At 40.6% G+C, this 144,179-nt stretch overlaps 1 protein-coding gene across 2 annotated transcripts; it reads right to left on the reverse strand.

The window, feature by feature from the left end:
- Positions 1 to 12,780: 12,780 nt before the first annotated feature.
- LOC126248144 (transmembrane protein 135-like) lies at positions 12,781 to 120,667 on the reverse strand. 2 transcript variants are annotated; one of them, XM_049948862.1, is made up of 9 exons: positions 119,718 to 120,332; positions 110,496 to 110,626; positions 81,925 to 82,051; positions 69,847 to 70,001; positions 60,078 to 60,321; positions 46,612 to 46,779; positions 20,392 to 20,532; positions 14,512 to 14,678; positions 12,781 to 14,395 (listed from the first exon to the last, which is right to left on the reverse strand). In XM_049948862.1, the coding sequence occupies exons 1-9, from the start codon at positions 119,862 to 119,864 to the stop codon at positions 14,281 to 14,283; spliced, it is 1,395 nt and encodes a 464-aa protein (XP_049804819.1). In that variant the 5' UTR covers positions 119,865 to 120,332; the 3' UTR covers positions 12,781 to 14,280. The 2 variants fall into 2 exon arrangements, with proteins under 2 accessions (XP_049804819.1, XP_049804808.1); XM_049948851.1 differs by lacking the exon at positions 119,718 to 120,332 and adding an exon at positions 120,377 to 120,667 and having other exon boundaries at positions 12,782 to 14,395.
- Positions 120,668 to 144,179: the final 23,512 nt, after the last annotated feature.

Raw genomic sequence — 144,179 nt, forward strand, 5'->3', positions numbered from 1 at the left:
CAAAACTTCAGTTAAAATTTGACGTACAGTGAAAGTGTTTAAATTTAACAGGTCACTCATCATCCTTTTTATTAAATGTTGGTCTGATCTCAAAAGAGCATGCAAACATCTGATGTTTTTGTTGGTTTTAAGCTGAAGGTCTCCCTGAGCAAGGTTAATCTTCAACATATTCTCACCCTTCCAAAACTGATTTTTGCCAGTGAAAAACCTGTGCTCTTGATAAGGAATGTTACCCAAAGGCCTGTTTCAACTTAACAAAGGTTGCACTCACAGACTCTCCAATTCCAACATAAGACTTGATGGCATAAAATTGTTCTAAATTCTATTGTTCAATTTTTGTAACAGACAACAAAAACCCAAACTTCACTGCTGACACTTTCAAAAACCACATGATGGCTGTACGGAGCTGAAACTTGGACTGAGCATCTGGAAGAGATGAACTCACTGGTCTACACAAGTAGAACATGACAGTGTTGCTAGATCGCTTGCAGTGTTGTCAGCCTCATTACTTTTGTCACACAACTCTTTTCTACTCTAGATTCTATCAATCTTATTCATGAAGACAATGAGATCTGTAACCACAATAGCAGCCTGCAGACAAGTTAGCTGCACATGCACATTCATACCACCTACACTAATGGCTACCGCATTTCTCCAGTGACATTACCTCCTACGTCACCCAGACATGATGCACATAGTACAGACCGTTGTCCACTGAATTAGAATCGTAATAACAGAGGGAGGTTTAGTAATAATTGTTACTGCCCTGCTTACTAAGGAAATGGGGATGGGCAAAGTTTTAGAAATAACAATAACTGTTACTGGAATCCAAGTAATGAAATCCAGAACCAAGGAAACGTGGCAATACTTGCCCACAAGATAGTTACTTATAACATGGTCCGCCTGATACTAGTTTGGCAACATCAAGGTCATTTGGTGAACATTGTTAAAGTTACCAATAAGCCACCACAAACTACTGTACTGAAGCTTCTTCATTCTAATTCCAACCTCTTTAAGCCCTCCAATGGCAGTTGTATCATGGGGTGGGGGAAATCGAGGCAGTCATGTCAATTTATCACAGTATAATGATGGAACTGATATTGTAGATGAGGTAACTACGGATCAACATAAGTGTACTATTCATATACAAGTTCTAGGACAAGCCCCAATACACCACATAGTGAGAAAAATTCCTACCACAATAGTATTAGATACAGGTGCCTCTAGTGTTGGAACTCTAGGTGCTAAGTCGCAACCCATCAAGTGGCAGACACAAGTACATGTTGTCAATGGAAATGGAGCTGTGGTACACCTGTTCCTAATTTTGAAAGGTCTTGTGTTCACTTGTTTGCTGGGCATCGTTTTTCCGAGAAAAGGACATAAAATTAGACTTTTCTTTGAGTAAGTGCTACTTATGCATTGAGGGCACATATATTGAAGTTGACTTAATACAAACATGGTAAGTACTACCAGGGAACTCAAATAAATTTTTTGAAGCCAAAGAGTGCACCTGAAGATAGTTTCTCAAATCATTACGGTGAAAATGACAATAACAAAACATAAGACAATTGAATCTCCTTATATCAATGAAAAACAACAGATAGAATTAAGTAACATACTTTTGAAATACTTAGAGAAACATAGTATGATAAATATGTATGTTTACCACATGGATGTGATGTTGCATGACACACTCTACCATAAATCTTACTCCATTCTGTGGACGAAACGAGGGGCTGATGATTGAGAAGTAAAATAAATGCAAACCTAATGGCCAAGAATGTGTAGTTCTGAATGCATATGCCACTAATAAAATAATTGTGCCAGTTCACATGTAACGTGAAAATTTAAAAGCAGTATGCTATTGGACTAGCCCAGGTAGGTCCTATTGTCAAATGAATATACTAAATACACGGCTTTTGCCCATGCTGGCAGAATTTATCAGTTTTGTGTTTTGCCATTTGGACTCAACGTAAGTTCTGGTGTATTTATTATGCCTCTAAACAAAGTTCTAGCACCTGATGTACTGAACAAAGTAATGTTATATGTCGACAATATCCTGACTGCAACTGCTACTTGGGAAGAACACCTTGAGTTACTGGACAGAAAATTATGTAAATTTTTGCAGGCTGGAGTGACAGTAAACTTTCAGAAATCAAAGTTTGGTTATGAGGAAATTAAATTTTTACCCTTTGTTGTATCTCCACAGGAATACTACATGATCCCGATAAACTAAGTACAGTGAAGAATTTTCTGGTTCCAAAAACAAAACAGCAATTGAAAGCATTTCTTGGTCTCTGTTCATTTTTTCACCATTTTGTTCCTAGATAGTTCATTAATAGTCCAGCACTGTTGAGCTCATAAAAGAATAATGCTGGTCAGGCAATGTCCAACAGATTTCGATGTAATAAAGAATGCTTTAGTAAATTATGAGATCCTATTTCATTCTGACATGAATACAGATTATTCTACTGCCACAGATGCACCCTTTTCAGGAATTGCTGTTTGTTGTTTCCAATGCCTAGAAGAAACAGTAAAATTGAAGTTAAACATGATTAGTTTTGACAGCAGGGCACTTCAGAGTGCAAATGCAGAAATTCAACTACCGAGCTGGATGCTCTAGTGGGATAGTGGGCGTTCAAGAAATTCAGCTATTACATTTATGGAAGACACATTAAGGTGTTTTGAGAATACCATGCTCTGAGCTTTTTGTTAACGTGTGAGTAACTACATCCTAGGATTAAGAGGTAGACAATTTTTCTTCAGGAATATGGTTTTGAAACGAGCCATGTAAAAGGTAAGAACAATGTTGTAGCTGAAGCTTCATCACTTCTACCACAAGGACTGGCCCAACATGGCTACATTGCAAGATGCAGATCCAAGGAGGAGTAAAATAAAGACTCTAGTTACACAAAATTCAACTGAGAAAATTTTACAGCATTACAGAACTCAAAACAGCACATTATTTTACAGATGTAATGTTCGTGATGACAACTGCTGTATGTGCATTCCTTATGCTTGCAGAATCACATTAGTTTGGCATACACATTATGTTTGGAGTCACTACAGTGCCTCAAAAGAAAACTGAATTTATATTTCTACTTTCCAAATATGTGAAGGTACACTGAACAACTATTAAGAGCTTGTCTGTTGTGTTGGAAGGCAAAACTTAATAAATGCTGTTACACAGAATTACACTCCATCTTGTACACTCCATCTTGAATTGTATTGTATGGAACTGGGAACCTAGAAACGATGGAGAGGCTTCGTCCCACAGTAGCCCTCAGTGGTACACAACCCCACAACAGACTACAGCAATCCACTCACCTCACACCGAACCCAGGGTTATTGTGCGGTTTGGCCTCCAGTGGACCTCCCCGGGAACGTCTCGCACCAGACAAGTGTAACCCTAATGTTTGCGTGATAGAGTAATTATAGTGTATGTGTACATGGAGAAGTGTTTGCGAAGCAATCGCCGACATAGTGCAACTAAGGTGGAATAAGGGGAACCAGCCCACATTCACCAAGGCAGATGAAAAACCGCCTTAAAAACCATCCACAGAATGGCCGGCACACCGGGCCCCCGGCAGTAATCGGGCACACTCCATATTACCAACACACCCACTACAAATCGTGTATCTTGATGTTACCAGCCAATGCCCACTGTATGAGTTGATGTTAAGTACTTAGTAGCTCTATACGGTCTTTCTTCAAAGTATGTCAGGCTATATACTATAATATCGACAGCAGCCTCTACCATTATTGAAATAGTCTAACATTGCATAGCAATAGCTGGCAACTTATCACATTTCTCATGAAAAATGCATCGAACTTTGCGTGCAAGAAATGGGAAGATTTTTAACATGATAATAGCATTAAGCACCACATTCTGATATCCAGGTACTGAAACTTCCTGGCACATTAAGGGGGATGTAACGGATTTCAGTCCAAAAAATCGATTTTTTAAAAACATTATTTTCTTGATATACACAGTTTAATCTATGTTGTGTGTTAAATTGATGAACTCTGCACTGGCAGCCACTCCCACCTTTTCCAACATTTGGGAAACTGCTTCCTTCAGCGGAGTTTTTGTCAGTGTGTAGGCTATTTTCTTTCTATATCTTTGGCTGACATCTATATCTCTGGCTGACATATCTTTGCCTAAAAACTTTCTTCCATGTGGTTTATTTACGTTTTGACAATACTAACACATATTAGAAGGTAGAAGGTGGAAGGTTGAATTTACAAACCTTTACGTGGAAGTCAAGATTTATGCATAATGGGTGGTGGAAATAATGTGTTTAGGAAATGGACGCTTCATGGAAATTGGTTTACCAACAAACTGGAGGAAGCAGCTTGAAATGAAGAACATAAGCTTTCAGCTTCAGCATTGAAACTTGGGACAGGAGGATTGCACAGGTGCATGAATGACGATGATATGGATTCCTCTGGATTGAGACTTATTGATTTAGAGCCTCTCTACCAGGCTATAAATTTTCCAAGTTCATGTGTTAGCTGTAAAAATATGGAATGCATGACTGTCATTGAAGAAAGAAGAGTGGGAATAGCTTGTGATTTCAAATTAATTTGTAATTTGTGTGGCTATGAATTTTCATACAAAAAATTGGTACCTATGAAAGGAATTTTAGGTTAGCATATGCCCTGAGATGCCTTGCACAGGGCAGGGAAGGAGGTAATTTATTGTGTGGTTTTCTGAACATGCCTCCGTCTTGTGCAAGGTTTGAAAAAGTCAATAAAGAAATGTCTGATGCTGTGTGCGATACAGCCAAAGTTTCTATGGAGGAAGCAGTGGAGAAACTGGTTGAAATCAGCCAAAAAGAAAAATATCCTGGGGTAGATATTCATGACAGTGAATCTCCTACAAATGTTACTGATCAGTGTGTGTCTGTAGATGGGACCTGGATGAAAAGGGATCACGCATCTCTGTATGGAGTTGCATCTGTTATTGGTTGTTATTAGATGTACAAATTATGTCTAAATACTGCCACCAGTGCGCACTGAAGACAGTGAGAAACTGTGGCAAGAAAAACATGCACTAGCTTGCTCTAAAAATTATAGTGGCTCAAGTAGGGGCATGGAGGCTGCTGCAGTTGTGAGGATGTTCTCCAGATCTGAGGACCAGTATGGTGTTAGAGATACTAAATACCTTGGTGATGGGGACTCCTCTTCGTTCAAAGCTGTAACAGATAATAATCTGTGCAATACAACAATATAAAAGTTGGTATGTGTTGGCCAGATCCAAAAGAGGCTTGGTGGTAGGCTTCATAGCTTGCTGAAAGAGAAGAAAGGTGAAGTACTAGAGGATGGAAATCCACTAGGAAGAAAAGACAGGCTTACTCTGAAAGAAACTGATTCTCTTCAGTTATTTTATGGGAGAGCTATCAGGAAAAACACACACAATTTAGAGACAATGAGGCGTGCTGTGTGGGCACAATTTCTTTTTTTCAAGAAACTATCCACTGACCAAACACCAATGCACAATCTGTGTCCGAAATATGATTGGTGTAAGTTCAACAACAGAAATAAGATGTATTCACATAAACCCTCATTACCAGAACCAGTTATGAATGCAATCAATCCCACATTCAGGTTTCTTGCAAACTTCTTGAAGAAGGGCTTCGCAGAAAGGCACAAAATGCAAATGAAAGCCTCAATAATTTAATTTGGATCAGATGCTCAAAAAGAACGTTCTGTGGACTTGAAGTAATCAAAATGTGTCTATGGTGCAGTTTTATGTTACAATAACGGAAATAATGGCAGAAATGAAGTTCTTAAGAGAGTTGGTATAGATCCTGGTGTGTTTACGACAAAAGCATTTTACACTATCAACGAGAGCAGGGTCAAGAAAGCAACAGATCAATGTCTTACCTGCAAATACAGGCCAGGCAGATTCAAACAGGAGAGAAGAGAAACCTGGAGGATGAGTAGTATCAGTATGGAGGATTTTAAAATTGAGGTAAGCTTATCACATGTATAAGAAGAAAATCTTTGAATCTCATTTTCTCTGTTTTACATTTTTTACATTATTAGAAACATTTTCTCAAAAAATATATGCACTAATGCTGTTCGCAATGTGTAGCTGTCTGCCTGGAACTAAAAAATACGAGATCCTGCAATTACATTCTGATTTTTAGATGATTGTACGTAGAAAAAAAAAGTTAATTTTGGCTGTGCAAAATTAAAAACTCTGTTAATGATACAGTTTGTACCATAAACTAATAACTGTAGTTCAGTAGTCTTATAACCTTCGCAGGACACTACAGTACAATTTTCAGATTAATTGCAGGATTAGAATTTGAGTTATGGCTTTTTAAATTAAAAATTCAAATTTATAGCAAAATATTAATACTGTACATTTTATTACATTTTTCTGTTAAAACACAGCTCTTCTGCTTTACACATGCAAACTTTTAGATTTGTACCTTAATAAATATGGCTGTAATGATTTTTTAAAGTTAATATTTACATTTTCCGTTACTTCTCCCCTTACAACTGTGTGCTGTACCAACTGAGTTACCCAAGCACGATTCACGACCCGTCCCCACTACTCCTCTGTCAATACCTTGTCTCCTACCTTCCAAACTTCACAGAAGCTCCTCTGGAAGAAAGGATATTGCGAGCCTGGGGGATATTTTCAGAGTGAAATTTTCACTCATCAATGTAATAGAATTGAAGGGCTTTATTGTCACCAGTGTCTGAGAAAATACCTGCATGTATACTACTAAGGATTCTGTTCTGCAGACTGAGGAAGGTTCCCTCCCCCCCAATGAACTGTGTTTGAAAACTGTGGGAAAAAGAAGAGGAAACCAATGCTTTGTTTAATTCACTGAATAGATTACTGGAAGACCAAAGATTCTATGAATTATTACACGACACACTATTCCTGTAAATCAAATTACTTTACACCTCGTCCTGCTGAGTGTACGGTGTGCTGAAATGTGGCATGAACAGGAATGTGAAATAAGAAACACTGAAGTACAAAGATAGAAAATATATTTATTAAGAGACTCGTGCTTTCCTTTGACTGAGTCTGAATAATAGTTTTAATATTTCTAAGTATTCATTGCCTTTATATTAGTGAACAGTTATTCATGTGCATTATATTAGCCTTTAAATAAAATAGAAAGAAACATTCCACATGGGAAAAGTATATTAAAAATAAAGATTCCATGACTTACCAAACGGGAAAGCGCTGGTAGATAGACACAATAAAAAAACACACAAACACACACACAAAATTTCAAGCTTTCGCAACCAATGGTTGCTTCATCAGGAAAGAGGGAAGGAGAGGGAAAGACGAAAGGATGTGGATTTTAAGGGAGAAGGTAAGGAGTCATTCCAATCCCAGGAGCGGAAAGACTTACCTTAGGGGGAAAAAAGGACACACACACACACATATCCATCCACACATATACAGACACAAGCAGACATATTTAAAGGCAAAGAGTTTGGGCAGAGATGTCAGTCGAGGCGGAAGTGCAGAGGCAAAGATGTTGTTGAATGACAGGTGAGGTATGAGTGGCGGCAACTTGAAATTAGCGGAGATTGAGGCCTGGTGGATAACGGGAAGAGAGGATATATCGAAGGGCAAGTTCCCATCTCCGGAGTTCGGATAGGTTGGTGTTAGTGGGAAGTATCCAGATAACCCGGACGGTGTAACACTGTGCCAAGATGTGCTGGCGGTGCACCAAGGCATGTTTAGCCACAGGGTGATCCTCATTACCAACAAACACTGTTTGCCTGTGTCCATTCATGCGAATGGACAGTTTGTTGCTGGTCATTCCCACATAGAATGCGTCACAGTGTAGGCAGGTCAGTTGGTAAATCACGTGGGTGCTTTCACACGTGGCTCTGCCTTTGATCGTGTACACGTGTGTGTTTTTAATATATTAGCCTTTAAGTTATACATGCAACTTAACTGTCATTTAACCATGACCCTGAACTAATTACATGAGCTTTCAATATGAATATCAAAATTGAACTGTAAATATTTCTGATGGAATAAATATCTTAGGTGCAGATGTCCTATGTTTTACTAAGTTATGTTCATGAGGTGGAATTCTTGGGCCTAGATGAGGTGCTGATTTGTTACCTTTAAGTAAATAAATATTTTTTCAGTAATGACGATGGATGAATATTTCAATGAAAAGTTGTTCATATGCTAAGATACAATGCTCCCTTTGACTGGGCTGTTTTTTATTTTCAGTTTGCTTTGCATGTATTTTCACATGTATGCATGTCTTTGCCCTGATGGGTGCAGATGGTTCTACTTTCGTGACAGGTAATGCTTGCTGCTCACCAATTTGAAGATCCAATGTACAAAGGGTGTTAAAAAGTTTTGCACAGCCGTCTCTAATTGTTTTATTTTTTGCAGGAGGAGAAAGAAATTTTTTGTGAACATACTTGGAACATTTAGCTATAAGCTGGTATATAAAAGTATTTTCTTTTATTTACAGGTGAGCAATAATGGACAGTGAAGTAGATGTCAGGTTGCGACAACAGTTGGTGATGGAGTTCCTCTTCAAGACTGGCAATGACTCAACAACATCGATTCACAGGAAGTTGCTCCCTGTTTATGGGGAGGACACAGTGAATCGCAGCAGTATCCAGCGTTGGATGCAGAGGAGACCATTGATCAAATCATCCAAAATGACAGATATGTGATGACACAATAGCTTGCTGAAATGACTCGTCTGTTATTGGGTAGTGTGGTATCACTGGTACAGTCACTAGGGTACAGAAAAATCTGTGCACATCGGCTGCCTACATTATTGACAAGAGAAATGAAAACGATGAGGAAGAATATGTGCGATGGTCTTGATGGTGTCATTACCCAGGATGAAACATGGTTGTTTTTGTCCGAACCTGAGAGCAAAACCCAATCCAGGGAGTAGCATCATCTGGGTTCCCCTCAGAAGAAGAAACCAAGACTTTCACGAACAGCAGGCTGAAAGGTGATAGCCTCCTGCTTCTGGGATTAGTATGCTGTCATTTCCATTGACTTTTTGGAACCTGGCTCCACAATTAACCGAGACCATTACTGTTTGTCATCGGACAAGCTGTGACGTGCCATCAAGATCCACAGACCACAACTTCAGTGTCAGCTCATCAGACAACACCATGACAACGCCAAACCCCATACAGCTCATATGACGAGGAGAAAATCAGGGAAATGGATTGGAAAATTGTTTCTTATCATCCCTACAGTCTGGACTTGGCTCCATCTGACTTGTACCTCTTTGGTCGTCTGAAGGCCCACCTGCACGGTAAAACATTTGATAGTGAGAAAGACCTTATTTCCTGTGTTAAACGATGGTGTAAAAGTCAATCCTCAGAATTTTATCAAAGTGCATTTGCATCGTGGAAAGAACGTTGGGTAAGATGCGTCACAGCTGATGGAGGTTACATTGAATAGGCTCAAAGTATAGCTAAATGTTCCAAGTATGTTCACAAAAAATTTCATTCTTCTCATGCAAAAAATAAAAAAATTAGAGACAACTGTGCAAAACTTTTTGAATGCCCTTTGTAAATATTCCTATAAACGACATGGAAGAAATATAGAAATGAATATGAGACACTGATTGCTTTACGTAAATGCAATGAAAATATGTTAAAATTTATGACTAATAACAAGATCCACAAAGTCAAATGAGACTTTAACAGTGTAATGTACATAAAAAGTATGCAAACTAGAAACTCTAACTTAAAGTTGTAGCGACGTTTTAGCATGTTTCAAGAACCATTGTATGTATGTGACTGGCCAAGAAATCTAGAGAAGACATACCATATGAGTGAAATTCTGTTTATGGCATGCATTATAGTGTGTAATAAGAAGACTTTGCAATACAGGTGAAGAAAGAGAAGGTGAACACTTTGCATATCAGAATTTGATCCTGAGAGCACCTGGATGACTGTGATTCAATGTGTGGGATAGGGATATACTTGGAACTGCTTACAAAGGCAGTCCATACAGACATGAGCATGTGAACACCTTGTACACATTACAGTTGCATAGATTGACTGTTGAGTCTGTGCACAAGTGATTTCCTCGACAATCCCCATTATGCAATACAGACTTGACTGTCAAGACAAACAGTGGCAAACACAGCATTGCTACAAAATTCAAATGAAGTGAACAAAATAAACACAAAAATAAAAACTCAAAGTAGACACAAATTATACCTAATGTAAAGGCTTGTGACATATTACATTATCCAGACATTTATTGTGTTGTGCAGTTACTATTAAACTTATAAAGTTGCTCTTCCCTATGAAACATATAATAGATTATAAGAAACCCACGTCCCTTCATGACACTGTGTGGACCTCTTAGGATATATGTAAATAAGTATGCATCTATCTTCATGTTGTTCTAGAATGTTAAGTTTTGTACTCATGTACTTAAAACTTTCATTTCAGCACAACCATCATGAGTTGTGAAAAAGCATCACTGATCCTGCTGTACAACTGTTTCATGGTTCTGGTCCTTGTGGAAGACTTCACGACTATCTGAATAATGTTCAGGTTGAAACATATATAGTGACAGTATGAACACAAAATTTATCTCCTGGATCTCACCTCCTAAGTGGAACTGTCCATCAACTTCTGTTGTCTCCTGCCACCTAACATCATTGGGCATGTACTTTACTTTTCACGGAACAATGGTAAAAGAGCCTACACCAATCAATCTCATATATTTGAACAATAAGCTTGTATGAGAAATGTCAAAACAACAATCTACTTAAAATAAAGAAAGAAAGCATTTTCCTTTCTATACAACCATCCTTTATTTACATCAATGAAATAAATGTATTTGTTAATTCATGCATGTGACACAATGTAATGTGTGTCATTTGAATTTAAAGAGAAAGAAGTTAAAGTGAATTTATTTGTGACAGATTATAAATACAATGGAATGAACATACATTAACTAGTTACTTGTAGAATGGCATTGTCAAGTTAGTGGTGAAAAATTGTGCCATCCCTTTCAAGGAAGCTATGTAATCCGCTGTGTAATCCCACACTTCATAATCATCCTCACAGTTTCCTGATCTCAAAGATAGCATGAATTTTATATGTGTATGTACTCTGCCTGTATTTCATTGGTTGCTTGTTTTAAAGACAAATGCTGGTGCCTCAGCAGTGACTTCTGCTCTCTTAGTTGGTAACTTTCCTCCAGATCAAACAGATTATAAAATGTTGCGTCATTTTATGATGTATTATTTCACTTAAATCACAATGCTATGAATGTTTACTTTAATCATTTGTCACTTGGTTCATTCCTTATCCTAATATGATTTTTAAATACTTTTCAGCAAATTATTCAGAGCAATTATTCCACATTGGTCATCTTAATATGATGATGCAATTGCTCAGCAGCCATTAACGTAGTTTTGCTACTGTCATGGTTTAAGGCATATTGCACAATCAATGTTAGAACTCACCTTCACTCAGAAGTTAAATTATAAAGTCAGATTCCTTTTTAGAGCATTGTTTTATTACACACTCAATACTGATAACACAACTTTTAATTATCTTTTCATGGTCACGCATTATCACGTTAAAGGTGTGCCGTCAATATGGGCTTCACCGATTCTGATTGTTCTGCCATCAAAATTATAATCATCCCTTCTCACTTTTACTTATCTTATTTTCCACAATTAATATAAAAAAATACATACAGAGGTGGCATGATTATACTGCCTAGTATGTGCAACGCTTCTGTCTGAAGAGTCACAGAGTCCATCAAAGGGAGGGATATATTTTTCATCATCAATAGCGTTTGCGATTTCACAAACATTAAGAGAATCTTCAGCTTCAGATTCATCATCTGACATTGAATTCAAATATTTTACAACTGCTCAATCAGATAAACCATACCTTGGAAATGACATAATAAAACAACTAAAGTGTTGTCAAAACCAACAGTGCCACTTGAGCAGTAGAGCTTCCTTTCTCATCAACAAAGGATCTGCTGAATGCTATAAATCAATCTAGTAAGAGTTCATTGTACTACTTTTCAGAATGGTCCTAAATGCTTAATTCTTTGCAGACATGTACCTCACAAATATTTATTAAAATTCATAGAAAACAGAAACTGTAGAACAAACCATTTACAAGAAATAAATGTGCTAAAGCAGAGCACCTTAAAATGATGGGTGTGATTCTTCTAGTGTTAAATTGAAACCTCCGCCCTGTTTTAACATCTTTCTTTTGATAGACTTCATAATTACCCCATCACAGAAACCTGAGATTTGCACCATGATACAATACTGGTCTCATCATATTTTATTTCATGATTATATTCAATATAATGCTCAATGCCAGTTAATTTACACGATTATATAGGTTAGGTGTGTTGCTGATGTTCCTTGCCCTCTCCTTGAGTGTTCCAAGTAAGATATTGCGGCACACACTGATGTATTACATGTAGAATTCAGCTCCGGAAATTTTTATCACAGAACAAAAATGCTGTTTCTTGTATTTCTTAGCTTTCAGATATCTCAATACCACTCTCCTTCTCATTTATCACAGACAAAATCAATCATCCATATCATTACACAATTCTAATTGAAGCATGACTTGGATGCACACAGTAGATTTTTTGTGATCAGTTATACAAAGCACTGGTTGTGAAACAGAAAGGGTGTGTGTTATAAGATGAGTACCGGACTATGTACAATAAGTCAATAACATTTTATTTGTAACAAAACATAAAACTGTGTCTCAGAGTCTTCTTTAATAAAAACCCAAAACACTATACATATATAGTACATTAAAAATAATTCATCCTTTAAAAATATTAAAATGCTGAGCAAAATCTCTTTCAATATAAAAAAGTTTACTTGGACATGCTACTTGCACAAATTTACATGAGAGCCATCAACATAATTCGCATTATATACATTCACTCAAACCACCGCCTCCTCCTCCTCCCTCCATCCCCCCCTCTATATCTATCTCAAACACACACACACACACACACACACACACACAAAATTATTATTTGGTTTCATCATACAAAAAATAAAATCCTTGAAACAATACATGGCAAGTATATTACAACAGACTGTTGTATACAGTCCTCCATGAAAAGAGAGACTTCCCGAAACTACAACATATGTGCGATTAACTGAGTTGTAATAAATATTCATACCGAACTTTAAGTAATCTTGAATAAGTGTGACCTCTTCAGATGAAAATTCTTTGAGAAACATTTGTACATATTTTAAGGAAGACATTGAAATGTCTGAAGCTCAGCTTCTTTCACCATCTTAACACCATTATTACAACAGCCCTCACCAATATCGTAATTCACTGTCAACAACCATCTGTGATGTAAGCTCTCTCATTACCTATATTTTAAAACCATACAAAATACGGTTACCTACCAAACTGAATTCCATATTCAACAATCTACACATCATAGTTTTCCACATTTATTTTATCATTTAGCTGTATCAAAATATTCAGATAAAAAAAAAATAACAAAACTTGTACAAAAGTCAAATAAAACATTACACATACATTTATGGTATCTCTTCAGAACTCATATTTATCACAATCCAGTGACACATTTATCAAACATCAATACAAAAGATTTTACAAAAGTTATAAACTGTGCCTCCGCAAATATGAGGTGCTTAGATACCAACAGACAAAATATCAACAGAAGTCTCAATTAAAACTGCAAACTGTCAAAATACTGGCATGATTTATCACAGATGTCTGTATGTATTAATTATAAAAATTAAATTTCCAAAATAAATTCTTTCAGTTATTAATATGTTTGTCTATCTATTCAAAGACTGAAAATCTACTATTTTCTTTTTTGTGGCATATAGAACAAAATTCTTTAAAACAGTATTCCAAAACCTGGTCAGTTTCCCTGTATAAAGTGGGTGGTTGCATGAGCTTTTGTATTTTGCTTGTTGGCTAAGAAAATGACAGACTCAATTTCTGTAAGTTAAAGTGCCTAAAAAAGGAATGTGGAACAATTATCACTTATGAGCAATATTACTTTGCTCAAGTGGCTCATTGCAAAACAGAGCTTGTGAAATGATAAATGCAAATTTGTATTAAAATATATACACTAGTTTCACAACTGATAGTTTTAAAAATTAAATCTTTTTCTAGAAAATTAAAACCCGAACAAGCCAGGCTCAAAGTTATCACAGAGACTTTCACCAGGACACACAATGAAGTGCTAATGGTATGTTTTGAACATCACCTGCTATCAAAACTTTCAAAATAATGAGCCTATATAGGAGAAGAATAGGTGCTTCCTGTCTTTGTGTCAATAAGGACCTTAGCAAGTGCTTTGGAACTCTCCAGTCCATACACATCAAGAGGTTTCCTGTTTATATCTGCAATCCTGTAAAACAAAAAGCTTCCCTTAATTAAAAAGCAGTAGAAAAAAAGCAAAGCATTAATTCATCAATATGTTAAAGTCCAAAATTACTTCAATACACCACATCACTTTGTACTCACCAGCCCCCAGAAACACGATGTAGGAACTTCCAATATGATGGTCTAAGATTGTTTGGTTCTACCACTGCAGCATGAAATAGAATTGCAGTGGACAAACAGTAAAGGAGTACTGTGGCACCTGGTAATTCTGGCCACCAGCCCTTGTCTACCCCATTCCTATACATTATCTGGAACAGAAAAGTACAACAGCAGATGCATCTTTCCATAGGCTTCTGCAGACATATACACCATTTCATTAGCTCAGATGTCATGACCTGAATACTTAGATACATGGACCACATGACGTGTCACATAATAAAGAGTCCCTTTCCATTTCATCCCATCCAGTAAGACTCCCCTGACAAAGAGTTCTGGACAATTTTTCCTAAACCTCCCCAGTCCTTTTCCTACACCCCTTTTCCTCACCCTTCAACCCTTCTGCCAGAAGAAGGAGCCACTCGCTCCGAATGCTTGTAAACTTTAATACCTTTTATATGTGGGTCCTCTTGCCACCACTTAGTGGGGTAGCTTTTTTATCTATCCAAATACATTGTATTTTCAACAATACAGAGATATTCTTTCATCATTAAATTCTACACAATAGCACTTATTCCCTTTCCCCATATCTGTAACATAAAGTGTGTTCATTCTAATAAACTTTTCACCTCGTTTGTTTCATCTGAAAGAACTAAGAAATGTCACACATAATATGAAAACAAAGGTCCACTTGCAGCTCTCAAAGCTTTACTTCTGTCAGTACCACTTTCACACTTTACGAACTTCACAAAAGTTCTCCTTGTGGGACTTGCATTCCTGGAAAAAAGGAAGTTTCATAACAGAACACACTCTGCCACAGAGTGGAAGATTCATTCTGGAAACGATTGTCAGGTTGTGACTAAATTATTTTTCTGCATTACACTCACTTCCAGGGATGTGAGCCATAAGGTTAGCAGGACAACTTCTGTGAAGTCTGAAAAGTAAGCTGTGAATGTAAGTCATTAGTCACACCTATATTTCTGAATTGGTAAGAGCACAGCCCCCAAAAGGCAAGGTTCAAGGTTTGAGGTTTGAGTTCTAATCAGGTGTAGCCACCAGGAACTTTCATAACAGCACACACACACACTGCTGCATAGTGAAAGATACATTTGAAGTTAGGTTTGGATGTTCTAATCAGGTGCAGCTGCCAGGAACTTTCATAACAGCACACACACTGCTGCATAGTGAAAGGTACATTTGAAGTTAGGTTTGGATGAAAACTATGTGCCATTGCATAAAAATTCTTTCCTAAGTATACCACAAAATGTCAGTTATGAAATACAAACTGTGTGCTCATGATCAACTGATCATCAAAACAATTGTTCCCTGATGTTTTGAAAGCTTCTACCAATCCGTCCCATCCCATCTATATTTAGTGTTTAGCAAATCAGCCTCTCCTCGCTGATTCTGCGGAAAATCTCCACATTTCTTATCTTAATCATTCTAATTCATTTCGAGCATCCATCTATAATTTCACATCTCAATTACCTTAATCTTCTTCTTTTCCAGTGTTGTCTCAGGAAAGGGGATTACTGCTGACTAGTCTGACCGCATAATCACACAGAGCAACACACACTATACAACTATATGCTGTTATGAAAGTTCCTGGCAGCTGCACCTGATTAGAACTCGAAACATCCAACCTTGAACCTTGCAGTAAAAACATAGCTTCGGAAAAAAATGATTGTCCCTATTCGGACGGCAGTTGTGACTTTACTACCTTCTGCTATAATTTTCATTAGGCTTACGCCCTAGAAAGGGCCATTTGGACTCGGAGTCCTTTCAAAATTTAAATAAGGTCTTGCCAGTTGTAGATTTGTGTTTAAATGCAGATTAAAGCCATTTCTCTTTGACAATATTATCTTTGTCAGAAACTCTCACATACAGTTAGTTACACACCTGTAAACGATCAACACTTGACTTACATTCATGAGGTACAGAGTTCAAATCCCCTTTTCACTATCAAGATTTCGTTTTTCCATTATTTCCCTAAATTACTTAAGGCAAATGCTAAAATGGATATGTTACAACTGCTTTTGTTCCCCCATCCATGTTCTAACTATTGCTGTGTTTCTAATGACTACAAAACTGCCAGATTGTTAGACTGCAATTTTCTTTCTTTTTACAAATGATGATCAAATACCAATACTTCAGATAACAAGATATGCATAATTGTTATCCAGATGAATATGACAGTCCTCATCGAAACTCATACTGTAAATATAATTTACAGGTCACGTAATAAACAAACTAACTCATTCAGCATCTTTGAAACTGGTGATGTTAACAGTTAGCACTACATAGTTGTGAAGAGTGTAATATAAATCAGCCAACAAATTATACTGAATATCATAGCACAGAGTACTTGGCAACTGTTATACTGTCAGGCACCAACTTCACGTTATTCTGTCAGTAAGTCTAATTTTCACTTGTACTACATATCTTTCCAGCTTTCTGCTATTTGCCTTTTAACCTCTTACTCCAACTGCTGACTCATTTTGAAAATTTTATTGTTTGTACTATTGACATAGGCTCACAGTATTCTACAGATCTTGTGCTGTCTACCAACTAAAATATGACTACGCAATAATGTTACAACAGGGCCATTCCATGCCAAGTGGTCTAATTTCAGAAAAATTTCCCACATAACCCTCATGGACTTTGTTGAAATTTTGTGTGAACTTTCACACATTTCAAATTAACATTGTAAGAGTTTCACTTTTGCCAATTTAATACTTGCAGATATATAGTCATTTGTTTAACCTCATAATGCAATTATTAACAGTGTACCCATGAGTTTTCAGCAAATTTGAGACATAATATCTCTGACAATATTTTCTTGAAAGAAACAAAGCTAGGTCTTCTTATAAAACTTTTTGCACTCTCTTAAGCAAAATTATAAAGAAACTGTTTCCTGTGTGATTTGCATTTGGATAATTTGAAGCAAAGTCAGTTGAAAAAACAGATGCTCGAAATAAATGTGAAGTTTAGCTTTTTGTATCTCTGGAAGTAAGTGTGGGATATACCTGAAGCCACCCACATAATAACTTATCAATACAAGATCTTAGAATATAAAATTTCAGTCTGCTACCACTTTCCAACAGTTTACAAATTGAGGACAAAGTTGATAATTTTTCTAAAAAAATATACCAAAAATGGCTACTTTAACCCACTTTTACAAAAAAGAAAAAAATTGTCTTAATTGAGCCTATAGAATAGGCTCATATTCCACTGGCAGTCAATTTAAATCAACATCTTTTATTAAGTTCTACAATTGTTTAGTAATCTCAGAAGTCCTGATGACCAGGAAATGAGCTTGAGTCAGAAATACTGCAACTAAGTAGGTTCCCCCCCCCCCCCTACAGCATTCATCACTACAAAATTGTTTTTATAAAAAACAGAATGGAATATGCAATCCAGTAAAAAGCATGATTTTCTCTTTTTGTGGCTCTAATTATTTCAGATAATCACATTTGAAAAGTGTAATTTTTTGGGTTCTCTCTCATCAATTTTTTTCCCAAACAATCCCATCAATGGCATCGTCCAGCCAGCAGTTTAAAGTTTCCTCATGACATTCTGCCTGTAAAAAAAAATATTCAAGTAGCTTAGGATCCTAAAAGAGAACACTTCTAGCTTTGGCCTCCGACACTTATAGAAATGTATCACTGGCTTGGAATCCTGTGTAAAGAAACCATTATCAGGTTTGGGAACCTGTGGTAAGGAAATTCACTCGTGACTGCTGTTGCACAATGTCTCACAATGTGACAGTGGTGTAAAACCAGCAGGCTATTTATATGATGTGTGTTCCAGCTGTTATGCAACAATTTTACTGCCATGACCTCCAGTGCCTTGCTACTGTGCAGTTAAATTCTGAAGTTTATAACTTATTTGAGTCTGTAATTACAACAGAAAAACAGACTTAAATATGTCATGATGAGTCAAATAAAAAAGAAGGCACTCCTTTTTCAAACTTTCTAGACTTATTTGGAGTTTATTTCAACTCTTAGTCTTTGAAACTTTTGATATTACCTTCCCCAGAGAGTATTAAACATTTGTAGAACATAAAAGAGTCTGATTTAATTTGAGTACCAGTAGAATATGGGCCAATTTTCAATGCACCTACAACTTGTCATTCTTTTTTAGGGCCTTATATGTTCGCATTCAAAACAAAATATGGTTTTAGTTGGTTTAGAACATGGTCTTTATAATGAAGATAGTTTAAAAGAGTTTACAGAAGTCTTTTTAAGCGGGCTAAAAGTAGCCATTTTTGGCGTTTTTAGAGAAATTATCAACTTCATCTTTAATTTGTAAATTATTGGAAAACAGTACAAAAACTAAATTTTATACTCTGCAACCTTGCAAGGGTAAGTTATTACACAAATAGGCATAAGGTGTATGCCACAATTCCTTCTGGATATATAAAATGCTAAACTTACACATTTTCTGAGCAGTTATTTTTCCAGCCAACTTTGCTTCAAATTATCCATTGCAATTCACTCAGGAAATCTTTTTTTGTTATTTCACTTAAGAAAACACAAACAGTTGTACAAGATGACCTCATATTGTTTCTTTCAAGAAAATGTTACCGGAGATATCACGTCTCAAAGTTGCCGAAAGCTCACAGATGTACTGTTGATAATTGCACTATGAGTCAAACAAATGACTACTTCAGAAGTGAAACTTCCTGGCAGATTAAAACTGTGTGCCCGACCGAGACTCGAACTCGGGACCTTTGCCTTTCGCGGGCAAGTGCTCTACCAACTGAGCTACCCAAGCACTTCAGAAGTACTGAACTAACGATCGTGAAACTTTACCAGTGTTCATTGAGAACATATGCAATTGTTCTTTCAAATTTTCATCAAAATCTGTGATGGTCATGCGGGAACCTCTAGATCATTTTGCATGGAATGACCCAATAGTCTGTAGAACATTTGAGCAGGACAACTGGATTTGAAAGCTTCCCTTCGGCTAACATATGTAATTTTTGTAATAAGATGCAAACGCTGTTATTTACCTGTGGACGTATCTAATAATTTAGACTCAAAACAATGTTTACTAGAAGCATCATGTACAGAATGTGTCACTACTATTCCTCTACTGGCAGAAAGATTTTCTTTTTACTTTTGGCCCAGATGTATATAATTTCTCAGAAGGGTTCCTGTCAAATGAATGAGGACACAAAGCCACAGAGACATGGCATTTTGAAAAAGCACCATGCAATCACTATAGTTTTACCAACCAGAACATCCCTATAATTCTGTACAATGCTAATAAAGGGTTTGATAAACAAATACTTTGCTATACTCATATTTTCACTTTCCTGAATGTGAGCTCATCACTCTGTGAGCATTTACAATGGCTCTTTAATATATCCCATAATACTTCATGAATTTAACTACTATATTGAGTTATTACCTTTCATGGACCACATTCAATCCAATAACTTTTTACTGTCAGATAAACTATCATGTTTATCAGGATTGCTAGTGTCAGTTCTCCAGAAATCAACAACTGTCAGCTATGGGTATAAAATGTCTACATTTTCATGTGATTTTTTTACGATATAGAAGTCAGTGAGAGAACCAGTGCCTTGGACAACTGTATCTCGTATGTTAATAATCTACTTCCATACAGACAATCATAACCCGCTTCAACAAAGGAAAGCAATGTGGAAGTTGGTCCAGTGCCCACCAAAGACAAAACATTTTGTATTTGAAAAATTATTTATACTCTGCTATCTAATCTCAGAAAAGGATGGTCACTGCTTCTAGATTTTTCAACAGATGCTTGATAAGGTAAACAGAAGTCAAAATAAATATTTAATTTCGTATCTGGTGATGATAAACATGATAAGTATTAACTCACCTGAACCAGTTTCCACATAATATACAACGCAATAGTATTGTCAGGGAAAAAGGCAAATGCCAGTCCAGCCACTAGACCACTTGGTATAGCATGGAATTTTGAGTCTTTGTCAAGAAGCCAACGTAATACACAAGAAGTCATCTGGAAACACACAAGTAAATGGCTTTTAGAAATAAATAGTAAAACCACAAAAATTAGTAAAAAAATCCCACATGGATGACACTTTATTCACACAATAAACAAGTTGTACATAACACATAGTCATAATCGTGGGTGGTATATCAATGGACAGATTTTGTTGGACAATAATTTCAGCGTCCTGTACACCACCTAACTACAATACAGAACTGCAGTCATGCAAAGCAACTACCAGAAAGGTTAATAAACAGTCGAACACCACAGGAGCACATCCATTATAAGACCAAAATTACTTATAATTAATGTACAACCACTGTGGCAAATAAACCATTACTAAACACAAAAGACTGCTGATCTCTCTGAACAATGTGTGCCCTAACTGATCATAAATGTGTGAAAATGTCATGTTGCAGAAGAGTATTCCATTTTACTATCACCTTTTTGCACAATCAAGACATGTTAATTCAGACCACATCAGAAGTCATCTAAACAAATTCAACACGCACTACAGGGAACAAGTAAAGTGATCATTGGTTGGTTGGTTGGTTGGTTGGTTGGTTGGATGGATGGGTGGAGAAGGGACCAAACTACACAGTCATCAGTCCCTCCGACCTTGGATTAACTAAAACTGATAAAATCCCACATTAGAAGAGGGAACTACAATGTCCATAAAATGATAAACTATTGACAGGGAAGGAAGGAAAAGGGCGGAAGAAGAGGTGAGAGAAAGAACCTGATTAATGACAGGGGCATAAAGGAAGAAGCACAGCAGACAAGAGAGACACTCAAGACATAACTGACCTCATAAGGAAAGGAGTGGGATGACAGAGGGGATGAACCACCAAGCCCAGTTGAAGCCAATACATTCTGGGCGAAGGGGGGAGCAAGAGGGCCTGCAGTCCCCTCCACTCACCGCACCGATAAGGTGGAAGGTCCCTCCCTTAAATAAAGCGATGAAAACCCCCATCACGAATAAAAGATAAAACGAGATCCGGTGCTGAGGCAGTGTCAGCCAACACCAGGGGTACCGAGTCTGGAAAGCTAAAAGTCCGACGCAGGGCAGCTAAGTTGGGGCAGTCCAGTAAGATGTGGGCCACAGTCAACATTGATCCACAACAACAGAGAGGGGGGGCCCTTACGATGGAGGAGATAACCTTGAGGCAGCCAAGTATAGCCTATGCGGGGCCGGCATAGGACAATAGAGGCCTTATGAGAGGCCCATAAGGAGGACCACCATGGAGTTGTAGAATCCTTAATCGCCCTGAGCTTGTTCGGAAAAGAAAGCGTGTGCCATTCTGCATCCCAAAGGCCCAAAACCTGACGATGTAATGCTGAGTGAAGGTCTATTTCCGGAATGCCAATAGCAAGAGATGGCCTGGTAGTAGCTAATTTAGCCAGTCGATCAGCCAGTTCATTGCCAGGAATCCCAACATGGCCTGGGGCCCAAATGAAAACCACCGAACATCCACATTGAGCAAGGAAGTCCTGGATAGCGATGACCAATGGGTGGTGAGGGAAGCATTGGCCATTAGCGTACAAACTGCTCAGGGAGTCACTATAAATAGTGCAAGATAGTCCTGAGCAGGAGCTGATGTGGTCCAGAGCACGCAAGATGGCTACTAATTCTGCAGTAAAAACACTACAGCCATTTGGCAAGGAACGAAGTTCCGTGCGACGCTCATAGGTGTAAGCAAAACCAGTGTGGCCAGCAACTATGGAGCCATCAGTATAGATCACTTCTGAACCCTGAAAAGAACTGAGGAGACAGCAGAACTGGTGGTGAAAGGCCATCGGAGGGACAGAATCCTTTGAATCGATTGAGAGATCAAGACAGAGCTGCGGCCGAGAGATGCACCACGGAGGGGTACGTGCATGAGCGGAGAAAAGAGGCGGTAAAGGGAATTGCTGGAGCTCAGAAAAGAGCGACTGAATGCGGACAGCCATGGTAAGCCCACACCGTGGCCACCACTGCGGCAGTGTAATCTCCATGTGTGGATAAAGGAGACCATAATTAGGGTGTTTTGGGGAGCAGTGAATGTGGAGTGCATAAGGTATCAACTGTTGTTGGCACAAAGGGGTAGTAGGGATTGGAAGTATCTTGGGTGGGATTTCTCTCATTTCATGGAATGATGACAGATAATCAACATAACATCTCCAATCAACTGTCCAACATCTAGCCTCCCACATTAAAGGTACCAACTACTTCCTGCATCAGCTCTCCACACTCTTACCTCATGGATCCCTACGCGTCGCTGTTGATGCAACCTCCCTATACACCAACTTCCCTCACGTCCATGGTCTTGCCATGATTGGACACTACTACTCCGAATGTCCTGCAGATTCCACCTCCACCCATCCTCCACCCATCATGCCACCTTCCTTGGGGTTGATCTCCTTCTCTCAGATAGCTCCATCCATACCTCAGTCAACATCAAACCCACCGATTACTAACAGTACCTGCACTTTTGACAGCCAGCTGCCACCCCTTCCATGCCAAAAAATCGCTCCCATACAACCTGACCACTCATGGTAGCCGCACCCTCACACAGGTTTTCGCAGACAGCCAATACCCTCCAGACCTAATTCACAAACAGATCTCCCGTGCTGTATCCTCACACACACCTGATCCTCAGATCCATCCCAAGAACCAACCACAAAGATGCGCCACAACTTGTCACCTAATACCACCCCGGACTGGAATGACTGAACCATGTCCTCCGTCAGGACTTTGAATATCTATCATCATGCCCTGAAATGAAGGGACATCCTACCCAAGATACTTCCAACCCCCCCCCCCCCTTCCCAAAGTGTTCTGCTGCCAATCCAACCTCCCCAACATTCAAATCCATCCTTATGCCACTCCCATCCCCAAAACCCTGCCACAGGATCATACCCCTGTGGAAGATCAGAAAGACCTGCCCAATCCACCCACCCAGCACCACCTACTCCAGTACTATCATGCACTTATCCCACCCCATCAGAGGCCGGGCCACCTGTGAAAGTAACCACATCAAATACCAGATCTGCTGTAACCACTGCACATTTTACAATGGTATGACAACCAAGCAGCTGTCAATTAGAATGAATGCCACTGCCAAACAAGGTGGACCAACTAGTGGCACAATACACAGCAGAGTACAACATGCAAGAGTTCAGTGCCTGCTTCACAACCCGTGCCATCTGGATCCTCCACACCATCAACAGCTATTCTGGGCCCCGCAGATGGGAGCTATGCTTACAGCACATCCTTCACACCCGTAATCTTCATGGCCTAAACTTAAGTAACTCACTGCCCCCACACTCATCCCCCTTCCCCATCCAATACTCTGTGTGTGTGTTTGTGTGTGTCCGTGCGTGCGTGCGCGCGTGTGTGTGTGTGTGTGTGTGTGTGTGTGTGTGTGTGTGTGTGTGTGTGTGTGTGTGTGTGTGTGTCCGTGCACGCACCATCCCCTGCCCCAGTGCCCTCCCCCCAATTTGTGTCCCCACAGCTCATTGTGTGCCATTATTTCATGCCCTAATCTATGAAACTGCATTCCCACCCACCTGCCACCCACCCCCTCTACATGCATCCTAACTATCCCACAGATGGCTCCCCACTTTTCCACAAGCCAGGAGGTGCTTCCCTCCAACCCCATCCCTGCCTTCCACGTCTCTTCATCCCTCTCCCCACCCCAACCAACATCCGGACCCCAACACAGTACACTCACCACTGGCAGTCGACTAAGCACTATGTGGGAGACAGGCGTGTGCATATGAGTGATTGTGTGTTTGTTTGTGTGCACATTTTTCCTACAAGCTCGAAAAAAGGAAGCGCATTCCGAAAGCTAGCCAAGCGATGCGGCTTTTGTTTGTGTACCTACTGACAATGCAGTGCTTCTGAATTTCAGAGAGTCATCTCCCTTATTCCTAAATGAGTTGTAATTCTGAACCAGAACATTCTGTACATTGTTTAACTAACTAGTAAGGGAAGATTAGTTTTTTGTAAGTGTTTGCCTGTGTTCGCCTGGACTATGATGCAACCTATGGAAGAGTTATTTAACACTTTCATCGACCAATTAACTGCTAAACTTGAGGCTGCTAACATAAGTATAAAAGCTCATGGTGACAAGATAGAAATTGAATTTAATAGTAAATTAAAATAGCAGCAATGCAAATATTTGTCGCTCGGTGGTTCAGTGGTAAAGTGCCAGACTACAAATCCAAAGGTCTTGAGTTTGAACCTTCAGAATATTTTATGCAAGAGGATGACATCATCATTCACATATACAGTAAAGTCGCACGCCCTCAGGAAAAATTACAGCTGTAGTGTTCCCTCTGCAGAACCAGCACATGAAGGCCAGATAGGTTAGAAAATTTAAAAAAGAAAAATGGATAGGTTGAAGTTGGATATAGTGGTAATTAGTGAGGTTCAGTGAGAGGAAGGAGAGGATTTCTGGTCAGGTGGGTACAAAGGTGTAAATACAAAATCAATGAGGGATAATGCAGGAGTAGGTTTAATAATGAATAAGAAAATAGGAACCCGGTAAGCTACTATGAACAGCATAGTGAACGCATGTAAATACAAAATCAATGAGGGATAATGCAGGAGTAGGTTTAATAATGAATAAGAAAATAGGAACCCGGTAAGCTACTATGAACAGCATAGTGAACGCATTATCTTACCACAACAGTAACAGTTTATGTGCCAGCTAGCTCCATAGATGATGGTGAAGTTGAAGGTATGTTTGATGAGATAAAAGAAATTATTAAGATAATTAAGGGGGACAAAAACTTAATTGTGATGGATGACTGGAATTCGATAGTAGGAAAAGGAACAAAAGGAAAATTAGTACATGAATATGGAATGGGCAAAAGGAATGAAAGAGGAAGCCGCCTGGTAGAATTTCGCATAGAGCATAATTTAATCATCAATAATACTTTGTTTAAGAATCATGAAAGAAGGTTGTGCACTTGAAGGGGACCTGGGGACCAGAAGGTTTCAGACTGATTGTATAATGGTAAGACATAGATTTCAGAACCAGATTTTAAATTGTAAGGTATTTCCAGGGGTAGATGTGGACTGCGACCTCAATTTATTGGTTATGGGCTGTAGATTAAAATTAAAGAAATTGTAAAACAGTAGGAAATTAAGGAGGTGGGACCTGGGTTGGTTGAAAGAACCAGAGGTTCTTGAGGGTTTCAGAGGGAGCATTAGGCAATGATTGACTAGAACAGAGGAAAGCAATACTGTAGAAGATGAATGCATAGCTTTGAGAGATGAAATAGTGAAGGCAACAGAGGATCAACTAGGTAAAAGGACAAGACCTACCAGAAATCCTTTGATTACACAAGAGGAAGTGAATTTAATGAAAGGAGAAAACACAAAAAATGCAGCAAATGAAGCAGGTAAAAGAGAATACATATGTCTAAAAACTGAGACAGACATGAAGTGCGAAATAGCCAAGGAGGAGCAGCTAGAGGACAGATGTACAGATTTAGAAGCATATTTCATTAGGGGAAAAATAAGTAACATCTACAGGAAACTTAAAGAGACCTTTGGAGAAAAGAGAAGCAGCTGTTATTCAGAATCCATGTTAAGCTTTATGCCCCCTACAAGTGGCTGGGTAAGTCAGTTCAAAGGTCAGAGGAAGGTAATGACATACCAATTCCCACAGGACCATACCTAGTACAGCACTATGGTGTTCAAAACAATTTTCGGATTGATGACTGCTTTACTTTACTTTTATTGCTAATCTAATAGAACAGTTAAATACTCATAGTGATGAGCTAAATGTAACTACACACACTCAAGGAGTTAAGGTAGAGGGAAGTATTGTGAAAACCAATAAGAAATTAGACACGACAAATAAAAATCTTGAGAAACATGTAACTGACTCATCTCAAAAGAATTAAGTAATAAATAATAAGATTTCTACACTACAAACCACCATTTACATCTACATATATATTCTGTGTGGCAGAGAGTATCTTATACCACTACTAGTCATTTCCTTTCCTGTTCCACTCGCAAACAGAGCAAAGGAAAACTGATTGTCTATATGCCTCCGTACGAGCCATAATTTCTCTTATCTTTATGGTCCTTAAGCGAAAATGCCGGCTCTCTAAATTTTCTCAATATTGTTCTTTGAAAAGAACATTTTTCTTCCCTCCAGGGATTAACATTTGAGTTACCGAAGCATTTCCATAATAATTGCATGTCATTTGAACCTACAGTAACAAATCTACCAACCTGCTTCCAAACTCCTTCAATGTCTTTCTTAAATCTTACCTGGTGTAGATCCCAAATGCTTGAGCAGTAGTCAAAAATGGATCATAGAAGTGTCCTATATGCGGTCTCCTTTACAGAGGAACCACACTTCCGTAAAATTCTCCCAATAAATCGAAGTTGACCATTCGCCTTCCCTACTAAAATCCTTACATATTTGATCCATTTCAGATTGCTTTCCAACATTATGCCTGGATATTTAACTGACGTGACTGTGTCCATCAGCATATTACTAACACTGTATTCAAATGTTACAAGTTTGGTTTCCAGCTCATCAACATTAACTGACATTTTTCTACATTTAGAGCTAGTTGCCGTTCACCATACCACTTCGAAATTTTGCCTAAATCATCTTGTACCCTCCTAAAGTCACTCAACGAAGACATCTTCCATTACTTCCCTTACACCACAGCATCATCACCAAACAGCCACAGATTGCTGCTCACCCTGTCCACCAGATCATTTACGTGTATGGGAAATACAGCGGTCCTATCACACTTCCATGGGGCACGCCTGACAACAACATTGTCTCTGATAAACACTAAGAAATCTTCGAGTCACATACCTGGGAACCTACTCTGTATGCTCATATCATCGTTAACAATCTGCAGTGGGGCACCATGTCAATGCTTTTATGGAATCTAGGAATATGGAAACTGCCTGTTGCACTTCATCCTCAGTTCACAGGATATCATATGAGAAAGCAGGCAAGTTGAGCTTACCACGAGAGATGCTCTAAAATCATGCTGATTCATGTACAGAAGCTTTTCATCTCAAGGAAATTTATTATATTCAAACTGATTATACATTCAAGAATTCTACAGCAAAACAATGTTAAGGATATTGGTCTGTAACTCCGCAGATCCCTTCTTTTACCCTTCTTACATAAAGGGGTCGCCTGTGCTTTTTCCAATCACTTACGACTTTGTGGTTGGGGACAGATTCATCACAAACACAAGCTAAGCAAGGGGCCAATGGCACAGAAATTCTTTGTAAAACTGAACTAGGATTCCATCCAGACTTGACAACTTATTTTTCTTTCAACCGTTTCAGTTGTTTCTCTGCACCAGGGATGCCTATTAGTGTACCCTCCATAGAGGAGTATGTGTGACGGTCAAAAGACGGAACTTAAACCCGCTGAGTGATTTTACATAGTACCAGAGTTTCGTCAGGTTCTCAGCAAGATCTTTTGCTACAATGTGCCAGTTGCAGTTGTTGCATGCTTTGCACATTGATCTTTTTACAGCCGCTTGAATTTCTACTAACTTTTGCCTGTTGTCATTTGTACATTCTCGTTTGAACCGTATGTACAACAGTCTTGGCTTCCTCGACATTTTCCAAATTTTGTTGTTAAACCACGGATGGTCATTTCCATCCTTAACCCACTCACTCAGCACATACTTCTTCACAGTGCTATTTACAATATGTTTAAACTTTGCCCATAATTCCTCTACATCCATCATACTGAAACTAAATGATGTCCATTCATTGGGGGGGGGGGGGGGATGCTAACAACTGCTTATCTACTCTTTCTAGCAGAAATAATCTCCTAGCTTTCTCGATAATAATCACGGTCACTAATCCCTGTCTCTATGCTGACACCGTCAATAAGGTCAGACATGTTTATAACTATAAGGTTTTAAATATTTCCATTTTTGTGTGGGCTTTTCAGTTCACTGCTCGCGACATTTTGGGAAAACTTTGTTCAGAAATACTCTGTAAGACAGTCTGTCTGCACCCCCTACAATGAATCCATACGTATCATACTCTATACTAATTAAGTTGAAGTTGCTCCAACTAATATTGCATAATCTGGTATTTCTGCAGTACTGACCGTATACTTTCTTTGAATGACTTTAAAATGGTCACAGCAGAATCGGGTGTCCAGTACAAGCGTCTACAATTAACTTTATTTCACCTACACCTGTTACACAACTAGATATTTCACTGTCACACTCAAATTCAACCTCAATAGATACACTATTTCTGTCGAAGTGCAGTGGACACTCCCCCTCCTATGGCAGCTGATCCATCTTTCCAATACACGTTTGATGAATCACTGAATATCTCAGAGCTTTCTACTTCAGGTTTGAGCCAAGTCTCAGTCCCAAGAATAATTTGGAAAGCAGAGGAATTATGTCCTGCAGTGATAAGCAGTGTGATGTAGTAAGAAATGAAGTTAATGAATAGTTTAGAAATGTAAATAATGATTTAAAGCAGATTAAAATCCATGGAGAAGAAATAAAAACTTTGAGGTTCGCCGATGACATTGTAATTCTGTCAGAAACAGCAAAGGACGTGGAAGAGCAGTTGAACGGAATGGATAGTGTCTTGAAAGGAGGATATAAGATGATCATCAACAAAACCAAATTAGGATAATGGAATATAGTCAAATTAAGTCAGGTGATACTGAGTGAATTAGATTAGGAAATGAGACACTTAAAGTAGTAAAGGAGTCTTGCTTTGGGGAGCAAAATAACTGATGATGGTCGAAGTAGAGAGGATATAAAATGTAGACTGGCAATGGCAAGGAAAGAGTTTTTGAAGAAGAGAAATTTGTTAACATCGAGTATACATTTAAGTGTCAAGAAGTCGTTTCTGAAAGTATTTGTATGGAGTGTAGCCATGTATGGAAGTGAAACATGGACGATAAATAGTTTGGACAAGAAGAGAATAGAAGCTTTTGAACTGTGGTGCTACAGAAGAATGCTGAAGATTAGATGGGTAGATCACATAACTAATGAGGAAGTATTGAATAGGATTGGTGAGAAGAGAAGTTTGTGGCACAACTTGACTAGAAGAAGGGATCGGTTGGTAGGACATGTTCTGAGGCATCAAGGGATCACCAATTTAGTATTGGAGGGCAGCATGGAGATTAAAAATCGTAGAGGGAGACCAAGAGATGAATACACTAAGCAGATTCAGAAGGATGTAGGTTATGGTAGGTACTGGGAGACGAAGAAGCTTGCACGGGATAGAGTAGCATGCAGAGCTGCATCAAACCAGTCTCAGGACTGAAGACCACAACAACAACAAGCAGATTCAAGATTTAACTGAACAGGAATTTTCCAAGGCACATAAACAGATCTCACATGCGATAGTAAGGTTAAATGTTTTACAACAAAGTAAGGATTCTGGCATGACTGCCATCTTGCAACTTTGAAAAAGAATATCAGTGACTTAACTGAACAAAAGGTACAGGAAAAGATTCAATCATCTGTCTGAATATCTGAATCTTCATTCCACAGCAGAGATGTGTATGACAGGGAAATTTCAAAGCTCTGGGTTGAACCTTACCATGTGGGGAGAGCAATATGGAATCACAGTTGGATGACTGTAAAAGGTTTATTAATGGTTACCAAAGGTCTTGATGTGTTAAAGAAAGAATGTACCCGAGGAGAAAACTGTTGGTGAGATAACAGTGATGGGAACTGTTATCCACTTCAGTTCCAAAGGAAAAAAGGAATGTAAATATTGTAAAGTACGGGAGCAAAGAATTATCAAGAGAGTAACCAGACACAGACATTTAATTGTAGTAGTATAATCACTGTCTGTCCTACTATGCCAAATGACTGGTCGTGTTTGCACCAGCCGTCAGGAAACAACGGGCATTCTGGGGAAGGGGCCAGGCTTCAGGACATAGCAAAGGAACAGTAGGCATTCATACAGAGAAGATTGTAGCCCTCACACAGCTAATAACTACTCATGAGTGTTTACTTGAAGAAGAAGAAGAAGAAGAAGAAGAAGAAGAAGAAGTAAAATCTAAGACGGAATAAGTGCGAGATATTTTTGGAAAGAATGTTCATATTCACTTAGATTCCGAGATAGAAATATCATTAATCTCACAGGAATTGCAACAAAAAAGTATCTCTTCCCATACTATCATTAAAAGAGGTTTTTGTTGTTAGTATCACCAATCATAAATGGAAAAAATAAAAGAAGAAACGTGATTACCAACAATTAATACATTGACCTTTCACCAAACACTCTCAGTAGCGCCTAATTTAAACCTTGATCTCCTATTAGTATTAGATTGGCTAACTGATAATAGAATATTATTAGTGTTCAACCAGGAAGCAGATTTATGGAAAAGAGATAATAGGGTACGAAGTGTATGTAGCCTTCTAAAATAATTTCTTAGAATGTAAAGGAGGTAAACCTCTGGTGAAGCATATGGGTCATTCCATGGCAAGTCAACCTACCCCTCCCTGCTTGACCATCAAGGATTTCATTGAAATTTTATGTGAACATTACACATGTTCCAAATGATCATTGGTAACGTTTAACATTTGTCAAAAAAGTACTGGCCGAGATGTAGTCACTTATTTGACTCCATGTGGGACTTTGCACAGAGCAAGTGTGAATTTCTGGCATCTTTGAGCTGTTATATCTTGGGTAACATTTTGTTGAAAGAAATGAAATTTGGTCATCTTGTACAATTTACAACATTCTCTCGAAAATAATAATGGAAAGCAATTTAAGAGCCACATTCAGCCAGAAAATTTTATGCAAAATTGCCCAAAAAAATTTCCAAGTTTGGTTTCTTGTATCTCAGGAATTAGTCCCTGATGAAACTTGGCATGCACTAACCTGATAACAACAGGTTCTCCAAAATAAAGTTTCATTTATATACCCCTAGCAACACTAAGTGCAAAGTTGATTTTGTAAAAAGGTCAAAAATGTGGTACCTTTGACCTGATTTTGCAAACGAACCATGTTCTATAAGACGTTCCAAACTGAACTCACTAGAAAGACCATCAGTTTAAATGCAAAAAACGTGTATTTAATTATCCATGGGCTGACAATGTTAGATAATTTGAATCAAAGTTGGAGATGAAAATCACAGCACAAAAAAAGTAAACTTCAGATTCTTCTCTCTTGTGGAGTAAATGCATGGTGAACATTAAACATAATACATAATAGCTTGGTAGCACAAGGATGAGGAATACAAAATTTCATTCACCTAGTATATTCCAGTAGTCTATAAATTCATCAAAAAATGATGGTTTTGTGAAAAACTAAACATTGCAACATTCAACACTTCTTTTACAAATACCATTTTCTATGAAAGCTTCAAAACCAGCCTCATTGAACATATTTTAAGCCCCCACCCACCAGTCGCGTGGGTTTATTTTTCAAGATCGGTTGACAATACTTCCTAAACTCAGGCAACGAAGCCAGAAAAATCACACTGCAAATGAAGTTTTAACTTCGGCTTCTTATATCTCATTGATTGAAGGCATAATAGGTATGGAACTCTGTACACTACAACTTAGCAACATAAGATTTTCCAATGTAATGTATCAGTCATGTATTGATTTCTAAATTGCTACAAAATAAGTTCAAACGTGATTTTCGTAAAATTACCAAATAGATCATAATTAACTTCCTGTTAGGTAATCTGTTTTCCATAACTGATTTCAAACTAATCACAGTTGGATAGAGCATGTTTTCAAGCATTTAGAAAACCATATTTGATTTTCTAATACATGCTAACAACACCTGAAAATGACGGACAAATTTGAGGGAATTTACTACGGCAACAGGCTACATTGCAGCAACCTGTTGTCCATGTTTCATTGTAGACAAGTAATGTCTCACTATATTGTGGCATTAACATTGTCACTACTGGTACAAGAACATGAACCAGTAACCCCATCACCATAGGGGTCTTAATTTAGGTTCCAAAGCCTTTTGGTGGGACCTGTCTGCTAACAAAGCCATTTTCTAAGTACCTTATCTGCTATTCTCAAAATTGGTAGGAGTATCTCACATATACGGCAAGCAAAAAGTACATCAATTTCGATTTTAAACTTCTCAATATTCTCATTTATATTTTTCAAAATTTTTGAGCCATTTTCTGCAGTTCATTGGAAATTGATACTGGCAGCGAGACGGTGACATTGAAATAACAGAGCATGAAAATGAGGTGTTGTACTGGTACCCAGCAAGCATCCTGTCTTCCAGGCCAATAAAATTAATGAGTGAGCCTTGACTTAGCATAAATTTTATTAGTGCATCATTTTTCTTTTTTTGATATGTCAATAATGTTGACAGTCCACCATTCATTATCATACATAAGGCTTAGCATGGTCACATTAGATACCCTGGCAACAAAATTTAGAAACTTTGCTGATAAGGCCCAAACTCGAATCAATGGTAAATTGATGATGTTCTCATCTTCTTTCTTCATGAAACTTTTTGCTTTCTTTGATGTCTTTTTTCAGAACATTTAATTTGTTATTGGCCTTTACAGGCTTGCACGAGTAAATAATCACTTGGTTGTGCCATCAATCCCATCACAAAGGGATTTCCTGTGGCTAGTGCCAAAAAAGTTCCATTCCACAACAATTCAATTTTGTGGCTACACAAAATTCTAATAAATGCCAGAAGGCAACTGATTATTTACTTCAACCATTTCTGCGGTAGGCAGCAAGAGAGATACAATGATGGCTTTAACTGTAAACATTGTCACCGTGAACCACCCCAACATAGTGAGATATTATTTGTCACTACACAAATGAAAAAATGTATGCAACAAAACACAGTAAACCATTGCCATGCTACATTCCCTCAAATTTGTCCATCATTTTCAGGTATTGTTGGCACATAATGTAAAATCCAATGCATTTTCTGGATGTTTTTCAGGCGCCGATTTTTCCTGGCAATTCTGCCTAAAATTTTCTGGCTGAACATGGTTCATAATATTCTTTTCATTATTATTCTTAAGAGAACACTTAAAGTTGTACAAGACTGCCAAATTTCATTTCTTTCAACAAAATATTGCCCCAGATATAACACCTCAAAGTTGCCTGAAATTCACACTCACTCTGCGCAAAGTCACGCATGGTGTCAAACAAGTGACTATACTGTTGTGACTTGCTGATAATTCAAAGTGCCGCCGCGCAATTACGTGCGTCGTCTACATGCGGCACTGTCTGCCAGCCATGCAGCAGCCGCGCAACCTAAGCGGCCAGCCAGCCAGCGGCCGCTAGACTTGGACTCAGTGCTCATTCGAATGTTACCGTGTTCACATGTCTTGCTTTGTCAACTTGCTCAGCGACTTATATGTGTTGTGTCATTTCGAAATACATGTGTTCAACTTGACGTTATAACAATTGGCAACGAGGTACTGTATTTTTCCTTTTCATTGTTGACCCACAGGTTTCCATGGCTACTGTCGAGCAACTATTGCAAGGTCTCATTGAACAGCAAACGCTTCTAACATCGGCGATTCGTGATTTCGTCGCGGCATCAAATGCGGGGCATTTCTCGTCATTGTCTATACCTCCTTTTCCTCCTTACGACGAGACAGCAGAAGACTGGTCTGATTACGAAAATCGTCTTCGACAGCACTTCTTGGCGTTTCATGTCACGGACGAACAAACATGTAAGTCTCCGTTCCTTTCATGGATTTCACCTCAAATGTATCGGTTGTTGTCGCAATTGGCTCCTGAAAGATCCTGCGTCTTTGTCCTTTGCTGAAACGTACTCACTTCTGTCTGTCTATTTTCACAAGCAAACACATGTGGTAGCCTCTCGTGTTGCCTTTTATCGTTTTCAAAAACAACCGCATCAATCTTATCGCGCTTGGGCTGCTGAACTTCACGGCCTCAGTCGAAAGTGTCAATTTTTTACTGACGTTCACAAAGAATCCTATGCCGATTCCATGGTACGGGATGCTATTATCCGATCGGCGCCCGACAAAGAAGTTCGGCAACATGCCCTTCAGTTGGCAAATCCGACTCTAGATGAAATCCTATCCATTGCGCAGTCTTTTGAAATTTCTCGCGCTGCTGAGGCACAAATAGAGGCGTAGGGTGACGTCGGGGAATTACAACCTCTGTGCACTGTTGACGACGCATGCGGTGCGTCCCCGCCAGCCATGGCCCCAGTACGCTCCCATGCACAGCCTCAACCTAACCGTAAACAACCCTCTAAGAAACTGTAGCAAAACCCCCGGCAAGTTCCTTCATGTCCACGGTGTTTTACGAAACATTCACGGGAGGACTGTCCCCAACGTTGGGCCATGTGTCACAATTGCAAAAAGAAGGGTCATGTGTCTGCCGTTTGCAAATCCGACCGCATACATGATGTTCATGACCGTGACGCTGATTCTGCTTCTGTGTTGTCTGTCAATTGCACTTCTTCCCTTTCAGGGAAGAACCATGAACCATGGACCTTGCCGTTGGTGGGGAGGCTTGCGTGCCTCAGCGATACAGATAGCCGTACCGTAGGTGCAACCAAAACGGAGGAGTATCTGTTGAGAGGCCAGACAAACGTGTGGTTCCTGAAGAGGGGCAGCAGTCTTTTCAGTAGTTGCAAGGGCAACAGTCTGGATGATTGACTGATCTGGCCTTGTAACATTAACCAAAACGGCCTTGCTATGCTGGTACTGCGAACGGCTGAAAGCAAGGGGAAACTACGGCCGTAATTTTTCCCGAGGGCATGCAGCTTTACTGTATGATTAAATGATGATGGAGTCCTCTTGGGTAAAATATTCCGGAGGTAAAATAGTCCCCCATTCGGATCTCTGGGCGGGGACTACTCAAGAGGATGTCGTTATCAGGAGAAAGAAAACTGGCATTCCACCGATCGGAGCGTGGAATGTCAGATCACTTAATCGGGCAGGTAGGTTAGAAAATTTAAAAAGGGAAAGGGATAGGTTAAAGTTAGATATAGTGGGAATTAGTGAAGTTCGGTGGCAGGAGGAACAAGACTTCTTGTCAGGTGACTACAGGGTTATAAATACAAAATCAATTAGGGGTAATGCAGGAGTAGGTTTAATAATGAATAGGAAAATAGGAATGCGGGTAAGCTACTACAAACAGCATAGTGAACGCATTATTGTGGCCAAGATAGATACGAAGCCCACACCTACTACAGTAGTACAAGTTTATATGCCAACTAGCTCTGCAGATGACGAAGAAATTGAAGAAATGTATGATGAAATAAAAGAAATTATTCAGATAGTGAAGGGTGATGAAAATTTAATAGTCATGGGTGACTGGAATTCGGTAGTAGGAAAAGGGAGAGAAGGAAACGTAGTAGGTGAATATGGATTGGGGCTAAGAAATGAAAGAGGAAGCCGCCTGGTAGAATTTTGCACAGAGCATAACTTAATCATAGCTAACACTTGGTTTAAGAATCATGAAAGAAGGTTGTATACATGGAAGAACCCTGGAGATACTAAAAGGTATCAGATAGATTATATAATGGTAAGACAGAGATTTAGGAACCAGGTTTTACATTGTAAGACATTTCCAGGGGCAGATGTGGACTCTGACCACAATCTATTGGTTATGAACTGCAGATTGAAACTGAAGAAATTGCAAAAAGGTGGGAATTTAAGGAGATGGGACCTGGATAAACTGAAAGAACCAGAGGTTGTAGAGAGTTTCAGGGAGAGCATAAGGGAAGAATTGACAGGAATGGGGGAAAGAAATACAGTAGAAGAAGAATGGGTAGCTTTGAGGGATGAAGTAGTGAAGGCAGCAGAGGATCAAGTAGGTAAAAAGACGAGGGCTAGTAGAAATCCTTGGGTAACAGAAGAAATATTGAAGTTAATTGATGAAAGGAGAAAATATAAAAATGCAGTAAATGAAGCAGGCAAAAAGGAATACAAACGTCTCAAAAATGAGATCGACAGGAAGTGCAAAATGGCTAAGCAGGGCTGGCTAGAGGACAAATGTAAAGATGTAGAGGCTTATCTCACTAGGGGTAAGATAGATACTGCCTACAGGAAAATTAAAGAGACCTTTGGAGATAAGAGAACCACTTGTATGAACATCAAGAGCTCAGATGGAAACCCAGTTCTAAGCAAAGACGGGAAAGCAGAAAGGTGGAAGGAGTATATAGAGGGTCTATACAAGGGTGATGTACTTGAGGACAATATTATGGAAATGGAAGAGGATGTAGATGAAGATGAAATAGGAGATACAAAACTGCGTGAAGAGTTTGACAGAGCACTGAAAGACCTGGGTCGAAACAAGGCCCCCGGAGTAGACAACATTCCATTGGAACTACTGACAGCCTTGGGAAGAGCCAGTCCTGACAAAACTCTACCATCTGGTGAGCAAGATGTACGAGACAGGCGAAATACCCTCAGACTTCAAGAAGAATATAATAATTCCAATCCCAAAGAAAGCAGGTGTTGACAGATGTGAAAATTACCGAACAATCAGTTTAATAAGCCACAGCTGCAAAATACTAACACGAATTCTTTACAGATGAATGGAAAATCTGGTAGAAGCCGACCTCGGGGAAGATCAGTTTGGATTCCGTAGAAATACTGGAACACGTGAGGCAATACTGACCTTACGACTTATCTTAGAAGAAACCTACGTTTCTAGCATTTGTAGACTTAGAGAAAGCTTTTGACAATGTTGACTGGAAAACTCTCTTTCAAATTCTAAAGGTGGCAGGGGTAAAATACAGGGAGTGATAGGCTATTTACAATTTGTACAGAAACCAGATGGCAGTTATAAGAGTCGAGGGACATGAAAGGGAAGCAGTTGTTGGGAAGGGAGTAAAACAGGGTTGTAGCCTCTCCCCGATGTTATTCAATCTGTATATTGAGCAAGCAGTAAAGGAAACAAAAGAAAAATTTGGAGTAGGTATTAAAATCCAGGGAGAAGAAATAAAAACTTTGAGGTTCGCCGATGACATTGTAATTCTGTCAGAGACAGCAAAGGACTTGGAAGAGCAGTTGAATGGAATGGATAGTGTCTTGAAAGGAGGATATAAGATGAACATCAACAAAAGCAAAACGAGGATAATGGAACGTAGTCGAATTAAGTCGGGCGATGCTGAGGGAATTAGATTAGGAAATGAGACACTTAAAGTAGTAAAGGAGTTTTGCTATTTGGGGAGCAAAATAACATGATGGTCGAAGTAGAGAGGATATAAAATGTAGACTGGCAATGGCAAGGAAAGCGTTTCTGAAGAAGAGAAATTTGTTAACTTCGAGTATACATTTAAGTGTCAGGAAGTAGTTTCTGAAAGTATTTGTATGGAGTGTAGCCATGTATGGAAGTCAAACATGGACGATAAATAGTTTGGACAAAAAGAGAATAGAAGCTTTCGAAATGTGGTGCTACAGAAGAATGCTGAAGATTAGATGGGTAGATCACATAACTAATGAGGAAGTATTGAATAGGATTGGGGAGAAGAGAAGTTTGTGCCACAGCTTGACCAGAAGAAGGGATCGGTTGGTAGGACATGTTCTGAGGCATCAAGGGATCTCAAATTTAGTATTGGATGGCAGTGTGGAGGGTAAAAATCGTAAAGGGAGACCAAGAGATGAAGACACTGAGCAGATTCCGAAGGATGTAGGTTGCAGTAGGTACTGGGAGATGAAGAAGCTTGCACAGGATAGAGTAGCATGGAGAGCTGCATCAAACCAGTCTCAGGACTGAAGACCACAACAACAACAACCTTTCAGGGAAGTTATTCCTCACTGTCCAAATCCTTGGTCGGGATGTTCTCATGCAGGTGGATACCGGTTCTGCTGCCACTATAATTAATTCTCAGACGTATCTTCAGTTGGGTTCTCCACTCCTATCACCTGTCACTCGGCAATTACGGACGTACAATAAACAGAAGATTTCTCTCTTGGGACAATTTAATGCTGAGGTATCTTACAAATCCGTCGTTCGCACTGTTCCCATATTTGTGATCGACCAGAGTAACGCAGAGAATCTTTTTGGTTTCGATGCCTTTTGCACTTCTGGGTTCTCCATAGATGACTCTGACAATATCGTCTCTGATGCTATTCCTTATGCTCAACTGGATTCCTTGTCGACGACATTTTCGTCCCTTTTTTCTCCTGGATTAGGCCATGCAAACGACTTTGAAGCTCATATCACACTCAAACCCACTGCTTGGCCTAAGTTCTTTCGGGCTTGGCCCATTCCTGTGGCCCTTCGTGATCGGGAAAAACAGGAGCTGGATCGTCTCACTACTTCAGGGGTCTTGCTTCCTGTCACTTCCAGTGAGTGGTCCTCTCCTGTCGTTGTCGTTGCTAAGCCCAATGGTGATATTAGTCTCTGTGGCGATTTTAAAGCCACTGTAAATGCGCAATGCCTCATCGACACTTACCCTATGCCCCGACCTGAAGAATTGTTCACTAAACTTGCGGGAGGCCAGTATTTTTCTAAAACTCGCCTGTCAGAAGCTTATCATCAACTTCCTCTCGATGCTGCTTCCTGGCAGTTTCTGGTCCTTAACACGCCTTTCGGCCTCTATCAATACCAACGATTGCCATTCGGGGTTGCCAGCGCCCCTGCTCTCTTTCAGAGATTCTTATTGCTCCCTGTCCCTGGGTGTATAAATTACATGGACGACATTGTTGTCACTGGCTCCACCACTGAAGAACATCTTCAGAACCTCCGCACACTTTTTCATGCCATACAGACTGCCGGTCTTAAGTGTAATCTTCAGAAGTCACAATTTTTTCAGGCATCTATCACGTACTTGGGGATTCAACTCTCTCGGGATGGTATTTGTCCGCTTCAGCAAACTGTTGCTGCGATCGATGCCCTTCCTTGCCCTACATCTGTTAAGGAACTGCAGGCCTTCTTGGGGAAAACAGCATACTATCACAAGTTTTTACCGTCTGCTGCTTCGGTGGCTCAGCCGTTGCATCGCCTGTTGCATAAAAACGTGCCTTTTCACTGGTGCGCGTCATGCGATGTGGCTTTCCAGAAATTGAAGACTATGCTGAAACAGGCCCCGTGCCTGGCTACTTATCGACCTGGCCAACATCTTGTTCTTGCCATGGACGCCTCTCTATACGGGGTCGGTGCAGTCCTTGCGCACCGTTTTTCCGACGGCTCTGAACAACCCACTGCTTATGCCTCCAAAACGCTCATGAATTCTCAATAAAAGTATTCTCAAATTGAAAAAAAAGCTTTGGCCATTATTTATGCTCTTCATAAGTTTGGTGTTTTTCTCTATGGATCCAAATTTCATCTTGTTACGGATCACAAACCACTTGTTTCATCCATCATCGTCACTTCCCAACGAGGCTGCACACCGCCTCCAACGTTGGGCTCTTTACATGTCTCATTTCAATTATGAGATTCATTTCCGGCCGACGGCTCAACATGCGAATGCTGATGCACTGTCTCGCCTTCCCATGGGTCCTGATCTGGCATTCGGTAGGGACGAACTTTTGTGTTTCCACCTGGATGTTGCCAAGCAGCAGGTTGTGGACGGATTCCGCATCACGGGGACTGGCTGGCGGCTGCTACGGGTTCTGATCCTACCCTCTCCTGGGTTTTACGCTGTATTTGGAAGGGTTGGCCAGATCATCCGTCCGCTAAGACTTCTGACCCATTGCGGAACTACTATGCTTTGCGCTACCGCCTCACAGCTAGGGATGGTGTTATCCTCCTCTCCACCGACAATGCTTCGCCGCGTGTTGTGGTTCCTGCGTCTTAGCGCGCTTCAGTCTTGCGCCTCCTTCACCAAGGGCACTGGGGTATCTCTCACACAAAATCTCTGGCGCGCCATCACGTGTACTGGCCTGGCATCGACTCTGAAATAGCACACATGGTCGCTACCTGCGGCCTTTGTGCGTCACAGGCCGCCGCCCCGAAGTCATCTTTGTCACCGTGGCCTTCGCCTGAGGCGCCCTGGAAGCGCATTCATGCTGACTTCGGGGGACCTTTTTTAGGTACTTATTGGCTCCTCGTAATTGACGCCTACTCTAACTTTCCTTTCAGTGTCCGTTTCCCGTCGCCTACCACCGCAGCAACCACAAGTGCTCTCGCCCACATTTTTTCTTTGCAAGGCCTTCCCTCTACTCTTGTTACTGATAATGGTCCGCAATTTGCCTCTCCCGAATTTGCGGATTTTTGTGCTCGTCACGGCGTTATGCATGTCACGGCCCCTCCGTTCCATCCACAATCAAACGGTGAGGCTGAATGACTGGTCCGCACATTTAAGTCTCAGATGCGGAAACTCCTGACTTCTTCTGCTGCTGCTGATGCGTTTCTCCAGTTTCTGGCTTCTTAGCGTTTCACCCCCATGGGCGACCACAGCCCAGCTGAACTGTTACATGGCCGGCAGCCCCGCACGCTACTTCATCCCCTGCGGCCTTCCACCTCACAGCCGTGGGTGCCTTTGCTTGGCCGGTTCACTGCCGACGACCGGGGATATGGCAGGCGGCCAAAATGGAGCCCGGGCCACATCTTACGACACCGTAGCCAACGCCTGTATGAAATCCAGACGGACACGGGTGTTGCAGTGCGTCATTTGGACCAGCTTTGGCCTCTTTATGTACTATGGCCTTCTTAGAACAATTCTGCACCAAAGTTATTTAGCTGGAGGGTACCCACGTCGTTCTTGGTATCTTACAGTGAAACTACTTCCTGTCTGTCCTATGTAGAAATGTGGGCATTGAAGTTTGTAAACACTTCACTTGTTATTTGTCTTACTGCAGTGAATGCTGTACTGTTGTCACTTATTGTTAGTGCTGAAGGATACCTGAGTATCACTATTATGAAAACGGTTAGCAACTTTGTATGGAATTTTTCCTATAAAGAGGATGCAGGCCAATGCATTCCTTTGTTCTTGTAAATCTGATGTAGGAGGTGCACACATACCTGCCAACCTTAAAAAAAAAAAACCAAAATCAGGAGTTTCAATTTTAAAAAATCAGGAGGTGGAATGATCAAAACCCATGACTCATTTTCAGTATAATTTCGAGAAAACTGTGAGAGTTTCTCCCTATGATGCCAAAAAGTTATACAGTGGCTATAAAACTACAAATAAAAACACCAGAACTATTCATAATATTGATTCCATACCCTCTATTGGTAACATTGCCCAGGTAATCAGTATTATGTTGTGATGGTTTACGGTTAAAAAAAAGACAAGGAAAAAAGAAAAAAGGACAAGAAAAAAGAAAAAAGACAAGAAAAAAAGACAAGAAAAAAAGAAAAAAGACAAGAAAAAAAGACAAGAAAAAAATACAAGGAAAAAAAGAAAAACAAAGAAAGAAAAAAAGGTATGACTGCCGAAGACCAGTGTCCAATCACAAAAACACTGGATAATAATCAACTTCACTTAGCACAATGACAACACACAAACACAATCATAAACTTTGATACGTATATCAATTAAAAACACTAATGAGTGGAAGGGCTTCCAATCATTGGCCAAAAAAACTGAAGTCACAAGTTTTCAAAACAAGTATCTTAGATTTGATAGTAGTTAGTTAAAAATTGGGAGAAATAATAGAGTAATCTGGAGACAGGAGAAAAAGTGGAAAATCAGGATTTACCTGTCTAAACCAGAAGAGTTGGCAGATGTTTGTGCATTGTTTCTTTTTTATTTTGTTGTGAAGTTTATCAATTATATCTGGACTGTATCCATTCTGGTGTGCAATTTCTTTGATAATGTTAATTTCGTTTTGTTCATCGAGAGGACTGAGAGGTACTTCTAAGTATATGATTTAAGGACAGATCTCAGGAATTCTGTGTTGTATTGGATGACAGAACAAGTGGTTTATGACAACATCATGGTGATGGGTTTTCAGTAAATTTGAAAGGCATGTCTGTTATTTAAACTATAACTGTAAGATCAAGAAAATTTATTCCTTTATCCACTTGATGCTCCACATGAAGATAATGTTGCTGTGCATGCTACTGAGAACATTTGTAAGTTTTTCAATCTCCTCAATCGTACCATTGTAGAGGATGATGGTATCATCAATATACCTTTTGTAATAAATTATTTTGTCTTCAAATGAACATTCTAACCAGAAGAATTGATTTTCTATGCAACTGATGTAAATATCTGCAAGGATTCCTGGCCAACTGCTGTCCATTGCAAGACCATCTTCTTGTTTACGAATTTTTTTGTCAGAAATGAAGTTATTATGTGACAGAACTAGTTCTAGCTGTTCAATGAGTTCATATACATCAGTAATGGATAACTTTTTTGTGCTTTAGTAGTTGTTCAGTATCTGGATTGTGTTACAAATAGGTATGTTTCTGTATAATAGAGGGAAACATTCCACGTGGGAAAAATATATCTAAAAACACAGATGATGTGACTTACCGAACGAAAGTGCTGGCAGGTCGATACACACACAAACAAACACAAACATACACATGAAATTCAAGCTTTCGCAACAAACTGTTGCCTCATCAGGAAAGAGGGAAGGAGAGGGAAAGAGGGAAGGAGAGGGAAAGACGAAAGGATGTGGGTTTTAAGGGAGAGGGTAAGGAGTCATTCCAATCCCGGGAGCGGAAAGACTTACCTTAGGGGGAAAAAAGGGGTATACACTCGCACACATACACGTATCCATCCGCACATACACAGACATGTTTCTGTATAGGTTTACTATGTCCAATGAAGCAGATATGGCACTGTCTGGTATTGACATGTCTTCGATATCTTCCATAACATCACAGTTAGTCTTAATTGAGAAATTCTTTTGATAAGTATAAATATTGCTGAGACCATCCTTTAGCTTCTTGGTGATAAAATATGCTGGACTACTTCTAGAGTTTAACTACTGGACGTATAGGGCAATCAGACTTTAAACGTTTGCTTACAAACATAGTTTTGGTGCTGGCAGGTTCACGACAAGGCATTTTAGGATATCAGAGTCACATAACAAGAAATCACAAGGTATCAATAGTTTCCTTAGCTGGGTTTGAATTTGGATGTGGGGTCACTCTGCACTTCATGTATATTGTTTTTATGAAACAGTTCCGAAGTCTGTTGATGTATTAAGAATCATTCATAACGTCTGAGTTACCTTTGTCAGATTTCACTACAGAACTCTGTCTTCAGTTTTCTATTACTGTACATGAGCAGTTTGGAGTCATTTTTTGCACAACTGTGCTAGTTTTTGGTTTTTTAGGTTCTTGTGCATGATGTCTTCAACTTTAAACCCGTTTTTGGTTTTGTAGGTTCTTGTGTATGATGTCCTTAACTTTAAACCCAATACTTATCTGTTCATTACTGTTCATTTTCACTGAGTCACACACCATTCAGTCCTTATTCCATGAAGTTTCAAGATTGCAGCCAGATGGCTTCCATCACTTGTCATGATATTTTGGTTGACAACGGTTCAATTATCTTAAGGTGAGTGTTTTGCACTGGAGATTTTTAGTTCACATCGCTAATTTTATACCAAAAATTGGTGCAGACACACAAGCGTAAAGGCAAGGCACTACATGAGCAACCTCTGTCGAGTTTCTTGATCTCTTTGAATATGACTCCATCTACAGTGCGCAGGCACATGCATAATGGTGATACTACATGTGTGCTCTCCGTCGGAATGCGAGTTGATGGAGTTAAAATTCAGACCTCAAATTAAGAAAATAACTGTCACTGTACATGTCTTTAGCCCTTAAGATAAAGAAATCATCAGGTCCCATGCCTTATCCAGTTGAAAGCCATCATAATGATTAATACAATCTCCTGCCCAAAAATCACAATTAAATCTTTGATATTGCTGTTATTGGGCCAATGGAATATGTTTGAGGCCTTTCTCAAGTAAGTTAGTTTCATCTTTATCAAATGTGATAGTGGTGGTGTTTATCACCTTGTCATAAAACATTTGTTATGGCATGGGTGGAGATTCTAGTTGTCTTCTGTAAGAACTGAGAGCAAGTATTTCTGATTATGTCTAGCTGATACAATTAGTTGTTCTTTGCTCTCCTGGTCACTAATTTTATCTAAAATGTAAATGAATTGAATGGGAGTTAAGGAGTTGTTTACTGTCAAGTGCTGTTTGAGCATTTGCTTGTTAAGTGTATCTTCGCATTTATAAACCATTAATGATTTGATTTCAGATTTTAACCATATAATTTCACAGTTTGATTTTGCAAATTTTGGCTGACTGAGTGAGGCTCCTTACATTAGTTTAGATTAATAACCATTACCAGTCACAACACAGGACTGGTTTCTGTTTTCCAATGTAAACATGCTAGATGTTGCGAATGCATATGCTTCTGGAGTTACTAACATCTTAAGTGCCACTACTGTATCAAAGGCATAATATGGACGTACCAATACTTAACATGTTGATTAATAAGCAGTTAATGTGTACAAATTCAAAATGTGTTTGTAAAAATTTTATAGGGAGACAATATAGATACTACAACTACATATAAGCACAATAATATTTTTCAACATGTCACAGTCATTGTAAAAAATTTTATAACTGTAGTGTGGAAACAATACAGATACAAAAACTATATGCAAGTACAATAATATTTTCCAATCCATGTCACTTAGCCACTTCCAATTGTTTCAGTTGTGTCTACTTAGTCATCATCACATTATTCATTTTTTATGTTAACAGTGCAATCCATTGCTGAGTGCTGGGAACATGTTAATGAATGTAAACTACCAGAAGATGGACAAAAGCCCGAAACAGGTCATATGTTAAATAAAATCTATTGTCAATGGTAGCAATTATTAATCTCTACCCCATAAAGGAACAATTACAGTGTTCAACTGCATCCATTATGGATAAAACTCAACAGTTAACAATTATGGAATATGTATGGAAGTTTCTTTTGTGAGGCCTATCCATTACTGATGAATCTTAGGACTGCAGAGAGAGAAGAGATACAAAAGATGATTGACAATGACGTAGCTGAATGCAGCCATAACATCTACAATAATCCACTGCTAGTGGTAAACACTAAGCCCTAGCTTGAGCATAGCTCTGTGGTGGGCACACTGCAAGTGTCTCAAGCCCGATCTCCACTCATCTTCCTCAGTTCACATTGTTTTAGTGCACTCATGGCTTCTAATTGGGCTTGGTGAACTGTGAACTGGCCTCTGTATGGTACTCCCATTGTGTGGATGTTTCTCAAACTATTTTGGCAATCTCACAGACAACCCTTACTTGTTCAAAACCACTGCACTGACACATGGAATTAGAGTTTTTGCAGGTTTCTTGTTGTGCTAGCAGTGCGTTTTTCTGATAAATATGTCAAAGTTCTTGACCAATGCTGAGATTGAGAAGATTTTGAAGGTACCATCTGAATATTCTGGTTGAAAGCGAATAACTAGCACCAGAAGGAACCCTAAGAACCCTAAAAGAGAAAAATTGCAGAAGAAGTTGCAAAAACAGAATCACAAATATATTCTCTAGTGAGACTGCAAAGATGGAATGATTAGCAAGAAACACGGTGGGGGGGGGGGGGAAAAAAAAGGAGCCATTTTGATGTCTGAAAACAAATGATGAAACAAGGGCATCTTCTTCACAGTCACCAGTTCTGGAATACCAAGACTAGTGGTTGACAAAAACTGAATAAAGCATCTGCAGTTTCCTCTTCATAAATGAAAGACAAGACAAGACAAGAGAATGCAAAAGGTAAAAGAAATAAGCATATATAGAAATACACAGAAGTGCAGGCTAAGTAGCATACAAATTACATAAAAGTAGCAGCAATAATTGAACAGAATGTACTGAGAGTTTAGACAATGACACACAGAATGCTATTGCAAACATTAATGCAGTTTTTAATTTAATTACATGAACTGTTGCAGCAGCTCCCATTTCTTGGGGTACCCTTGTTATCAACACTGCAAAATTAACATGTGTTGATAACAAAACTATGGACATTTCAGCTAGATAGTTTTGATGCAGTTTGAGTCTATGGTAGTACGTGACTCAGCTAATTTTTTTTTAAGGTGTTGCAACAAGACCAACAGTCAAGAGAATGAATTACAAAGCTGATTTGGTTCTTTTATAATGAACCTCAAGTCTGCAAAATGTGTAAGAAATAACAGAAACACAATTTAGTTTCTGTCACAATTTTATAGAGATTTGTACTCACCCTAAATAATCCAGAAAATCCCCCAAGAAATGCTCCAAATCTGAATGCATCTCGTTGCACCAGTACACCAGGTAACATCTTCGGGTGACGTACAAGTTTACGAATTTGAAGCAGCAGTCTCAGACAGACTTGAAGACCATACCCTATTGAGAATAACTTTGCTGTTCCCTAAAAGTAAAGTCAGTCAGTCAGTAATTCCATCATTAATAAATGCAATAAAATGACATGATAGAAATAATGCATAAAAATTTGATGTACCATACATTTCTCTCTTATCACTTACTTCGAGAGAAAAATGTGAATGAAACAGACACAAACAGCAGCTAAAAATATACTGACAAAATTTCAATTTAAAATGTTCTAATATAAAATATAAGAAAAATGTGAGGTTCATTTGCTAGCCAGAAAAATCCTATGTCCTTTTTTTATTCAGCGGTACATAGGAAATTTAATGTAGTCATATTTCCAACTTATTATTTCCAAAAACCATTTACTTATTTTGTGTCCAAGTCACAGACGACAATTTATGCGCACACCTTTGCCATCAATAGTTCCTGTATGTTTGAGGAGGTGGTTTGCAATCCCTGGAGTGATGTTCGATGACATCCAAAATGTCACAGAGTTGATGTCATACAAATTTCCCGGAGAAGAAGTCACAGCTGGAAACATAGCTCACAACATCATGGAATGGGCAGAAGAAGAGAGTAAGTATACTTCAAACAGTGTATGTGTGTAAGGGCAATGTATGTGCATTTGGGCATTGCAGAGAAGTATAAGTTATCTTCAAAACAGCAGTGGTGCATTTATAGCAACTGTGTAGAAAAGTATATTCAACATGGCGTGCAATTTAATATTTACAATGTAAGAAAAGATAGAATCTTTACTTACCCTAAAGATGGCATGTCAAGGAGCAGACGGACACAATTAAAAGACACTTACCATACTTCTTCAGCCACAGCCTTCATCACAAAAAGAAAGAGAAACACACACCATTCATTCAAACAAGCAATCACACCTCACATACACATGACCACCACCTCCAGCAGCTTGAACCAGAACGCAACTGTCAAGGAGAATGGAAGGAGCAAACTGAGGGGGTGGGGAAGAGGAAGGGATAGCAGTGTATAGGTGGGGAGGAGAAAGGAGCACTGTCTAGTGGAGTGTGCAGGAACTAAATTGCCAACAGCTACAGCATCAGGAAGTTGCGGGGGCGGGGGGGGGACTGTTGGGTGGATGGCGCAAAAACAGTATGTTACCTTAGGTTGAGACTGGGATGATTACAGGAGCAGAGAATGTGTTGTGAGAAAAATTCTCATCTGTGTAGTTCAGAAATGCTGGTGGTTGAGGGGAGGAACTAGATGGCTCAGGTAGTGAAGCAGCCACTAAAATCAAGCATGTTCTGTCCAGTTGAATGTTGTGCCACAGGGTGGTCTACTTTGTTCTTGGCCACAGTTTGGCGGTGGCCATTCATCCCGGTAGACAACTCGTTGGTAGTCATATCAACATAAAATCATTGAACAGCTTTTTGTACTGGTATGACAACCAACCAGCTTGTGACGAAGCAAGCTGGGATCTCTCTACTTCCTTTCTTGTTTTGCCATCTGCCTCCTTAGATTCATTTTTTTTTTTTCTTTTTGACTAATTATCTTTAACATACATGAGTGTAATCTGCATTTTCATAAAAGAGAAAGGTTGGCCCTCAGTCTTAAGGAATATAGCACCAGGTCTAATTTTGTTCTTAGTTTTGTGTATGTCATCACAATTTCCTAATTTATTTTGACTATTCCTAGTTTTTTGTTATAGGGTAAAATCAGCAACTGTTCGTGACTTAGATTCTGTTGTTGACTTAGAAACAAATATAAATTCTGTTCTTTATAAACATTTGGAAGAACCACCACTAGGATTCTTAAAGTATTTATTTGGCTCTATTCGAAAATATATAGCAAATCTAGCCCTTAATTCCAAAATAATTAGCAGGTTTGTCAAAAGTATATCTGTTAATTTCATTATTTAAACAAAACAAATAATTCAACCAAACCTTTGTGGTACAAGAAACTGTTAAAAAGAAGGATTTTTTCTATATATTCAGTTAACTGAATGAGTTATGTTTTAATTGTAATTTCTGTAAATTAAATATCAAACAATGTATGGTTTCAGTACCTATTATTGTGAGGATATATAAAGTCCCCAATTTTGGTCCCAAGTCAGTCAGTCAGTCCACGGATGATTTTCAGACGAGACACATGCATCAACTTAACCGTGAAATAAGTGTAACACAAATAGGCTGTGTTTAAAATAATTACGGTGTCTGTTCAATAGTGCCACACGTACCATATTATTGTGCAAGAGCTGTATGGGTAGATTTTTACTGCTCATAGATGTTCAACAGTAAACTATTGTAGCTGTATGCTGACGTTTGCCTGCAAACATCAATAAGGCTTATCAAAAGTTAAAGTTAACCAATAGTGAACTGGCCATATTAACTGTGTAATGGGGGGGGGGGGGGGTGAACAGTGAGAGTAAAGAGCTGTGAAACACAACTGTGCAACTGTTGGGTACATCATTTACAGTAGCCAGTGTTGAACTTCCACCCCCCTCCTCCCCCCATTTTTCAGTCAGTATAAGAACGCAATACGTCGACACCAATGACTATCAACAATGAAATAAAACAGGTAAACGTCACAAGCTGTCCACCAGGATTAATAGCCACTGCCCCACTGTGCCCAAGAGCAAAGGAGACCAACCTATGGCTTAACATGCAACTGAACGTACCATGCTTTATTGTAATGGCTGCTTCATTTCCCAATCCACCTGGATCCTCACCTCCACCACCAGCTTTTCTGAACTGCGCAGATGTTAGTTATCCTCACAACACATTCTCTGCTCCCATAATTATCGCAGTTTCAACCTAAAGTAACATGTCATTCCCACACCCTCTACCCTATTACCTCCTCCCCATCCTCGTCTCCCACCTTCTTTGTTTTTGCTGCCCTCTGCCAATGGATCCGCCCGTGTTTCCCTGCTCCTCTCCTTTTCCACTCCATTTTCCCCACCTCCCTGCCCCACAACTTCCTGAAGCTATACCTGTTGGCAGTATAGTTCCTATACACTCTGCCAGACAGTGCTTCCCTCTCCCCCCACCTGTATGCTGCTATCCCTTACCCTTTCCCACCCTCTCCAGATTGCTGCTCCCATTCCCCGTGGCAGTTGTGTTCTGGTCTATGCTGCCAGAGATGGCGGTCATATGTGAGGCATGCTTGCTTGTATGAATGAATAGTGTGTGTGTTTCTCTTTCTTTTCTGGCGAAAGCTGTGGCAGACAGTTTACGTGTAAGTGCCTTTTAGCTGTGCCTGTCTGCAACTTAACGAGTGATCTTTACATTACGTAGGAATCTATCTTTCCCCACATTGTTCATATTCCAACCTGGAGTTTCCATTGTAATTTAATATGTGAAAGACAGAAGTAATTATATACAGAAGTTTGCATAACTGAGACTGCTTGAGATCACTATGATGAATGGTGCTGCCATGGTATCTCAAGTAAAAGGACGAAAACACCATATGTCACATCAAGCCTTCCAATACTCTAAATTTGACTGGAAAAATACACCATATCACACCAAGACCATTTCACTAACATATACCCAAGTTCCAAAGAGAATTGCAAAAGGCCTGTAAGGAGAAACATTGTTTGATCACGATTTAAATGTTAGCATTTTAAAAACCATCAGAAGCTCAAAAGGAGAGACTCTTCCTTTACTTGTTTTGAAATATCTTGTTTCTTACAGGAAGTTTCACCTTCAAAGTATATCAATAAATGCTCAAACACCACTGCCTGAGTATGAATTAATTGTCTAATTTTAGACTGAAAATGAAGACAGACACATACTGAGTACTAGACAGTGATTATTGCAGGAGAGTGAAATCACACTTACAAGAGATGTTCATTAACTGTAAATTCAAATACTTTAATATACAATACTGGTACTGTGACTAACATTAGAGAAAACTATTAAGTAATGTGATATATCATCAATGATGTTTATTATTTGGATTCCATAGCTGAAAATCAAAGTAACTGCTGTGGAAAGGTAATGTAAAATAGAGATGGACACTGTGAGCTTCCTTGAGACATACAAAAATAGTAATTTGGTATTAAAAATTTTGAATTTGTTCTACTGTTGGATTAAGCCCCTTCTGTGACACTGCACTATCTACCGGTATTGTGAAACAACAAAGTTTAGGGAACGTAAATTACTAAAAAAGTTGGGAAAGTTATCGAGAGGATTTTTACCAACAGAAAGTGATGACAAATATTTTAAAATCTGGAGTATGAAAGTTCTACAACACGGATGGTAGGCTTTAGAAGTGCATGGCTCTGCTGACCCTTTACCGAAGGTTAGCAAGAGAGGGAATGTATATTGTAACACTGTGGTAGAAAGGTCATAAGACGGCCCCTCGTGATATCACAAAGAATAAACTGGAGATAGATGGATAGATGGATCACAGCTGCAGTTAAATATGAATCAGCACGATAATCACTACACAGGATAGATTCAGATAAGCCATCAGCAACAGAAAATACTACAATGTGACATAATTGTTTTAAAATTTACTTTTCTTATTGTTAGAATCAGCAGTGCCCCAGAAACTGGTTCCATGATTTGTTCACAGTGAACGTTTAAAGAAACAATGTTGTGGAAAAAATGGAAATTTCATGGAAGGCTTTCACTGTATTGCATTGTATTGTATTGTATTTTTTATTGGTCCTGTTGTCTACATAGCAGCTTATGCATAAGACATTGGACAAGTCAAGTTATAAATATACAGGCTGAAAGTCATTTCAAGGCATACATATTTAAGGTTACAATAATACACTTTACACGCAAGTATTTATATAACACATTTCATAAATTTAAATATTCTTCAATGGAGTAAAAGCAGTGATGCTGTAAATACGACTTTAGAGATTTTCCAAATGTATTGACCTCAGTGATAGCTTTATGTTCTCAGGAAGTTTGTTATAAAGCTTAACTCCCATGTGAAAAGTACCTTTTTGGCACAGTGCTGTGCTGATTTGAGTCACATGTAAGTTTCTGTTTTGTCTGGTAAAGTGCTCATGTATATCACAGTTTTTTTGCAGTCTCCGGTCCTTGCCTATTACTTTTAATTTAAAGAACAAAAGAGTTTCCACAATGTATACACATAGTAATGGAGGAATGGCAGATTTCTTAAACAGGGGTTTACAAGAGTCTCTAGGCTTGCACCCAAACCAGATTCTAATGGCCCTTTTTTGTAGTTTAAAAGTGCTATTAGCTGTTTTAGAGTTTCCCCAGAAGGTGACACCATATCTAAGACGAGAATGAAAGTACGCATGATATGCATTCAATACTGTTTTCTCACTAAAGCATGATTTTAATGAACAAAGAAGCTAACATGTTTTGCTCAGTTCTGCATTGAGATATTCAATATGCTTATTCCATCTGATGTTACTCTGCAGCCAAAGTCCTAAGAATTTGGTTTCAGTATTGTTACCAACTGGTTCGTCATTGATAGAGACTGATGGGATAAACATGTCCTTGTTAGGAACATTGTGGAATTTTAGAGCAATGTTTTTCTTACTGTTTATTACAAGCTGATTACTCTGTGCCCAGCTGCTAAGTTATTTCGTGACCGTGTTTACTGTCTTCTGTAACTGTTCATCATCGTCTCCTTTTAGTAGAATCGTGGTGTCATCTGCAAATATGATTGTTTTGTGTGCATCAACATTTAAGCGTAAATCATTTATGTACAGAAGAAACAGAAGGGGTCCCAATACTGATCCTTGTGGTACACCACATTTAATTTGTTTATAGTCAGATAAGTGATTTGATACAGTTTTTAGTTCAATATTTGTGTGCTTGATGCACACTGCCTGCATACGATTAATGAGGAAGGAACTGATCCACTTGTTGGACAGACCTCGAATACCATATCTTTCTAGCTTTGATAGCAGAATTTTATGGTCCACCATGTCAAAAGCTTTTGACAAGTCAATAAAGACTCCTATTGTTTCCTGTTTTTTGTCCATCAGGTTTAGAATGGAATTGATGCACTCATAGGCAGCAGTTGTCGTTGACCTCTTATTTCTGAATCCATGTTGTTCATTACATAGGATGTTGTTTTTATTTATAAATTTCATAAGTTTCTCATACATAGCTTTTTCCAGTACTTTAGAGATGCAGGAGGAAATTGTGATGGGCCTGTAGTTATTTACATTTCTTTACCCCCTTTTTTATATACAGGAATAACTTTTGATGTTTTCAACACATCAGGGAAAGTGCCTGCCTGAAGTGAGCAGTCACATAAGTGTGTGAGTACTTCAATTAGGTTTGATGTGCTCTTCTTTAACATTGTTGCACGTACACCATCAATACCTGCCAATTTGGAATTTTTTAGTCCTTTTATTGCTTTAGCTACTTCATCTTGTGAAACAGAACTGATGTACATTGATCCTCTACATGCACTTATTTTATATTCATTTGCCTGGGTGCTCTTTACATTTGATTGTAACATATTATCAGCAACACCAGTGAAAAAGTTGTTAAATGTGTTGGCTACTTTTAAGGGGTTTGTTACCTTTTTATTTTTATGTGATAGTATTATATTTTTGCAAGGTTGTCTGTATTCTCCACATTCTTTTTTTATAACACTCCACATAGCCTTTGATTTATTAGCTGAACTATAAATGATTATGCATTATTTTTGCTGCTTTTATTACTTTTCTTAATATTTTGGAGTATTTTTTATAGCATGCGCGTACTACAGGTGAGGAATTTTTTGAGTTACATATTTCGTGAAGTAGTCTTTTCTTCTGGCATGAAACCCTTATCCCCTTTGTGATCCAACTGTTTAAAGAGTTCCCCCATATGGTTAATGTTTTCAGTGGGAATGCAAGTTCAAAGAAATGGGTTAATGTATCAATGAAAGTGTTGAATTTTTCATTTATATCGTTCATTTTGTACACTCCTAGCCATTTTTCTTTCCGTAATAAGTTGTTTAAGTAGTTAACATTATGCTGATTATAACTTCGATATGCTGTTCTGAAAGACATGTTGTTAATAATACTGCCTTGTACTTTTATGCTTAATATTTGAGCAAGATGATCACTAAAACTTGCATTGAAAATTTTTAGTGAGGTGTTGTGTAAACTCTTCTTGACTAGAAACTGATCAGAGCTGTTTGGCAAGTTTCTGATACTTGGGTAGCTGCTTTTACGAGGTGCTTTCAAGTTCTAAGGCCTCCGATTTGTTTTCTCTGGACTGGAAAGAGATAGAAACATGCGCATTGTTTTAAAATGAGGCCGCGTTCATTGTCAATACATCACAGAGATGGCAGCACCGTACGGAAGATGGAATTTTATCGCCAGCGGCGAGAATGAGAACTGTTTTAAATACTTAAAATGGCGACGTTTTCCTTACTTGAACAGCGTGCAATCATTCGTTTTCTGAATTTGCGTGGTGTGAAACCAATTGAAATTCATCGACAGTTGAAGGAGACATGTGGTGATGGAGTATGGATGTGTCGAAAATGCGTTCGTGGGTGCGACAGTTTAATGAAGGCAGAACATCGTGTGACAACAAACCGAAACAACCTCGGGCTCGCACAAGCCGGTCTGACGACATGATCGAGAAAGTGGAGAGAATTGTTTTGGAGGATCGCCGAATGACTGTTGAACAGATCGCCTCCAGAGTTGGCATTTCTATGGGCTCTGTGCACACAATCCTGCATGACGACCTGAAAATGTGAAAAGTGTCATCCAGATGGGTGCCACGATTGCTGACAGACGACCACATGGCTGCCCGTGTGGCATGTTGCCAAGCAATGTTGACGCGCAACGACAGCATGAATGGGACTTTCTTTTCGTCGGTTGTGACAATGGATGAGACGTGGATGCCATTTTTCAATCCAGGAACAAAGCGCCAGTCAGCTCAATGGAAGCACACAGATTCACTGCCACCAAAAAAATTTCAGGTAACCGCCAGTGCTGAAAAAATGATGGTGTCCATGTTCTGGGACAGCGAGGGCGTAATCCTTACCCATTGCGTTCCAAAGGGCACTACGGTAACAGGTGCATCCTACGAAAATGTTTTGAAGAACAAATGCCTTCCTGCACTGCAACAAAAACGTCCAGGAAGGGCTGCGCATGTGCTGTTTCACCAAGACAACGCACCCGCACATCGAGCTAACGTTACGCAACAGTTTCTTCGTGATAACAACTTTGAAGTGATTCCTCATGCTCCCTACTCACCTGACCTGGCTCCTAGTGACTTTTGGCTTTTTCCAACATTGGCCGCACATTCACCAGCCGTACTGCTATTGCCTCAACGATCTTCCAGTGGTCAAAACAGACTCCTAAAGAAGTCTTCGCCGCTGCCATGGAATCATGGCATCAGCGTTGTGAAAAATGTGTACGTCTGCAGGGCGATTACGTCGAGAAGTAACGCCAGTTTCATCGATTTCGGGTGAGTAGTTAATTAGAAAAAAAATCGGAGGCCTTAGAACTTGAATGAACCTCGTACTTCAGCCTTTAAATTGTAGGATGTTGCAAGGTTCAAAATGCTCTCCCTATTTCCACTATTCGTGAGGAAGTCAATATTCAAGTCACCACAGATTATCAATTCACTATCCATTTTATTTACTTTATTTAGCAATGACTCCATTTTGTTTAAGAACAGTTCAAAATTCCCGGATGGTGATCGGTAAACTGTAGCAATAACCAGGTTGAACTGAGTAATTCTTATAGCTGCAATTTCATAATCCTTTTCGACATCTGCCCTAGTTAAGTCAGGTAGTGTAATAAAATCTGAATTATCCTTTGTGTAAATTGCTACCCCATTGTATGATTTCTTACAATTTTCATAAAAGCCTAAAGTGACTACTACGTCTCAAATCACTTCATTCAAATTTTGGTAATCAATCACCTTTAGGAAAGATTGTTTACAATTGGTTCACAGAATTTCATCACGGTTGTGATCCCATCATCGATGAATTTCATGAAAGCCAACCAACATAGATGCTGTGAGCAACATGATTGAAGAGGATCAGCATGTGATTTACCGTGAGACAGAGACATCTTTGAGCTTGTCAAAGACTGCAATAAATTTGATTTTGACAGCATTAAGCTGTGAAAAAGACCAATGGTCAGTTAATGCACAATGCACAACTTGATCGAAATTCAAAAACAGGTCATATCAATTGGTGAAAGGTAATGCTCAAAAAATTAGACTGAGGAAATTCAAAATCTGACATAATAATGCAAAAAGTGAAGAAACTTGGACATATTCAAACACGGCAGAAACTGTGCAGCAATTAACCATTTGAGTGTACTAACATGAACTGAAACCAAACAAAGTTGGTACGTTCATAATGCTGTTCCAAGAAAATGATTACTGCATTTTATTGTCAGAACACTTAGAAGATGCACCAAATCTACTAAAGAGACTGTCTTTACTGTACTATGCTTGTCTGTCCTCTGCCAGAGTATTGCTGCGTAGTGCAGGATCCTTACAAGATACGATTAGCAGAGAATAACGAAAAATGTTTGAAGACAGGCAGCTTGTTTTGTATTATCATGGAATACAGGAGAGATTGTCACGGACATGCAAGTTGGGGTGGCAATCATTAAAACAAAAATGCTTTCTGTTGCGGCGAGATCTTTTCAAAAAGTGTCAGTTACCAATTTTCTCCTACGAATGTGAAAATATTCTGCGCAGTCCCATTATAAGGTTTGTTACATTGTGACGTAACATGCAGAGCGATAACGGCTGCAAGTTGTACTGTTCAGGCCACAGACGGACACTTCTGGCAAGCTTGCTTCTTCCTCATAAGACGTATGCCTACCTGTGTGCTCATTGTGTGTACTGATTAAATTAAAGTAGCGAATGGCAGAGTTCACAAGATTACTGTTGTATTTTTAATTTTTAATATTGGAATGTGAAAGTCGGTGTTATTAAGTGCTACGTGTTAATAAATCAACAAATCTGTGACTTAACACACTGATTGCTATCAGTGATAACTGTACCCAAGCATGAACGGTACCCATTCTCTAACCTGACATCTATGTCCCTTTCCAACCTTGAATATATTAAAGTTCTATGACTGTGAGGATAGAACGAGGAGAAAGTAACATGTGGGAGCTTACGCCATCTACAGAGGGAGAAATGACCCTTGTACCAAGTTAAATCAGAACTCCCACGGAAAGACTTATATGTTCATTTTTTCCATGTGCTAATCTAGAGTGTAACAGTCAAGAAATGGTCTTAAAGTGGTTCTATGAACCCTCTGCCAAGCACTTAAGAGTGAATTTCAGAACAGGCACATAGAGGTAGATGTAGATTTATTTCTATGGCTATGCAAGACATGTTGCAGGCACAAAACGTCATCCAAAAATGTACTGAATGCTTTTTCAGAAAATTATTTTGAACAATTAGTTCATGAGCCCACTCGAAGCTTAAATGGTTGCGAAAGCATGTTTGACCTCTTAGCAACAAATTATCCTGGACAAATAGGGAGTATCATGATGAATACAAGGATCGATGACCACAAGGCAGTTGCTACTAGGCTGAATACCATAACACCTACAACCAAAAGAAACGCAAAGTATATCTATTTAAAAAAGCTTATAAATATGCTCTTGATGCCGTTTTAAGAAACAGTCTTCACTCCTTCCAATCAGATCATTTAAGCATAGAAAGATGTGGAATGATTTCAAAGAGATAGTAACGATGGCAATTGAGAGATATATACCACATAAATTAATAAGTGATGGTACTGATTCCCAGGGAGGGCAACTGAGAGATATATACCACATACATTAATAAGTAAGGGTACTGATTCCCAGTGGTACACAAAACAGGTCAAATCATTGTTTCAGAAGCAACGAAAAAAGCATGCCAAATTTAAAAGAACACATAATCCCCAAGATCACCAAAGTTTTTCAGAAGTTCGAAATATAGCGCGTACTTCAATGTAAGATGCTTTTAATAATTTCCACAACAAAACTCTGTCTCGGAATCTGGCAGAAAACCCAAAGAGATTGTGGTCATAGATAAAGCACACCAGTGGCAAGACGCAATCAATACCTTCACTGCGTGATAACAACGGCAATGTCATTGACGACAGTGCCACTAAAGAAGCTTTATTAAACATGGTTTTCCGAAACTCCTTCACCAAAGACGATAAAGTAAATATTCCTGAATTCCAATCAAGAACAACTGCTGAGATGAGAAACATAGAAGTGGATATCCTCAGTGTAGCGAAGCATCTTAAATCACTTAATAAAGGCAAGGACTCCGGTCCAGATTGTATACCAGTCAGGTTTTGAGTAGCCGTCTTAGATTGTTTGCAGATGATGCTGTCATTTACCATCTTGTAAAGTCATCTGATGACCAAAACTAATTGAAAAATGATTTACATAAGATATCTGTATGGGGGCGAAAAGTGGCAATAGACCCTGAATAAAGAAAAGTGGGAAGTTATTCACACAAGTATTAAAAGAAATCCGCTAAATTTCGATTACGCTATAAGTCACACAAATCTGAAGGCTGTAAATTCAACTAAATACTTAGGGAGTACAATTACAAATAACCTCAATTCGAAAGATCACATAGATAATGTCGTGAGTAGAGCAAACCAAAGACTGTGATTCACTGGCAGAACACGTGGAAGGTGCAACAGATCTAATAAAGAGACCGCTTACACCACGCTTGTCCGCCCTGTTCTGGAGTATTGCTGTGCAGTGTGGGATCCGCATCAGGTGGGACTGACGATGACATCAAAAAAGTTCAAAGGAGGGCAGCTCATTTTGTTTTATCGCAAAGTAGGGGAAACGGTGCCACAGACATGATACGTGAACTGGACTGGCAATCATTAAAACAAAGGCATTTTTCATTGCGACGGGATCTTCTCATGAAATTTCAATCACCAGTTTTCTCCTACGATTGCAAAAACATTTTGTTGGCATCCACCAGCATAGGGAGAAATGATGATCATGATAAAATAAGAGAAATCAGGGCTCAAACAGAGAAATTTAACTACTCATTTTTCCCACACACCATTCGAGAGTGGAATGGTAAAGAGACAGCTTGAAGGTGGTTCACTGAACCCTCTGCCAAGCAGTTTAATGTGAACAGCAGAGTAACCACATAGATGTAGATGTTGCATCAACTACTTTTGAGTTAATGCTAAATTTTCAATGCAATAGGGTCTGCAGCTGCGATGAACTTTATTGCATGTACGATTGTACAATTTCAGCATTAGGCCATTTTCAAGTATTTTATGGATGACTTATCAGTAGTAAATTATGTCATGTACGTTGTTGCCCCTATGACTCCATGTTATGCTCATAAAATAAATCTGAGATGTTTTACTCTCTCTCTACATCTCGGATTCATTTTATGAGCACAACACGGGATCATAGGGTCAACAACATGCATGACATAATTTACTATTGAAAAATCATCCATAAAATACTTGAAAATGACCTAAGGCCAAAATTGTACAATCATACAGGCAATAAAGAGAATGGCAGCTGAAGGCATCATGAAATGTTTCAAAAAAATCAATGCTAAATGGTATACAACAATTTGTTTGCCACACCTCATCGATTAAATCAAGAAAAAAATAACCAAAACATCACATCGTGTTTCATCATTACGATGACAGAGGTCGTACAGCACATCAAACAAATAATTAACTGACTGAATAAAACTGTTTAATTAATGCTTCACTGCCTGTATTCACTCAATTTATCATCCAACAACTTCTTTCTGTTCCCTTATGTTACACTAACATTGTGTGAATAGTGATTTTCATCACCAAGACATTGCCGAATTGAATCAAAATTATGTTTTTGAGGTACCAGATTCAGAGAAGAAAAAGCGTTCCCAGAACTGATGTAAACACACGTAAAATTTCATAAATTTAGAGGCAAATACTTTGAGAGACAATAATATTATTTTTGGATAAAAAAATTGTTTTCTTCCACTGCTTTACGAAAAACCTTTAAGGTAACTGCTAGGTCATTACTATCTGCCTTTCTCTGTCCGTCGCTAAAATCAGCAGCTTATCCTTTTCTTCATATGCAGATCAGACAATGATTTCCCTGCATCCCCAACAATTTTTGCATATCTTTAGTACCCTACCACCCACTCTTCACATCATCGTACAGGTGTGGTCATTCCCATGGATGGGGTTGGTCACAATGGTTTAGCCGATCACTGTACAGCTGACAATCTACAAGCATCATCTTAACCAACTCAAACATTATGCTTCATACTGTTCCAAATGGTAGGTTCAAGTTGAGCTCTGCACCATACTACTGTATCACAACAAACCAGTTTCCCAAATATTTACTACCATTAACTTATCCATTTGTCATTTTTCTACATAATAATCGGTCATATATTCTATATAGCATATACTTGCCTGAATTGTGTAGTAGAAACAGCTGAAAGGATGCGGACAGGTGGCATGGCGATTGTGACACTTAACCCATTTTACAACTGCTCGGTAGAAACGGCAGAATGCTGACACAATACTATATACAACTCCACTACGAGGCACAGGTTTTGTAGTCTTCCGCGACGTGGACACAGCTGGAGCTCTTTGCGGTGGCAAATCCTCACGGTTTTCCATATATCCACTTTCTTCAAAAGGCCCCACAATAAATCTATAAACAGGACATTAGTGTAATGCAGTCTTCATAAAATCTCAAAATGGTGTTGCTGAAATGAAAAGAAATGACAGTAGTTTCTCTTCTCTAACTGCAGTTTTAGAACGTTTTCATTACACGAAGCAAATAAACAGTATCACTTACATAACTCACTATTGCACACAAATTAATAAATTGGGCATTCTGGAAAGAATTTTTGATTGGGCCTGCCTATAGGCCCCACTGCTCTCAATTCCGAGAAGTTTTAATACTGAGAAGGAAGGAAGGAAGATTAGAGTTTAACATCCTGTCAACAACAAAGTCATTAGAAATGGAGCACAAGGTCAGATTAGGGAAGGATAGACAAAGGAACCATCCTGGCTTTGCCTTACGTGATTTAGGGTAATCACGGGAAACATAAATCTGGTTGGCCAGACAGGTATTTTAACACCATCCTCCCAACTACAAGTTTGGGAAACTGCAAACGTTAATCAATCTTCCACTAAGTAAAGGCCATCAAATAAAGATGAAACATGAAAACCAATGTCAGCATGTGTACGTGATACATTAGTTTCATGATGTGCTAAAAAAATGGATAGATCCCAATTGTGATCCAGCCTCTGCCCGCTTGTCTGAATAAAACAATTTCAGTTAAAATGTGGCATACTGAAATTTGTACGCCACAAGCACCACACATTGGAAGGTCCTCTCACAGGAGCTGGAAGCCATTTGTCATCAGACTATGCCCCATCCATAATTGAATGAGATGGACTTCATCTCACCTTACGGCCAAAATGAGATACACAATGGCCAAGTTGATTTCATCAGCTGCAGGTAATCGTAAACCATTTTCAGTCATTCTTCCTTCCATCAACATGTGACCCTGTCCTTTGATAGCGAAGAGACAGCATGTAGAGAGACAGCACATAGAACCACGGGGTTTCGAGTACATACTTCCTTCATTCCACTTATACATTTACCTGAATTCTCATACGCACTAGTACCCTGTAGAAAACCAACTCATTTGTCTATGCAGGTGGAGAAGGGAGTCCTGGATGTCCTGGGAATGTTTCTCTAGCAGGTACATGTGTAGTACAGATTTTAGGAGTACTTAGAAGGTTCACACTAATTTACCACCTCTTAGAGGGAGGAAGTTTTCATTCACCTCCTCAAACCAAGAAATGATCAAACGTGCTCCAGCAGTCAGTCATTGAAGTGTTGCCTTAACTTAACGTGTTGGGGACACTCTGGAGCATATTTAATCTGGTCTAGGCACTAGACACAGTGTGGTTGCAGACATTACTGGCAACCTTACCCTGCTGGAGGCACGTATGAACAGGCTTTTCTAGTGAGACAGCACCATGGAAAAGGCAGGTGTTATTGCTACAAGGCACAACATTCTCAGACAGCTCTGTCATGGAACCACTGCCTACACTCACAGGGGCCCTTCTCTTCTGAATGCCAAGATGGCACAGTTCTGGCTGACAAATCAGAATAATTTCAGCATTCAAAATGATGCAGCTTGTAAATCAAGGAGAGTTTATTCAGACACATCGTCACAAAAGACTCCACGGGCACAGAAGAATATTGTCCCAACGGCAGTATTTTAACTCTTAACATTTTTATCATTGGCACAAATAGTATACCATTCAAAGCAAGGAGTCCAACAGACAATTTCACAGTTCTTTTGCTCCCCTTGGATTTTTACCATTCTCATCAAATTTGTAATTCATCTGATCTGCAAATGATAGATACTATTTGAAGGAGCTGGGAAGAGTCTCAGGCCCCAACATTGACATAATATTATGCAGAGATATGAATAACAAAATTAGTAATAATGTCACAAACATTCTGAGCACTTTTTTCATGACAGAAACAGTCGTTCTTTGCCACAGTTTGGCAGTGGCCATTCATTCTGGTGGACAGCTGGCTGGTGGTCCTGACCACATAAAATGCTGTGTAGTGATTGCAACAGATATATTTTAAGATGGTGGTGCCCTGTTAGCTCGTACATATCTGATGAACGTCACAGTTTACTACCAAGAGCTACTGAAAAAATTTATTTATTGAACAAACAGTTTCATTCTATGGAGATCATCAGGTTCGTAAGAACATCTACATCACACTAGGTGATTTATGATCTGTGCATATGTAGGCGCTTTCTCAATATGTAATGCCTAAATATGCACAGATCAGGATTAAATGATTTTTTTTTTAAATTTTTATTTTATTATGGGACGCCATTGATAATGTACATCTAATAAGCTGCAATAATTATTATTTTTCCCCCTCCTGAAACAGAAGGTGGTCTGTTCATGGAAACTGGTTGTTCGCTAAAGAAATTTCATCCATCTTCTCTTAGTGGTAAATATTGATGTTCTCCAAAGATTGCAACAGAGATGGTATATGACATGGCTACTTTTACAGGTGGCCTTGCCTCTGATGGTATAGGATAAGCCTGTGACAGGACTGGAGCAGGATGTGCTGGGTGGGTGAAATGGGCAGGTCTTGCACCTGGGTTCAGTCTCCCATAGGAATAGGACTGCAACTCCAACCCCTTGAAACAAGGGTCGTATCACTGAGGAAGACCCAGGTGCACAACCTGCACGATTTATCCACCCAGCAATCTTACTCCAGTTCCGTCAAAGGCTTATCCTATCCCATCAGTGGTAGGGCCACATGTGAAAGCAGCCATGTCATATTCCCATTCTGCCACAATCACTGCACAGCATTTTATTAAAGGATGACCACTAACCAGCTGTCCACCAGAATGAACAGCCAACACCAAACTGGGCCAATACCAAAGTAACACGAAGTGACACAACACTCTACTGGGTACAGTACGCTCGAGTTCAGTGGTTGCTTCAAAACTCATGCTATCTGGATCCTTCCTTCCAGCAACAGCTTTTCTGAACTATCTAAATGGGAGTTATCCTTGCAACACATCCTTTGCTCCTGTAAGCCTTTTGGCTGCAATCTCTGCTAAGCCATTGTCCCCAAACACTCTACCCAACAGTGTCCCCTTCCTCTGTCCTGTCACACCCTACCAATCCATGCCTCTCATGTGCCACATCGCACCGGCTCTGGTACCAGTGTGCCGCATGCTCAACCCCTGCACTTGTTAACCCTCCCTCCCAAATTCCTAGCCTACACATCTGCTGCTCCCCTATGAGCTACTACCTAGCCATCCCCAACCCCCTCCCCTCCTGCTTCCTGCCTCTTTCTCCCTCCCTTCACCCAGCCAACCCAACACAACGATTGCCCCAGTCCATCTGCCAGTCTGCAAACTAGGCACTGCATGCCCAGCTGGCACAATGTAGGTGCACAGGCACGAGTGTGTTTTTTGTACTCTAGCTGGTCAAAGCATTTATTCTGAAAGTTAGCAAAAGATTTATTCCCTCTTTTCTGTGTGTGCCTTTTGACAACTTAATGTTTCTGCTATTCGGTGACTGCCTCCTATATTGTTATATTAGTTAGAAAATAAATTGCTTTGTTTGGTTTGCTCCCCTCCTTCAGGCTGATGAATGTAAACTTCTTCATCAAGATTACCAGGTACAAACATGGTTCAAACATCCATATGTCCAATGTCAAGATCAAATTCAGCGGCTAAGTCTAACAATGAATGAAGTGAAAAATGATTGTCGTGCGAAAATGTTTCTGGAAATACACTTTTGCAACAAAATTAGCATTATAAACAGTAAGAAAAATTCTGGTAGAACATAAATAATTTAGGAGTAAAGGAGTCCACTCACCAACTGGTAGAAGCACTGAGTTGTTGACAGGCACAAACAAAAGAGAATTGAAACTTTAACGAAATCCTTGTGTTTCTGTATGTGCATTTATACTTTAGCTTGCCAAAGGATTTCTTCCAAAAGCTAGAAAAATTTTCATTCTCTTTTGTGCAGTGCCTGTTGACAACTCAGTGTTTCTAATATTCAGTAAGTGGTCTTCTTTATTCCTAAATTGTTTATGAAGTGGTCATTATAACATTCAACTTCACCATCTTCCATTTCTTTGCCTTTGAATGCCCATTTCATGTTGATTGTCTTCTGCCTGGCAGTAAACAGAATGCAAGTTTTGTTTCCAAGACTAATATTAACCATTTAAGGTGTCTTTTTCATTTTCACAATCATCACAACTGTTTCTACACATGAACTTGGTTCAGGAACTTCAGCAAAACAAGCAGAATTATCATTAAAATGTTTTGCTCTGAAACGCAAGGAATTGTCTTCTGATTTCAAATTCTATTTCTTTTAAGAATGCCTTCCTACATTGATTCACAAAATCTTTTCCATTATTTGTTCAAATTATTTTACTTTTTCAACCAGTTTCAATTCTACTCACGCTTTGTTTTGTTGATTTTAGCTAGTAACCAGATGATTTTCTTTATATATTACCCATAAAAGTGAGATTGTATTCTCCTCCACATGAAGCCATGCTCATTGGCCTACAAACATTAGAAATTACTACATTAAGTAGACCTTCTGCAGTTCTACTAAAGGGTTTGAAAAAGATTATCGTCACAAGTTTCCTTCTATACAAGAAACGCATGGATTTTAGTCCCATTCCTTTCATCAGCCATTTCTTTCTTTAATAAATGCACACTTTCATTATTATAATGCCCCAGCCTTTGACACCACAATTCAATAATAGTTAATTTTTTACAACATTTGCATTTAGACAAATTCTCAGTTTACAAGCTGCATCAATTCAAATAACACATGAAGCATACCACCATGAAAGACTCCAAGGGCACAAACTTGAGTTGCAATCATAAGAATTCCAGAGATGATTATATCATTCTTACTGAACATACCACACTGTAGACCATTGAGCAACATGCAAGGTCCACATCTTGTTGTTGACTAACCAACAGCAAATTACATCCAAGGCCTGTAACATATGCAACATTGTCCATCATTATTGGCTAATGCTTATTGTTACCAGTATTTTCCAAGTTGAACACTGTCCTCTGCAGTCACATCAAGACTATAGTTATCTGCTACTGCAACTATTACAACTGTGGTTGATTTAGATTTTTGACTGAATCTCTTATTCGTCAAATGTTGCATACACCCAGAACCTATATAACAGCCACTGCCAAGATATGAAAATGCAGAAAGAGCAATTAGCAAATTTAAATTTTCAGTTTTCATAGTATTTACAGAATTTGAAGATTCATTTAGATTTTTCAGTTCTACACTCATTCATCTTATGACCAACTTTTTGGCATTTATAGCATTCTATCGACTTAGAATTTCATGCATCACAATTGATCTTCAACTTTTGGTGTTTACTGGTTGGCTTACCAGCTGCCAACACAAAATCTGTAATTGCATTTGTCAAAGCACCCTGACTTTTTGCTGATTCTTGAATAAACTGCCAATTTACTGTATCACTTTTAATACTGTCACCTGAATTCTCAAGCGCCAATGTTGAGAGTATGAAAATTGGCTGGAAGCTCACTTATCATGACTGCTTCTTCCAAGTCATCGTCCATTTTCTTACCAATGTTTTGAATCTGTTGAGCTGGTGACATAATGTTTTCAAATATAATTCTAAATTTTTGTCAGAAGCCAATCATGCATTTATAAAGTGTTAAAGCAGCCTGATATAACAATAAGAAGTCCTATCTTTGAATACTGGTTGTATAATTTTTGCTGTACTTCTTTAGCAATTGTTCCTCTATAAAGTTTTCGATGTACATATGATTTTACCTTCAAACATGTTTTGGATGATGCTTTCCACTGTGCAGGATGGGCGGATGGGAAGGCAGTGGGCGTGATTAATTCATCAGGATAATATTTAGAAAAAGGCCATTTATTGGCGAAAGCATGAAAAAAAGGAATCACATAGCCAGGCCTAGGGAGGCGAGGGTGAGCCAGAAGGTAAAGTATGGCAAAGGTTGGTGACCACGAAAGCTAAGTCCACAGTGCCACAGCACCGGCAGAAGCAGAAGATGTTCACTGCTACAGGGCACGCACCCTGTGTGTGTTTACTGGCACAGCCACGGCCTGCGTGGAGCAAACATGGTGGCCAGTTGGCGCATTCCATGCGCGAAGTGCACGGCGGCTTACCGGAAAGAATTTGGTGTAGCGACAAAGTCGCTACGGGAACAGATCCCACTTCTGACACCAGTTGTACAGGATGGGCAGATGGGAAGGCGGTGGGTGTGATTAATTCATCAGCATAATATTTAGACAAAGGCCATTTATTCGCGAAAGCATGATAAAAAGGGGTTACATAGCCAGGCCTAGGGAAGTGAGGGTGAGCCAGAAGGTAAAATATGACAAAGGTTGGTGTCTGCGAAAACTAAGTCCACAGTGCCGCAGCACCGGGAGAAGTGGAAGATGTTCACTGCTACAGGGCGCATGTCCGACTCGCAGGAGAGCAAGAAAACAAGAGAGTGGGCCCAGCGACAGGCGGCTGGGTATATTCGAGACACCATGCAGATTCCTCCGCCCTGATTGGTCAGGACCGAGAAAACCGTGTGGGCGGCATGGAATTTTCCAGAGTGCATAGCGTACCCTCGTCAGCACATGATGGAGGCACGTCATCAAGGTGCCCTTCCTCGGTGCTGACTTCCTGCTACTAGACCGTGGGACAAGAAAATTTACACAGGGTCTGTGTGTACAAGGAAAGAAAATTCCTGGATTTTTCCCGGATTTCCCGGTTAAAAATACACTTTCTCCCAGGCGAAAATAAACTTTTTCCGAGTTAAGTGACCATATTCTATTCCTTGGCATTGTAAAACTCATCAATCCTTTGAATGTTTATGGTTTTATATACCGACATAGAATTTCCTGCCACTTTAGAAAACGAAACTCAGGGGGTGAAAAAAAACACGTTTTGAAACACCTTTGATGTGCAGCAATATGTAGGCTGCATATTTTTGTATTACGAAGGTATAAATTCTAATTCCACCAAATACCGCATGTTACTTTTCGAAGCATTGAAATCGAGATTCTGATGCGCTTTTGTAAGCCACTCATAACTCATGTCACGTGATCTCACCAGCTGATGTCAGCATAGGACACGTGATGTACTCAGCCAATAGCAAGATCACTCTTAAGTAGCACGAAAACACAAATAAGAAAAGTTAATGGTTTAAATTAATATACATAGCATTCACATATAAAACTGGTCTCCAAGATTAATAAGCTGGAAGAGAAGCTAAGCTTCCACATATAATGTTGATCTTTTCTGCATGTAATACACTTTAAAATACATCACACAAATGTGCCAGTAAAATTTTTAATAACGACATAAATGTGTGATCTTCCAAGCTCGAAATTCTTTTAAATGACCGTCCTCAAAGAACTGATTTTTAAATGAGAGTCAAACGCTTTGTTATTTAATAAATTCAGCGTACATTCTCGCACATAGTTCATCTTGCGTAAAAGGAAATTTGCTTTTAATGTATGTAACGCTTTTCAAACCACCATTCGCAATATTTTCCCGCTACCTGTTAGAAATAGGTTCGTTTCAGCAATTGCAAGAGAGCGCCAGATAACAGCCGTCACCGCGCGATGATGCAGGACGGCCATATGTTTGTACGTGTAAAACATTAAAAGATCTTACATTATGTCATAAAAGAAACACGACATTAAACGATACTTCAAGAGCATCGGAATTTTGTGAACCATTCTAAAATGCATAATTCGGCTTAAAGTGCACATTCATATGTCCAGATTCGGATGTAAATTTTCTTGGAATACCAGTATTGTATTATCTCGTGTTTGGTTCTTTATTATGGCATAATGTCATACGTGCACTTGAAATCAGCGAACAGTTGAAACCAGTCAACAGTGTGAAATTAAACAGTTCGTTTCAAATAAACTGACTACCTCAGCATAAAAGATTAATAAAAGCCAAATCTCTTTGGCAAACCGACAAAGATAACTTCATTGTTCTGTAAGGCGATTAAAGCTTGACTGTCAGAAAGGTGGATATAAAATCTGAAACTAATGACATATTTTGGCCATCCACAATTATGTGAATGTATTTTAATTCATTTGATAACTCCCGGTCCCGAAAATCCGTTTTATCATTTAACGTGAGAGCAATAAACGAAGAGGAAACAACAAAATCACTGAACGTAAACACAGGTCACGTGGAGATGACCCACCTCCCCACCACAACTCAGACTTTCTGTGCATCAGGCCCGGATTTACTATATTTCCGAATCAGGGCAATATTAGGTAGTGCCGCCAAGCCACACTTCTGTAACAAGAAGCGGGAGAAGGTACTACTCATACGCGACTCAACTACGCATGCACAAGAGCCCGCCTAAAACTGCTCAAAGGAATCTAATTTAAACAGTTGTCACGTCATGCTCATTGGAGGCAATTTGTTGTTATGAAACATTGCATATCATCCAAAAGTCTTTGATACATTTTGCTGTTGGCAGACGCTTGTATGAGCACTGTGTTTCGTTATTGTATACGGCGCATTTCCTTTGCAACTTAAGTTTTTTTTTTTTTTTTTTTCCTCCTCTCTCATTCATGTTTCGTTGCTGCAGTGTTATTCTGCAGTAGCGGGGTACAGTAATATCCTTTGTTAGAGTATTGGTTCTTACCACTCAAAATCACAAAAATTTAACTGAAAACTAAAACAATGAAAAATTCCCGGAATTGTAAACAATTCCCGGGTTTTTCCCGGTTTTCTCCCGGATGAAAAAATTCCCGGGTTTTTCCCGGATCTCCTGGTTGTCCCGGGTCGTATACACCCTGTTACAGGCAGCCGATGTTGCTGGCCGTGGCTTGGCCATAATGGATAAATGAAGTTACCTCTGGGAGCTAATAAAAGAAATTAAAATTTTCCCACTGACTGGCTCATCCTTTACACCACACATTATTCTGATCATTATTGCTGACAGCAATTGGCTACCACAATAGTTCATGTTTCAGGAACATTTCAGTCATAAATTTCCACTTGCTAGCCATACCAGTCAATTTCTCACAATTAAATTGATTGTCCACCCAATGTCATCTTAGGTATGTTCAGTTTGTTCAGCAAATAAATCTTGCATAGTTCAGCAAGTAAATCTTGAATTTTTCTTTACAAAAAATTTGATAGCATCATACTGAATAAATGCAATATAGTATCTCACAAATAAGAATGGCAATTTATGTCACACGGTTACTACCGATCTTTACTTGTCAATTTCTGAACAGAAGGTACTCTGTACAAATGTGGAAACTTTACTAATCTCTTTCTGGGCCCATAATCTGTTGGATATTGATTCCAAAAGTCCTTTTACGAGACTATAAATATGACATAATGATGACTTACATTCCCTCACATATTACTGTTATGAAATATGAAACTCATTTATTCCATGATCGTTACACGAGAAAGAAAAGAGGAAAACAACAAACTACAAGGTGTCAGCACAGAAAAACACAGCTCTTCCCAACAATATTTATAAATAATATTTGGTGGCAAGTCTACTGCAGAAATGATCTCTTTCACTCTACCCCAATTACATAAACTAAGCACTCAGACAAAAACAAAACTGAACTTTAGGCAAAAGTTGCTCACCTCAACAATCCATAGATGGAGTCATGGCTTATATGATTGCTTCTATAAAAATAGAGTAGGCCAGAAACCGACGTCATAAAAATCAACACTTCCCCATAAGGTATAGGCTTCACCCAGCCACGCCATACTGCCATGCGAAATAATGTCTCTGATGCCTTAAAAACAAAAGAAATTAGTATCAGTCAGGAACACCCAGCGAAAAATTTAGGCTATATAACATCGTCCAAAATAATACGAACCAATTCCTCGCTGTTGATTAATATGAAGCATAATTAATTACAACAAATAATTTCTTTTCAAGTCAAGTTATTTCCCAAAAAGTTTTCTACTTTTTGTACTTATGGGGAGAGGAGCATAAATGGTCCTATTCCATATACATGTAAGTGAAAGCCTTTCCTATTTTTGTAACCACTTACGCATAATGATGATGATGACTGTTTTCTTTAGGTGTATGGTATCAAGATCCTCAACATCTTGCGAGTACGGAGAAAAGGAAAATTTCTTTTACAATAAAAATATAATATTACCCTTGAAGATGTACACGTCTAATTGCATGAGTGTGTGTGCATGCAGTGGCCCTCCTCTATACGTGTGATGTGCAAGAGAAACTTTGTCCTGTCAGATGACTTGTGTGAGGTACACCACAGCCAGACAACTTGTTTCACTGAATCCAGCTAATCATTCCTCGCCATCTGCTGCTACTCCTTGGCTCACAGTATCATACCTCTTTGACTCAACAGCAAGATGATCATCAGAAAGGTGCATAGCTTTATTTTATTGTATGAGAAGATGTTCTGCATTATTTTTTTCTTATGAGTACAGGTTGTACATGCAGACAAGAAAAGAATTTCCCAGATTTCCCAGTTAAAAAATGCACTTTTCCCCCACGTGAAAATACACTTCTTCCAAGATCAAAAATACACTTGTTCCATGATATGTGACAGTATGCTTTCCCTTGGTGCTGTAAAAATATCAATCCTGTGAAACTTCAGAGAACGAAGAAACCCGGGGAGGGGAGGGGGGGGGGGGGGGGGGGGGAGAGTTTTGGAAAGCTCTGATGTGTAGCAACATTTACACTGCATATTTTCATATTATGATACGCTGCATATTTTTGTTCGTATTACAATAGTATGGATTCAAAACAGCATGTTAGTTTCTGAGCACTGAAATCAAGATCAAAATGCGTTTTTGTAAGCCAATCATAGCTCATGTCACATGACCTAGCCAGCCAATGACAGCAGATATTCAGAGCATAGGAGACATGACATAGTCAGCCAATAGCAACATCACTGTTAAGCAGAGTGAACACACATATATGGAAAGTTAATAGTTTAAATTAACGTACATAATGTAGTTACAAGAAAAGTTTAGCTTTCACATACAATATTAGTCTTGAGGATTAACAAGCTACAAGAAAAGCTAAGCTTTCACATATAACATTGGTCTTTTTTGTGTGTGTTACACTTTAAGATACATCACACAAATGTACCATTAAAATTTTAAATAATGGCATTATTGCCTGGCCTTCTGGGCTCTAAATTCTTCTAAGTGGCTATTTCTCAATGTGTTAAGTTTTCAATGAGAATCAAACACTCTGTGATTAAAGAAACGCAACCTGTTAGAAATAGCTTCATTTCAACAGTTGCCAGAGAGCGCCAGAAAATAGGCGTTATTGTGCTTGGGCAGCTATGATGATGTAGGAAGTCCATACATTCATACAATACATAGTATAAGAGATCTTACATGACGTCATAAAAAAAATAGGATATGCCAAGAGCATCAGAATTTTGTACACCACACCAAAATGCATAATTCGACTTAAAGTCACATTCATATGTCCAGATTTACAACGAAGTAGGCCCCAACCAGATATGAAGATTTCACTGCGGTTTTCGGGATGCAAATTTTCTTGGAGTACTAGTACTGTATTATCTCGTTTTGGTTTTTTATTATGGCATAATGCCATATGTTCCAGAAGAAGAAAATGAGCACTTGAAATTCAGTGAACAGTTGAAACTAGCCAATAGTGCGGAACAAAACTTCATTTCTAATAAATTGACTGCCTCTGGGGAAAGACCAATAAAAGCCACATTTATTTAGCAAACCAACAAAAATAACGTCATTGTTCTGCAAGGCAACTGACTGCCAAAAACATGGAAATAAAATAAAATCAGAAAAGCCGAACTAATAACATAAGTTAGCCTTCCGTAATTATGTGAATGTATTTTAATTCACTTGATAGCTCCAAACCAGATACCTGTTTTGTTTTCATTTGATGTGAAACGTGTAAATGGAGAGGAAACAGCAAAGTCACTACATGTAGATACTGCTTATGTGTAGACTAAGGCCTCTTACTCACAGGCAATTTTAAGCAGTGCTGCTGAGCAGCACGCATCAGTCCCCGTGGTCTTTTTTCGTTGCTCTGCTTAGCAGCGGTGCTGCTGTGCTTAATCGGTGCTGCTCACACCATGTACATCCCACTCAGTCGATAATACGGAATCAGACAAAGTACTGTTGCTCTAGTTTTTTTGATCAAACAAGAATTCAGGTGCCAACGCCGTAAACTTAAATACTGGCAACACCCAATGTGCATCACTCATACAATATACAGGCATTGCTATACTGTATATAGGGAGTTAAGTGAAGACAATGCCAAGTTCTTCAAGTACTTCAGGATGTCAGTACCAACCTTTTAGGAACAACTACATTTGCTGAAAACACATATTTCACGCCAGAACACTTGCAAAGTACAAATAATAGAAGTAAAATGATTTTCTTTCAGCAATTTGTGTTACATAGGAAAATTACTGAAGTATCTGCACTAGCAGAATAGAAATGCAGAAAACACAACTCCGAAAACAATTTATTGGACTCACCAAAATGAAAAAATAATACAATCTCCAAAAGAACAACTAACTCGACCCCAACTGTGAATCGATACAAATACAAAATAATGAATAATAATAATAGAAAAGACCAGGCTATTCAGTGGGAGCGAACACAATAAACAATTCTACAATATCAATAGGTTCGTCAACTATACCAAGTCCATCTACAAGAGATCGGCCAGCTACAAGAGGTGTCTGGCCATGGTGGTAGCTCAGTATCCTTCCAAGTGCTGCATCGAACTGCCTTTTGCCGGCAGTGTGCCACCTTAAAAAGCTCATTGGGGGATGTATATGCCAGAACTATTAGCAATTATGTGCCTGGTGTATCAAAGTAGTTCCTTGGCTAGCTGAGACCTCTGGTGAAGCTGTTCTGCAGGCTCCGTGAACGGGTAGCGGTCCCTGCCATTGGTGGAGACTTGGTGTTGTGTTGTATTGTGTTGTGGCCGCCGGTAAGTATTTGTTTTGTCAACACAGAGGATGTAGGTTTTCCTGGTGGACATACATGTGAAGTGGGACGCCAATGCAGTAGGCACTATGATGTATGAAGTGGGTGGCCACAGCAATTAAAATATGTGTAGACCTCCTAAAACAAATCATTGTACACTGATGTATCAGAAAACTGAGATGGTGATTCCAACAACGCCTTTTGTGCTGACTGAGCCAGCTGTACCTCATAAGTGGCTATGGAAGCAGATGAGCCATGTTCCACAAAGTGCGTTCCACTTACATTTCCCTGTGATACACCCACTTTTCCATGAGCATTACCGTCTGTAATGTATTTTTGCAGCACACTCGTAAGTTCGAATTTCGCATTAGATGGTTTTTCTTCAGGTGTGGCCTTGAAATGAGGTAGCAAAGAGAAATAATCTATCAGGATCTTCCTCCATTAATTTTGATTTCTTTTGAACACTTTCTGCAAGTATTTCAAAAAATTTCTGCTTTTCTAAAAGTCTCTTTTTGGGAATGCTAGAGCCTGAGATAGTACGAGATGGTTCTTGAAAGGTGCTTGACTCTTCGTTTGCCATAACGTCTGTTTCTTTGTCAACAGGAGGTGTTTCACATACAGCCACTAAAAACGAAAGTTGCTTGAAGAAAATTTACTGCTTTCTGGCATTTGCCACTGAACCACTCTTCACTTTTTCTGTTTCTGCAGCTCTCGAGTGTACGAATCTCTTACATTTTTCCACCCTTTTTGCAACTGAGTTGCTGAAATAAAAAGATTTCTTTTTGATTTCTGGTATCTTGCATCAGGAAATACATGCACAGATCTAAATTACACATATAAATGTGGAGTTTCTACCATCTCAAGCTTAGTAAAGGACACTTGTCATAATATTTGCAATGTTCTGAAAGAGTCTACATTTCCAATGCTTATTGAAGAGGACTGGTTGAATATTGCAGAAGGTTTCAGACAAATGCAGATTTTCCAAATTGTATAGGAGCAATAGATGGTACACACATGCATTTGATTAAGCCCCGGCATAGTGACTCACTTTACTTTAAGTACAAACATTTTTTCTCAACTATGTTATTAGCAGTTTGTGATGTAAATTATAATTTTGTTTACATAGATGTTGGATCTTATAGCAAAAGTTCAGATTCACAAGTCTTTAAAAACAGTACACTATTCAGTGAGATAAGAGACAATAAACTGAATGTTCCTAGACCGAAACCAACATTTGCTGGAGGAGAGCCACAGCCATTTACATTTGTTGGTGATGAAGCATTTGGTTTGACAGAATACATGCAAAGATCCTAGGGTGGACATAATTTGCCAGTCATCAAAAAGGTATATAATTATCGTTTATAATGAGCAAGACGTTTCATAGAGAGTACATTTGGAATACTCAGCAACAAATGGAGAATATGCCATTGTCCACTCAATGTTTCAAAAAGAATACCACAACTTTAAAAATGTGTATTTAATGAAAGAAACCTAATATAACCTTCTGTTATACATCATTACAAAGAGTATTTAAAAATGTTTTTTTTTTTTTTTTTTCACTCAAAAACAAGTTCAGGGATGTTCAATATGGCCCCCTCCAGACACTCGAGCAATATCAACCCGATACTCCAACTCGTTCCACACTCTCTGTAGCATATCAGGCGTAACAGTTTGGATAGCTGCTGTTATTTCTCGTTTCAAATCATCAATGGTGGCTGGGAGAGGTGGCCGAAACACCATATCCTTAACATACCCCCATAAGAAAAAATCGCAGGGGGTAAGATCAGGGCTTCTTGGAGGCCAGTGATGAAGTGCTCTGTCACGGGCTGCCTGGCGGCCGATCCATCGCCTCGGGTAGTTGACGATAAGGTTTCATAACTAACCTTTTTCGTAGGACTCTCCATACAGTTGATTGTGGAATTTGCAGCTCTCTGCTAGCTCTGCGAGTCGATTTTCCTGGGCTGCGAACAAATGCTTGCTGGATGCGTGCTGCATTTTCATCACTCGTTCTCGGCCGTCCAGAACTTTTCCCTTTGCACAAACACCCATTCTCTGTAAACTGTTTATACCAACGTTTAATACACCACCTATCAGGAGGTTTAACACCATACTTCGTTCGAAATGCACGCTGAACAACTGTCGTCGATTCACTTCTGCCGTACTCAATAACACAAAAAGCTTTCCGTTGAGCGGTCGCCATCTTAGCATCAACTGACGCTGACGCCTAGTCAACAGCGCCTCAAGCGAACAAATGTACAACTAAATGAAACTTTATAGCTCCCTTCATTCGCCGACAGATAGTGCTTAGCTCTGCCTTTTGTCGTTGCAGAGTTTTAAATTCCTAAAGTTGTGGTATTCTTTTTGAATCACCCTGTATTAAAAGCATGCTGCATATTACAGAATTTCATTCATCATAGAGATGGGTATACATTTGATACCACTCTGAACATCGTTGGACTAATGGAGTCAAGAAAGCCTTAATGCCGAGAACAAGGAACAAATCAGTCTCTGTTATCAGAGATAAATGTGCTGAATTGTTTGCAAGTGAAGAAGGTGTAGTGAGTGGGCAATTGAACAAAATTTGATCTGGGGACTTCTAATATTTGTACATGTAATAATGTAACATACATACCTTTTTGGTTTTTGGAATCTGTTTTTTCATTTGCAAATCCTGGAATAAACAGTTCGCTCAGTTCTTCTCATGCTCTGCATTTCACAATCCTGTTGCTGCATTCGCTACATACGAGTCCCAAACAGTAGGGCACATTTCTACCTCACAAATGAAATGCTCAATATCAAAACTCATGGTTCTGTGAGAACGACTGATATGCTAATGGAATGCCACGTGTGTAAGGAGACAGGTGTGAAAACGCCGCTGCCAACAGTGGGCAGCCACTCGTGCACAGATGGTCACACGGTTGCCCCTGCCGCTGGCATACAAATCGCCACATGTGTAAATGTCCCATCTATTTGCACTACGGAACGCTGAGCATTTCCGCCACACTGCTCAGCAGTGCTGCCAGAAATCTGCATGTGTGTAAGGGGCCTAATCCCCTTCCCACTACAACCCAGACTGCCATGCGCATCATGTGGCAATCTGGCAACCTGGGCGTGCCAGAAAAATTTTTCCAGGTAGCATCTGGCTGCTTGTTGCTACTGTTGATACAGCTAACAGCCACATGTCAAGTAGCCAGAAGTGGGAGAAGGTACTGACTGTATGCAACTCAACTGCACATGCCGCGGGCAATTGCTCAAACGAACTTTACGTAAACAGTTGTGACATCACACTCATCGACAGCAGTTTATTGTTATTAAGTATCCCATAGTCTTCATCCTCAAGCCTTTGGCACATTTTGATTTTTATCAGTTCTTACCAGTCAAAATTATAGAAATTACAGAAATTTAACTCAAATCTAAAACAATGAAAAATTCTAAAAAATTCCCAGGTTTTTCCCAGTTTTCTCCCAGATGAAAAAATTTCTGGGTTTTTCCCAGATATCCTGGAGCATCTACAACCTGGATTATATTGTAGGGCATCAAGGAAATCAGAACAGTTGAGAAATTTCTTCCCTCAATGATGCATCTGATACCATGTGTACAGATCTGCATACTGCTCAGCACTAAATACTACTGAGCAATAAAACGGTAACTCCTTATTTTGAGCCACCATATTAACGATGATAAACATTACATAACACAAAACAAAGTCAGACTTCAAATTACATTTGGGGTACATTCTTTTTCTTTATGCGGACGAGTTGAAACAATTGCAGTCTCTTAAGATACCAAGGCAGTAAACACACCCAATACCAAAGGTTGTAGGTGCAATTTTCTGTTGTTTATACAGTACACACCATCCACATACGTGGATGTAATTATTATTATTCAGCTATTGTTGGCCAGTGTCAAATTTGCAAGTACTCCGTTCCACTGTACTTGTATCTGCTGCCCACCACCAACCAGCCAAATGAGAACACTGCCGCACACATATTCTTGACCATGGATGCTGACTCCAGAAATAACTATGTTTCTCAAATACAAATACTGACAAAAGAGTCCTGACTAACATTCAGATAGGAAGTACAAGGGCTGATGATGCCAAAATGTGTTAAAATGTTAAACCCTTCTATTTGTAAGGCTACAGAAGTGTTCTTTTTTTGCACATGAAAGCTAAAGACAAGTATGTCCGATTCAACTGTTCACAAGTGTAAGTGAATCACAGATACCTTTTAATAATGTGTTAACGAACCTAATGCAAGAATCCCATGCGACAATGATAAGACTTGTGCAGAAAGTAGCTCCACATATATAATAAAACTGTAAAATCGCTCTTTTCACTGAACAAAACCATAGCAACTGTTTACAGCAAGCTTAATAAAACATAAAAAGACGTGATTCATTTCACTTGTAGGAGATGAGGCAACTGCTTTGAAATGATCATGTACAGGGTGTCCCAGGAAGAATGGTCAATATTCAAAGATATGAGAGGAACTATCAATCAAAGCACTAAAGTCTAAGAAATATGGGCTCAAAAATGCATATCTTAAGAGCTATGAGTACTACTTCATCTCTTATATTGTAAAACAACTCTCTTCTACTGCAAGCTCTTTGCTTTTCCATATTCTGATAGGTGGTAGCATTGACCAAAACCTGGGAAAAAGTCAAAAAGTCCTGTAAACATGGCTTCTAAAATGCATTTCGTAAGAGCTATCAGCACTATGGTACAATGGGACGTACCCTCTACCATACACTTCACAGTGGTTGGCGGTGGGGTTTGCGAAGTATATATGTAGATGCAGAGGTAGATGTAGATTTAGATGCAGACTTGTTCAGTGGAGGATATGTGTTTATAGTCCTGAAGATGAACAGGAGCTTACAGTTCTCAAGGTATGTACTTTAAAGTCCACGATTATTGGACTTTTATTTCTTGTTTTGGTCCATACTACCACCTTTCAAAATATGGAAAGCAAAGAGCTCAAATGATGGAAACTCCAGGTAGAAATATCAACAATGTAGGAAAACACAGATTGCTACTTACCATAATGAAGGCATACTAAGCTGCCAACAGGCACAATTAAAAGACACTTACATGCTTTTGGACTCAGCCTTCATCAGTAGAAGACACACACACACACACACACACACACACACACACACACACACACACCAATCATACAAACAAGCAAGCACACCTTACATACACATGACAACCAACTTCAGCATCTCGGGCCAGAATGCAATTATCACCTGGGATGCAAGCAGCAATCTGGAGGGGGTGGGGGAGTGGACGGGATAGTAGTGTATGAGTAGGGAAAGAGACCAACTGGAGATTGTGGCGCACATTGGAACAAATGATGCCTGTCGTCTGGGCTCCGAGGTCATTCTTGGTTCATTCCCGTGACTGGCAGCAATTTGCAGCATTGTCCCCAGAACTGGTCATGGCCCTTTGGTTCTGAGTCGAATGGGAGAACTGAACCAGAGATTTTAAAGGTTCTGTGACAAGCTAGGCTGCAACTTCCTGGACTTGCGCCATAGGGTTGAGAACTGTAGCCGCCCCCCCCCCCCCTAAATAGGTCAGGTGTGCACTACACATCAGAGGCTGACTGTGTGTGTGGGGTACACACAAACGTCCGATTTAGATTAGGCAACCCTCCATTCAATAAAGGTCACAACAGCTATAGGAAACCCTGAATCACCTGTAAGATCAAAAGCAATGCCTACCACACGTGAGAGAATTGAAATCCTACTGGTACACTGCCGATGCACTTGCAACAAAGTGCCACAGTTTGAAGTGCTCATGAAAAGCAGTGAGGCTCACATAATACTAGGCACAGAAAGCTTGTTGAAAACTGAGATTGATAGCAATGAGATTTTTGGGGAAAATTTAAGTATATATCGACAGGGTAGGCAAATGGGAAATGAAGGTGTTGTATTTGTTGCAGTAGAAAAAAACCTCAAATCCACTGAGATACAAACTAAAGCTGACTGGGCAAGACTCAGAATTAGGAGCAGGCATAAAATCCTCCTATTGCCCACCAGACTCATCCCCTGATGTAACCAAAGCTTTAGAGAACACTTCAGTTCACTTGTATGAAAGTTCCACAATCATACTGTAACCATCAGTGGAGAGTTTGATCATCCAACAATTAAATGGAAAATTACAGTTTTCTTAGTTGTGGGTGTAATAAAACATCATGTGAAACTTTAATAAATGTAAAACTACCTAGAACAGGCAGTTAGGAACCCCACTCATAATGGAAATGTACTGGATCTAATGGTGAAAAATAGTTCTGACATCTTGGAGGATGTCCACATCAAAACCAGTATCAGTGACCACAATGTGGTTGTGACATACTGAAAGATTTGGATCAAGGCAACCAGGTAGATGTAGTGTTCCTTGATTTCCAAACAGCTTTTGACCTACACTTATTGTCAAAAGAATGATCATATGGAGTATCAAGTGAAATTTGTGACTGGATTGAGGAGTTTTTGGTAGAGAGGACACAGCATGTTATCCTGGCTGAATAGTCATCATGAGATGTAGAAGCAACTTTGGGTGTACCCCAGAGGAGTGTGTTGGGACCCTTGCTGTTCATGTTTTATATTAATGACCTTGCAAACAATACTAATAGTAAAATCAAGCTTTTTGCAGATGATTCAGTCAGAACTTGATAAGATTTCAATGTGGTGCAGAGCCTGGCAACTTGCTCTAAATGTACAGAAATGTAATATTTTCCAATTCACAAAATGAAAAAAAGTAATATCCTATGACTATAGTATCAATGAGTCACTATTAGAATCGGCCAACTCATACAAATACCTTGATGTAACACTTTTTAGGGAAATGAAATGATCACATAGGTTCGGTCAAGGGAAAAGCAGGTTGTAGCTTTAAGTTCGCTGGTAGAATATTGGGGAAGTGTGATCAGTCTACAGAAGAGACTGCTTACAAATCACTCATGTGAACCATCCAAGAATATTGCTTAGGTGGAGAAGGGCAGCATGAATGGTCACAGCTTTGCTTAATCCTTGGGAGAGTGTTACAGAGATACTGAAGGAACTGTACTGGCAGACTCTTTACGACAGATGTAATCTACACCGAAGAAGTCTATTAATAAAGTTTCAAGAATTGGTTTTAAATGATTGCTCTAAAGATATACTACAACCCCCTATGTATCACTCACATAGGGATTGTGAGGATAAGATTAGAATAATTACTGCATGCAGAGAGGCAATCAAACAATAATTCTTCCCAAGCTCAATACGTGAATAGAACAGGAAGAAACTGTAATAACTGGTACAATGGGACATACCCTCTACCATGCACCTCACAGTGGTTTGCAAAGTACAGATGTAGATGTAGATGTCTGGTAGAGTGTGCTGGGACTAGAATGCCAACAGGCACAGTGTCAAGATGTTGTGGGGCAGGAAGGTGGGGAAAAAAAGAGCACAAAAAGAGAGGGGAAAGATGGGCAGATGCATTGGCATAGGGCACAAATAAACAGGGTAGGAGAGGAGAACAGTGAGAAGATGATAGGACAAAGGGAAGGGAAACTATTGGATGGAGGGCGTGGACTCAGTATGTTACCATACGCTGAGGCCGCGATAATTATGGGATCGGAGAACGAGTGGAAAGGATAACTTCTCCATCTGCACAGCTCGGAAAAGCTGGTTGTGGAGGGAAGGATCCAAATGGCTCGGGTAGTGAATCAGCCACTGAAATCAAATGTGTTATACATAGCTGCATGTTGTGGCACAGGGCAGTCTACTTTGCTCTTGGCCACATTTCAGCTGTGGCCATTCATCTGGTGGACAGCTGGTTGACAGTCATACCAATATAAAAAAATGTGCAATGATTGCAGCAGAGCTGGTTAATAAAATGGCTGCTTTCAGACATGGCCCGGTCACTCATAAGGTAGGATAAACCAGTGACAGGCCTGGAATAGGAAGTGCTGGGTGGGTAGATTGGACAGGTTTTTCACCTGGGCCTTCCATAGGTACACGATCCTTGTGGTAAGGGGTTGGAACTGGGCGTGGCATATAGGAGATTGGGTGGAACACCACTTGATGAGGGACATCCTACCCGAGATACTTCCCAGCCCTCCTAAAGTGGTGTTCCATTGCCCGCCCAACCTAAACAACATCCTAGTTCATCCATATGCTACCTCCAATCCCAACCCCTTGTCTCAAGGATCATATCCTTGTGGAAGACACAGGTGCAAAACCTGCCCAATGCATCCACCCAGAACTTCCTGTTCCAGTCCTGTCACAGGTTTATCCTACCCCATCAGGGGCCGGGCCACCTGAGAAAGCAGCCATGTCATTTACATTGTTGCAAGCAAAGAGCTTTTAGTAGGAGAGATTTGTTCCACAGTACATAAAGAAGTGTTCACAGCTCTAATCATTGCATTTGCATTTCAGAGCCCATGTTAACTAGACTTTTTTTGCTACGAACAATAGTTCCTGTCGTATTCCCAATAGTTTAGTTTAGTTATGTCATGTTCCGTACGTAAATCATTTTACAATTATTTTATCGATATGATGTGGAACAAGTCAGATTACAAGATATATATATTTATATAGATACACACATATGAATAGTGCCAATATTAATATTATTGAAATTTTTAGTTCTACACATCCAACTACATTTAGAGGCACTTTTACTGCATTAACGCTCACATCTCTAAAATTAATACTAACATTTCCATTTTTTTATAATTTATTTTCAGAAATGTTACTTACCACATTAGTAACATACAAACACAACAGCCCTCTTCTAGAAGGTCTTTCCACCAAAATTGAGGTATAACTAGCCAGAAATGCTGGTATGAATGATGCAGTTAAGAAGTTGAAGTTTCCAAGTATCCGCCTGGAAATATCAAATTATTATAATGCATACCAGAAATTTAACAGCAAATAATACGAGGCAGATCATGAGTCCACAGTTAACAACTGTAGAAATTCATTCAGTTCTGACATACACAGAAACTATAGAAATTGAATTTCTACGTGTAAACGTGCACTAACAGAGTCAGTAGCTTTTTCGCTGCATGCTGCATTTGATAACTGTTTACACAGTGAAGGATGGGAAAGGAACATGATGAATAATGAGTCCAATGATTAGACAAAAGGCAGAACCATTGAGAAAATAACTTTTGATAAACGCCATTATGATGTGGAGTGTATTAAATTATATGGTGACACAGTGGAATATATTGTGCAGAATGTCAAATAAAACAAAATAGTCTGTAAAACTGAAATTGTACACTTAGGATCCTAAGTAGCCACTATAGATGGGTCGTTCGCGAACTAATGGGTCCAAAGGAACAGTTCACCAAGATGAATGGAAGGAGCAAGGAAAGAATTCTAAGGAACGGTCTTTCAGAGTTCACTTCAGACGTGGCTTTCTACTTATAGTTTCCGGAAATGGGAAACGGTCCGTCTCGTTCCCGCAATGGCACGTCAGCCGGTCTCGTTCCAGCCTGGGTCTCATTCCCATCTCTGTCTCGGTCTCGATGTCCCTCAGCCGGACTCGTCCTCCTTTGCATGGCTACTCACAGTTCCACTGCCGACTGCTCCTAAATAGTTCAGTATCGAGTTGTTGTTCATTTCGTTCCATGCACACACCCATTCTAGATCCGTTTCAAGCCTTTTTTGAACTCTGGACTTCTGATTCTTTCCGTATGCTATTCAGCATCCATGACCAGTAATTAAAATGTATTTTATAATTACGTAAATTACATAAAAATTACGTGGTATGTAATGCATACTTCTTATCAGGTAACAAAAGGGTGTATCACCTTACTTCACTATTTTGATAAACAGCAAAAGACATACTTATAAAAAGACAAGATTTTTTTTGTTATTACACATGCAAGGAAAGTCGGCATGGCACACAAGAGTGTCCATTTTCCGTCTTTTTTGATCTAAGGTAAAACAGCATGTTCATTGTTATGGAAGGCAGACCTACTTACAACTGAATGAAGCCTGCACTCCATTATCTAGTGTCTGGTGTCACGTTTTGTAAAGAGAGTATGATAACTCCTACAATATTATTTCGGTGGTACAAGGTGGCGCACGAAAAATCAGCCTTGAGTACTAGACTGCTCACTGTCGGCCACCAATCGTCATCTATTGTTTCGAAGTTGTTGTTTGCATTAACTTATGTGTTATTTCTTTACTACCTAATTGTTACATGTTCATCTATTCTGATCGTAGTGGTTAACAAATCGTGCGTAACTGGCAAGCAGTATGTACTTGGGGCCCGTTTTTCATTAGCCACCTTATATTATTTCACTGTGATCTGCCACATAACCCTACAATTGGCTAAACAAGAGGTTTTGCAGGACCATGAAAATTACTTCTACAAATGTTTTAGGATTCTGTAATGAATAAAAACTCTGTACTCCAGGGGGGGAGGCAAGTGTCCCCTCTTGGCGCCTTTCATCTTCAGTCACCTATGCTACTAATTTTCAATTTCTCATAAGCACCATATACCATGCACAAATGAACAGTGAATGAGTAAAAATGAACGGTTCCCAAATGAGAGCGATCACCAGTGAACTAGTTCCCAAAGATATACAAGTTTGCCCATCCCTAGAAGCCACAACCTCAGAAATAGGAACATTTTGAAAATATGCCACCAAGTTTTCCAAAAAATGATTGGGCTACACTACAGATCAGTCTGACACCACGGCCAGTTTTCCTCCAGCCACATTCATTGGCTTCACTAACTCACAACCAAACATTGGAAGACAAAACAATGTCCTGAGAAATTCTGTCACATTCTGAGAAATGAAAACCAGTCACAAACTTTACAATCTGTAATAGACAGGTCAATAATCCTCAATTGCTTGCCATTCATGTCAATAACAAAAGTCATCAATTCATATTTTCTACCAAAATAAGCTCGTCTCAATAGCTACTCTACAGTATCACCTGACCGACGGAATTGAATTGCTAACAGCAGCACGACGGAAATGAATTGCTAACAGCAGCACACAGTGGAAGAGTGCCAACTCCATAAATGCGCTTTAACCCTCTAGTTTAAATAGAATAATGGGAAAGCTAGGTATTAAGTGGAAGGAAAGGTAAAATGTACACTCCATGGACAGATGGAAAGTTGCTATAAATCCAGGCTCTAACAAACAAACACTACTCATTAAATGGTGCATTAAACAGGATCTGAGAGTTAATCCTAAGAAGACTGTTGTGGTGCCATTTACGAAGAGACATATTCAACACTCAAGTTGGAACCTAAAGCTCTTCGATGAAACTCTACCTGTGAAGGGGATAGTGAAATATCTAGCAGTAACCTTGGATGAGAAGCTACCTTGGACCCCTCACTTTGAGAGCATCTGCTACAAGGCAAAAAGTACTCTAGTGAGTACTAGGAGGGCTTGTGGCAAAAACTGGGGCCTAAGCCCCAGGGCTATGCACTGAATATACACCACAGTGGTTAGACCTAGGATTTCCTATGGGGCTGTAGTGTGGTGGAAGAAGGTAGAACAGTGGGTTGCTGCTAAGGAGCTTGCTAAGGTGCAAAGATTGGCCTGCTTAGCCATAACGGGCGGAATTAGCAGCACACAAACTGCTGGAATGGAAGCCATACTGGATATGCCTCCACTTCACCTTTGGGTCAAGATGGAGGCAGCAGCTTGGGCACACAGACCTAAAACTGGCCAAAACTGGCTCTCATTCGGATATCCAGAATTACACACTAACACAGTGAGTGAGGCAAATATAGGAAAGGCTGGGGAAATGCCTGCTGACTATATAATAACTCCCAACTGCTTTGACAAGCCTTACAACATAACAATTGAAAGTGGGGAGCAGTGGGAAAAAACAGTTCGACACCTTACGGGGGACACTGTTTGGTTCACTGATGGGTCAAAAACAGACCAATGCGTTGGGGCAGGGGTGTACGGGGTTCAGCCAAGACTAGAGAGCATCATCTCGCTAGGAAAACTGGCCTCTGCATTCCAAGCTACAATTACTGCAATCAGGGCATGTGCGGAGGAGAATATGCGTAGGTGCTACAATGAGCGTAGCATCTACATCTATTCAGACAGGCAGCCCTGAAATCATTGGCAGCTCCTGCAACAAGATCTAAGATTGTTGCAGATTGCAACAGGGCTCTGGTGGAGCTAGGGGGAAGCAATAGGGTAAAACTAGTGTGGGTCCCTGGCCACTCAGGGATCTGTGACAATGAACAAGCTGATAGATTGGCTAGGATGGGGGCAACAACTCCATTTATTGGGCCGGAACCTGTCCTGACAATCACCAAAGCTATGATCAAATTAGAACTACAGAACTGCCTTAGGAAACAACACATAGGATATTGGACCAAGGTCCATAAACAAAAACATAGTAAGGTAATGATGCCCACGCCATGTTTTAAAAGAAGCTCTGTAATCCTGGGATTGAAAAGGAAAGAGATCAAACTCATGACTGGATTGATGACCGGCCATGGGAATTTCAAAAAACACCTACACACAATAGGTACAATGGAAGAGGACCCTAAATGTAGGATCTGAGATGAGGGTGAAAAAACTGCATCACACCTAATCTTCGAATGCATGGCATTGGAGAGTAAAGATACAGAATCGTCGGGACAACTAGACCCGAAGAAATTGTGTCTAACAAAGAACTGGTAGAGGAACTCCTTGCACTATTTAAGGGCACTGGTTGGCTTTGTTAGATATACAGGGAGCTATACCGCAAAATAAACCTAATTTAGATGCAGGCAGTGGCGGGTGAGACCTAAGCTGTTTTAGCTTCCCTGTTAAAATCAATCAATCATGCCACTGGTCATTACCTAAACTTTTACCATCTCCTGTAGAAATGTGTGCTACTGTTGAGTATTTGCTGAATTTTAAAGTCAATTCAATTCCAAATACAAATAGATTCAGGCAAACTACAGTTTAAAAGTGGTATATGTTCAAAAATACCCAAGTACACTGCTGGCCACCGTAAATGCAACACCCTGAAGGAAGCATCCGAATCAAGTGAAATTTACACCATGAGTTTGCAGCGATGAGATATGCAACTGATTAGAATTTCAGCGCAGATGCACATCACGCGCGCCTGTGGCGCCACCTCATAGCACCATTTAAGGCTTGGCGATTTCGACGAGTGTACTTTCGGCACGTGTGTTTACCTTGTGGTTGTTTCACAAGACTATCAGTTATGCCTCGTGGACAACAGCGAACATCTTTTGATCAAGTATCCGAGTTCGACAGAGGAAGGATAGTGGTTTACCGAGATTGTGGATTATCATACAGAGAAATCGCTAGTCGTGTTGGACGAAACCAAACAACTGTAATGCGGATATGTGACCTTTGGATGCAGGAGGGTACGGCGGACTGACGTGGTCTATCGCATTCACCTCGGTGCACCACTGCACGTGCTGATAGGCAAATTGTGCGCATGGCAGTGACGGATCGCTCAGTGACATCCCGAACCATAGCACAGCACATTGCGTCTGTAACGCATCATCCAGTGTCTGCATGTACCATTCGACGCCGTTTACAGCAGAGTGGTCTGTCCGCAAGACGTCCATTGCTTCGTCTACCATTGACGCAGAACCACAGACGTCTCCGTCGCCAATGGTGTGATGACAGACGGATGTGGACGGCAGAATGGAATGACGTTGTCTTTACTGACGAGGCGCGCTTCTGTCTGCAGCACCACGATGGTCGGATTCGAGTGTGGAGACACCGTGGAGAGAGGATGCTGGACAGCTGCATTATGCACCGCCACACTGGTCTTGCACCGGGTATTATGGTATGCGGCGGTATTGGATATTACTCTCGCACGCCTCTAGTACGCATTGCCGGTACTTTAAATAGCCGGCGCTACATATCCGAGGTGCTGGAGCCAGTCGTCCTTCGTTACCTTCAGGGCTCGGCCACAGCCATATTTCAACAGGATAATGCGCGACCACACGTGGCACACATTGTCCAAAGGTTCTTCGTCAATAACCAGATTGAATTGCTTCCCTGGCCGGCTCGCTCTCCGGATCTTTCGCCGATAGAAAACATGTGGTCCATGGTTGCTCAACGAGTGACCCAGATTACATCCCCAGCTGCCACACCAGATGATCTTTGGCTACGTGTGGAAGCTGCTTGGGCTGCTGTACCCCAGGAACACATCCAACGTCTCTTTGACTCAATGCCGAGACGTGTGGCAGCGGTGATCTCCAACAATGGCGGCTACTCTGGCTACTGATTCTGGCAGGAACTACATGTCACAGATGTCTGTAAACGTAATCATTTGATACTAGGTCAACATGTTATCTACAAAATAAATTTTGTTGTGCTACCTCTTGTCTTTCTTGGTGTTGCATTTACGGTGGCCAGCAGTGTACTTTAAACAGATTTCCGTTGTTGGCAGCACTACAAAATTAGCTGCCTGCTCACCATTCCCCTTCTCATTCTCATCATAGCACAGGTGGGCTAAACTGTGACTTAATGAAATAGTAATTTCTGTGAATGCTACTTTTTGGTAACTGTAACTCTTAGTTGCAATTTGTCACAGTTTAAAACTGCACTAATGAATTCACACCTTATATACCTCCACCCTGACCAATGCTATTTCAGCAACTTCTACGATTTATCATCACATATGGAAGTTACACTTTCATCTCAAAAAACAGTCGGTAGCATGTATGTTTTTTATTTGTTTGTCCTTTGGCCTTAATTTTGTGTTAATGGAACAAGTACGAAAATCCAGAATGAGATTTTCACTGTGCAGCAGAGTGTGCACTGATATGAAACTACCTGGCAGGTTAAAACTGTGTGCCGGACAGAGACTCGAACTCGGTACCTTTGCCTTTCGCGGGCAAGTGCTCTACCAACTGAGCTACCCAAGCACGACTCTCACCCTCACGGGGCATGAGTCGTGCTTGGGTAGCTCAGTTGGTGGAGCACTTGCCCACGAAAGGCAAAGGTACCGAGTTCGAGTCTTGGTCCGGCACACAGATTTAATCTGCCAGGAAGTTTCAAGTATGAAAATGTTAGTAGTGTGATTTTGAGAATCATGACATAAATTTCCACACAGTACAATAAGAGTTCGGGTTTGGAATACGGGTTTTAACTGCATTATTATATTCACAGGTATCTGAATCACATTTCCAGTCACTCAAAGTAGCGGTAATTCAAAATATCACCGATAGCAGAAATGAAGAAGTTGCCACTGCGCCTTTACATGGTCTTCATCAGAAGAAAAGTTAGTTTCTAAATTTGTGAATGAACTTTGAAAGATTATTGATTGGCGACTCCATGGAGTTAACCGCAAAATCGATTTTCGGTCACTTAGTGACCATCCTCAGTGCTGTAATATATAATTTAAATTGGTAGGCACTGGTGTCAACAAGCTTAGAGCGATCACATAAACTGAGAACTCTAGTTTATGTGATCGCTCTAAGCTTGTTGACATCAGTGCCTACCAATTTAAATTATATATTACAGCACTGAGGATGGTCACTAAGTGACCAAAAATCGATTTTGCGGTTAATAAAACAAAAAAATACGACCAATGCTGCCTCTCCTTCTAAGTAGAACTTTGAAAGCTTGTTTATTGCCAAGAATGAAACCTCCACCATTCAACTGATTTAATTACTGAAAATATTTCCAGTTGTACAGTGAGAATTACATTGCTAGTAATTAGTAACAGTAGAAAAGCTTAATAATCATCACGATTTTCTAGACACAGTTCCCACATAAAGCTACTGGCTTCTCTATGCACCCATCCACCTTCAGGAGAGGTAATTGTGAACATTCCAAATAACTCTTGAAGAACAGGCAGCTTAAAAGAGCCATACTTGATAACAGAAGTGTCTAAGGTGAGTACTGGAATAGTGTGCCATTGAAGTAATTATGTCATTTGAAAGGAATGATAAATAAATGTGAAATACACTTTGAGTGAATAAGCGAAATTCCATTCTGCTCATCCCACGCCAGAAAATTTTCAGCCATACTTGTAGTCACTGATGAAGACTCAACAGAGTGTGATATTGGTCCCACTCCTCACCCTCCCTGCCTCCCACCCTCCCTGAAATCTTGGCTGTAATATCAAACTGACTTGCAGTGTAGCCCAAGGTCTAGGTTAGATTGGAAGGCTGCATGTTTTAAGGCTGACGATGTGGAAGCAAAAACAGTAGAACGTATTGATCTTCCAGTTAACAGTCGACATCAGGAACACTTTAAGCGCAGTACTTGAAAATACACACTGAAGTTTAGCCTTACTGCAGTATTAAAAAATATATTGTCTTGTAAATACAATGTTGGTAAACATTTGGTAAAAGATACGTCATGGACCCATGGATGCATCTTTCGTAGTTTATTATGTGTGATATATTTGCATAATCAAACAGTGGAAAATCCAGGATGGAATAGCGACAATATTATGAGAAGGCTTGAGTGCTACACACCATACAGAGGAGATGAGTCGCAGACAGTAACAACAAAAATGCACAATTGGTCAATGAGACCAGACTGTGAGCTATGGTGCATGATGGGAGGAGCAGTCCGTGAGTGGTTGTCTAAGGAGGAGGCTGGGCAGGGAGGGAGAGGGATAGCAGGGTAGGTGTGGGGGAGTGTATTCCTGCTTTTGGCAACATGCAGGGATGTGGTGGGTATGGGTGCAGCCAGAAGGTTTGAGGAGAGGGGGGAGGGGGAATAGTAAATGAGAGAAGCAGAGGAGGGGAAAAAGACTCGTGAAGTGTTGATGGAACAGAAGACTGTGTAATGCTAGAGTGGGAGCAGGGAAGGGTATGAAACTAATGGGTGGGTGAAGGAAAGGGACTGGCAAAGGGTTTAGGCCAGGGGGATTACTGGAACGTAGGGTATACTGCAGGGAGAGTTCCCACCAGCACAATTCAGAAAAGCTGCTGTTAGCAGGAAGAATGCAGATGGCACAAGCTGTGAAGCAGTCATTTAAGTGAAGCACACTGTGAGTGTTCTAGCTGTCTCGCGGTCAGTTTTTCTGAGGCCATTATGCGAATAGGCGGCTTATTGGTTGTTATACCCAGGTAGAAAGCAGCACAGTGGTCACTGCCAGTTTATAGATAACGAGTGCTTTCACTGGTAGCCATGTCTTTGATGGGATGGGTGATGTCTGTGATGGGACTGAAATAGATGGTAGTGGGAGGATGTATGGGACAGGTCCTGCATCTGGGTCTACTGCAGGGAGACAAGGAATTGGGAGCAGAGGTGGTGTAGGGAAGGATGAGGATATTGCGTAATTTTGATGAAAGGCGGAACACCACTGTGGTATGGGTGAGAAGGGAAGTGGGTAGGATAGTCCTCATTTTAGGACAAGACACAGACAGTCAAAACACAGACAGTCAAAACCCAGGCAGAGAACATGATTCAGTTGCTCCAGTCCTGGGTGGTACTGAGTCATGGCGGGAGTGATTCTTTGTGGTCAGATGGTGGGAATGTAGGAAGTAGCAGGTGCCTGGAGGGATAACACAATAGAAAGATACATTTCTGTACAAGGTAGGGAGGACAATTTAATGGTTGGCAGCTGTCAAAATAGAGGTATAGCTACAGGTTGTAAGGTTTGATATGAATGGAGGTAGTGATGTAGGTGATGTAGCCATCTTTTAGGTGGAGGTCAACATTGAGGATGGTGGTTTGTTGGGTTGATTGGTTGGTTGGTTGGTTGTTTGGGATTTAAGGGACCAAACAGTAAGGTCATCAGTCCCTTGTTTCAAATGTGGTCCATTCTGCTAATGTGACATCTCAGCTAAGTCAGAACAATAAAAGGAAAAAGGGTAAAAACATAAAAGGGCAGTCATGTTGTCAATGGTAAAAACAAAATGAGGGAAGTCAGCAAGAGAACGAACCCAACACTATGCTGAAGCAGTATACGCAAGACCACCTGTGTCTTAAAAGGTGCAACCGCTAGAATGTAGAAGTACATATGGGAAAAGGAGACTAACCAATCCTTAAAAAAAAGGGGGGGTAAAAACAGAGTAAAAGGGGAAGAAAAGAGCATCTCGGTCAGGGAGGTGAGTCGGGAATCTCCAAACACCAGAGAGAGATTAAAAACCTTAAAACTGAGAATAAAAATCACTTTCCTGGAGGAAACCAAGAACCAGAGAGACCATCCGGGAATCGTCAGCCAACATCAAAGGTAAAGTGTGGGGGAGTCTGTACTTAGCACGCAGAGCCAAAAGAAGGGGGCAGTCAACCAAAATGTGGGCGACTGACTTGAAGGCTCCACAACCACAAAGTGGGGGTGGCCCATCACGCAAAAGAAAACCATGGGTCAGCCTGGTATGGCCAATGCGGAGACGACACAGTGCGGTCAAGTCCTTTCGGGAGAGGCGAAAGGAAGAACGCCACGGGCCTGGTGTCACCTTAATCGCACGAAGTTTATTAGACAGGGGAGTAGCCTCCCAAGAACTGGCCCATGACTGTGCGAAGTGGGATTTGATGTGAAGCCGTAAATCTGCTGCAGGAGGGGTTACAGAAAACAGGGGGTAAGTGACTGCTCCCCCAGCCAAACGATCAGCGAGCTCATTACCTGGGTTACCCACATGGCCAGGGACCCAAAGGAAGTCAATGGAACAAGCAGCACGGTGAATATCAGCGAGATGGTCATGGATGGCAGAGACCAAGGGATGGCGCGAAAAACACCGGTCAATAGCAAGAAGGCCACTCATCGAGTCCATACATAACAAAATGCGGTTGTGTTGGGACTGTTTAGCAAAGGTAAGGGCCTGGGAAATTGCCATCAATTCCGCAGTAAACACCCCACATGTAGGTGGCAACAGATGATTTTCCGTTCCAACAGAGGACGTGAAGGCATACCCCACATGATCAGCACATTTAGAGCCATCAGTGTAAAAAACAACAGCATCCCGAAACTCCCATAAAATTTGGCAGAAAAAGGAACGGAACACCATCAGGTGGATGGAATCTTTCGGACCTCGGCGGAGATCCATCTGAATTCGAGGCCGAGGAACTAACCAAGGGCGGGGTGGGAGGGGGGGGGAGGGGGTAGCGAGGAAGACAGGACAAAGAAGGAAGCTGAAAATCACGGCAAAGAGACGCAAGGCAGAGCCCAACCGGTAAACCCGCCCAAGGGCGGGAGTCGGGTGGGCGACGTCCATGGTCTGGGAACAGGATAGAATAGGAAGGATGAGTGGGAGAGGAACGGATAGCGAGTGCATAAGACACCAGAAGCTGGGACCGCCGAACAGAAAGGGGGGGAGGGGGGGATCCCAGCTTCAACCAGGAGACTATCAACAGAGCTAATAGGGAAGGCACCTGTGGCCAAACGGATACCAGGATGGTGGACTGGATCCAGCACGTGCAATGTGGAAGGAGCAGCTGAACCATAAACTTGACAACCATAGTCCAAGCGAGACAGGACTAGAGCACGATAAAGACGGAGAAGGAGGGAATGGTCCGCACCCCAAGAGGAGTGGGCAAGGAAGTGAAGGACATCGAGTTTACGGAAACATCCTATCTTCAGAAGTCTGATATGGGGCAGCCAAGTGAGCTTGTTGTCGAAAAGAAGACCCAGGAAACGGAACTGTGGGACCACAGGTAATCGTTGTGCATCGAGATAGAGCTCTGGATCAGGGTGGATTGTAGTACGGCGACAGAAGTGGACCACCCGCGATTTTGAAGGAGAGAATTGAAACCCGTGTGAGAGGGTCCATGCAGAGGCACGCCGTATAGCTCCCTGGAGATGCCGTTCTGCAGATGCCATCGAGGAGGAACTAACCCAAATGCAGAAATCATCCACATACAGGGCAGGGGCGACCAAAGGACCGACAGAGGCCACAAGTCCATCGATAGCAATGAGGAAAAGAAGGGCACTCAAGACAGAATCCTGTGGGATGCCCGTCTCATGGGTCCGTGGAGAACTGAAAACAGTACCAACTCGAACTCTGAATGACCGATGGAACAGGAACTGGCAGATAAAAATCGGGAGTGGGCCCCGAAGACCCCACTGATGAAGGGTAAGTAAGATGTGATGGCGCCAGGCCGTGTCATAGGCCTTGCGAAGGTCAAAAACACTGCAACCAAATGGCGGCACTGGGAAAAAGCCTGCCGAACTGCGGATTCCAAGCGAAGTAAATGATCGATTGGAGACCGTCACTCTCGAAAGCCACACTGGTAAAGGGACGATAGATCCCGCGATTCGAGGACCCAATTGAGCCGACAGGCTACCATCCGTTCGAGTAACTTACAAACAACATTGGTCAAACTAATTGGCCGATAGCTGTCAACAGATAGGGGGTTCTTAACAGGCTTAAGGACAGGAACCACGATGCTATCCCTCCACTGAGAAGGGAAGTCACCCTGGAGCCAGATACGGTTAAACACCTGAAGAAGATGTTGCCGTTGTGGAGCACTGAGATGTTGAAGCAGTTGGTTATGAATGGAATCTGGGCCAGGGGCCGTATCATGAGAAGAAGATAGAGCAGAAAGAAATTCCCATTCAGTAAAAGGTTTGTTGTAAGATTCTGACTCACAAGGGGTAAAACATAAGGTGGAAGCTTCAGCCCACTGTCTCTGGTGAAGGAAAGCAGCTGGATAGGAGGCTGATGCTGATGCCACTGCAAAATGGGTCGCAAGATGTTCTGCAAGAACTAATGGGTCCGTACAAAGGCCATCTGGGAGGTGAAGACCTAGGAGGGTGGACTGCCGATGGCAACCTTGGAGAGAGCTAAGTGTAGCCCATACCCGTGACAGAGGGACAGTAGAACCAAGGGAAGAAACGAATCGTTCCCAACATATCTGCTTGCTCTGTTTGATTAAATAACAGGCTTTGCGCGGAGGCATTTAAAGGTAGTAAGGCTGGCTACGGATGGGTGCCTCTTAAAGTGTTGCAAAGCTCGACAGCGATTACAGATGGCAATGGCAATGGCCGTACTCCACCATGGGACTTGCCGGTGATGAAATGGTCCAGATGAGCGTGGGACAGCAAGGCTAGCAGCGCGAACAATCGTGTCAGACACGTCACGTAGGACGTCATCAATACAACCCGACAAAGAGGGAGAAAACACGACCTGTGCAGTGTATAGAAGCCAATCGGCGCGTTGGAAAGACCAACGAGGTAACCTGTCCATCGGGGAGCGGGAAGGGAGCGAGATAATCAACGGGAAATGGTCACTATCACAAAGGTCATCATGTAATGAAGGGAGGAGAGAGGGAGAAGAAAGAGAAAGATCAATAGCAGAAAAGGTACCATGACCAGCACTGAAATGAATAGGGGAGCCATCATGAAGAAGGCAAAAGTCGTGGTCTGCAATAAACTGGTCTATGAGAAGACCTCGTCTAGATGGGAAGACACTGCCCCACAAGGGATGATGAGCATTAAAATCCCCAAAGAGGAGGAAGGGAGGAGGAAGTTGCTGAAGAAGGGCAGTTAAGGCAGCAGGTGTAAGAGTACTGTCAGGAGGGAGATAAAGATTGCAAACCGTGACCGCAGAGTCTAGGTGGACCCTAACAGCAACCGCTTCCAATGTAGTTTGAAGAGGAATCCACGTGCTAGCAATGTCTGTACAGACAAACGTACAAACGCCACCACAAGCCCGCAGGGGTCCGACCCGATTTAGACAGAAAACACAGAACCCACGGAGGGTCGGTGAGTGAGCATCAGTAAAATAAGATTCCTGGAGAAGCTGCAGAGTAAGACAAAAGAAGGCATTCAATTCCGGAAGGTGATGATAGTATCCATTACAATTCCATTGGAGAACCACAGAACGATGATTTAAATGGGGGCTGAACACGCTAAAGCCAGTCATACCACCGGGTCCCCACCCGTCACCAACAAGGAGGGGGCGACATCCATGAACGACAGGTCAGAATCCGGTTGTGAAGTCGGGGATGGGACCTCCGGTGACATCAGAGGCTCTTTGTCCCGGGACTTATGTTTCTTCTTCTTTTCAGGCTGAGATTTAGGAGGGCTGTGTGGCATAAAGGAAGATCAGGAACAGAAAGAGACCGGGCGACCTGGGGGCCGATAGACCACGGCTCTCGCAGTCGTCGCGCGGCAGCAGACCTTTGGCCTGGAAGTTGCCGGGAAGGGGCATCCCGGGAGAGACGCCCTTGACCGGCAGACGCTGAAGGAGGAGGACACTTCTCCGGCTGGGGAGGGGGAGCAGCGCCCAGAGGAGAAGGTGTGGGAGCCGCAGGGGAGGGGGGGAGGAGGGGGGTCCGGGATGGGGGTAAGGAAGGGGGAGGAAGGGGTGAAGATGTAACCAAGGCGTAACTAGATGTCATGGACACAGGGTGAAGACGTGAATACTTCTTACGGGCCTCTGTGTAGGTTAAACGATCGAGGGACTTATACTCCTGTATCTTCTTTTCCTTCTTATATACTGGGCAATCTGGTGAACGTGGAGAATGACTACCACGACAATTTACACACACAGGAGGGGGAACACAGGGACTCCCCTCATGGAGTGGACATCCACAGTCACCACAGAGAGGGGCCTGTGAACAGCGGGAAGACATGTGTCCAAAACACAAGCACTTAAAACACCTCATAGGAGGTAGGATGTACGGCTTCACATCACATCGATAAACCATAATCTTAACTTTCTTGGGGAGGGTATCCCTTTCAAAGGCCAGGATAAAGGCACCAGTATCAATGCGATTGTCTTTAGGACCCTTCTGAACACGCCGAACAAAGTGAACACCCCGCCGTCCGAGATTGTCCCGAAGTTCCTCATCAGTTTGAAGCATGAGGTCCCTGTGAAAAATCACACCTTGTACCATATTTAGAGACTGGTGGGGGGTAATGGACACAGGAATTGTGCCAAGATGGGTACAGGCACGAAGGGCTGCAGATTGGGCAGCTGAAGCAGTTTTGATCAGCAACGAACCCAACCGCATCTTGCTCAGGGAGTCCATTTCGCCAAACTTGTCTTCAATGTGTTCCACAAAGAATAAAGGTTTGGTATTGGTGAAAGTATCTCCATCAGTCCTGGTGCAAACTAGATAACGGGGGAAAGGTTTCGCCCCTAGCCGACGGGCCTGACCCTCTTTCCAGGGGGTAGCCATGGAAGGGAAAGCCGAAGGGGCAAGAGAAGCAGCACTTGAAGAATCAGTTCCACGCAGAGAGACAGCCGCAGAAGAACGGCCAGAGTTCTGGACCCGTATGCGTTTCATTTGCATAGCGTCTGCCCTGATACCACCCACTCCGATCAGGGGCTCTCCTCACGGGAGCCACCCAGCCACAGCAAGGGCCGTCTGGCACGGCGGCCATTGCCAGGAGTTCCGACGCTCCAGGATGACGAGCAACCTCTCCAAGGCATGCATGAGGAGGTCACAGCTCAGGTATCAGAAGTGTGATCCCTGTGTGTTCAGGGGGCTCAACCAAAAGGGTACATAGCGACCCCACCACACGGGCTGGCTACCGTGCTGGCTATGCACCCTAGCATCAGACAACGACGTGAAAGAAAAGGTGGAATGTACTAGGAGGGCGCACATCGGAGACACTAGGTAAGGTGATCTTCCCCAAATGGCTCACACTACAAAGGAGAATGGAAACATGCCTGGTGGAATGATGAGTGTGACAAACTAATCCTAACAAGACAACGAGCTTGGAACATTTGGAATGCCAACAAAAATGATAAAAATAGGAACTCCCTAAAAGAAGCCCGGAAGCAAGCTTCAAAAGGCCTTAAAAAGATCCAAGTTCAATACATAAAAGACCAACTAGCATCAACAGACTCCAACTTCAAACAGAACAATGCTAGGGACTTTTACAAAACTTTCAAAAGTAACTTAAAGAAATACTCTCCTCCTAGTCTATTTTTCACGGACCCAAAAACGCAGAAAACTGCATACAATAGCATAGAGAACTGTAGAATACTTGCTGAATATTTTGAAGAACTATATAACTGTTATCCACCGAAAGAAAAATTTAATTTCAATATTGTAAACCCAACACCACCAGACTCCAAACCGCCAACCACAGAAGAAATAAAAGAAATCATAAAAGAGCTTAAAAATAATAAAGCCCCTGGAGAGGATAATATAGTTGCTGAACTATGGAAGTACTGTAGTGACAACATGATACAGTGTCTATCAGAAATACTAAAAGAAATCTGGACAACACACAGATTACCACCAGACTGGACATCTGCATTAATACATCCACTACATAAAAAAGGGAAGAAAACAGATCCTAGCAATTATAGGGGAATCTCCCTCTTACCAGTGACCTATAAGATCTTGTCTAAGGCGCTTTTAAAAAGAGCAGAAGAGATACTTGACAAACAGCTAGGAGAGTATCAGGCTGGATTTAGGAAGGGAAGGTCATGTGCAGAACAAATACTAAATTTAAAGAACATAATAGAAATGAGGAAAATCAGGAACTTAAAATATGTAATTACTTTTGTGGATTTTAAAAAAGCCTATGATTCAATTGACAGAAATACACTGCTTGATATCTTAAAAGAATTGGGACTCGATGCTAAAACAACTGCAATAATTAAAGGTACTTTGAGAAATACAAAATCGAAAGTAAAATTTAGGGGAGAGCTCTCAAAATCGTTTGAAATAAAGTCAGGTGTTCGACAGGGAGATGGTCTGTCACCTCTGCTTTTCAATTGTGTCTTGGAGAAGGTAGTTCGAGAATGGAGGAAAGCCATCAATACTAAAGGGATTCAACTAGGGAGAAATCCAAACAAGATCACTGTCGACTGTTTAGCCTTCGCAGATGACATGGCATTGATTACAGATTCACTAGACAATGCCCAAGAACAAATAAGAGAACTACAAAAACAAGCAGCCAAAGTAGGACTACAAATATCCTATGAAAAAACAAAGTTTATGACAAACAAACATCTGTGATGCTCCTCAAAATATTGCAGTTGACAACAACACAATACACAAAACAGATTCCTTTAAATACCTAGGAGAGTGTATTACATACAATGCCAAAGAAAAGATAGCTATAGAAACTAGAGTGCACAAAATGGAAAGAGTGTTTCATATGACCAAAAATGTTTATAATAAAAAATCCTTGTCCTGGAACATGAAATTAAGACACTACCAAACAGTGGCCAGACCTGAAGCTCTCTATGCGGCAGAAACACTTAAACTAACAAGAAATGGAGATCTTGAGAAACTAGAGAAGGTCGAAAGAAGAATTTTAAGGAAAATACTGGGAGCTAAAAGAAACGATAATGCTGAATACAGGTTAAGACCAAACAGAGAGCTATATCTGAAAACAGAGAAACTAACTGATGTAATGAGGAAGAGGAGACTACAGTTTTTTGGACATATATTCAGAATGGATAACAACAGACTAACCAAGCGGATATTCACATTACTCAATAGCTACAAATCCAAGCCAGCATGGTTCATAGAGACTGAAAAGGACATTGAAAATGCTGGAGTTACAATAGACACAATAGAAAACAGAACACATTTCAGAAAGGCAGTTCAAAAGGCAGAATTTCAGGAGAGAAAGAAAATAACTAGACGAAAGTAGACTCAAGAAGAAAGGGAACAACACTCTAAAAGGATGAAGGAAATTTGGAAACTGAAGAAATCTAATACAATGTAGAGTAGCCAAAGTTGATTCATCGTACCCTCCAAATGGGTTATTCGAGAGAAAAAAACTACGAAGGAGAAATTTTGTAATGGAGGTCAAACCCCAGAGGGGGACCAGGGAATGCCAAAAGGAGGAGATGATTACGCAACAAAACCGAATTGTAAAACCAACAGAACCAGGAGGATAGCGAGGGCCAACATAAGCAAGGACAGCAAGAGAGGGAGAGGAGAGGGTAACGGGAAAGGAGCAAGGAGGGGAAAGGAGGGGAAGGGGAAGTAAATGCACCCCTGGAGAGAAAGAAGGCTGCAACAGCTCGGGGCCCCGTGCTCGCCACGCACGTATCCACAAAAGAGTTGTGGACCCCCTGGGGGGTTGTTGGGTTCAGAACCAGGTGAAATGACTGGGGGAGAAGGTATTGTTCAGGTTCTGGAGGAGTCTGTCTGAATTGTGAAGATGAAGATGTCACCAATGAAACTGAACAGGATGAGGTTTAGACATTCTGGGTGGTTGGGAAGGATTCCTCAAGATGGCCCATGAATAGGTTGGCATAGGATGATGCCACGTGGGGTGCTATTTGCTGTACCACAGTTCTGTTTGTAGGTGATGCCTACAAAGGTGAAGTAATTGTGAGTGACGATGTGGTTTATCGTGGTGATCAGGAAGGAAGCTGTAGGTTTGGAATCTACATCTACATCTATACTCCGCAAGCCACCTGACGGTGTGTGGCGGAGGGTACCTTGAGTACCTCTATCGGTTCTTCCTTCTATTCCAGTATCGAATTGTTCATGGAAAGAAAGATTGTCGGTATGCCTCTGTGTGGGCTCTAATCTCTCTGATTTTATCCTCATGGTCTCTTCGCGAGATATACGTAGGAGGAAGCAATATACTGCTTGACTCCTCGGTGAAGGTATGTTCTCAAAACTTCAACAAAAGCCCATACAGAGCTACTGAGCGTCTCTCTTGCAGAGTCTTCCACTGGAGTTCATCTCTATAACGCTTTCACGATTACTAAATGATCCTGTACGAAGCGCACTGCTCTCCGTTGGATCTACTCTCTCTCTTCTATCAACCCTATCTGGTATGGATCCCACACTGGTGAGCAGTATTCAAGCAGTGGGCGAACAAGTGTACTGTAACCTACTTCCTTTGTTTTCAGATTGCATTTCCTTAGGATTTTCCCAATGAATCTCAGTCTGGCATCTGCTTTACCGACGATCAACTTTATATGATCATTCCATTTTAAATCACTCCTAATGCCTACTCCCAGATAATTTGTGGAATTAACTGCTTCCAGTTGCTGACCTGCTATATTGTAGCTAAATGATAAAAGGATCTTTCTTTCTATGTATTTGCAGCACACACACTTGTCTACAAGGAGGTGCAACTGCCATTCCCTGCACCACACATCAATTCGCTGAAGATCCTCCTGCATTTCAGTACAATTTTCCATTGTTACAACCTCTCGGTATACCACAGCATCATCCGCAAAAAGCCTCAGTGAACTTCCGATGTTATCCACAAGGTCATTTATGTATATTGTGAATAGCAACGGTCCTACGACACTCCCCTGCGGCACACCTGAAATCACTCTTACTTCGGAAGACTTCTCTCCATTGAGAATGACATGCTGCATTCTGTTATCTAGGAACTCTTCAATCCAATCACACAATTGGTCTGATAGTCCATATGCTCTTTGTTCATTAAACGAGTGTGGGGAACTGTAACGAACGCCTTGCGGAAGTCAAGAAACATGGCATCTACCGGGGAACCCATGTCTATGGCCCTCTGAGTCTCGTGGACCAATAGCGCGAGCTGTGTTTCACACGATTGACTTTTTTGAAACCCATGCTGATTCCTACATAGTAGATTTCTAGTCTCCAGAAAAGTCATTATACTCGAACATAATACTTGTTCCAAAATTCTACAACTGATCGACGTTAGAGATATAGGTCTATAGTTCTGCACATTTGTTCAATGTCCCTTCTTGAAAACGGGGATGACCTGTGCCCTTTTCCAATCCTTTGGAACGCTATGCTCTTCTAGAGACCTACGGTACACCGCTGCAAGAAGGGGCAAGTTCCTTCATGTACTCTGTGTAAAATCGAACTGGTATCCCATCAGTTCCAGCGGCCTTTCCTCTTTCGAGCGATTTTAATTGTTTCTCTATCCCTGTGTCATCTATTTCAATATCTACCATTTTATCATCTGTGCGACAATCTAGAGAACGAACTACAGCGCAGTCTTCCTCTGTGAAACAGCTTTGGAAAAAGACATTTAGTATTTCGGCCTTTAGTCCGTCATCCTCTGTTTCAGTACCATTTTGGTCACCGAGTGTCGGGACATTTAGTTTTGATCCACCTACCACTTTGACATAAGACCAAAATTTCTTAGCATTTTCAGCCAAGTCAGTACATACAACTTTACTTTCGAATTCATTTAACATCTCTTGCATAGCCCTCCTCACACTACATTTCGCTTTGCATAATTTTTGTTTGTCTGCAAGGCTTTGGCTAAATTTTTGTTTGCTGTGAAGTTCCCTTTGCTTCCGCAGCAGTTTTCTAACTCGGTTGTTGTACCACGGTGGCTCTTTTCCATCTCTTACGATCTTGCTTGGCACATATTCATCTAATGCATATTGTACGATGGTTTTGAACTTTGTCCACTGATCTCAACACTACCTGTACTTGACACAAAACTTTTGTGTTGAGCCATCAAGTACTCTGAAATCTGCTTTTTGTCACTTTTGCTAAACAGAAAAATCTTCCTACCTTTTTTAATATTTCTATTTACGGCTGAAATCATCGATGCAGTAACCACTTTATGACCGCTGATTCCCTGTTCTGTGTTAACTGTTTCAAATAGTTCAGGTCTGTTTGTCACCAGAAGGTCTAACATATTATCGCCATAGTTGGTTCTCTGTTTAATTGCTCAAGGTAGTTTTCAGATAATGCACTTAAAAAAATTTCACTGGATTCTTTGTCTCTTCCACCCGTTATAAACGTTTGAGTCTCCCAGTCTATATTCGGCATATTAAAATCCTCACCCAGAACTATAACATGGTGGGGAAATCTACTCTAAATATTTTCCAAATTTTCCTTCAGGTGCTCTGCCACAACAGCTGCTGAGCCAGGGGGCCTATAGAGACATCCAATTACCATGTTTGAGCCTGCTTTAACTGTGACCTTCACCCAAATTATTTCACATTTCGGATCTCCGTCAATTTCCTTTGAAACTATTGCACTTTTTGTCACTATAAACAAGCCTCCCCCTTCACTGTCCAGCCTATCTCTGCGGTATACATTCCAATCTGAGTTTTCAGCCAACTTTCTGTTCCTAGTACTATGCGGGCATTGTGACCGTTTATTAATGAGAGCAGTTCTGGGACCTTTCTATAGGTACTCCTGCAGTTTACTATTACCACTTTAATATTGGTATTCCCTGTTGCGTTTTGCCTACTACTAACTTGCCGCATCTCAGTAGGTGTCTTGTCGGGCCTAGGTAGGGAATTCTCTAACCTAAAAAACCCACATGTGCACTCCACACGTACTCCGCTACACTTGTAGCCGCTTCCGGTGTGTAGTGCACGCCTGACCTATTCAGGGGTACCTTACATTTCTCCACCCGATAGCGACAGAAGAAGTGACAAGTAAGAAAAATACAGTTAATACTTAAATTAACGTAGCTCGCTGCACAGCAGATGTGAAGCAGGCGGCAGTTACGACACTGACACATCAGTTGGGCATTAGGAAAGGTACTGGTCAATAGCAGCAAGACCATGGGCATTGGGGGTGTTATTGTAGAGGAATGTGCCCCAGCCATGGAAAGGGGGTGGAGGTGATCCTTTGTGGCCATATGGCAGGAATGTAGAAGGCGGCAGGCAACTGGAGAAACAAAACATGGGAAACATGTCTGCATAAGGCTGGGAGGGCAATTTCGGTGTATGAATGACAGTGAGACCTCGGGTATATTTGGAGAAGGATTGCTCTCACTACAGAGGCAACTGCCATGGATGGCTAGACTGTATGGGACTTCTTGTGACTTCTAGATGTGAATGAATTGCAGGCACATTCTGTAAAGTTGTTATTGGGATAACTGAGATTTCTCAGTCATGTGATTTGCAACAAATACATGATTTCTTGCCCACCCCTACATCACAGTTCTCAGCCAAGCTGATGTCACTGTTTCCCATCCACCATCTCCATAGTGCTGTCCTGAGCAACTGTGAAATATGGATTGCAATATCTTCTACGGTGCAGGTCATATGTAACAACAGCAAATAATACATAAATAAAAGTTCGTATAAATAAAAGTCTGCAACACAATTCAGTCCAATTCTCAAACTTATATTTTGCCCGTGATGTCTGTTGGAACATCTTCACAATAGGTCTAGCAACTGTAATTTATTCTCATGATAACAATCATAGTCAATTTAACTTGATTTATTTCATTTGTCAGACATTTAATTCTGGATTAACATTCTTTCTGTTTCATCTAAATTTCACCATACTGTTCTAAAGCTGATTAAAAGATTTTACCTAGTATTCAAATGAGTGAACAGTAAGTCACTTTCTCATTTGCAATAAACTTGGCAAATCATTATAGTGTCTCATAACCAAATAAAATATTGACTCATTTTCAGTATTACGTATTGTTTTCTTTGAAAGACAACATTTATGCCTTTCAATCTTATCTTTACTTAAAAAGCAGCATAACTATTTATATCCTGCATCCTTACACGTATGACAATTTTTGTTGCAAATTGCTCAAATACAACAATAGTTTGTAAGATCAGGGTGTGGACGAGGAAAAAAAATTCCCAGATTTTCCAATTAAAATACACTTTCTCCCGGATGAGAATACACTTTTTCCTTGTTATGTAACAGTGTACTTTTCCTCAGAACTGTAAAACTTATCAATCCTTTCAATGGTTGTGGTTTCATACATCGGCATAGAATTTCCCGGCACTCAGGGAAAAAACACATTTTGGAAAGATGTACACTGCATATTTTCGTATTACGGAAGTACAAATTCGAATTCCACCAAACACCGCATGTTACTTTCCGAAGGATTGAAATCAAGATTGCAATGCGCTTTTGTAAGCCAGTCGTAGCTCATGTCAAGCGATCTCGGCAGCCGATGAGGCGGATATTCATAGCATAGGACACGTGATGTAGTCAGTCAATAGCAACATCACTGTTAAGTAGCGAGACACACAAATAGGAAAAAGTAATGGTTTAAATTAATATACATAGTGTTGCTACAAGAAAAGAAAAGCTTTCACGTATAATATTGGTCTCTAAGATTAATAAGCTGCAAAAGAAGCTAAGCTTTCACACATAATGTTGATCGTTTCTGCACGTGTTACACTTTAAGATACATCACACATATGTGCCAGTAAAATTTTTAACAACGACATAAATGTCTGATCTTCTGGGCTCGAAAATATTCTAAATGGTCGTCCTCAAAGATTTGATTTTTGAATGAGAGTCAAACGCTCTGTGATTTAAGAAATTCATCGGACATTCGCGCACAGAGTTCATCTTGTGTAAAAGGAAATTTACTTTACTTGAATGTAATGCTTTTCAAACAACCAATTGGAATATTTTCCCGTGACCTGCTAGAAATTGCCACGATGACGCAGGAAGCCCATACGTTCATACGTGTAAAACATTAAAAGATCTTACATTATGTCATAAAAGAAACAAGACATTAGAGGATACTCCAAGAGCATGAGAATTTTGAGAACCATACTAAAATGCATAATTTGGCTTAAAGTGCACATTCGTATGTCCAGATTCAGATGTAAATTTTCTTGGAGTACCAGTAGCATATTATCTCATGTTTGGTTCTTTATTATGGCATAATCCCATACATGCTAGAAGATGAAAACATGAACTTGAAATGCAGCGAACAGTTAAAACTAGCCAATAGTGAGGAATTAAACACTTCGTTTCAAATAAATTGACTGTCTCAGCAGAAAAGAATAATAAAAGTCAAATTTCTTTAACAAACCATAAAAATAACTTCATTGTTCTGCAAAGCGATTAACACTTGACTGTCAGAAAGATGGGGAAAAAAAATAAAATCTGAAACTAATAACATATTTTAGCTTTCCGTTATTATGTGAATGTATTTTAATTCACTTTATAGCTCCCGGCCACAGAAATCCATTGTGTTTTCATTTGACGTGAGAGCAATAAACGAAGAGGAAACAGCAAAACCACTTAACGTAAACACGGGTCATGTGGAGACTACCACCTCCCCACTACAACTCAGACTGCTCTGTGCATCAGGTCCGGATCTACAATATTTCCGAACCATGACAATAATAGATAGTGGCGCTCCCCCTCCCTCGAGCGTTTGAGTCAGGATGCCAAAAATTTAAAAAATCGACTTTTAAAAAATATCTTCATTTTGTAGCGCACGTCTTTCTGAAGAGTCTGATACATAAAACATGTTCAAGGGAACGTAAGACATGTTATTTGGTATGTGTGCCGAAGTGCAGTGCCACGCCTCTTCACACAGCATTCTTCCATCGCACATCTCTGTATTCCGCTCTGTGGAATTCAAATGCGTAATATTTTGTAATGGGTGCCATCAAACCATATTCAGGCCAGTGGAAATTAAAATGTCCTGTGGTGCCTCTCCTGCTCCCAGTCGGCCGGTTTGACACCCTGCCCCCTCTTTAAAAAATCTCGCAGTTAATACTGGATGGGATTATTTGTAACCGGCAGAACAAGAACTCTTCAGAAAATTTGTAGTCTTTACTGCCTATTAGCTAATAACTTGCTGTTTTGTGTGACATAATACACTATGCATGCATTCAAAAATCAATTTACAATTCATTCAGAAATCAACTTGGAATTTGATAAAAAAATGTTCAAAAACCAACACGGATGTGTTCAAAATCATATGAGTAATCGATTTTTTAAAAATCTCATTTTGTTCGTTATCGCTCGTTGCAACTGCTCGGGGCGAATGTCGCAAGACACGCGTTTCAGTTTGCCCTTGATCCATTAACTCAGTTTTTTTTTTTATTACAGAGGGCAGCTAACCCTCTGACCGAACAGCTACCGTGCTGGTTACAATATAAGAGAAGAAAGATGTGCATTAATCTGAACAGATCATCATGCACTGGATGCTAGGCGCTTTGTGAAACAAGGTCTTTTTTCTTCAATAATATGAATTTGGCGCCCCGCCCCCCTCCCCCTGAAACTGTAGATACCCCAGTTTCTCCCCGCCCCCTAGTTCCGGGCCTGTTGCGCATCTGGCACCTTAGGTGCACCAGTAAAATTTTTCCGGATAGCATCTGGCTGCTTGATGCTATTATTTTTATAGCTAACTGCCACATTTCTGTAGCCAGAAGTGGGAGAAGGTACTGCTCATATGCGACTCAACTGCACATGCGCATAAGCTCGCTTGCAACCGCTCGAACGAATCTAATGTAAACAGTTGTGACGTCACGCCCATCGGAGACAATTTGTTGTTATGAAACATAGCATAGTCTTCCTAAAGCATTTGACACATTTTGCTGTTACGTGTGATTTGTGATCAAGACATCACAAAAATAATTTCTAGTTAAAGAACAAACACTAGTAATTAAATCCCTGCTGCACACCCAAATCACTGATTTCATTTAAGAAACTGTTACTTTATTTGGTCCCACCATGAACCATGGACCTTGCCGTTGGTGGGGAGGCTTGCGTGCCTCAACGATACAGATAGCCGTACCGTAGGTGCAACCACAACGGAGGGGTATCTGTTGAGATGCCAGACAAATGTGTGGTTCCTGAAGAGGGGCAGCAGCCTTTTCAGTAGTTGCAGGGGCAACAGTCTGGATGATTGACTGATCTGGCCTTGTAACACTAACCAAAACGGCCTTGCTGTTGTGGTACTGCGAACGGCTGAAAGCCAGGGGAAATTACAGCCGTAATTTTTCCCGAGGGCATGCAGCTTTTCTGTATGGTTAAATGATGATGGCATCTTCCGGGGTAAAATATTCCAGAGGTAAAATAGTCCCCCATTCGGATATCCGGGCGGGGACTACTCGAGAGGACGTCGTTATCAGGAGAAAGAAAACTGGCACTCTACGGATCGGAGCGTGGAATGTCAGATCCCTTAATCGGGCAGGTAGGTTAGAAAATTTAAAAAGGGAAATGGATAGGTTAAAGTTAGATATAGTGGGAATTAGTGAAGTTCGATGGCAGGAGGAATAAGACTTCTGGTCAGGTGAATACAGGGTTATAAATACAAAATCAAATAAGGGTAATGCAGGAGTAGGTTTAATAATGAATAAAAAAATAGGAGTGCGGGTAAGCTACTACAAACAGCATAGTGAACGTATTATAGTGGCCAAGATAGACACGAAGCCCATGCCTACTACAGTGGTACAAGTTTATATGCCAACTAGCTCTGCAGATGACGAAGAAATTGAAGAAATGTATGATGAGATAAAAGAAATTATTCAGGTAGTGAAGGGAGATGAAAATTTAATAGTCATGGGTGACTGGAATTCGACTGTAGGAAAAGGGAGAGAAGGAAACATAGTAGGTGAATATGGATTGGGGCTACGAAAAGAAAGAGGAAGCCGTCTGGTAGAATTTTGCACAGAACATAACTTAATCATAGCTAACACTTGGTTCAAGAATCATAAAAGAAGGTTGTATACATGGAAGAATCCTGGAGATACTAAAAGGTATCAGATAGATTATATAATGGTAAGACAGAGATTTAGGAACCAGGTTTTACATTGTAGGACATTTCCTGGGGCAGATGTGGACTCTGACCACAATCTATTGGTTATGAACTGTAGATTAAAACTGAAGAAACTGCAAAAAGGTGGGAATTTGAGGAGATGGGACCTGGATAAACTGAAAGAACCAGAGGTTGTACAGAGTTTCAGGGACAGCATAAGGGAACAACTGACAGGAATGGGGGAAAGAAATACAGTAGAAGACGAATGGGTAGCTCTGAGGGATGAAGTAGTGAAGGCAGCAGAGGATCAAGTAGGAAAAAAGATGAGGGCTACTAGAAATCCTTGGGTAACAGAAGAAATATTGAATTTAATTGATGAAAGGAGAAAATACAAAAATGCAGTAAATGAAGCAGGCAAAAAGGAATACAAACGTCTCAATAATGAGATCGACAGGAAGTGCAAAATGGCTAAGCAGGCATGGCTAGAGGACAAATGTAAGGATGTAGAGGCTTATCTCACTAGGGGTAAGATAGATACAGCCTACACGAAAATTAAAGAGACCTTTGGAGAAAAGGGAGCCACTTGTATGAAAATCAAGAGCTCAGATGGAAACCCAGTTCTAAGCAAAGACGGGAAAGCAGAAAGGTGGAAGGAGTATATAGAGGGTCTATACAAGGGTGATACAAAACTGCGTGAAGAGTTTGACAGAGCTCTGAAAGACCTGAGTCGAAACAAGGCCCTGGGAGTAGACAACATTCCATTAGAACTACTGACGGCCTTGGGAGAGCCAGTCCTGACAACACTCGACCATCTGGTGAGCAAGATGTACGAGACAGGCGAAATACCCTCAGACTTCAAGAGGAATGTAATAATTCCAACCCCAAAGAAAGCAGGTGTTGACAGATGTGAAAATTACCGAGCTATCAGATTAATAAGTCACAGCTGCAAAATACTAACGCGAATTATTTACACACGAATGGAAAAACTGGTAGAAGCCGACCTTGGGGAAGATCAGTTTGGATTCCGTAGAAATGATGGAACACATGAGGCAATACTGACCTTACAACTTATCTTAGAAGAAAGATTAAGGAAAGGCAAACCTACGTTGCTAGCATTTGTAGACTTAGAGAAAGCTTTTGACAATGTTGACTGGAATACTCTCTTTCAAATTCCAAAGGTGGCAGGGGTAAAATACAGGGAGCGAAAGGCTATTTACAATTTGTACTGAAACCAGATGGCAGTTATAAGAGTCGAGGGACATGAAAGGGAAGCAGTGGTTGGGAAGGGAGTGAGACAGGGTTGTAGCCTCTCCCCGATGTTATTCAATCTGTATATTGAGCAAGCAGTAAAGGAAACAAAAGAAAAATTTGGAGTAGGTATTAAAATCCAGGGAGAAGAAATAAAAACTTTGAGGTTCGCCGATGACATTGTAATTCTGTCAGAGACAGCAGAGGACTTGGAAGAGCAGTTGAACGGAATGGACAGTGTCTTGAAAGCAGGATATAAGATGAACATCAACAAAAGCAAAACGAGGATAATGGAATGTAGTCGAATTAAGTCGGGTGATGCTGAGGGAATTAGATTAGGAAATGAGACACTTAAAGTAGTAAAGGAGTTTTGCTATTTGGGGACCAAAATAACTGATGATGGTCGAAGTAGAGAGGATATAAAATGTAGACTGGCAATGGTAAGGAAAGCGTTTCTGAAGAAGAGAAATTTATTAACATCGAGTATAGATTTAAGTGTCAGGAAGTCGTTTCTGAAAGTGTTTGTATGGAGTGTAGCCATGTATGGAAGTGAAACATGGACAATAAATAATTTGGACAAGAAGAGAATAGAAGCTTTCGAAATGTGGTGCTACAGAAGTATGTTTAAGATTAGGTGGGTAGATCACATAACTAATGAGGAGGTATTGAATAGGATTGGGGAGAAGAGAAGTTTGTGGCACAACTTGACTAGAAGAAGGAATCGGTTGGTAGGACATGTCCTGAGGCATCAAGGGATCACTAATTTAGCACTGGAGGGCAGCGTGGAGGGTAAAAATCGTAGAGGGAGACCAAGAGATGAATACACTAAGCAGATTCAGAAGGATGTAGGTTGCAGTAGGTACTGGGAGATGAAGGAGCTTGCACAGGATAGATTAGCATGGAAAGCTGCATCAAACCAGTCTCAGGACTGAAGACCACAACAACAACAACAACTTTATTTGGTACAGACCATTCTGACTCTGTTCACCGTTTCAATTGCTCTCTGGATTTTGATCTCTAATGATGAAATTCAAGTTTCACCTACAGTAACAATGCAGCTCACAAAATCAATTTCATTCTTGTGAGAACAATACAGTGATCAAATATTTTCATTTGGTGCAGTGTTAACACAGTGGACTCGTTTTTGAGAGAGTAACAGTTCAAATGATAGTCTCGCCGTCAAGATTTACATTTTCTGGGGTTTTCCTAAACTGCTTCAGGCAAATGCTGGGAAACGGCATAGCTGATTTCTGTCCTGAATTCAAGCTTGTTCTCTGTCTCTAATGACCTAACTGTTTGTGGAATGTTGAAACCTAATCTGCCTTACTTCTTTCCTTTTTCAATTTTTCAACACACTAATCCACTGGTCCTCCATTACCACGTCATGTACCTTTCCATGAATTTTTTATGATCTTGCTTTTCCCATAAACCTCTCAGCATTTCTCTATCATGACCAATATGGCCACATTTTAATTCAGAAACCATTTTTATTAGCAGAAGACGGAGGAGCAGTTTCATAAACACACATATAACTTACAAGAAGTTTCATTTGAAGCAACCATCTATAATAAATAGCTTTACACCACACAGAACTCCATCACTGTTGCAGACATATATAATTTTGCTGCTTTTGACGGATGTATATAACAAGCACTACTATTCACAATGACCTACAATTTTAGGTCAATAGTTATAAAATATGTACCAATAAATGATGAAAGTAAATAGTATAATATGGCTGTGAGGCATGAGTGAAGCCCAAATCTTTTCAGGCTACTCTCACTACACACATTTCTCAGTAAATAAATTTGCAGTACTTGGCATTTCATACTCACCTAAGCAGACATAGGAATAAAGAATAACTAAATGCATGGCATGCAAGGAATGATGTGGACTGAATGATTCTTAGAAGTGTTCCTCGAAGGTCTTTCTGAGAGGGTATCTTGCCTCTCATAAGCAAAGCAAGCTGTAATTCAAAATTTTACTATTTCAGTACATTTTATATAAAAAGTAATTAACACGTACATAAGCTACTGTACAATGAATTTATACAAATATGAAAATACTACGAAGTTTCTAAAAAATAGTAATACAAGTGCATATAAAGTGAAACATGGAAAATCAGTAATCTTCACTGTTATACTTTGTGATGTCATTCTTTAACAAATCTGTTCGTTAAGTCAGCTAGACACTAACAAATTTGTAAGAAACATTCGAGGCCATGTTTGGTCTATAAACTTTTCTAAAATACAGAAGCTAGACAAAAACATGGAAACCACAGTGAGAAATGCATGCTTAAAAGTACATGCAGACGTTAGCCAAGCCTACAGGTTATGCTGTTGTATTTCACCATGACAGGCATCTTTGCAATCTCTTCAAAATTTTGCCAGTGTCAGCCATGGCCATTACAGTGTTCTGTGAAGCTGTGCTTGCATTACGTCAGAGCTAAGTGAATTCAAACTTGGGCCAATTTTTGGTCCTCATTTGGTGGGTTCTTCCATAACCAAGAGTCCTGTAGTGAGTGCATTATGTTGGAGCTATTGAATTCAAACACAGGAAAATTGTAGGTGCTCATACGATGGGTGCTTCCATAACTAAGTGAGCCTAAGTATTTGGTGTTTCAACAGGCATTATACCACATACAGAGAAAGCGAAAAAACATCATCCACTTGTACTGGTCAAACTGACAGGTAACTAAACTAACAATAAATTTTTGCAATGTGTTGGACAAGCATTCTATAGACAGCTTTGTTGTATGTGCACTGAACTTTCCCAGAACTTTCCACGTTAATTGTCACACTGGTCATTCATATTTCCTACAACTGACCTTATTTTCTCATTCAATTTCTTGTTTTGTAACATTACTTACAGATATTTATTCGAAGTGACTTAGTCAAGGAGCACATCATTAATACTGTATTCAAACATTAGAAGAATGTTTCTCCTACTCACTTGCAATGATCTACATTTATTCACATTTAAAGGTTGCTGCCAATGAAATGAAATGTCATGTGGCTGGGGCCTCCCGTCGGGTAGACTGGTCGCCTGGTGCAAGTCTTGAGATGATGCCACTTCGGTGACTTGCACGTCGATGAGGATGAGATGAGATGATGATAACACAACACCCCCAGTCCCTGAGCGGAGAAAGTTTCCCACCCAGCTGGGAATCGAACCCGGGCCCTTTAGCATGGCAATCTGTCATGCTAATGCTGCCATTCATAAGTTCATACAGAAATCTTGTCCAAGTCATCCTGAAGTCCCCTGCAGTTGGTCAATAATGACACTTTACCGTAACAAGTAGTGTCATCAGTAACGTCTCAGAAATATACCCACTCTACTCAATAGGTATTTGATGTGTATGAAGAATGGGAGCAATTTTATCAGACTTTTATGGGCATCGCCTGACATGAACACACAGACAAGAACTTGAGCATGTTCGCCCAGCTAACAAATTGGCTTTCTCTACTAATACAGACACAAACAATTGTCTTGATACTGAAGCTATATTCAAATGAAGGATTGTGTTGGCTGGACTGGTTGAGATGAGCAAGAAAGACAGAGTGGGGTAGACAGGATAAGACACACATTGAGAGGGAAATCAGGAAATGCAGATATGAATACAGCACCATAGAAAGCTCATCCACGTTGAGGCACTTTTCGTAGCATGTGGCATATAGTGAAGTACGATTCTGGATTTCAGGGGAGTGATGAGAGCACAACAGGATATGCAGAGGAAGCTCACTGAGAGAATGACATCGATGTAGATTCACCAACCTTTAAGACTGAACTGATTGATCATTTTGCACAACAGATCATAATGATGCATTGTAAATCAATTTGCAAACATGGCTACATGCTGAACATTTAGGAGTTGCTTTTTTTATTTTTATTTATTTTTTTATTAGTAATTCCTGTTCACCACCTTTTACACATTACAATAATAGAAATTCTTCTACAGAATAGAAAGAGTTATCAAGGACAAACTGCTTATGTTTGTTTTCAAATTTTCCTTTGCTGTCTGTCATACATTTTACGTCGCTGGGTAAATGATGAAAAATTTTAGTTGCAGCAATTTGCTAAAGACAATCTTTGTGTGTAATAATGGATATCATTCTTCCTTCTGGCACAGTAATTATGTATATCATTGCTCCTTTTGAACTGTAGTGGATTATTTACAACAAACTTCATGAAGGAATAAATATACTGTGAAGCAGTAGTCAGGAACAGATGTCTACAAGAAGATTATTCTGACAGTATGTTTTTGAACAATGAAGGCATTCTTTCTTAAAGATGAGTTATCCCAGAACATTATTCCATATGACATTATTGAATGAAAACATGCAAAATATGTTAACTTACTGATTTCTCTCTCCCCAAGATCTGAAATGATTCTAACTGTGTCCCATGGTGCAAACAATGCAGATTTTGCATCAATAGAGGAAGAATTAAATACCCTGAATCAGGCAAGTACAGAGGTAGGTGTCAGTCCAGTTAAGAAACTAGTAAAGCTATGGATGAATACACTACAGCAAAACTGACCACACTCTTCAAAGCAGAAATTCCATTTTCAGAAGAAAATGAAGCAAAGCACTCTTGCGAGGAATTTTTCACAAATATCAATTCAGTTGTTGAATACTGTGCATCCTATAGTGAGAAGGTGCAAGTTTTAACTATTATTCCAGAGACATTTTCAAAGAAAACAATTTTTAACCACGTTCCATCAGTATCAAAGTTCATGGTAACAAATCAAGAAATGTGAGGTCTGTAAAAGGAGTTTTTGGAACAACAGATCCCTATTACGGTCATCACTTAGAAGCAGCTCAAGTTCAAATAGTCCAATCATTTTATCTAGAAGATAAATGGGACTGTTCTCACCAGAGTGCCAACAAAAAAAAGACACTATAACTGTAACAGTTGAAGGTCAAAAAGTTGTGAAAGTGAAGAGGTACATGACTCGCAGTATTAAAGAAACTTTTGCAATTTATAAGAGCAACTATACAACTTCACATATTGAAAGATCAAAATTTTATGCACTTGACCTAAGTGGGTAGTTCCACACCCACCTAGAGATGTCCGTTTATGTTTGTACTGCGCAAATTTTGAACTTTATGTAGTAACTTTGAAGACTTTACTCGAGCACATGACATATGACACCTTGGTTGGGCATGTGAAATCATTAGTAGTCTGTGACATAAAGCAAGAGACCTGTTTGTTTCAAGAATGTGGTGACTCCCCTGGAAGACGTAGCAGATAACTCTGCAGAAATTATATATATGTGACATGGGAGGAAAATAAACTAATTAAGAAAACTGTTGCCTTTGACAGTTTCATTGATGAACTTGGTAGTCAGCGAAAGCAGTAACACACCAGCATCTGAAGAAATTGTAACAATACGTCGCAGAAGTGAAAGGGTGTGTAGAGGCTGGAGAATTATGTTTAGTGCTTCACTGTGATTTTGCTGAGAACTGGTCTGTAATTCTCCCACCAGAAGTACAATGGTATCATTGGAGTAATGACCAGTTTCAATTTTTACAGGAGTGACATATTTTCAAAACACGACCTCAAATGTTGCTGTTATAAGTGATAACACAGGACATGACTCAGCACATGCTTTGCTAGCAATGCGCAAAATTCTTCAACTGCAAATAAGGACAGAGAAGATCATCATTATTTCTGATGGTGCTCCTAGTAATTTTAAAAATCGTTACCAGCTGTTTGAATTGAGTAAGTCACTTGTGCCAACCAACTGGGTATACAGTGCTACTGGTTACGGGAAGGGGCCTTATGATGGTGTAGGAGGCCAGCTGAAGCATCACGCTAGGTACAAAAGATAATCTTTCCAGACCAAATACAGCTGCGAATCAGAATGCTGAGGCTTTTACGAGAGTCGTGAAATTTTTCATATCCACAGCCCTCATTCTTTTGTCCAAAGAGAAAATCAAAGAATTCCGTGAGCAGAAAAAAGAAGAACGGTCCAAACAAATGACTCCTGTGAAAGGAATTCAAAAGACACAATTTTGGACTCAAAGTGATGGGCGAACTAATATTGCAAGCACTTTATAGAGGAAGACAGAAGAAATTTTGTTCATTCAGCCAACACCTCAGAAACAGCAGGATAATATTCAGAATCACAACCTCAGAAGGGGGATGTTTGTGACGTGTGTGTACGACAGTGACTGCTGGATTGCAGAGATTACAGACACCAGAAACTGTAGCGAACTTTATGCTGCAACGTGGACCAGCTGCTGGAGACAGGTTTCCAGCTGAAGGGCAGCAACAACGCCATCAATGCTCACTTCCTGTTCACAATGTTTTGAAGACTGTAAGTGCTCCAGTTCCTGTTGGTTCAACAAGAAAGAATCACTCTACATCAAAGGAAGATACTGAAGCAGTGGAACACATTTTTATTTCATTGACTGGCTAATTTCAATACAAAACAGAGTGCACAGAAGTGGTATAAACTGAAACGTTTTTATTTTTTTATTTTTTACTCATCTTTCAAAACTAATATTATGTTAAATAAGGCTAGGTTTTGATTCTTATGAGCCTGTTATGTGACAATGAGGTAATAAAATAGGTTTTATGTATAGCAAAATTTTCAATTGTTTATAAAACCTGTTCAACCTAAAAGTGGAAGCTCTCCTTTTCAGGGAATGTAGGACTATATGATACTAATCAACAGAAAAAAAAAATCAAAATTTTATGGACTGGCATTTTTGGAAAACAAAAAAATTTCCATAAATTACAAAAAAATTCAGAAAGCTACAGTAAAAGAAACTTTGAAAGATAAGTGCAAATGGACGATTTCTTTGTAATCATAAAGCAATTATCTTTCAAATAAAAGAAAACCCCAATAAAATAACTAGAACTGTTCCAAAGATACTGTGTTTTAAATTTTTTCCAAAATTCACATCTTCAAAATGGAATGTGCAGTGTCATCTTTGGAGGGCTGTATCTCGGAGCAGAATTTTTTTTTTTTTGAGAAAACAAAAAAATGTGTGTTCCTTACTTAGTCCTTCACTTTAACCCATGCTAAATTCAATAACATCCGAGACTATGTAGGTAAGATTTTTTCCTAGCCTGCCTGAATTGATACGGACTATGCCCAGTACTTCATATATAACTTCGCTACATTTTTCCCTTGCCGCTCTTATATGAAATAATAGTGTGTCAAGCATATGACAAATACCCATTCTTTCTTACTGGTGGATGAATGAAGGTATTATGCATTTATAAAATGCTGAGGAACTCTATGACAAAAGTACTGAAGATAAAGTTTTTTGCAAACATTATTTACTTTCTTCACAAAGTAGCCTATTTCTTCCCACTCTTCTTTTAGCTTATGGATGTCAACATTCACCAAATTTCCACAGGGCTTACCAAAATCCGTTTTAAACAGATAATACCACAGCTAGTTTATATATATGTTTAACATATCGATGGAAATTAGATGTTAATTCAAAAGCACCCCATTCTTACATCATTTGACTGTCAGGTTTCTACAAATGGTTGAAAATCAACATGAAAATAAATTATCGGTTCTGTATCACAACAACAATCATAAGTTCTCTGAGATATCATTTCCAGAGCAATTATTTTGCAAACCGTTGGTGGTTTCCAAATGATAGTTCACAATGGTCAGCACACACACTGAACACTGAAATTTTTATCCTAATATTGGACTTCATAGGGCTCAGTCTTGGGTCCCTTATTGTTCTTAATATACATTAGTGACTTGCCACTCTATATTCATGAAGATACAAAGCTAGTTCTTTTTGCTGATGATACAAGTATAGTAATCACACCCAACAGACAAGAATCAGCTGAGGAATTTCTAAATAATGTCTTCCAGAAAATTATTACGTGGTTCTCTGCAGATGGACTCTCACTAAATTTTGACAAAACACATTTTATTCAATTCTGTACAGTAAATAGCATAACGCCATTGATAAATATAAGCTATGAACAGCAGTCTGTTGCTAAGGCAGAATATTCAAAATTTCTGGGTGTGTGCATTGATGAGTACTTGAATTGGCAGAAACATCAATGATCTGTTGAAACGGTTAGGTTCAGCTACTTATGCTATTAGGGTCATTGCACATTTTGGTGTAAAACATATCACTAAATTAGCCTACTACGCCTATTTTCATTCACTCGTTCATATAGCATCATATTTTGGGGCAATTCGTCATTAAGAGAGAAAGTATTCATTGCACAAAAGCATTTAATCAGAATAATAGCTGGAGCCCACCAAAGATCACCTTGCAGACATTTATTTAAGGAACTTGGGCTATCCACAATACCTTTGCAACACATATATTCACTTATGGACTTGGTTATTAATAACCCATCCCAATTCAAAAATAAGTGCATATATACAACACTAGAAGAAAGGACGATCTTCACTATTCTGGATTAACTCTCACTCTGGCACAGAAAGGGGTGAATTATGCTGCCACAAAAATCTTTGATCATTTGCCAAATAGTTTTAAAAGTCTGACAGATAGCTAACCAACATTTAAAAGCAAATCAAACGAATTTCTGAATGACAACTCCTTCTACTCAATAGATGAATTTTTAGATATGAAGTAGTACCCATAAAAAATTAAAAATAATATATTAATTACTCATTTTGTGTAAAGAAAACTTATGTTAAAGTGACACATTCCACATCTTTACGAAACGCCTTATTCATCATCTATGAAACAGGTATTGATGAAGGTAGGTATGTACATATGTATGTATTTATATATGTACAGATCTTGCTTTTCTTTATTTAGTTTTCTTTGGGATTAACTATTCTGGATTTATTACTTTGTAGATGGATTGTAACGGAAATACTGCATTTCATCACCTCACACTGGGTGTCATAAAAATGTGATCAAACCCTATCATCTATGAAAGTGAGTTCATTTGCGACTCATCTGTTATATAGAATGAGAAACTGTGACACTAATTTCATGCACATTTTTTGTTTTCCAAGTACATCTCAAAATGGGTCGACAGAAGCGTCCGATCCCACGCGTCAGCTTTGACCCGTGACGTAAGGGTTTTGTCGTGTGTGACGTCATGACGGTGCGGAGTTTGGTTTGAGTGTGGCTGTCTACAGTTCTGTTTTATCTTATTTTATTTACTTTTCTGATCTGTCCGTTCTATCTCATGAGGGTTTTTTTTAAAAAAAAAACACTTATTACTTATTTTAATTATCTGTTTCCTCCAATTTCTGTTTTAGTTTATTATATTTATCTTTCTGATCTGTTCGTTCTATCCCGTGAGATTTTTTTTTTTTTTTAAGACAAAAAACACTAATCAGCTACTGAAGCATCTTTATCTTCTATGGGTTGCAGGGGTTACGACCCCTGGGGAGGTGGGTGGGTATTCATGCATGGCTGTCTTCACTTACATGTTGTAGCTACGCAAGGCGTCTAAATTTATTTACATTTCGTTTGCCCCCCACCCAAAACACCCCATTTCCCGCGCCTGTCCTGTTAGTGTCATTAGGCTTCTCGTGGAAAGTGTGTGTGTTTGTTTTTGTTTCCGCCATATTTGTGACGTCATGGGTCAAAGCAGACAGGCGGGATCGGACGCTTCCGTATTTCCCTCAAAATGGATTGACCAACAGTTCTGATGATAAGTAATTCTTCCACTATCAATCGACATGTTAAGCATTCCCTCCCAGAATATTCATATGATTTCGCATTATTTGCACTTGAAACGACAACCACCCTGCAGGTCATCAACTAATAACTGCTACCCTTGAAAGAAATCTCTTGTACTGCCCATATAAGTCAAGTGCAAGAAACAGTCTACATGAACTTCTCATAATTAAACATTCCCAAAGCAGTCTTTCAGCTTTAAGAAAAACTTTCCTAAAACACAACACTGCTTCATTAATGAACAGTAATGGATAATACACAATGAAGTACAACAACAACAAATTCCCTTTAGTCTTCAAGGGTTACTTTGAACTGTAGCAAAAAATAACTGTTGCTCGACAATGTACCAAGGATTTAGTGCCCACAAACAAATAACAACACTCTGGCTACATATAAAATATGGTAATGGCATAAACAAATACTAGTATACTCACTGTAAAATACGATGGCATTATCAATTGAATGCATTTAAATTTCAGTTTTGTCAAATTATTTGATTCAGCATGTTACATCCTCATTTTTTAGCATGATGATAATCCACTGCACTGTCTGTCATAACTTGTGTCAGGATATGCTTTTTATTTGCCTATTTCATCTACGCACAGTGTTGGCTGTGCATCCATTCTCCAAAGTGTACAGTATAACCAGTTAAAAGGATATTTTTGGGTCTGAGTCCACTACTGTTGGTAGGGCTAAAACACTGTTAAAATACAGTTTGGTGGAAGAACTTTACAATAAACAACATGACACCAAGCATTTCTTGGATATCTGTCAGATAACATGACCTACCATGTATAATATTGGTTAAAAACACATGTATAGTCACAGTCTTCATAATCCCTAGTTATTTGAACTCATATCTGCAATATACACATTTTCTAATCCTTTCATGAGAATTTAAACAGCACTGACATCTGATTGAAACTGCTGGCTTCATCCACTACTACACACACACACACAATATGTATTTAAACAAGGCATATTCAGTATGAAATGCATACACATCAAACAATAAACACAAAAACAAAATGCTTGGGGGTTAGACCACAACATCATTTCTGAGTCTTGGATTTTGAAGGATGACACCACTTACATGACAGCAACTGTTTCTTGCAAAATAGTTATTTCTGGTCCAGTTTATTGAAACCAAACAGACAGAAAACATATATCAAGCTATTACATAAGGAAAGACACATACTGCTGAAGAGCTGTGCTTTAAGCTTTACAAAACCCTATTAGGCATCACTTATGCTATTTAATATTACGTGAACTGGCACAAATCAAAATTCCTGCATAACAAGAACACCTTCTGTGAGAGCTTAATACATGGAAATAGAAAAACAAATCACATCACGATAAAATCATTTTATCTACAGTTTAATTTTGCAGACTAGTACTCACCAAATATAGACTTGAATAAAGTGGAAATGCCCCTTGTAGTATTATACAGCCGAAATCTACAGAAGCTGTGGTGCAAGAACTAGTGTAGCAATGTGTATACTCTCTACACGTTTGTTCAATAACAACTGGCTTGCTGAACAGTGCCATTACAAGGAACGTAATGCTTTCTTGCCGTTAGCAGCAGTGAAGAAGTCATGAACAACTTTTCTTATCAAAGAACCATAAACCCCAACGTTCAGAACAACGTCTGTGTAGGCACATGTAAATAGATAAGCACTACTAAACACAATGACCCATTTTATGTTGATTTACTTCCCGTGCTTCGTTACGGTGCGGTTCCTTCCATCCTCTGGATTCCTGTGCGTTTCAATTCAATTCTACGACATACTTAACTAGTGTCACAGGTTTCCTTTTATTAAACGGTGAAGGGAAATCTGGGCTGTTACGCGGTATGTTTACATAAGCATCCTGTCCAATTTTGGGCACAAAAGTACTGCAATATGCATTGTTTCTTAAATCCAAACTGTCGTCTTAATTACTTGCGCTCACAGGTTGCAGTTTAGAAATGACAATGAAAACTAACTTGGCATGTGTCTGATAACTTGTACAAAGATTCAGGTTATACTGACACAAATGTCATTCTGCGCCTCACAACTTACCATATACACAGTTACGTAAATTCGGAAGGACTCCTGGAAAGTTGTACATCCCGAACTAGTTGCAGCGTCGCTGCAAGATTTTGTCCACGGGTGCACATACTCCAAGCATGTGTGAGGCACTGTTTGAAATTTACTGAATGCAACCATCGCTCACGACTACGTTATGATAGTCATTTGTGACTCCCTCTCACGACTAGCCTATAGTTGCCAGTCACTGACCTGTCATCACAACATGTACCTTGTTACAACAGTCACTGAGATAACAATATGCATACATAAACAGGGACGTTGTTACCGTTGCCAACGTAACAGCGTCATAGTCAGCACGATTGCCTACTGTTTACACTTTACACTCTGATAAATCTATAATTCAAAATTGCTAGCTCCTTCGTGTCACTATAGAATAAAAACGACACGTATCGCTAAACCGAATACTTCGAGCGCAATTCTCAATACGCTGTGTCTGCAAACTTTTTTCCCCTAAAATACTTTCAACTATGTAATGCTTTGATAAACGTGACGTGAGCGAAGGTAATACGAAATTCTTTTAATGTCACTTTAATATCTGGAAAAAACATAACCATTCTCGAACAAAACTATTTATGTACACCAGATCCAAATAGTACGGTAGCATCGGTATCGAGTGAAGCCAAATCCACGAAAGCAAATACATTACTTCCGCTTCAAGTTACTATGTTTCGGTATTAAATCTAGGGTGGCTGTGTTAAGTCAGTGCTTGATTTGTGACGGTCCGCCGCCGTTACTGCTGACGAAAAAAAAATGCTTTAAAACAACCTTTTTAAAGATTTATAAAAAAAATTTAAAAATGTACCCTCGTAGTAGTTCGCACTACCAGAATCTCTTTCCTTAACAATTCAACCACGGGCAATAGTTAACTTGTAATGGCCATGTGCTCTGAAAGTGTTTCTTGCAAAAAGTACAGCAAATGCATTCGTAGGAAAAGGAAAGAAAAGTAGGGTGTAGTGTCCTGTCGACGGCGAGGTCCTTCAAGTGCATAACCATTACAGAACCGTAAACGCATGCACAGAGCCAGCTCGCATTAGGATGAGAGTTAAAAGTTCACGGTTCGACCGCTCACGCAGAGATGACACATCACAATCAACTCGCGAGTAGATATGTGACGACAGCGCTCGCAGTATCGCTCGCTAAGTAGAACACTCTATGGAACCTCTTAGAGATACCACAGACTAACATAATACTCTCAGCTCCCAACCTGATTATTTCTAGGAACATAGCCTAGAAAATTTGGTCTATGTAACAAACGATGCAGCTGACTGACTTCTATGAACCAAAATAATGAGGTATCTCAAGAATGAAAAAAATGTAAAGTCTTAAAAGGGGAAGTGGAGCAGAAGACAGTTACCACAGTAATTGGCCGTATTTCGCTGTACTTGAATTCATTATTTCCGGACTGTTTGCATGCACAACACAAAGTAATTTAGCTAGTTTACTATTATACATTGTGCTTTCATGTTCAGCTCACGATATGCCTATACCGCCATGTCAGTTCACCTTCAGTAATCATGAAATGGTCCTTAAATTGGTATGTCAAATATTTCTGCGAATCTGCAGTTTTATTTTTTCCGTTATTCCAGGGGAAATATGGAAATTTCTGGGCGATCCACTGTACGCCACAACCCAGATACAATATCTCAGTGACCTCATAATCACAAACCACTCACTCTAGTACACTGTCTTATCTTACGCCAGTACAAAACTATGAAACATATTTACTGGCAACAGCATGACCTACAATGGGTACGGGTTCCAGAGCATAGGAGTCTGGTTTCTGTCTTCATTCTTCGCTCGTCTCTTTTCTTGTCCCGTAAATGGTGTCAATTTCTACAGTGGCAGCAAGTTGCTGTTTGTGCGACGAACTCACATCGAAAACTCTCCACTGGCGATAGTGGGAGATACCAGTGGCGGCTGCTGTGTAAGAGCACAAGAGCACACGAACACCCTAAATTTCGAAATCTCGCAGATTTACTGGTTATTTTTCTTTGAATGCTGTTAAACGTAACATACTTGCTGAAATCTGAAAGATGCAACACTTAATCTACAGCGCTACTACTCCTCCAGACTCTGGAAGCTTGACACCAGGATCGCAAACATACCTTCAGCTTCAGTTGTGCACGTTTTAAGGGGCTTTGCGCGTGCGCAACACGCGTGAGGTAATTGCCGTAAGGGCCAAATACATGTTGTTGTTGTTGTGGTCTTCAGTCCTGAGACTGGTTTGATGGAACTCTCCATGCTACTCTATCCTGTGCAAAGTTCTTCATCTCCCAGTACCTACTGCAACCTACATCCTTCTGAATCTGTTAGTGTATTCAAAAATGGTTCAAATGGCTCTGAGCACTATGGAACTCAACTGCTGAGGTCATTAGTCCCCTAGAACTTAGAACTAGTTAAACCTAACTAACCTAAGGACATCACAAACATCCATGCCCGAGGCAGGATTCGAACCTGCGACCGTAGCGGTCTTGCGGTTCCAGACTGCAGCGCCTTTAACCGCACGGCCACTTCGGCCGGCTGTTAGTGTATTCATCTCTTGGTCTCCCTCTACGATTTTTACTCTCCACGCTGCCCTCCAAAACTAAATTGGTGATCCTTTGATGCCTCAGAATATGCCCAACCAACCGATCCCTTCTTCTAGTCAAGTTGTGCCACAAATTTATCAACTCTCCAATTCTGTTCAGTACCTCTCCATTAGTTATGTGATCTACCCATCTAATCGTCAGCATTCTTCTGTAGCACCACATTTCGAAAGCTTCTATTCCCTACTTGTCCACACTATTTATCGCCCGCGTTTCACTTCCATACATGGCTACATTCCATACAAATACTTTCAGAAACGACTTCCTGACACTTAAATCTATGGTCGATGTCAACAAATTTCTCTTCTTCAGAAACGCTTTCCTTGCCATTGCCAGTCTACATTTTATATCCTCTCTACTTCGACCATCATCAGTTATTTTGCTCCCCAAATAGCAAAACTCCTTTACTACTTACAGTGTCTCATTTCCTAATCTAATACCCTCAACATCACCCGACTTAATTCGACTACATTCCATTATCCTCGTTTTGCTTTTGTTGATGTTCATCTTATATCCTCCTTTCAAGACACCATCCATTCCGTTCTACTGATCTTCCAAGTCCTTTGCTGTCTCTGACAGAATTACAATGTCATCGGCGAACCTCAAAGTTTTTATTTCTTCTCCATGGATTTTAATTCCAACCCCGAATTTTTCTTTTGTTTCCTTTACTGCTTGCTCAATGTACAAATTGAATAACATCGGGGATAAGCTACAATCCTGTCTCACTCTTATAATTGCCATCTGGTTTCTGAACAAATTGTAAATAGCCTTTCGCTCCCTGTATTTTACCCCTGCCACCTTTAGAATTTGAAAGAGAGTATTCCAGTCAACATTGTCAAAAGCTTTCTCTAAGTCTACAAATGCTAGAAACGTAGGTTTGCCTTTCCTTAATCTATTTTCTAAGGTAAGTCGTAGGGTCAGTATTGCCTCATGTGTTCCAACATTTCTACGGAATTCAAACAGATCATGCCCGAGGTCGGCTTCTACCAGTCTTTCCATTCCTCTGTAAAGAATTCGTGTTAGTGTTTTGCAACCGTGGTTTATTAAACTAATAGTTCGGTAATTTTATCATCTGTCAAAACCTGCTTTCTTTGGGATTGGAATTATTATATTCTTCTTGAAGTCTGAGAGTATTTCACCTATCTCATACATCTCGCTCACCAGATGGCAAAGTTTTCCTGGGCCTGGCTCTCCCAAGGCTTTCAGTAGTTCTAATGTAATGTTGTCTACTCCTGGGGCCTTGTTTCGACTTACGTCCTTCAGTGCTCTGCTAAACTCTTCACGCAGTATCGTATCTCCTATTTCACCTTCATCTAAATTCTCTTCCATTTCTATAAAATTGTCCTCAAGTACATCACCCTTGTATAGACCCTCTATATACTCCTTCCACTCTTCTGCTTCCCTTCTTTGCTTAGAACTGGGTTTCCAAGTGAGCACTTGATATGCATGCAAGTGGTTCTCTATTGTCCAAAGCTCTCTTTAATTTTAATTTTAGGTAGTATCTATCTTACCCCTAGTGAGATATGCCCCTACATCCTTACATTTGTCCTCTAGCCATCCCTGCTTAGCCATTTTGCACTTCCTGTCGATCTTATTTTTGAGACGTTTGTATACCTTTTTGGCTGTTTCATTTACTGCATTTTTATATTTTCTTCTTTCATCAATTAAATTTAATATTTCTTCTGTTACCTATAGATTTATATTAGCCCTCGTCTTTTTACCTACTCGATCCTCTGCTACTTTCACTATTTCGTCTCTCAAAGCCAACCATTCTTCTTCTACTGTATTTCTTTCCCCCTTTCTTGTCAATCGTTCCCTAACGCTTTCTCTGAAGCTCTCTACAACCTCTGGTTTAGTCAGTTTATCCAGGTCCCATCTCCTCAAATACCCACCTTTTTGAAATTTCTTCAGTTTTAATCTATAATTCATAACCAATAGATTGTGGTCAGAGTCCACATCTGCCCCAGGAAATGTCCTACAATGTAAAGCCTGGTTCCTAAATCTCTGTCTTACCATTATATAATCTATCTGATACCTTCTAGTATCTCCAGGCTTCTTCCATGTATACAACCTTCTTTCATGATTCTTGAACCAAGTGTTAGCTATGATTAAGTTATGCTCTGTGCAAAATTCTACCAGGCAGATTCCTCTTTCATTTCTCCCCCCCCCCCCCCCCCTTAATCCATATTCACCCACTACGTTTCCTTCTCTCTCTTTTCCTACTACCGAATTCCAGTCACCCATGGCTATTAAATTTTCGTATCCCTTCACTATCTGAATAATTTCTTTTGTCTCATCATACATTTCATCAATCTCTTTGTCATCTGCGGAGCTAGTTGGCATATAAACTTGTACTACTGTGGTAGGTGTGGGCTTCATGTCTATCTTAGCCACAATAATGCGTTCACTATGCTGTTTTTAGTAGCTTACCCGCATTCCTATTTTCTATTCATTATTAAACCTACTACTGCGTGAAGAGTTTGACAGAGCACTGAAAGACCTGAGTCGAAACAAGGCCCCGGGAGTACACAACATTCCATTAGAACTACTGACGGCCTTGGGAGAGCCAGTCCTGACAAAACTCTACCATCTGGTGAGCAAGATACACGAGACAGGCGAAATACCCTCAGACTTCAAGAAGAATATAATAATTCCAATCCCAAAGAAAGCAGGTGTTGACAGATGTGAAAATTACCGAACTATCAGTTTAATAACGATGATGATGATGATTAGTATTTTAGGGCGCACAACAACGAGGTTGTCAGCGCCCGATCAGTTTAATAAGCCACAGCTGCAAAATACTAACGCGAATTATTTACACATGAATGGAAAAACTGGTAGAAGCCGACCTCGGGGAAGATCAGTTTGGATTCCGTAGAAATGTTGGAACACGTGAGGCAATACTGACCTTACGACTCATCTTAGAAGAAAGATTAAGGAAGGCAAACCTACGTTTCTAGCATTTGTAGTCTTAGAGAAAGCTTTTGACAATGTTGACTGGAATACTCTCTTTCAAATTCTAAAGGTTCCAGGGGTAAAATACAAGGAGCGAAAGGCCATTTACAATTTGTACAGAAACCAGATGGCAGTTATAAGAGTCGAGGGGCATGAAAGGGAAGCAGTGGTTGGGAAGGAAGTGAGACAGGCTTGTAACCTCTCCCCGATGTTATTCAATCTGTATATTGAGCAAGCAGTAAAGGAAACAAAAGAAAAATTTGGAGTAGGTATTAAACCACAACGGAGGGGTATCTGTTGAGAGGCCAGACAAACGTGTGGTTCCTGAAGAGGGGCAGCAGCCTTTTCAGTAGTTGCAAGGGCAACAGTCTGGATGATTGACTGATCTGGCCTTGTAACAGTAACCAAAACGGCCTTGCTGTGCTGGTACTGCGAACGGCTGAAATCAAGGGGAAACTACGGCCGTAATTTTTCCCGAGGGCATGCAGCTTTACTGTATGATTAAATGATGATGGCGTCCTCTTGGGTAAAATATTCCGGAGGTAAAATAGTCCCCCACTCGGATCTCCGGGCGGGGACTACTCAAGAGGATGTCGTTATCAGGAGAAAGAAAACTGGCGTTCTACGGATCGGAGCGTAGAATGTCAGGTCCCTTAATCGGGCAGGTAGGTTAGAAAATTTGCAAAGGGAAATGGATAGGTTAAAGTTAGATATAGTGGGAATTAGTGAAGTTCGGTGGCAGGAGGAACAAGACTTCAGGTCAGGTGAATACGGGGTTATAAACACAAAGTCAAATAGGGGTAATGCAGGAGTAGGTTTAATAATGAATAAAAAAATAGGAGTGCGGGTAAGCTACTACAAACAGCTTAGTGAACGCATTATTGTGGCCAAGATAGATACGAAGCCCACACCTACTACAGTAGTACAAGTTTATATGCCAACTAACTCGGCAGATGACGAAGAAATTGAAGAAATGTATGATGAAATAAAAGAAATTATTCAGATAGTGAAGGGAGACGAAAATTTAATAGTCATGGGTGACTGGAATTCGAGTGTAGGAAAAGGGAGAGAAGGAAACTTAGTAGGTGAATATGGATTGGGGCTAAGAAATGAAAGAGGAAGCCGCCTGGTAGAATTTTGCACAGAGCACAACTTAATCATAGCTAACACTTGGTTTAAGAATCATGATAGAAGGTTGTATACATGGAAGAACCCTGGAGATACTAAAAGGTATCAGATAGATTATATAATGGTAAGACAGAGATTTAGGAACCAGGTTTTAAATTGTAAGACATTTCCAGGGGCAGATGTGGACTCTGACCACAATCTATTGGTTATGACCTGTAGATTAAAACTGAAGAAACTGCAAAAAGGTGGGAATTTAAGGAGATGGGACCTGGATAAACTGAAACAACCAGAGGTTGTACAGAGTTTCAGGGAGAGCATAAGGGAACAATTGACAGGAATGGGGGAAAGAAATACAGTAGAAGAAGAATGGGTAGCTTTGAGGGATGAAGTAGTGAAGGCAGCAGAGGATCAAATAGGTAAAAAGACGAGGGCTAGTAGAAATCCTTGGGTAACAGAAGAAATACTGAATTTAATTGATGAAAGGAGAAAATATAAAAACGCAGTAAATGAAGCAGGCAAAAAAGAATACAAACGTCTCAAAAATGAGATCAACAGGAAGTGCAAAATGGCTATGCAGGGAAGGCTAGAGGACAAATGTAAGGATGTAGAGGCTTATCTCACTAGGGGTAAGATAGATACAGCCTACAGGAAAATTAAAGAGACCTTTGGAGACACGATAACCACTTGTATGAACATCAAGAGCTCAGATGGAAAACCAGTTCTAAGCAAAGAAGGGAAAGCAGAAAGGTGGAAGGAGTATATAGAGGGTCTATACAAGGTCGATGTACTTGAGGACAATATTATGGAAATGGAAGAGGATGTAGATGAAGATGAAATGGGAGATACGATACTGCGTGAAGAGTTTGACAGAGCACTGAAAGACCTGAGTCGAAACAAGGCCCCCGGAGTAGACAACATTCCATTGGAACTACTGACGGCCTTGGGAGAGCCAGTCCTGACAAAACTCTACCATCTGGTGAGCAAGATGTATGAAACAGGCGAAATACCCTCAGACTTCAAGAAGAATATAATAATTCCAATCCCAAAGAAAGCAGGTGTTGACAGATGTGAAAATTACCGAACTAACAGTTTAATAAGCCACAGCTGCAAAATACTAACGCGAATTATTTACAGACGAATGGAAAAACTAGTAGAAGCTGACCTCGGGGAAGATCAGTTTGGATTCCGTAGAAATACTGGAACACGTGAGGCAATACTGACCTTACGACTTATCTTAGAAGAAAGATTGAGGAAAGGCAAACCTACGTTTCTAGCATTTGTAGACTTAGAGAAAGCTTTTGACAATGTTGGCTGGAATACTCTCTTTCAAATTCCAAAGGTGGCAGGGGTAAAATACAGGGAGCGAAAGGCTATTTACAATTTGTACTGAAACCAGATGGCAGTTATAAGAGTCGAGGGACATGAAAGGGAAGCAGTGGTTGGGAAGGGAGTAAGACAGGGTTGCAGCCTCTCCCCGATGTTATTCAATCTGTATATCGAACAAGCAGTAAAGGAAACAAAAGAAAAATTCAGAGTAGGTATTAAAATCCAGGGAGAAGATATAAAAACTTTGAGGTTCGCCGATGACATTGTAATTCTGTCAGAGACAGCAAAGGACTTGGAAGAGCAGTTGAACGGAATGGATAGTGTCTTGAAAGCAGAATATAAGATGAACATCAACAAAAGCAAAACGAGGATAGTGGAATGTAGTCGAATTAAGTGGGGTGATGCTGAGGGAATTAGATTAGAAAATGAGACACTTAAAGTAGTAAAGGAGTTTTGCTATTTGGGGACCAAAATAACTGATGATGGTCGAAGTAGAGAGGATATAAAATGTGGACTGGCAATGGCAAGGAAAGCGTTTCTGAAGAAGAGAAATTTGTTAACATCGAGTATAGATTTAAGTGTCTGGAAGTCGTTTCTGAAAGTATTTGTACGGAGTGTAGCCATGTATGGAAGTGAAACATGGACAATAAATAGTTTGGACAAGAAGAGAATAGAAGCTTTCGAAATGTGGTGCTACAAAAAAATGTTGAAGATTTGGTGGGTAGATCACGTAACTAATGAGGAGGTATTGAATAGGATTGGGAAGAAGAGAAGTTTGTGGCACAACTTGATTAGAAGAAGGGTTCGGTTGGTATGACATGTTCTGAGGCATCAAGGGATCACCAATTTAGCATTGGAGGGCAGCGTGGAGGGTAAAAATCGTGGAGGGAGACCAAGAGATGAATACACTAAGCAGATTCAGAAGGATGTAGGTTGGAGTAGGTACTGGGAGATGAAGGAGCTTGCACAGGATAGATTAGCATGGAGAGCTGCATCAAACCAGTCTCAGGACTGAAGACCACAACAACAATATTAAACCTACTCCTGCATTACCCGTATTTGATTTTGTATCTACACTTCTGGAAATTGATATAAGAACACCGTGAATTCATTGTCCCAGGAAGGGGAAACTTTATTGACACATTCCTGGGGTCAGATACATCACATGATCACACTGACAGAACCACAGGCACATAGACACAGGCAACAGAGCATGCACATTGTCGGCACTAGTACAGTATATATCCACCTTTCGCAGCAATGCAGGCTGCTATTCTCCCATGGAGACGATCGTAGAGATGCTGGATGTAGTCCTGTGGAACGGCTTGCCATGCCATTTCCACCTGGCGCCTCAGTTGGACCAGCGTTCGTGCTGGACGTGCAGACCGCGTGAGACGACGCTTCATCCAGTCCCAAACATGCTCAATGGGGGACAGATCCGGAGATCTTGCTGGCCAGGGTAGTTGACTTACACCTTCTAGAGCACGTTGGGTGGCACGGGATGCATGCGGACGTGCATTGTCCTGTTGGAACAGCAAGTTCCCTTGCCGGTCTAGGAATGGTAGAACGATGGGTTCGATGACGGTTTGGATGTACCATGCACTATTCAGTGTCCCCTCGACGATCACCAGTGGTGTACGGCCAGTGTAGGAGATCGCTCCCCACACCATGATGCCGGGTGTTGGTCCTGTGTGCCTCGGTCGTATGCAGTCCTGATTGTGGCGCTCACCTGCACGGCGCCAAACACGCATACGACCATCATTGGCACCAAGGCAGAAGCGACTCTCATCGCTGAAGACGACACGTCTCCATTCGTCCCTCCATTCACGCCTGTCGCGACACCACTGGAGGCGGGCTGCACGATGTTGGGGCGTGAGCGGAAGACGGCCTAACTGTGTGCGGGACCGTAGCCCAGCTTCATGGAGACGGTTGCGAATGGTCCTCGCCGATACCCCAGGAGCAACAGTGTCCCTAATTTGCTGGGAAGTGGCGGTGCGGTCCCCTACGGCACTGCGTAGGATCCTACGGTCTTGGCGTGCATCCGTGCGTCGCTGCGGTCCGGTCCCAGGTCGACGGGCACGTGCACCTTCCGCCGACCACTGGCGACAACATCGATGTACTGTGGAGACCTCACGCCCCACGTGTTGAGCAATTCGGCGGTACGTCCACCCGGCCTCCCGCATGCCCACTATACGCCCTCGCTCAAAGTCCGTCAACTGCACATACGGTTCACGTCCACGCTGTCGCGGCATGCTACCAGTGTTAAAGACTGCGATGGAGCTCCGTATGCCACGGCAAACTGGCTGACACTGACGGCGGCGGTGCACAAATGCTGCGCGGCTAGCGCCATTCGACGGCCAACACCGCGGTTCCTCGTGTGTCCGCTGTGCCGTGCGTGTTATCATTGCTTGTACAGCCCTCTCGCAGTGTCCGGAGCAAGTATGGTGGGTCTGACACACCGGTTTCAATGTGTTCTTTTTTCCATTTCCAGGAGTGTATAATCCTGTATTCACCTGCCAGAAGTCTTGTTCCTCCTGCCACCAAACTTCACTAATTCCCACTATATCTAACTTTAACCTATCCATTTCCCTTTTTAAATTTTCTAACCTGCCTGTCCGGTTAAGGGATCTGACATTCCACGCTCCGACCGTAGAACGCCAGATTTCTTTCTCCTGTAACATACGTATTTGATAAACAACATACACAGTTGATGCGCACAGCAGCACCTCTCAACTGTAAGTTTACGTCAGTGTCACCAGGTGCTAGCACACTGAAGCAAACTTTTATCCCATTCGCTCGGCATCCTGTTAGATAACAGCCCACTCCTCAGATATGCTAATTCACTCACTGTATAGTAAAATCAGATCGGACGTCAGTATATGTTGAAGTTGTACTGACAGTAAACCTGTTTCGTGTGTTTCTGGATGAGTTACATTATATTAAGCTACGAATATTATAGAACAGTAATCCATTTGAGGCGCTGAGAATCATAAGGCCCTTTGAACATCACCATCGATTGTGAGATTGTAGCATTTATTCATGCTTCTGAAATCTGTTGATCTTATGGTGAGTTAGGTTTATCTGTACTGTAGGGCCACATCGTTTATATGAAAATTCACGAAAAGCTGTTATCTCTGGTCTCTCTGAAATTCACTTTATTGTGAGCCCTTATGGATCTCAGTGTCTCATTTGTATTCTAGTCAAGTGACCATGTCGGCAGACGTTACTGCCTGAGTTTAATCATTTCTACAAACGGAAGTTTGTGTTTGGAGTTGGTTGTTTATTGTGTGGAAATCGGATTTCGTGTGCAGTGTAAACATGAACTATGTTGACTCTATTTTAAATGCTAACAGAAAACTAAAGGACAGGTCCTGAGTCATGCCTGGGCAGCTCAGTCAGTAGAGCGCTTGCCCGCGAAAGGCGAAGGTCCCAAGTTCAAGTCTCGGTCCTGCACACAGCTTTAATCTGCTGGGATGTTTCATATCAGCGCACACTCCGCTGTAGAGTGAAAATCTCATTCTGGCAACAGAAACGTAAGTTACCAGGAGAAGTTAGTTGTAAAAGTAATACGGCCTCGGAGAACAGATCCTTTGATTGAGAGACTGACGAAATCAAATATGTGTGTCTAGAAACGAACATTTTACAAGGAAGTGTACCGTTAGCACAAGTTGTTGCGTGGTTGCAGCGTAAGAAAAGCTGATTTTCAGTCCAGAAGTAAGAGTGTGAACTAATACATCTGTTAGCAATCTTGTACATTTGTCCGAAAAAAATGGACTTCATGAAAACTTCCATTTACACAAAAATGCGAAATGGAGCGTTGCGAAAGCTTATACATCATCTCGTTACTGCTCTAAACTGTACTTCATTACGTACAAAACAACAAAATTCCACAAAAATAATTCTTTCTTTTGTCAGATAGGTTATGCATCTTATTATTATTATTATTATTACGACTGGTAGTGGCTGTAGTTGTATAAACGTTTTGATAAGCGTAACTGTTACACAGCAGACGCTCTCAAAATTATCTGAATGCAAAAATGTATACTCACGAGCCGCCACTGGAAGCTGCCTAGCGGTCATAGCATGGACGCTACTCGTGTGAGCACTTCATATACCTCCCCGCCAGCCACTCTCGATAGTAAATCTCGCCTCATCAGACTCTCAGGATCACCGGTGTTTGCGATTGGCTCTAGAGAGTTAACTTCAAAAGCTCCTGACAACAAGCTGTGTCTTTTTTTACAGGACCATCCCGACTTTTGCCTTGAGTGATTTTATCTACAAAACCTAATGTTGGACAGACAGATGACGATTTAGGCCGCCGTCTTCCCGAAAGTGAGTTTAATGTGCTAACCACTGTGTCACCTCACTCAGTGAAACAGATTCAAGTCCTAGATTCGGTGCTACGTAAAAGGTACCTTCAAAGGTCCTTGAACCACTCATGCTTGACTTTTGTTCTTCTATTTTGGATTCCTTGAAGAAATCGAAAATGTACATACAATTTCTGCATGATTTTTTACACAGTTATTTAGTTCAATGATGAGTTTTACAGAGACTCCTTGACAGTGACCGTCGAGCCCCCTCCATCATAAGAGCTCGTGAATAGTCGTTACGATTCTTGCGAAAGTTTCTTACCTTGAAAGCAGACGGCAAAGGCAACAGAACACCACGTCCAAAGTACAAGAAACCGGTATCAATACCCTTCCCAATGATCGACCAGCAGTTAACTTCTGACGTCTGCACATGGTTGATCTTCTAGAATGTTCAGAGTGTCACTGTTTCGAGCCAATGGGCGGTATTATCGAGCATCGACAACAATGTCCTGGTACACTGTATACGGTTTTAAGAAGTGGGGAAACGGTGAAGAACAATCGACCATGACGGTTGGACTGCGACGCTGTGCACAGGGAAAATCTGAATAGTTACAGAAGGCACAATATGTATATAGAACACAGAAAAAGACATCCATGGCGTTGAAAAGCAATTGGATGAGTTCAGGACAAACAGTCAGCCGGTTCGGCATTGGTGTCTTTCTTACAGTAGTTTGCATTTATTGAGAATCTCTTGCACAGAGGATAGTGACAAGAAACTGAAATAAAGCGCATGTGATTGCTGTACATCACTAAGGTAAAAGAGCAGACTAGCAAAATTGCTGCAGAATCCCTTAGAATATTCTATGTAAAAGTGAACACCACCCACAGTTCAGGTCTGTTCCGACTGGCCAATTTGTGTCTACGAGACAGTACGAGAGTGATCTATGATTGTGGGGCATGTGATCAGCATGCCACGAATCACTGCAGCCGTCATTGACAGTGGATGAATTCTGAGGATGCTACTGTTTCTTTATTAAGCAGCTTCTCATTTGGCTTCACAAGGGCTGAGTGGATTCTGTCCAGACTTTTGTCGATCGAAAAAATCTGAGGAGGTACCAAGTATTGAATCCATGTACATTCGCACTGAAGACATCGACACTAACTCTTTTTTCCTACCATAAAAAATTAACTACCTCTCTGCAGACGTTGTCCTTAATTATTCCCAAAAGTTTTCCCAAGGCGATAGGATCCAAGGTGCTACAATTTTTTTTAAATTTTGTAAATATGATTAGCAAATGTGCACAAATGAAAACCTATAAAATATATTGTTGCAAAAAATCTCATTGAAATGATAAACAAATATAAAAAGTGTATACTACTTCATCTAAAAGCATCTTTCTTCAAGAAATAGTGCAGCTGAATTTTTCTTCTCCACAGCCATTGGCGTTTTCTATTTCCAGCAATGGCTTGTAAAAATATCTACAGCAGATTCATTCTGCTTTGCTAATGCTCCAATGAATTCAACTTTTCATGAATCAGCCAGTTTCTTTCCTTCCTCACTGCTTACAATTAAGAAATTTGTGTCTTCAATGTGATGCTGCTCGGTACACCAGACTGAGCTTAGCACTCACCAATTAGGGCGGGGGAGGGGGTAACGAAAACACTAGGTAAATAATTTGTGAAGAGCATGTGGTACCTCGGTATATGTTCGAGGGCAAGGTGAGCGTTTTGCAGGTACCACCAGTACTTAAGCTCCACTTTCTCCACTTCGCCTCAGACATATTCAATGGTCATTCCTTTGAACCATTTAAGCACAAGATAATTTGTGAAAGAAAAGTAATAGTAATCTGGATAGAGGGAGTCCAAGGTTCAGTCACATCAGGAGAGACACGGAGGTAGCAAGATACACTACGTGATCAAAAGTACCCTGACACCCCCAAAAACATACGTTCTTTTATATTAGGTGCATTGTGCTGTCACCTACTGCCAGATACTCCATATCAGTGACAGTAGTCATTAGACATCGTGAAAGAACAGAATGGGGCGCTCCATGGAACTAACGGACTTCGAACGTGGTCAGGTGATTGGGTATCACTTGTGTCATACGTCTGTACGCGAGATTTCCACACTCCTAATCTCTCTAGATCAATTGTTTCCGATATGATAGTGAAGTGGAAACGTGAAGGGACACGTACAGCACAAAGCGTAAGAGCCGACATTGTCTGTTGAGTGACAGACCGCAGACAGTTGAAGAGGGTCGTAGTGTATAATGGGCAGACTCTATCCAGACCATCACACAGGAATTCCAAACTGCATCAGGTTCCACTGAAAGTACTACGACAGTTAGGCGGGAGATGAGATAACTTGGATTTCATGGTCGAGTGGCTGCTCATAAGCCACACATCACGCCGGTAAATGCCAAACGACTCCTCGCTTGGTGTAAGAAGCGTAAACATTGGAGGATTGAACAGTGGAAAAACGTTATGTGGAGTGACGAATTACGGTACACAATGTGGCGAACCGATGGCAGGTGTGGATATGGGGAATGCCCAGTGAACGTCATCTGCCAGCGTGTGCAGTGCCAAGAGTAAAATGCGGAGGCGGTGGTGTTATGGTGTGGTCGTGTTTTTCTTGGAGGGGGCTTGCATTCCTTGTTTTTTGTGTTACACTATCACAGCACAGGCCTACATTGATGTTTTAAGCACCTTCTTGCTTCCCGCTGTTGAAGAGCAATTCGGCGATGCCGATTGCATCTTTCAACACGATCGAGCACCTGTTCATAATGCACGGCCTGTGGCGGAGTGGTTACACGACAAAAACATCCCTGTAATCGACTGGCCTGCACAGAGTCCTGACCTGAATCCTATAGAACACCTTTGAAATGTTTTGGAACGCCGACCGATATCAATACCTCTCCTCAGTGCAGCACTCCATGAGAATGGGCTGCCATTCCAACCTTCCAGCACCTAACTGAACGTATGCCTGCGAGATTGAAAGCTGTCATCAAGGCTAAGGGTAGGCCAACACCATACTGAATTCCAGCATTACCGATGGAGGGCGCCACGAACTTGTAAGTCATTTTCAATGAGATGTCCGGATACTTTTGATCACATAGTGTTGTCGTCCAGCGTTTGCTGGACGACAACACGCAAATGAAGAGACGTTGATCGGTGTTCAGGAGACAACAGTCAGTGCAAAGGGGTGAGTCGATTAACCTGATAGCGTGAAGCCAGTATCTCATCACATATTTTTTGTTGGTGACTTCACGCCACGTCGTGCACTTGGTCGCCGATAGAAAGTCGTGATGCATCGTTTTCGACACTCGTGGCCAATGAAAAATGGTGATTGCTTTTTACAACTGTATGTGGAACCGCCCCCAGAAGGGAGATATAAAAATCTTTTTCCTTCGGCGGGCGTGTTGCGGGAGATCCGAGACGACATATAGGCCTAGCTTTATTCAGGAGTGAATTCGGTACATGGGACAGCTTTGTCGTGACTTATGCAACCGACACTGGAAGTACGTTAGAGACGGGCATCTGTGAGGAAGTAATATTGTTTGGTCCGTCATTTCCACATATTTATCATACTGAGGGCAGCTGCCTGTGTCTGGATGTTAACCATTCCCAGCCCTCCATCATGCAGGAGGAGCGTGAGAGTGTCGTAACTTATTTTAAATACAAATGCTGTGGATAGGAAATAACTGAAGCTAGTTGAGGAGGAACCTATACAAGTGACTGAGTTTTGACACCACGTAGAGGTGCCACATGTTGCAGCTGGTTCAAGTCCTGGATCAGGTTCTAATGCACACTGCCACATGTTGCAGCAGGTTCAAGTTCTGGATCAGGTTCTAATGCACACTATGTAACAGTTGATAGTTTGCCGTGGCCGTTTTGCTCACATGCTTTGTAAAAGTGACTCCCGAACGTCTCGGTTCTGTAACTCGTAGAAGTTACTCTGATAACCAACGCCACCAAGTTGTTGAAGCTCAGAAGACTGCCCATGGCCTGTCTGTATCCTCGATACAGTTTAGTGTGCTGCGGGATTCGTTGATGGTACAAACCAGCAGTAGCAGGTCGTTAGCGTACACCACATAACAGAAAGTCATATCCTGCACGGTGATGCCAGATAGCCTGCAGTTGAGACCCCCAAGGAGTGACTCGAGAATGATTGTATGAAGCTAGGCAGAAAGGGGGAAATCTTCTCGTAGAGACCTCTTAATGGATAATGGGTCCATCATCCGTCTGTTGACACGGACATGAGAGCTAGCTGCTGCCTAAAGGCGCCACAGAGTCTCGATGGGGCATGTGAGAAATCCCAAGTGGTCCATCACCTATAGTAGGAAGTTAAGGTGCACTCTATCGAAATCGATGGAGATGACTGCTGCCCTCAGGCTGCACGTCAAGGCGATTGCTATTAATTACTTGTAGTTGCTGCCAGCCTTTTGCATATTGGCATCCCCCTCCCCCGCACTGCGACTTCTGTTCAGGGGCAATGATCGCCAGCAACGTCGTCTTAACGTGACCTGCCACAAGTCTGGCTAAGATCGTCTAGTCAGCATTCAACACTGTAAGTGGCCAATAGTCGTTGATCAGTCACTCTCCCGCTGGCTTGTGTACCGGTATAAGAAGTCTTTCTACTGAAGTAGGCGATACAATGCAGTCTCCCCTACCCTCTTGCGGGGCCTCTGGCCTTGGCACCCGCGCCGCCCCCGCCAGTCAGCCCGCGCGCTATGCGTTTGTCTCTTTCGTCAGCTGACTCGAATGAATCAAGTTATCGAGTAGTTGTACTTCCCTATGTAGCACGCGCGTCCGCGTCATCGTATTTTATACGTTTCTGTTTGAACATAGATGGCTAACACATATATACGAGAGAAGTCGCGGCCATTCTAGTGATGACGATACGTTATTCAGTCTGGCATTTGTTCGAGAAAAGTCGCGAATACTCTACTGTTTTATTGTACAGAGAACCTTCGATATGTAGCGATATAAATAGGGACTCTCCCTGCTTTGCACACGCCGTACAAACTGTTTGCTTGTCTACCTGCGTCTATTGCTACAGTAGAAAGAAGTTTTTCAACATTGCGGCGTACAAAGACATGGCTGAGGGCGACAATGAAGGAGGATCGACTTAATGGCTTAGCTCTATTGACCACTCACCCTGACATTGATTGTCCTATTGACGATGTAATTTGCCAGGAAGAATAGGTGCGTAGAATTCATAAGTAAAAATAAAGGTAGCTGAAGATATCTTTAGCGCTCCCTCCTTGAGATTTTTCCGTATCCACAACTGAGTGTGGATCATGAGTTCGCAAAACCTGGTACTCCAGCAGGGAACCATGAAGTCACGGATGGTCTGGTAAAACTCGATTGGTAATCCATGGAGTCCTGGAGACTTATTGACCACACCCTTGTCCAAGGCATCCCCCACCCCTACAGGCCTGACTTCCTCCATTAATGCCATCACTGTTGCTGCGTCAAGATTGTACGTCACCTGCTGCAGCTCTTCCTCCACGCCACGTCATATACAGTTCTTTCCTGGAAAGATGAAAATTATTCCCCATGACTTTCACTCTGGTTGCTGTGGTCGTACAGGGGCGACTATCTCACATCTTAAGGCGTGTGATAAACCGTCGACGATATCAGCGCATGTTCGCCAGAGTGTGTTGCATGGTGGATACCTCTGCAGCTGTTTGATCATGTCGTCGCGAGAGAATTATGGCCCTTTCTAATCGGCGCTTCATCAATGATGAGTCTGAGTCAGTGTCGTTTTAGTTGTCAGTCTGGCGACAGGGTAGGGGGCCGAGGTCGGTGAGCGCCACGTCGTAAGTCCACGTTGCCATGTCTTTGCAAACTGCATAACTGTCTTGCGGATTGCTAGTTTGGTGCAGAAGAGCCAGCACGCCAAAGTTGAGAGGTACCGGGAGTGATGTTCACAATTGGGTCACGTTGTGCCAACTTGCTGACAGCAGTCCGGGCCCTGGAAGATGGTTAAATTCATCTTCCTAAAGCTGTTATGTTGTCAGAGTTGTTGGGGGTGGAGATACATCATGCAGGTATAGGTGCTGCGATTGGAGAAGGTGAGAGTCCATCGTTCGGCGGACACCACTCCTTGAAAGCCACTGCCCAGTACCGGCGAATGAATACGATATTGCAGTGCCTGTCTTGTTAAGATGAACGATGCAATGTTACTTTGGACATGCATGCATGCGACGACAGCCGTTATAAAATGCATGAAACGTATTTGCAGTTGCGAACACGAACAACCATCAACTACACTATGTGATAAAAGGTATCCGGACATCTGGCTGAAAATGAGTTACAATTTCGTGGCGCCCTCCATCGATACGGCTGGAATTTAATATGGTGTTGGCCCACCCTTAGCCTCGATGACTGCTTCCACTCTCGCAGGTATACGTTCAATCAGGTGCTGGAAGGTTTCTTGCGGAATGGCAGCCCATTCTTCATGGAGTGCTGCACTGAGAAGAGGTATTGATGTCGGTCGGTAAGGCCTGGCATGAAGTCGGCGTTCCAAAACATCCCAAAGGTGTTCTATAGGATTTAGGTCAAGACTCCGTGCAGGCCAGTCCATTACAGGGATGTTATTGTCGTGTAACCACTCCGCCACAGGCCGTACATTATGAAGAGGTGATCGATCGTGTTGAAAGATGCAATCGGCATCCCCGAATTGCTCTTCAACAATGGGAAGCAAGAAGGTGCTTGAAACATCAATGCAGACCTCTGCTGTGATCAATGTTACTCTGCAATCAATTCAGTAATTATTATTTGATAACACATGTTGAACAGACGTTCGATAAATCTAAGTTATGTATAACATACTTTGCTTTGTACATACAGTAAAAAATATTTTGACATTTTATTCGTTTCTTAAATGTTTGTAGTGCTTAGAGTCACTGCATATCAACTATGAACACAACAGCCAACATGCCAGGGCAATGAGATTGCCAATGACTGTGAATGCATAAAGTCATCAAGATAACTTTGGTAATAAATTTAACAACTGCAAGGTGGCAGTGGGTGGTAAATTAAAAAATAATCAAGTTGGTATTGGCAGGAAATTGAAAAATGTGCAATATGACAGTGGCAGAAAATCTGAAAATATGCAGATGGCAGTTGTGGACAATTTAAAAAAATGTAAAGTGTCACTGGTGGAAAATTTTTTTAGCACCTATTAAAAATGAAACGTTCAATAACAACATATTCAAAAGTATCCAATAATACTGCATGTTTCTTACATATAAAAATTATGTAAGTTTCATCTAAATTGGCACAATATCAAAAAGTTTCGATTATTATTTTCCAAAATTATGTAGGCATACACACACACACACACACACACACACACAAATACAAACAAATATTTGGGTCAAATAATATAGAGTCATCAATAAATTTCATTGCCATCATGCTTTACTCTTTTAATGAGAACGTTTAAGTATGTGCAAAAGCATTTTGTACAGGTTAAATCAAGTGTTGTAGAATGATCAATATTATAATGTGTGTGATTAACAGAGAATTTCTATAAAATTGAAGAGACTTTCAGACAAAATAAATGAAATTGATGTATTATATGTTTTCTTTACTTTCCAAGCAATAAATCAGGCACAAATCACATTTATTGTTTTTACACATTCACACATACACAAAAATTACATTTAACTTTCCCTTGTAGTACAAATTACATTTTAAATTTATCAAATTGGTCATCAGCATCATTTTCCTACACTAAGGTACTCGCCTTATTTGGAAACATAAAACTTTTATCATCCTGTGATGACGAACATAGCCTGTGGTGATTAGCTGTAAAGAATACATGACACTTGGGCTGATTATTGTACATGTGTACACAGAATGTCTGAGAGTGGTTTAATGGAATAAGGAAGACATTCTAGGGATAAAACATTTATAGAGAGCAAATGTGTATTGCAACATGTAAACTTGTTTTTACATTACAGTAGACTACTGTTAAATCAACTTGGGCTGATTATTGTACATGTGTACACAGAATGTCTGAGAGTGGTTTAATGGAATAAGGAAGACATTCTAGGGATAAAACATTTATAGAGAGCAAATGTGTATTGCAACATGTAAACTTGTTTTTACATTACAGTAGACTACTGTTAAATCAACTATTGTGCACACAGCTATAACCTCACGCGACATTGCTCACTTTATCTCCTAGAAGAAAAAGCTTATCATCTTTATCCATAAAGACTTTTTTTTCACACTTACGAATAACAATGTGTTTGGTAAGACTATGTAAAATTTACAAAAGATAGGAAACAAAAACTAGCGACAGCCTAGGAAAGTAAATTTGGAGCAGATACATTGACTGCAAAACATAATTTTCGAAGGAGCACTATTTTTCACGAAAATTTAGTTGGTATTGAATTAAAAAGACTTGATGTAGTTTTTGATACGGCAATAACACTAGGAGTCCGCCTCCATGGTTGAATAGTCATTCTAAGTACATACATGGGGTTGTTTCTGGTCCATAGTGTTTCACTGAAGAGTGATGTGAGTTACTAACTACACTCCTGGAAATGGAAAAAAGAACACATTGACACCGGTGTGTCAGACCCACCATACTTGCTCCGGACACTGCGAGAGGGCTGTACAAGCAATGATCACACGCACGGCACAGCGGACACACCAGGAACCGCGGTGTTGGCCGTCGAATGGCGCTAGCTGCGCAGCATTTGTGCACCGCCGCCGTCAGTGTCAGCCAGTTTGCCGTGGCATACGGAGCTCCATCGCAGTCTTTAACACTGGTAGCATGCCGCGACAGCGTGGACGTGAACCGTATGTGCAGTTGACGGACTTTGAGCGAGGGCGTATAGTGGGCATGCGGGAGGCCGGGTGAACGTACCGCCGAATTGCTCAACACGTGGGGCGTGAGGTCTCCACAGTACATCGATGTTGTCGCCAGTGGTCGGCGGAAGGTGCACGTGCCCGTCGACCTGGGACCGGACCGCAGCGACGCACGGATGCACGCCAAGACCGTAGGATCCTACGCAGTGCCGTAGGGGACCGCACCGCCACTTCCCAGCAAATTAGGGACACTGTTGCTCCTGGGGTATCGGCGAGGACCATTCGAAACCGTCTCCATGAAGCTGGGCTACGGTCCCGCACACAGTTAGGCCGTCTTCCGCTCACGCCCCAACATCGTGCAGCCCGCCTCCAGTGGTGTCGCGACAGGCGTGAATGGAGGGACGAATGGAGACGTGTCGTCTTCAGCGATGAGAGTCGCTTCTGCCTTGGTGCCAATGATGGTCGTATGCGTGTTTGGCGCCGTGCAGGTGAGCGCCACAATCAGGACTGCATACGACCGAGGCACACAGGGCCAACACCCGGCATCATGGTGTGGGGAGCGATCTTCTACACTGGCCGTACACCACTGGTGATCGTCGAGGGGACACTGAATAGTGCACGGTACATCCAAACCGTCATCGAACCCATCGTTCTACCATTCCTAGACCGGCAAGGGAACTTGCTGTTCCAACAGGACAATGCACGTCCGCATGTATCCCGTGCCACCCAACGTGCTCTAGAAGGTGTAAGTCAACTACCCTGGCCAGCAAGATCTCCGGATCTGTCCCCCATTGAGCATGTTTGGGACTGGATGAAGCGTCGTCTCACGCGGTCTGCACGTCCAGCACGAACGCTGGTCCAACTGAGGCGCCAGGTGGAAATGGCATGGCAAGCCGTTCCACAGGACTACATCCAGCATCTCTACGATCGTCTCCATGGGAGAATAGCAGCCTGCATTGCTGCGAAAGGTGGATATACACTGTACTAGTGCCGACATTGTGCATGCTCTGTTGCCTGTGTCTATGTGCCTGTGGTTCTGTCAGTGTGATCATGTGATGTACTGACCCCAGGAATGTGTCAATAAAGTTTCCCCTTCCTGGGACAATGAATTCACGGTGTTCTTATTTCAATTTCCAGGAGTGTATTATAGCACAACCTTACAATTCATCAGAAATGAAGGGTTAATGTTGTGTGAGGTGTTGCAGACTTTGATGCCACTTCTGATGAACCGTGAACATCAGAAAGACGACTATGCGTACTCAGCAAGTCTGCAAACAATACATTGTAGAGAATATCTTATATCACTACTAGTCGACCCCTTTTGCTATTCAACCCACATATGGAACAACGGGAGAACGAATATGTACCCTGTCAAGTAACTTTAAGCGTTTGAGTGTGGTGAACCTGTGCAACTTGTACTCTGCAATATGGATCACTATGGAGAGACTACCCACGGAGGATACATCTTAACTGCTCTTCGTTTATGTGGTCAAGTATTTGTTGGAACTCAAAGTCAGCTTTCCCAACTTCTAGTCAGTGTTAAGTACATGGTGCACTATGGTCTAGCGTCTGACACTGTCGGCTGTTTTCGTGTCGAAGTGTCATGGATAAAAAGGGAAAGAGATATTACTCTCGTAAGACGGTGCTATTTCGTCACATACGTTTGCCATTGCTGACGAACATTTCATAGGGGATGATGTGAACGTTCCATAATTTCCGATTTATAATCAGATGTCAATTTCGTAAACAGTTGCTGTTATACAGCTTTAGGAATCTATAAATGATTTCTCTCAAACAGAATCAATGTTTTACTTGGTGTCCAATGTAGTAATTTCATCCTCTTGTGACTGTAGTGTGTGAAACATGTTAGCTGGATGTATGTTTAAGTACTGTTTGGTGGCATTAAATCACCATTAGCATGTTCACACTGTGTGTGTTCTTCACTTTCACCTTGTGTGCATATGTCTGATTCTCAAGGAACACGAAAAATTGTTCTAGTGGTTCGAAACTTGCACTGTTCATCATAAATGTGTATGAAACTTCCAGCTTCGAATTTGTGGTGGTTTTATCTGTGGTGGAAATGAGAATCCTTAATGTGATAATTCAATGGACAGTACTATCGTATGTGAAACTACACCTGTTCTGCAAGTCCAGACTTACAGTAGAAATATAAAAAGTATTGTTCATAGTATCATCATGTTGATGCACACAGCCAAAGTTCTATAACGCTAGTGAGCAACTCTGTTTACCATTACACACAAATTTGCTATGGGACTCATCTGAGGTCATCAGTCCCCTAGAACTTAGAACTACTTAAGCCTAACTAACCTAATCACACACATCCATGCCCGAGGTAAGATTCGAACCTGCGAGCGTAGCGGTCGCGCGGTTCCAGACTAAAGCGCCTAGAATACTCGGTCACATCGGTCGGCCCTTCATCTTTATTTTGGTGTCTGTACCACTGGTGGTTGAGTGTGGGTTTGGGGTATGGACGTCGGTGGAGGTGGCGAAATCCCACGACTCATTGATGACATCATTGCTGACAGGCTGTGGGTCAGAAAAAGTCCCTTATTGTTACTAGTGTAGATGGTATCAATAACTTGCAAAATGGAGATGTCCCAGAATCATGATGAGTAAAATC

The sequence above is a fragment of the Schistocerca nitens genome, chromosome 1, assembly GCF_023898315.1.
Source record: "Schistocerca nitens isolate TAMUIC-IGC-003100 chromosome 1, iqSchNite1.1, whole genome shotgun sequence".
In the NCBI taxonomy this organism is placed as follows: Eukaryota; Metazoa; Arthropoda; class Insecta; order Orthoptera; family Acrididae; genus Schistocerca; species Schistocerca nitens.

Bases quoted from the DNA above. Each gene is read 5' to 3' on its own strand.
- LOC126248144 (XM_049948862.1), bottom strand. From the start codon at position 119,864: ATGGCACTGTTCAGCAAGCCAGTTGTTATTGAACAAACGTGTAGAGAG. The intron at 110,627-119,717 runs GTGAGTACTAGT...TTTGAATTACAG, and splicing joins TTTATTCAAGTCTATATTTG to CTTGCTTTGCTTATGAGAGG. The intron at 82,052-110,495 runs GTGAGTATGAAA...TGATATTTCCAG, and splicing joins TTATTCCTATGTCTGCTTAG to GCGGATACTTGGAAACTTCA.